The sequence below is a fragment of the Stegodyphus dumicola genome, chromosome 5 (genome assembly GCF_044657685.1).
Source record: "Stegodyphus dumicola isolate Sdum_Otavi_A_Nest chromosome 5, ASM4465768v1".
NCBI classification, from domain to species: domain Eukaryota; kingdom Metazoa; phylum Arthropoda; class Arachnida; order Araneae; family Eresidae; genus Stegodyphus; species Stegodyphus dumicola.
The window spans coordinates 107,195,993-107,340,171 of NC_140772.1; the positions used below are offsets into that span (position 1 = coordinate 107,195,993).

General features: G+C 32.6%; 1 protein-coding gene across 1 annotated transcript; it reads left to right on the forward strand.

Moving 5' to 3' along the window:
- Positions 1 to 44,517: 44,517 nt before the first annotated feature.
- Positions 44,518 to 118,039, forward strand: LOC118205094 (serine-arginine protein 55-like). Its single transcript, XM_085816962.1, has 8 exons — positions 44,518 to 44,671; positions 44,821 to 44,950; positions 69,594 to 69,664; positions 83,212 to 83,328; positions 83,416 to 83,485; positions 95,049 to 95,122; positions 114,964 to 115,074; positions 117,219 to 118,039. Exons 2-8 carry the CDS (start codon positions 44,828 to 44,830, stop codon positions 117,454 to 117,456), a joined length of 804 nt encoding a protein of 267 aa, XP_085673088.1. The 5' UTR covers positions 44,518 to 44,671; positions 44,821 to 44,827; the 3' UTR covers positions 117,457 to 118,039.
- The last annotated feature ends 26,140 nt before the right edge of the window (positions 118,040 to 144,179 follow it).

Consider the following 144,179-nt stretch of genomic DNA (forward strand, 5'->3'; position numbering starts at 1 on the left):
ACTTTTTAAGATAAACTTGCTCTATTTTTTCACATGAGTTGCATTTTTCGTTTTATATTAAGCAAACATTCAAGATAATTCCTGTATAACTAGGGAGTTTATTCACGCTTGTTAGTAATGTAATTTTATTAGAACAGTGGCAGACATATAGGAGAAGTATGCCATATCCATGGAAAAACAAAATTCTCAAGCCAGACTGTAACAGTGAAGTACAAAAATGGAATAAGAAAATGCCATATTTCCAACAAAATTAGTATGAGTATGCAAAACATGTACAAGAAATGAATATTTTTTCTGAAAATGTTTCGAATGTGATAAGTCAGGAATTTCTTAATAGATATATATATATACTAAATCTTATAATATATACTAAAATCTTCCATTTGGTTGACTGTACTCAATATTTAGGCACAAGTTGATAAATCAGAGTGATTTTGTGTTTTAAATCTTCATATTCAGAGATATTTCAGTTTCAGAAATAATACAACTCAAAAGCGAAAAGATTAAAACGGCAAGAAAATATACTGTAAGCAAGCGAACGTGATAAATTAGTCTTTTCGTTGATTTTCATGAATTCATAGATTGGTAGCAAAATTTTAATGCACTGTACATGAAATATGATTTTTTTCAAATGTATTACTATCATTTTTTCCATTTACATAAACCTTTAAGAAAACATTTCATGATTCAGAAGTCAAACAACAAAAATCAGCGTTAATTCACAAAATTTTTTCACCCAACATTATTAATCAAGCAGTTAAAAAATTCTCATCTCAACACACTAAAAGCCCCACTCTTATTTTAGGAGATTATAAAAATTCTGTTGTCATTCCCTTCTTTCCATCAATTAGCTATAAAGTTGCACATATTTTGCAGAAATTTAACTTTCGGGTTGTTTACTCTCCCATCAATAAAATTCCAACTTCTATACTCAAGGACCCCATTCCGGATATGAATTCCTGGGGTATTTATAGGATTCCTTGCCAGTGCGGTTTAATTTACATTGGCCAAACTAAGAGAGCCTTAAAATTTCGCGTCAAAGAACATGAGGCATATGTTAGAAAAAAGGAAACACAGAAGTCTTCTGTTGCTCAACATTGTTGGTCCGAAAATCACACTTTCAATTTTTCTGCTGCCAAAATTATTCAAAAAACATCTTCCATTGGAGAACTGGATTTTCTAGAGGCATTTCACATTCATAAAAATCTTTCTGTTCTAGTTAACGATCCTAATTCCAATCCAAATTTGCCTTCGGCTTTTAGAGAAATTATGTTTTAGTTCTGGTTTCGCCAACAGATGGCACCACTTGCTTATTCTTGTCCAGGCTTTCTTATCTTATCTAAACATTATTTCCTATCTTGTTCATTTGCGGTTTTGCAGCTGAAGATGATGGTTCGGTAAAACCATCGAAACTAGTCCTGTGAAAATTTTGTGAATTAACGCTGATTTTTGTTGTTTGACTTCTGAATCAGTATTTATTCGGCGTGTTATTGTGTCTTAAAACATTTCATGTTAATTTACAGTTTTTCCTGAGATTTATCTACGTATTTACTTAATTTTTTACATTTTGTTTACATTTATAATACCGAAAGAACATAAGAGAACATTTTTTCTTGAAAATGTCCACACTTTTTTCCAAACGTTATTTCTTTCTTATATTTCTTACTAGCAGCTTCGCTGCCAGCTGCTGAAGCAGCTGCTGAAGGGAACACCAAACGTTAAATTAAAAAACTGCATAGAATTTTATTCTGCAGAACAATTTCATAAAAAAAAAAGTTATTACGTATAACAAAATTACAATGAAATAAGCAATATCCCTTAATACAAATATTAATTATTCTAATAAATAAATCAACCAACTTCCCTTTGCAAAATCTTAAGAACTCAAATGGTATAAAGGAGGTTAAGAACTTTGTTTCCTAAAAAAATAACTCAAAACTTTTCAGTATCTTAAAAACAGTGAAATGAGCAATAAATAACATAAAAGAATACAAAAAACAAAAAATTCTGAAATGCAAAGTATAATTAGTGATATTTTATCTTATATTTTCAAGAGAAAAAAATTAGGTGCTACTTTGGTAGACGGTTGCACGGATTTTTGGCGATTTACATTGGCGCAATTGTTGGCGCGGTTTTTACAGTCATCAGCCATCTTGAAAAATGCTATTTTTACGTATTTTACGCATATAGTAGAGTATTAGAAACTTTAAAAAAATAAATATCTTAAAAAATAATGGATTAATTTTTTGTTGAAAACGTTATTTTTTAAGATGGCTGGCAAATGTAAATAAATACATTTACTAAGAGTATAAAATGCTAAAGTAAGGTTAAATTATTACTTTCATATAATAGAATAAAAACACCGCTATAAAAACATTGCGCCAACATTTAATTGGATTAAAATATTACTTAAATTGAGTATCTAATTAAAAACATCATACCAACGTTTAAAAGAATTAAAATATTACTTAAATACTTTATAAAGTTTCATAGCAATTAATTATATAACATTAAAACATATGTGGCAATAAATATCTCAGTAAATATATCAAAAATATAATATTTATTTTTGAAAACATTGTATTAATTTTTTAATAAAAGTTGAAGTATATAATTATTAAAGTAAAAGAAAATTATGTACTTACATTTTTTTAAAGTATTTTACCTGTCGTATATTGCTAAGTATCACAAAAAAATAAAAGAAGGTCTTCTAACGATCTTCATCTGTGATCCACATCTCTCGCACTTCATTGAAGAAGCAATTAGCGAGGTTTTCTCAAAAAATTTAAAATAAATTTCCTCTGACGCTATTAACAATTTATAAACAAATCTTTGATTAGGAAAGCCAGATTGACCAAAATAAGGTCTCAAAGGGCAATTTTTTTATTCCGATACCAATAATTCTTGGTAATTACCAATAACAACATTCATCTTCGAAACGGACTTATTCCATTTGAAATCTGAGGAATTCGAAGAGATGAATAATAAAATTTTAAAATGGCGCGGTAATGCACAAATATTCAGTAACCAATTAAGGAGCTGATTACATCATGTATAGAATTAAAATTATTTAAATAATCATTCACAATAAAATCATTTTTAAAACAAATGCAAAGTTAAATTGTATTTTAATATTTAACAGCCATAAATAATGTTTAAAACATTAGATTAAATTTATAGATATTAATAAAACCAATTACTTTTCAAGTAAGGTGACGTCATTGATTACATCATCCAAAACATAAAATGATATAAAATATTATAAACAACAAAGTTTTTATTTCAAATAAAAATGCAAAATTAAATTGATGGTAAAGGTTTACAATTGGGAGCCCCTTGTTTTTTGGCGATTCTTTTCTGACGCCAAGATCGGCGCCAGGAATACATAATTTCAAGATGGCCGCTACACAAAACCAAAATAAGAAGTCAAAGAATTGCATAAACTCTGTGTCCATGTACACATCGATCTGTTTTCACTTAAAAAAACATCCCAGAATTGCACAAACTAGGCATTGCGCACTGCTTCAAATTTGACCATGTACACATCAATCTATTTTTATTTTAAAAAAATCAGGAGGCTAAAGTAAAGTTAAACTATCATGGTAACCAGAAATGAGATTTCATCGCCAAAATTTTACAAAAAATTGTCACTAATCGAAGGGGCACCCAATTCTACACTAGAGCCAAATTGATTTTTAATATTGAGAAGCCATAAATAATATTTAAAACACGGAATTTATGCATAATAAAACGCATTGTTTTTTAAATAAAATGACAACAAAGTATCGATTACCATACATAACTTATCCAGCAATGGGTTTACCATAAGTCGTATTACTCGCCAAAAAAAATCGCCAAAATCCGTGCAACCGTCTACCAAAGTAGCACCGAAAATTACAATGAAATAAGCTATATCCCTTAATACACATATTAATTATCCTAATAAAAAAATTAACCAACTTTCCGTTGAAGAAAATAATCAAGCAAAACTTTTCAATATCTTACAAACAGTGAAATAATCAAAAAATAACATGAAAGCAACTCAAAAAACAAAACATTCCGCGCACTATTTTACTCTGCCGAACAACTTTATAAAAAACATCAATAAAAATGTATTATATATATAAAAAAAATGACAATAAAATATGCCAATCTCTTAAAAACAGTGACATAAAAAATACGATGAAAAATTGTTGCCAAACCCATATTTCTAAAAGAACGAAACTATTCAAAATGGTGCGATTTCATCAAAAATCTATCAACAATAATAAGAAAGGAAAATTGTTGCCAAACTCATGTTTTTAAAGATGTGAGATGTGAGAAGTGTACTCGGAAGCTTCATTTAAAAAAAAAAAAAAAAAAAAAATTTAGATACAAAATATTATCATTTTTCCAAAATTCTTTTTTAAAAGCAGTTGCAAGAATGAAAGTTTAACGTGTCCAAAAATCAAAGAAAAATAAACTGTACATTTTTAAACATAAACTTTTTTAGAAAAAATCCCGTTGAAAGGGTGTTGAGCTCACTTAAGTTAAATAAATTCGTATTTAATCGATTTATTAAAACACGAAATTTATTTTAAGTTCGTAAAATAGCCAAGTGCCTACGTTTCATGACGATGTGAAAATGGAGTGTGTAGAGTAAAATCTCGCTTTCCTATAGCCCATTATGTTTCAAAATGACAGGATTTCGTCACAAAACATGAAATAAAAAATAAAAAAAATTCGAATTCGAATTTCGAAAAAATCGCTTCGAAGTGCACTGGTTCTTGTGTAGATGTACCTATGTACCAAATTTCGTAGCCATGGTTCTATTAGCTTACGCGCCGCGCGAACGAAAGGCACACACACAGACAGACTCTTTCTTTTATTATATGTAGAGAAAATATGTAGAGATAAGATTGTTTAAGGGAAGGAAGTTTCGCAGCTGTACCCCCTGCGGCATTAAGACGGTCATCACGGAGAGTCTAGCCTTTTGCAATTCTCTTGAGAGCTCACATCTACCGAACAATATTTAGTAATCAATCTCACTTAGCGGAATCATTGAAGTAAAATTCTGGGAGGGATAGGAAATAACAAAAGAACTGCTTGACAATTTTCAGAGGTTTAGGGTTATTTTCGCGACATTTTACGGGAAGTTCGGTCCAAAACTAGCGACAGTTTTAAAGGGATTCGCAGAAAATCACTCGACAGGCTAAGGGTTAACATCATGAACAAACTTAACATCTTAGGTGGAAAAATACCCGCACATTCAAATTCCTAGGAATGCTTTGAACTATAAGCTGTTCGACGACTGAGGAAAAGAAGTGCCTACATTTCATGACGATGTGAAAATGGAGTGCGTAGAGTAAAATCTCGCTTTCCTATAGCCCATTATATCTCAAAATGACGCGATTTCGTCACAAAACATAAAATAAAAAATTTCGAATTCGAATTTCGAAAAAATCGCTTCGATATGCACTGGCTGTTGTCTAGATGCACCTATGTACCAAATTTCGTAGTCGTGGGTCTATCAGCTTACGCTCAGCGCCAACGAAAGACACACACACGTCTCGTCTCGTCTGTACCGATATGGTCGAAATATCGCGCATTTGCGCAACTTGTCCGGCTCATTAGAGTAAGCCCAACGGCCACATGACTTTGAAGATTCTTGACAAGTTGTTAAGGTCAAAGGTGGTGTACAGGGGCGACCATGAGTCGCAAAGCCATTGAGAGGCGAACGCAATGAGAAGTGCACGAAACAGGAGCCGTGAGGATACTGTGTGACATGTTTGCGTTGTTGCATCAATTAAGACACAGAAACGAATCCGACAATTCATTTCAAGACATGTGAAATACAAGATATGATACATATAAATGCAATAGTGATAAAATTTTATACAATTATGATACATAGGATGCTGAAATATGAAATTAATAAGATACAAAATATTTATATAAATACAGTTGAGAACTCAAAATATATACATTATGTACAAGATCTCTGCACATTTTGCATGGCAAATTATGTAGGGAAATTTAAGTCCCGGGCGAGGTGGGCCGCGAGTGGTCGTAACGAAGCATCTTCTTCCAGAAAAACATAGTTTAAGACATTAAGGTCATTCATGTGATTGCAGTCCTGTGCCTTTTTAAAGAAATTAACATTACCTTTATGTAAATACATTTCTATTGAATCCATTTTAAGGTCTCGATGAAGAGCCTGATTCGAGACGTAATAGTGGGCATTGGTAATCATTCTTAGAACTTTGTTCTGAGTAATCTGAAGTTTGCTCAACTCCTTCTTCTGAACTGAGGCCCATGCGGGAGACGCATACGCAAAAATAGGCCGTATTATGGAATTATAGATATGTCTTTTGTGCTTCATATCCAATCTAGAAGTCGCAGACAGAAGTGGCGTAAGACTTTGTATGACACCAATAGTCTTGCCCCTGACATAATTAATATGATCCTTCCATAGGAAATTTGAATTGTATTTAAGTCCTAAATACGTAGCGCTTTTGACCACAGGTACAACGGTATCAAAAAGTTTCAGCTGGACAGTCAAAGAATGGTTCATCTTATTTTTCTTGAAAATTAGAAGTTTGGACTTGTCTGCATTAATTGTGATTTTCCACATAGCGTACCATTGCTCAAGCTTGGGCATAAATCTTTGTAGTTTATTTACGGCAAAATATTTCGATCCAGACTTGACAGCAAAGGCTGTGTCGTCTGCATAGCATCCCATGAAGAAGTTTTGGGCCAGGTGTTCTGCAGGTAGGTCTGCCACATAGAATAAATAGAACACAGGTCCGAGTATAGAACCCTGCCGGACTCCGGCCTTCACATGCATCTTATTTGAAATACTTTTATCAATTTGAATAAAGAACGTCCTGTTGGACAGAAAAGAGTGGAAGATCTTTATTAACTCGCTGCTGAACTTTAAGTTAATTAACTTGTAAATAAGCCCCCTCATGCCAGACGCGATCGAAATCCCTCACACACAGACAGACTCTTTCTTTTATTATATATACAGATGTTATCTTGTATTGCCCTGACAGCCGTTGGTCTTGCCAGTGTTTGAGAGAAGTCACGGAAGCTAAGGAATTTAAGTAATATTTTACCAGTACGGTGAATTTCTTACGGCATTTTTGATGAAAATTGGCCGAGTTTAGTATTTCATTACCAATGTAGGAATCTTTAACTATGTCTGTTAGAAACAAACACACTCAGAAGTTATCATCAAGATATTCCCGTACAGATATATTGTACTACTTTCCATGTCATTACGTTTACACTGAAATTTGATTCCTTTCCAGATAGTTAAATGTTTTTTTTATTTTTTCCTCATAAATCGTGTCTCACATACGCTCATTACATATGATTTAACAAAATTACAAACAAGTTAGAAGTTAAGCGAATATTTCCTGAAATACTGTACATTTCATTTCGGAACTTTTACATGAGTATCTTCATTTTGAATCCTTTAAAGTTTCTTTTCCTGCATCCCAAGTAAATTTTTAGCATAAAATTTTCAGATGTGACGGAAGTTATTTGTGGGTGGCTGTGATGTGTTCGTGTTTTCATAAACCGTTTTTGTGAAGTACCTTATTGATAACCTTTAGAACACTTTGAATATTACCATTTTTTACATTACTGCCACTCCAAATCATTGAATTTTCAAATATTTTCCTATTTATCGTTTATAATGCCTCGTAAAGTCTTGGGAACAAATTTTTAATAAATAATTGTATTATTTGATTTAATAATTTTGTTACACGTTTGGAAGATTTACTTCAACAACACTACCACGCTAAACCAGAAGTTAAGTAAAGAAATGGAATTTTTGTCTTAGCATTCTATGGGGATAGATTAATTTTCTCTGACATTGACGTATTCGTATATAGGTAATAGAGACTTTTAACCCAGCTCATATAGACTTGGTATATTTTCTCTAAGTCACCACCATCACTGGCTTGCCTTGTCATAGATTTTCTCGGGAAGTCTATTTCTTTCTTAAAGGTTTATATACTAATTTCATTAGAAACATGCCTAAGAAAAATACCTCATCTTTCTGAGAAACATCAGCGCTTTGATTTAAATTTGTAATAAAATAAGAATCATTGTTTTGTAAATATGTTTCTCTTTGACTCAAAATTTTCTTCTTTATCAGATTCGAAATGAACAATTAACTGTACATAACTAATATATTGTATTGATGAACCAGAGTTATATTTTAATTTATTGCGTTACATTTCAAGTGAATGTGTTTATTGCATCTTTTAATAAAATCTTAAAGGCTGAAATGAGTGATTCATTACCACATTTGTACTTTCTAACTCCATTCTACTGAAACGAAAACTTTCATAAGCTATTGCGAAGAAAATTTTTTACATGTTGTACTTTTTGATTATTTTTCATACCACTGTATTATCTTTGAAAATTTGTTTCCTAGTTCAGTGCTAGTATATTACTAATTTTAGCTGTTTCAGTTCATTTCGTACGTGACAAAAAGTCAGTTTAGAAACTTTTTTTACTTAAAACCTTGTATTGTCTTGCTGAACAGGGGCCATGCTATCATTTTTATTACATATCATGTGAATATTTTAAAAAAGGCATTTTCCCCTTCTGTCAGCACAATTTTAATCAGAATTTTACTGTTACAGAGACTTCTAAAGGTTAAACTGAACGTTTCATTACTCATTTTGAAGATTCTGGATATATCCTACTTAAACGTTCATAACTGAAATAGCAAAATAATTTATACATGTACTTCGTTGTACTCTTGGTTAATTTTTAAATCGTTGTTCATCTGTAACACTTGATTTCTAGAGAAGTATCGAAATGATTATTAACTTTCCGCTTTTTGCAAAGAATTTCATAGACACATATGGTCAGTACAGAAAATATTTCTAATTTACCAGTATTATTACCAGGATAGAAAACATGCAAAACTACTATTTATATATTTGTTTCTTTACAAACATGTAATGAATACCCATATTTAATAACTTAATGAGTATTTTCCCATATCAGGACTAGAATTTCGAACGGAAATTTTTAAATAACGTGATGTTCCATAAAATTAATGTATTTGTGATGTCGTTGCCTTTTCGCAAACGTTTAGGGAGTGTTCTCTCAGTAGTCTTCTAGAATCTTCGAAACTGTTTTCTCTTTGCTATTGGAAACTATTTTATCTTTGGTGTTGGTATATGCGAATGAATTCTCGATACTTTTTCTTTTATTTTATCTTCAGCTTATGAATTATTTAAATATTAAAAATATATTTGTAGATCGTGTATGTTGACACTTGTGATAGATTTCTTTGTCCTTTTTGGAAAATGTATTTATTTTATCCACGTTAGTGTAACTGATGTTTTCTTAAAATTTTATTTTTCAGAGTATAAGTCAATTATGACAGAATGCCGGGCTTGTTTCCATTATTCAACATTCATATGAATTTCAGTATTCCAGATCTCTCATGCAACGGTAAGTTTTCCTATCGGTAATAAGAACATGAATGGAATAAATGCAGGTTATGCTCCTTTAAGGTAAAAATCTGGAAGTGATAGAAATTCTTCAGATGTAGGAAATTGAGTACGATGTGCAAATATGTTTACTTTTTGAATTTTATTTTTAGAAAGACATAGCATATAAAATGTAAATTTACTAAAAAAAGATATAATGAAGATCAAGTACTCTGCTAAGTCTGGACGGTAATAATACAAAACTTAGAAACTGTAAAATAATATATGGAAGATTTCCATGAAAAGTGGTTCCAGAGAAGGAAACATGCCAGAAATCTCCTGTAACTCTAAGGGCCGTATCCTCCTACCGTGCGACGAGATCTCGATACGAGAGTGACATAGCAAGCGACTCCTTCTCGTTCGACTGCTACTAACGATTGAGAGTAAACGTATCCTCAAGCGCTTCTACCGTGCGAAACGTTAAGGCTTTCGCCGTTCGAAAGAGGTATTAGCTCCTCCTTCGCACCGCCCACATTTTGACGTCAAACGAGACTTGAGAAGACTTGTTGAAAAATAATCGTAACTTTAATTTTTTTTTTCTTTTTTTCTTTTTTGTAAGCAGATTTGTAAACAGCATATCTTTTTCCATCTATGTTTAGAATAAGCCGTCATCCCGAATAACTTCTCGTCAGTTACAGACATTTGTGTCTTTCATGGAAAAACACCATGAAAGATACTATTTTATACACATCACACACATGCATATTTATGTATTATTATTATTTAGATTGCTGTTATTCATTTTCACCATGACTTTTCTTTCAATAAATTTAGGATCATTAAATAACTAAATTTTGTGTAATCTTGTTCATTTGAAGTTCTTGAGGCAGTTTTAAGTTTTTTAATCTAAGATGTACAAAATTTGTTTATTATTATTTTTTTTATTATTTTAAATCAGTTTATCATTTAAGGGAGAAATGTGCCTGATTCATACACAAATTTTTAGTTTAGGTCAGTGAATTTAGATCAGGTTTATACACTTTTTGGTTATTTAAAAATATCTACATATTTTTAAACAGATCTCAGAATAGAAATTCGATTATTTATAGTTATCATTAACAGCAATATCTTGCAGCACAATCTGAAGATATATTCCAATAATTTATGTATAATTTGAATGACTAAAAAATTGAGGCTAAAAATATATTATTTAATTATGAATTCCTAAATTGAAATGCAAGTTTTACATGTAAGGCAACTTTAATAACTCTGTTGTGAATTGTTTGCTTGATTGCTAGAGACTCTGAATCTATTTGTGCCCAACAAAATGATTCATGTGTTTGGATAAATTAAGAAGCAGATGTTCAAGTAATATGTTATTGGAATTTGAAAATGTGAAAAAGACGATGTTAAATGAAAATGTACTGAGGAAACAAGAAAACATTAAACACTGAAGAAATAAAAAATTAGAGTAAGTGTTAGAAGATAAAGTTTTTTAAATACTTAAAAATATAACTCAAAAAGTTTTCAAGGTATATCAGTTTAGTTTAGTTCTTTTTCTAGTGAAGTTATCAGGTTCTGTGTTCCTCCTTACTTGCTTTGGGAACATTAAATGTCCTGACTCGGAACAGGGAGCTTACTAAAGCTATGTTCAATAAATTTGGGAAGTAGACAATACACACAGGAAGGATATACGAAACCCTTTATTTTTCTCTCTTTACAATGATTTCCGGACTTCGGAATACAGAGACCAACCACTTGTGGTCTGAACATAAGAATATAAAAATATTAACTAAACTCTAACTAAACTTAACTTTGGATTAATCAAACAAGTGCCTACTCCAAGATTGGCCGTTTATTAGCAAAAAGCCGTATGTAGTACAGAGAACTGCTAACACTACGATACGTTTAAAATTATCAAGAGGATTAAACCTCTGGCCTTGAAGGCAACCAGCAACCGAGTAAAACTACTGTGGCAAGCGGCCTGCTTCTAATAGCTCCTTCCTCTCTCTTGCTTGGCAAAAAGCCACAACTTAAGTATTTGGCGTTCGCAAGACAAATTTGCATAAATAAGTTAAAGCTTTTAATTCTGGCCGGAAGTAGAAAATAAGAAGTGATAGTAAAGATTTAAAATAAAATAAACGATAGTAAAACTTAAGATCCTTAGAAAGTAGCTAATATAAGAGACTTATTTCATTTACATATATCTCATTAATATGTTAAAAATATAGCTTAAGTAAGTTTTATGTGCATATGGAAAGGAGGGGAAAAAAGGCCTCAAATTAAAGCTTGTTTTAAAGCAATAAGTAAATAAATAAAGTACACTGATTCTGTTAACACCTCAAAAAAGTACTGTTATGTACTCTAAAAACAAATCCCAAATATTGCATCATGATACATAAAACTCTTACAAAAAAAAGAAAAAGAGAAGAAATATGTAAAGTAATTGTTCTTTAAAAGAATATAATTCTTTAAAAGAAGAAATATGTGACTAGGAATATGCTGTTTTTATTTATTTGATAACAAAGAAGAGTAAAACATATGCAACATCACATTATGAAAAATCTTGCAAGTCATTACAATACTATAAGACATTGATTAGCAAGGTAAACATCAGGTGAACAATCTTTTACAGTAGCAATAATTTTTTTATTCAAAATTCTTAATACGCCAAAACAAATTTACGATCGGTGCCTCAGATGTAAGGTCACACAAAAGTAAATTATATTTAGCAGACCATGAGAAATTTATGAACTATGTCATTTATGAACAAATTGACTCTCTTCAAAATGTACCAGCAAATTTAACAAAACCATGCATGAAATTTAACATTAACATTTAAAGCACTAGTATTTAATTACAGTTATAGGTATTAAATTAATTTAATCACACTTTTAAGAACGCAGTTTTCTGGTAAATTTTAATTTTTATATGAGAATAGAACAAAATTAATAAAAAGTAAGTTTGTAAAGCTACTTAAAACATACTTCCACACAATGAAAACACATTGAAAATAAATTTAAAGTAACTATAGTTAAAAATACAACATGAAGATTTACAACTAGATCAAGCATGATAATGGGATTAAAATGATTTGTCAAATATTTAAGTTAATATTTAACTACTTCAAAATACCTTAAAAATACAGAATATATTTATCTTACTATAAAGAAAAAGCAAAATCATTTATAATTTAGATCATACTATCCAGTTTTTAACATTGGCACCAATTAACAGATTTGGCGACAATACATCATAATCAAAACATAGAATGTTGCTTTAAATCACCAATCGTACAGTAGAATTAAATAATAATAATAAAAAAAAGAACATCACTTTCCTACGTGCTGTTTACAAAAATAAGAATTTTACAAACAGTATAAACTATTCGTGATAATAAAAGGAACAATAACATCACAAACAATATTAGCAATATTTTACTGCACAAACACACACATTCCATAATTGATTTTGTATTTATAAAAATCAGATTATCAGCAATAAGTGGCAGTTAAATGAAAACATACATTTTGAAGAATTACGAAGAGTAATTTTTCTAACATTCTATGGAAAAATACCAAGCTGAACTCACCTCACAAATACACACTCTTGGGCCGGGAATCGATTGAGCTCGACAAGAATTAATTATCCATTTTCTTCGTCTTTCTTTATTTCTCGGAAAACGAAATATCCTTATGCTATTTTTAGAATGACTGGAACAATTTGGTGCAGCACATTTACCCATGTTTCTCAAAATTAGGTCGGAATCAATCAATAAACATGTCAACATAACAATGCTGATCCAATGGCAGATAGCAACAAGAGTGCTTTGTTGGCTACAAAATGGACTATGAGTCAGCTCCCTTTTATAGAAGCCCTTTATAGTGTTGGGCTGTACATCAACACTCTGTGATGATGTAGGCAACGAAACCTTGATTTATGTACACCACTGTATCTTTGGTTATCGTGTGCTTAATGCATGATATAATTAAAGAAAATAAAAGTAGACAATCTCCTATAACAAAGAATATGTTAAGTACTAAATTACAATTTAAATTACATTGCAGAGATCAACACAGAGCTCGGAACACAGTTCATGCTACCGTCGCGTACAGTTGTCTCACGAGAAGTCTGAGTGAGTAATGACGTCGCTTTGCTGCTCCGATTAAGAACTGGATTTTACACGTGGCGCCATCTCGTGAATAGAAGGTGAAGTATCTGTCGGAACGCCACAGTACTCCCCCCCAAGTACCATCGGTACGTTATAAGTACTTTGGGTTAAATTTAACCTTTCTTCCAGATCAGATAGTTTTAGGTTGCTCTTTAACGGGATGTAAGCTTTCTTCCGGGAGTGATGTTCATGAGGAAGTTGTTCGATCTTGCATTAGAAATGCTGGTTTGAGACGATCGATTCCAATCACTGATTGTTTGCCATTGCAGATGATGGTGAAATGTTTCGGTGTTCGTTTGACAACTTTGAATGGACCATCGTATGAAGGTGTTAAAGTTGGCTTAATTGCATCGTTGCGCACGAATACGTGCGACGATGTCTCAAGCGCAGGATGTACAAAATAGCTTGGCTGGTTATGCGAAGATGCTGGGGTTGGCGAGATATTGCTCATGGTCTCACGTAAACGTTGAAGGAATGTTGGAGGGTCGATAACTGGAGTAGATTCTGGGTGAAAGAATTCACCTGGCAGACGGAGGGTTGCACCATATAACATTTCAGCACAAGTGCTACCAATGTCTTCTTTGAATGCTGTGCGAAGACCAAGCAAGACTAGGGGTAAGGCTTCTGTCCAGTGTGTGCTACTGTGGCACTTCAGACCTTGTTTGAGAGATCGGTGAAAGCGTTCCACCATCCCATTTCCAGATGGATGGTATGGTGTTGTGCGAATATGGCGAATGCCAAGAAGAGAGGTGAGCGATGCGAACAAGTGACATTGAAATTGTCGGCCTTGGTCAGTAGGCATGCCAAATCTTGAAAGCCACTGGGAGATGAATGCTCGAGCTACAGTTTCAGCGGATATATTTTCAATAGGAATGGCTTCAGGCCATCTTGTGTACCGATCAATACAAGTCAGGAGGTAAGTGTAACCATTTGAAGGAGGCAATGGGCCAACCAAGTCTAAGTGTACATGATCAAAGTGTCTTGCTGGAAGGTTAAATTGTTGAATGGGACTGTGAGTGTGACGGGATACTTTACACCGTTGACATCTAATACATGAACGAGTCCATTCTGTGATGTCTTGATTCATCGCTGGCCAGACAAATCTGTCTGCGATCAGCTTTTTGGTGGCACGGATTCCAGGATGTGCCAAATTGTGCAAGGCATTAAACACTTCACGTCTAAAATTGACAGGAATATAGGGACGTATTCTATTGTTCTCTATGTTACAGTAAATTTTAAGCGTTGGATCAATGTGCAGCGGTTGTAACTGAAGGGAGGTTTGTGGATTTGAGATTAGGTTCTTGAGTTCCTCATCATGCAATTGAGCTTTTGCAATTTCAGAGAAATCTGGGGTAGTGAGGTTGATATTGTTTACCCGAGACAAGGCATCAGCGACACAATTATCAGTACCAGAGACATATCTGATATCTGTACTAAACTGGGCGATGAAATCCAGATGTCGAAGCTGACGAGGAGAACATGAGTCAGAGTTTTTTCTAAAAGCGAAGGTTAATGGTCGATGATCGGTGAAAATGATTAAGTCGTGTCCTTCCAAGTTGTGCCGGAAGTATTTAACAGCACAGTACACAGCAAGTAGCTCTCTGTCATATGTGCTGTATTTCTTTTCTGCAGTAGTAAGTTTTCTAGAAAAGAATGCCATTGGGGAAAGTCCTTTAGTGGTATGGGCTTGAAGCACTACTCCTATGGCCGTGTCAGATGCATCTACCATTATAGAGAGCTGATCACTAGGTGAGTGATAAGAAAGTGTGGCTGCATTTGCCAGATCATGTTTGCATTGCACGAATGCTGCAGATGCAGATTCAGTCCAAGGGACAGCTCGTTGATCGTTTTTTTTGCTATTCTTCAGAAACTCATGTAGGCAGGCTTGTGTTTTTGCGGCATTTGGCAGAAAGCGTCGGTAGAAATTTAACATTGCTAGAAAACGCTTCAGTTCAGAGATGGTTTTGGGCTGAGGTAGGTCGTTAATTGCTTTGACTCTTTCCGGTAAAGGTTTAACTCCGTTCTGGGTGATAAGACATCCAAAAAAGGAAACTGAGGGTTGACCAAGTACACATTTGGATGGATTTAGTTTTAATCCATGATCTTTAAGGCGAGTGAAAATCTGACGCAGATGTTTAAAATGTTCTTCCGCATCTGTAGATGCAACCAGGATATCATCAAAATATGGGATGCAGAAATCGAGACCAGACAGTACTTGGTGTATGAAACGCTGAAATGTTTGGCCAGCATTGCGAAGGCCAAATGGCATATATAAGTTCTCAAAGAGACCAAATGGTGTAGTCACTGCGGTCTTAGGCACATCTCCAGCATGCACTGGGATCTGATGATATGCTCTGGCAAGATCGAGGGTAGAAAATATGTTTGTTCCATGGAAAAGATGGGTACAGTCTTGGATATGTGGGACTGGATATCTGTCAGGGACTGTGACGGCATTAAGTCGACGATAATCTCCACAAGGCCGCCAGTCACCATTAGACTTTTTAACCATGTGAAGTGGACTGGCCCATGGACTTTTAGATGGGCGAATGGTTCCCTGTGCTAGCATGAATTCAAATTCTTTGCGAGCAGCTTTTAGCATCTCTGGAGAAAGACGACGAGGCTTGGAAAATACAGGTGGGCCATGTGTTTCAATGTGATGATACACTTCTGGCTGATGAGTATGCTGCCCTGATTTGGATGGGTTTAAAATGTCAGGGAATTCTGCTAATAACCGATGAAACCGTGTGCTGCCCGATACAACACTTATGTTGGTAGGTACGTTCGATATGTGAGAAGCTTGGCCCTGTGATGTCAGCTGAGTTGTAGCATCAATTAAGCAATTATTCTTGACATCCACTAAAAGGTGGAAATGTGTAAAGAAGTCGACACCAATAATTGCTTGAGTTACATCCGCAATAATAAAAGGCCAGTTGAAAGTCCGGCGCAAGTTTAAATCAAGTGTCAATAGTTTGGTGCCGTAGGTTGCAATTCGGGTACCATTGGCTGCATACAGTACAAGTTTATTAAGTTGGTGAGCATTTGTTTTAGCTCTCGGGAGCACTGATATGTCAGCTCCAGTATCTACTAGAAAACATAACTGAGTTGAACGATCAGCCAGTACTATTCTGTCGATGTGGCGGACATTCTGTTGGCCAGCAGAAGACCGCCCAGTTAGTTTCCCGCTTGTTCAAAAGTGCATGGAGGGGCACACTTGCGAGCTTGAGCGCCAAAATTCATATGATAAAAATATATGCCACTTGTGGGTTCTTTGTGCTGCGTTCGAGTATTGTGAAGAGATCGACTCCTGCTTCGACCAAGAAATTTATTACGTGGGCCCTGATTTGATCGATTGTATCTCCGTGAAGCATGAAGACTTGTAGAGAGTTCGGATACTTTTTTGGTCAATTCAGCCACTTGTTGTTCGAGGGATGAACTGGAAGGTGCAGCATTAGCAGCACTGACATAAGGTGGAGTAACAAGTTCATTAATTTTGTCAGCCATTGCTGCTAAACGGGTTAGATCTTCATTGGAAGCAGCAAGAATTACTTGTATGTTATTAGGGAGACGCGAAAGCCATAGTGACTTCAACAAGTCGTCACTAAAATGGCTTCCTGCCAGATCACGCATTCGTGACAGCAAGTATGAAGGTCGCTGATCTCCAAGTTCAAGTCCTTGTAGTAAAGTACGTATTTTTGAAGATTCACTTTCTGAATACATTTCAATGAGCCGCTGTTTCAGTTTGGAGTATTTATCACAATCAGGTGTTTTGAGAATTAAGTCATGCACTGAATTCAGAATATCAGACTCAATTGCTGCAACTACATGGTTGAATTTTGTAGAATCCTCACTAATGCGAGCGATAGAAAATTGTGCTTCGATCTGAGCGAACCACAATGAAGGATTTTTCCAGAAGGGCGGTGGCTTCACCGCAACGCGTGTGATTTGTGGCTCTGGTGGAATATCGTCGGGCATACTGATAGATCATTTTCACTTTAATTAATATTGTAGTTATAATTATTATTGCAATATTATTGTAGTTATAATAGTTTAATTAATATTGTATTTAATATTGCACTTTAATTAATATTGTAATTTAATTAATAAACTTAACAGCACAAATATTGTAGCAAGAGGATACACTATTGATATTTTACCATGATAACAATAAATATTTTAACCATGCAGAAAAAATTTACGTAACGATACACACACAAATAATACAGGGTCAGCAATTACACACACAAATAATATTTTACCGAAATGCATTTGAAAAGAAACCCTTATTTGAGAAAAAAAAATGATGCGTTCATTTTGTATTGCCCACACACAAAATCACCACTTCACACTGCTAAGGCACTTTCGAAGGAAAAAGGAAATCACTCCTGTAGCACATGGGAAAAAAATTCACACCTTTCGAACACTGAGGGAAGAATTTTGCCGTAGCACGTTGCAGAAAAATTACGGATGTAGCACATTTAGCGAAAATCACTGTTGTAGCACATTTGGCACGAAAGTTGAATGATCAAAGAATTATTGCACGACGGCGAAGTCAGCGGAACGGAACAGATCACATTGATGATTTGCTGAAGCTCCTTGCGATGATATGCACGACTTTGAAAATAAACACAAGCAATATATATCAACACTTCTAGAAATAATTGAAGGGGTAGGTTGTAGCATACGTTTAATGTCCATATTCGTTGTTATCTTTAGTCAGTTCTTCAGAATGCCTTGGATGCACGTGGCTTAGGGTCGTTGAAAATCCATTGTCAGTAGCGTGCTCAGTCAAAAGGTCACCACTTTTGGTGGTCGTGTGCTTAATGCATGATATAATTAAAGAAAATAAAAGTAGACAATCTCCTATAACAAAGAATATGTTAAGTACTAAATTACAATTTAAATTACATTGCAGAGATCAACACAGAGCTCGGAACACAGTTCATGCTACCGTCGCGTACAGTTGTCTCACGAGAAGTCTGAGTGAGTAATGACGTCGCTTTGCTGCTCCGATTAAGAACTGGATTTTACACGTGGCGCCATCTCGTGAATAGAAGGTGAAGTATCTGTCGGAACGCCACATATCTTTCCACGCAGTTCCTTGCTACTGCATGCTTTTGGTTATAATTTTCTTCTATATATGAAGAGGGATTTATATGTATGCTGTCAAAAGCCAAAGTTCCAACGGATAACCTTTATCACTTGAAATACTAAAAAATAAATATATGGAAATAAAAATTCCTTGTACAGTTGGAGAAATCTAATATCAGATTTCAAAAAGAAAAAAAAAAAAAAATTGTCACTCATTACATTGCAAAATCATTTTAAACTCATTAATCCGAAAGAAAAAATGCATAATTTTTAAGTACAACAATTTGATACATGGAAGATAGAAGTCTATAAAAGAATTGTCTTTTATCTGCATTTATTGAGAAAATACAATTTTTTTAACTTTCATGTGTATCTAAATGCATATAAATTAGGTACATTTCATGTTTAATAAAATTTAGTAATCTATTTCTTTCACATTCCACCAATATTTTAATTACTACTTACTGAAAAAAAAAAGGGTATGTGTAAATACTACTAAAGAACTAAAAATGAAATCATACTTAGTATAATATATTGTATAAAAATACTAGCACATAAAAATTATATTTATTTATTATTTCTATAACCAGATATAAATAATCCATCTATAATTTGAAAGAATAATATTATAACAAGAATATCAAATACATTCTAAATGCAGACAAAATTAATCAAAACGTGTCACAGACTGAAAAATTGGTACTCTGTTATCGGGACTGGATTAAGGAATGTATATATGCATGCATGTATGTATGTGTCTATATGCGTACACATATACATACGTATGTACATAGAATATACATATACACTCATTTCTGAATCCAATTCCGATTACAGAAGAGTACCGAAAAATCTTATTTCAGGATTACAAGAATTGAGGAAGTATTAATAACTGACATTCAATTTCTTCCCCTGCCCTTGAAAAATACTTATTTGTGCTTCATTTAATTTCTCAAAATACAATATGTTTGACAAAATGTGCTTATTTCCTTCTTTAAATAATTTTATTATAAAATTTGGGGCACATATCTATAAGTCAATAGTTTGTCCCTTCCTGCAGTGCCAAGAAGTTATGAACTGCACTGTCTCCATAAGAACGTGTCATGAACACAAGAACATTTTGCATTTATTGCAAGATCTTCATATTATAATCAGAAACCTGCAAAATATTACTGTCGTACATAAAGATCTTATCTAAAGGCTTAACCAAGAATAAAGGAACTATATGCTATCAATAACAGGAAATATAATGTTTATCAGGATTATAGAAATACATATGTTTGATAACTTTTAAATACTTTGAAACTTATTAGCTAAATGATAATAATCTACTTAATATGAAATAATATTCTATGGGTTTACTAAGAAAATAAATTACATAAGCATTATACAAATCTCATTTCAAATTTATGGAAAGATACATGTTTATAACATTATGAAAGATGAGTTATTATTCCAAACTAATCCTACTTCAGAAAATATACACAGTTTTATAGTTTTACATATATGTAACAATTATGAAATTCAATCTCATAAAATTAACATAACCTTCTCATTTGTGGTGTCCAAAATCAAGATCCGAAAGAGAATAAAATGACCTAAATAGTATAAAAATGCGGGTTCTACTGCACGCGGTGTGCGGTGTGGGCGTGGTCAATGACGTCACACAGAGGGTGGGGCCAAAGGCAACGTCATCACACTAGGAGGCGTGGTCACGAGTAGAGTTGAGGTGTTGGTAGATTGCTGATTGAGTTGTAGACCTCCTGCTTTTCATTTTAAGTTAGTTTTTTTAAATTAGCAACGGGAAATATTTTCTGCATCTTAATTTTGATGAAATGGCGATGCTGCCCTCTCTTGACGAAAAAGTGAATTATATGTTTTAGAAATATATTTTTAAGTCTGGTGTTAAATTATTCAATGCGCGACTCTGAAAACAATGTAAAAGAAAGAAATATAAAAAAGACTTTCCTTTAATGATAGTTCATCATGTTATGAAAATGTAACTACAAGATAATTTGTTTTTATTACTCAATTTTATTCTGATACTTTTATCCTTTCTAGTTTTCCATGAAACTTTAACTTATTTCTCAGGTTTTCTGTTTTCATAATAACATATTCATTTACTGTCATATTTTTTAATACTTAACGTTTCTAATTTGTAATATTTTATTTAATTACCACATACTATTTTTTATCATACCTTTCATAAATTTCAGCATACCCTGATTTTTAACTTATATGTTATATTTCACAAACGTTCCCGCACATGTTGTTTATTTGTTACATTACTTAATTTTAGATGCAATTTCACACTTTTTTTAACGTTATAATGTTCAATATATTCTGAATTTAAATTTCATTTACTTTTTTAAAACATTCTAGTATTCTATACACACTTTAACTTGGTGGTTTGAAATTCTATTTAAAAAGAAACGTTTATTTTTCGTGATCTTAGTTCTTTTACTAAATATTCTACAGAATTTCTAATTTCTTTCACATGTTCAACAATATCTTCTTTACATTACCGAATATTTTTTTAAAAAACTTAAGTCTATAACTGTTAATTGCTTTTCTTACGTTCATGATTTCCCTTCTGTGTTTATATTTCTTAATTCTAGTTTAACTTATTTATTATAATGTTTTTATTTCTGTCTCATCACTCGTAATTCCAACATTTTAACCCTTTTTATTCATTTTAACGATATGGATTGTTTTCATTTACTCCATATTCAAACATTTCCTTACAATTTTTAAAATACTTGTTTTATTCTCCGATCATAATAGATCATCTACAGGTTTTACTCAGAAATTTCCATTCACAACTTTACAGTTTAAAACCATTTATATCTAACTGTATTTCTTTCTCATATAGTTTTACGATATTAAAAGTGTCTAACATCATGTTTAGTTTTAAACCCCTATTACCTTTAAGTGTGTTGATAATTTTCATTTCTAATTTTACAACCACATTCAGTGTTTCATCCACGCATACCAAAATATTTCTTACATCTTCTGATATTTAGTCTATGTCATATTTCAGTACTTCAAATGAATTTACACTGCTCACATTATTATTTTTTCATGTTTTAGAGACACTGACTATACTAATTTTACTATTTTTCATACACTAATTGCATCTATGTCAGCACTCATGATAAACTAGCAATTGTTTTGCATCACATGCATAAAGAAATTCTTAAATCCAACTTTTTCAATATCGTACTCAAATTACTGTTTTCCAGATGGGAAATACCAGTATTCTTTAATTTTACTCTGTTACATCTTTTTAAATTTTAACATCTTACTTTTAATTCTAACATACATCTTTTGAACAGTTTTTTCTTTTAATGATAGCCTTACCTTATTTGTTCAAATTAATTCTTTCATTCACCTTCTTTACTACCTTTCAGTACCTTCATAATTCACTATGCAAACGCAATGTCTTTCACTGACATTCTGTTTAATAATACTACAAGTTTCGTTAATTGACAAAAAGCGAATTATTTCTCATTTCAAAATAGAACTACTATATTTTTGCACAAACATTATCTTCATCCATTCAAGACGCCCCTTAACCTGTAACTGACGTAGCGATAGGAAAGGAGACTCTTATCATATGCTCTTTCGACATTTGAGGTTTTTAGAACTTCTTTGGCAAGTATATCAGTACCATCAGAAAATATACTTGACATTTTTATCCAGTTTAAAGGCAACATACTGTTATAAGAATGATTTTAGTTAAATTTATAAGACAAATAAACACATTTTGTGCTAAATAGGCATAAACATTTAGATTCAGAATATTTCTTTTAAATCCGATGTAAGACTTGAATTTCATTCATGATACGGATTGTCTCTTGATTTTTTTGTTTACCTTACACTAATAGAAAATTTTTATTTTACAAGTTCAGCTTTTAACGAAATAAAAACTTTGATACACCTGCTGTTTTTAAGAAAAAGAACGTCGATATATTTCTGGAAATGTAAATGCTTTTAGGGTTTTTTTCTTTCAATAACGTTGATTTTCATTACTTTACTAATTTCGATAATTCTCTTATTAGCTAATATGAATGAAAGATTGTCAAAAAATGTGACACAGTATAACTCTTACGAACATACGTACCTTTACCAGCATACAGATATTACCGATTGAAATGAAGAAAGGTACATATATTTTACTCCAATCTACATTAAATTTTAAAAAAAAATATTTAAAATTTTATTCATTCCAAGGAACAAATGAAAACTCAATAGATATTGTCATGTTTGTATATATGAGATAAAAGTTTTATGAATGACATTTAAAGTAATGCTTAGAACTTCATAAAAGTGAACATTCACTATGTTAATACACATATCATCAGTTATTTACATTAATCAATGTAATATTAATCATTACACGTACTGTATGCATATATATTTAAAGTTTAATTGTCTTAAAATTGAATAATTAACTATTGAGAGAAAGAGGTTCATATCTTACACTATTTAATTTACATGGAACAAATTTTTCCATCAACCACATTGAACCACGTCTATTAAATTCGCCAAAGCTCTTTTATTTCTGCATTTTCACACTCACGACACATTTTAAATGTAACTATTGATTACCATTTCAAACACCGATATCATAACTCAGTGTAACACTACACCATAACTCATTTTTTCCCTACTAACTACAATTTTATATGTTCAAGAAGTACATCTAAGACATGATCATTTTCTATGTTCTAGAAAATCAATTCAATTGCGAACATACTATTAAGACTTGCGATTTTAGAAGACTTGCATGTATTAACGATGTCAACGTTTTTTCGTTTTTGTAAGATTCGCATCAAACCATGTCGCATTCGAATGTGGTGTAAGAGATCACTTTTTCTTTTAAACACTTGTAAACAATGGATGCAATTTATAAGAAGAGAAGTATCATGCTGCTTCAAAACATCATCATCAGCATATTTCTGTTTCTTTTAACACCAGCAAAATTAAAAAAAAGTTTCGTGAGACTTTCTTCAAATTCTGTTTTACTTGAAAAAATGTCCGAACATTCAATACGATGTATTCAGATTCAGATTACTCGTATTCAAGAAACCTTACAAATATATCACATAAGTTCAGCGAATAATCGCTTCATAAACTCTTAAATTTTCAACACGAGTGAATCACTTGAAGCATATACTGCACTGTAAACATACAATACTTAAAAAATTGTTATAAAAAATAAAAATACATTCATTTCACCAAGAAGCTTTTCTATTTAAATACATTTATTTATTTCCAAAGAACAAGTTTCTGTATTATACATAAAATATACTTAGAATTTTATTTCATTAGTTAATATTAAATTAACAGCAATTTCCATTTACTGACATTTGATATACATATTTGCTTTAAAATTAAAACTAAAATTTCAATATATTTCTATTAAAAAAAACATAAGGAAAAAAATAGTCATAACATCAAACAAACACAGAAATTTAAATAGAATAGCTGTACTTATATCAATGCATTTTTATAATCTTCATAACATTTCGATTCAAAAAACCTATCACGAAATAAATGAACAATTTTTTTCTGCCTTAAAGAATCTCTTATATTTTTAAAATTAATACATAAAAATATATCTTCACCAATATATTTAATTCTATTATCAACACTTATTATAATGCAATCATGTCTTGTTTGTGAAGGATGATTTACAATGCAACCTTCGCATTTAAATAGTTTTTTAATCACTGAATTTAATTCAATTTTGATAGAGTTTATGATTTCTTTAAAAAGTTCATCATCATCACTTGCCATATCCGAACAATTGTTTTTACATTTGATTTGCAACGGTAAAATAATTTCAAAAATACTTTTATATAAAGTATTAGATACATCAGGAATAATTTCTTTCAATTTTTTTAAAAATATCACAGTTTACGTTTAGGTATGTAGGTTTTAGTTTAAAAGAATTTTCATCTTGTTTAAAAACTTGTTGAAAAATACACTCACCTTCTTTGTTGAAAACTACCAACTCATTACTGCAAATGATGCTGGCACTCGTATAGATAAGATTAAATTCATATATTTTTGAGGAAAATTCTTGCCATGTTGCAGGAGTTATAACAACACCGCGTGTAGTAGGGTATAATATTTTATTTTGTTCCACACATTCACGGAGATGAATGTTCATTCTGTTTTCAAACTGATTTATGGACACAAAATATCCTCAACCAATAGTCCACTGTGCAATCAACTTCGAACTTTCTTTTTTCTGTTCTCGATTATTCGGCATGAAGATATTTTCAGGAACAGATTTCATATAGTGGGCAAACCAGTCATCCTCTGGAAGTTCATCCTCATTATCTTCCAAGCGTCGTTTTTTAATTTTCAAAATTTTTATGTTTCAGAATGTGATACTAATTCTAGGATCTTTAACGTCAGGTTGAGAGGGTATTCCGTGCATCCAAAATTGATTCGTTGGGGGTTTCATTACAAGGAGAGTTTCATGAGTTATGTCCACGTTTCGAGATTTGAAATTTCGCCTGGTAAATACCATTTGACATTTTGCACCTAAACTGATGATAGGTATATCACTTTCAGGTTCGAGACAAGTTTCATTGTCTTTATGCGTTTCGCCACTCCGTCAGGATAATAGTTCAATAAAGCAAAATTATATTTTTTGCCAGTTATCGTTTCAACATAATCTTTTACATTTAGAAGAGTTTGAGTCCATGGCTCTGCACAAATGCTCGTTCCAGAGAATTCGTAACTAAGTCCTTCATCACCAAAACCGAGTACCTTTCTTCGTGGAACATACTGAGTCCCATTAATTTCAAAACTAATATTTTTAAAATCATAATTTGTTAGTTCATCTAGCAAAATATCAGCTTCATTTCGTGAATAAAATTCTTCGTATAATTCCACATTTAACTCTGTATCACATATATTCCTCATATTCGCTTTTGAATCTAACGACAATTCTGAATGATATAGAGATACGTAGCTTTCTTAAATAGCAAAAATTATCTATTAAATACATTAACGAAATGATTTCATCAACACTTATCGTAATACATTCTTGTCATGTCTTGTTTGTGAAGCCAGTCTTTCCGGCGTCATATGTGTAAAAATAATCATGATAGGATAGTGAGAAAGAGTTATAGTGTCCTAATGTTGTTATTCTGAACCTCGATATTACACATATGCATAAGGAGAATCTTAAAAGCATCATCCACTTATCATGATAGAGTAATGAAAAATTTCTAAAACTCTGATAATCATACGCGAAAGAATGTATTATCTTAAGGTTGTTGTTGCTATTCCAAGTTTGACAGTACATACAGAAGTGGAGGAAGATCCTTGATAAGCGCTGTAGACTTCACGTTATCATGATAACGTGCAGCTCTTATCAAGGGTCTTCCTTCACTTCTGTATGTACTGTCAAACTTGGAATAGCAACAACAACCTTAAGATAATACATTCTTTCGCGTATGATTATCAGAGTTTTAGAAATTTTTCATTACTCTATCATGATAAGTGGATGATGCTTTTAAGATTCTCTTTATGCATATATGTAATATCGAGGTTCAGAATAACAACATTAGGACACTATAACTCTTTCCCACTATCCTATCATGATTATTTTTACACATATGACGCCGGAAAGACTGGCTTCACAAACAAGACATGACAAGAATGTATTACGATAAGTGTTGATGAAATCATTTCGTTAATGTATTTAATAGATAATTTTTGCTATTTAAGAGAGCTACGTATCTCTATATCATTCAGAATTGTCTTTAGATTCAAAAGCGAATATGAGGAATATATGTGATACAGAGTTAAATGTGGAATTATACGAAGAATTTTATTCACGAAATGAAGCTGATATTTTGCTAGATGAACTAACAAATTATGATTTTAAAAATATTAGTTTTGAAATTAATGGGACTCAGTATGTTCCACGAAGAAAGGTACTCGGTTTTGGTGATGAAGGACTTAGTTACGAATTCTCTGGAACGAGCATTTGTGCAGAGCCATGGACTTAAACTCTTCTAAATGTAAAAGATTATGTTGAAACGATAACTGGCAAAAAATATAATTTTGCTTTATTGAACTATTATCCTGACGGAGTGGCGAAACGCATAAAGACAATGAAACTTGTCTCGAACCTGAAAGTGATATACCTATCATCAGTTTAGGTGCAAAACGTCAAATGGTATTTACCAGGCGAAATTTCACATCTCGAAACGTGGACTTAACTCATGAAACTCTCCTTGTAATGAAACCCCCAACGAATCAATTTTGGATGCATGGAATACCCTCTCAACCTGACGTTAAAGATCCTAGAATTAGTATCACATTCCGAAACATAAAAATTTTGAAAATTAAAAAACGACGCTTGGAAGATAATGAGGATGAACTTTCAGAGGATGACTGGTTTGCCCACTATATGAAATCTGTTCCTGAAAATATCTTCATGCCGAATAATCGAGAACAGAAAAAAGAAAGTTCGAAGTTGATTGCACAGTGGACTCTTGGTTGAGGATATTTTGTGATAAATCAGTTTGAAAACAGAATGAACATTCATCTCCGTGAATGTGTGGAACAAAATAAAATATTATACCCTACTACACGCGGTGTTGTTATAACTCCTGCAACATGGCAAGAATTTTCCTCAAAAATATATGAATTTAATCTTATCTATACGAGTGCCAGCATCATTTGCAGTAATGAGTTGGTAGTTTTCAACAAAGAAGGTGAGTGTATTTTTCAACAAGTTTTTAAACAAGATGAAAATTCTTTTAAACTAAAACCTACATACCTAAACGTAAACTGTGATATTTTTAAAAAAATTGAAAGAAATTATTCCTGATGTATCTAATACTTTATATAAAAGTATTTTTGAAATTATTTTACCGTTGCAAATCAAATGTAAAAACAATTGTTCGGATATGGCAAGTGATGATGATGAACTTTTTAAAGAAATCATAAACTCTATCAAAACTGAATTAAATTCAGTGATTAAAAAACTATTTAAATGCGAAGGTTGCATTGTAAATCATCCTTCACAAACAAGACATGATTGCATTATAATAAGTGTTGATAATAGAATTAAATATATTGGTGAAGATATATTTTTATGTATTAATTTTAAAAATATAAGAGATTCTTTAAGGCAGAAAAAAAATGTTCATTTATTTCGTGATAGGTTTTTTGAATCGAAATGTTATGAAGATTATAAAAATGCATTGATATAAGTACAGCTATTCTATTTAAATTTCTGTGTTTGTTTGATGTTATGACTATTTTTTTCCTTATGTTTTTTTTTAATAGAAATATATTGAAATTTTAGTTTTAATTTTAAAGCAAACATGTATATCAAATGTCAGTAAATGGAAATTGCTGTTAATTTAATATTAACTAATGAAATAAAATTCTAAGTATATTTTATGTATAATACAGAAACTTGTTCTTTGGAAATAAATAAATGTATTTAAATAGAAAAGCTTCTTGGTGAAATGAATGTATTTTTATTTTTTATAACAATTTTTTAAGTATTGTATGTTTACAGTGCAGTATATGCTTCAAGTGATTCACTCGTGTTGAAAATATAAGAGTTTATGAAGCGATTATTCGTTGAACTTATGTGATATATTTGTAAGGTTTCTTGAATACGAGTAATTTGAATCTGAATACATAGTATTGAATGTTCGGACATTTTTTCAAGTAAAACAGAATTTGAAGAAAATCTCACGAAACTTTTTTTTAATTTTGCTGGTGTCAAAAGAAACAGAAATATGCTGATGATGATGTTTTGAAGCAGCATGATACTTCTCTTCTTATAAATTGCATCCATTGTTTACAAGTGTTTAAAAGAAAAAGTGATCTCTTACACCACATTCGAATGCGACATGGTTTGATGCGAATCTTACAAAAACGAAAAAACGTTGACATCGTTAATACATGCAAGTCTTCTAAAATCGCAAGTCTTAATAGTATGTTCGCAATTGAATTGGTTTTCTAGAACATAGAAAATGATCATGTCTTAGATGTACTTCTTGAACATATAAAATTGTAGTTAGTAGGGAAAAAATGAGTTATGGTGTAGTGTTACACTGAGTTATGATATCGGTGTTTGAAATGGTAATCAATAGTTACATTTAAAATGTGTCGTGAGTGTGAAAATGCAGAAATAAAAGAGCTTTGGCGAATTTAATAGACGTGGTTCAATGTGGTTGATGGAAAAATTTGTTCCATGTAAATTAAATAGTGTAAGATATGAACCTCTTTCTCTCAATAGTTAATTATTCAATTTTAAGACAATTAAACTTTAAATATATATGCATACAGTACGTGTAATGATTAATATTACATTAATTAATGTAAATAACTGATGATATGTGTATTAACATAGTGAATGTTCACTTTTATGAAGTTCTAAGCATTACTTTAAATGTCATTCATAAAACTTTTATCTCATATATACAAACATGACAATATCTATTGAGTTTTCATTTGTTCCTTGGAATGTATAAAATTTTAAATATTTTTTTTAAAATTTAATGTAGATTGGAGTAAAATATATGTACCTTTCTTCATTTCAATCGGTAATATCTGTATGCTGGTAAAGGTACGTATGTTCGTAAGAGTTATACTGTGTCACATTTTCTGACAATCTTTCATTCATATTAGCTAATAAGAGAATTATTGAAATTAGTAAAGTAATGAAAATCAACGTTATTGAAAGAAAAAAACCCTAAAAGCATTTACATTTCCAGAAATATATCGATGTTCTTTTTCTTAAAAACAGCAGGTGTATCGTAGTTTTTATTTCGTTAAAAGCTGAACTTGTAAAATAAAAATTTTCTATTAGTGTAAGGTAAACAAAAAAATCCAGAGACAATCCGTATCATGAATGAAATTCAAGTCTTACATCGGATTTAAAAGAAATATTCTGAATCTAAATGTTTATGCCTATTTAGCACAAAATGTGTTTATTTGTCTTATAAATTTAACTAAAATCATTCTTATAACAGTATGTTGCCTTTAAACTGGATAAAAATGTCAAGTATATTTTCTGATGGTACTGATATACTTGCCAAAGAAGTTCTAAAAACCTCAAATGTCGAAAGAGCATATGATAAGAGTCTCCTTTCCTATCGCTACGTCAGTTACAGGTTAAGGGGCGTCTTGAATGGATGAAGATAATGTTTGTGCAAAAATATAGTAGTTCTATTTTGAAATGAGAAATAATTCGCTTTTTGTCAATTAACGAAACTTGTAGTAGTATTAAACAGAATGTCAGTGAAAGACTTTGCGTTTGCATAGTGAATTATGAAGGTACTGAAAGGTAGTAAAGAAGGTGAATGAAAGAATTAATTTGAACAAATAAGGTAAGGCTATCATTAAAAGAAAAAACTGTTCAAAAGATGTATGTTAGAATTAAAAGTAAGATGTTAAAATTTAAAAAGATGTAACAGAGTAAAATTAAAGAGTACTGGTATTTCCCATCTGGAAAACAGTAATTTGAGTACGATATTGAAAAAGTTGGTTTTAAGAATTTCTTTATGCATGTGATGCAAAACAATTGCTAGTTTATCATGAGTGCTGACATAGATGCAATTAGTGTAGGAAAAATAGTAAAATTAGTATAGTCAGTGTCTCTAAAACATGAAAAAATAATAATGTGAGCAGTGTAAATTCATTTGAAGTACTGAAATATGACATAGACTAAATATCAGAAGATGTAAGAAATATTTTGGTATGCGTGGATGAAACACTGAATGTGGTTGTAAAATTAGAAATGAAAATTATCAACACACTTAAAGGTAATAGGGGTTTAAAACTAAACATGATGTTAGACACTTTTAAGATCGTAAAACTATATGAGAAAGAAATACAGTTAGATATAAATGGTTTTAAACTGTAAAGTTGTGAATGGAAATTTCTGAGTAAAACCTGTAGATGATCTATTATGATCGGAGAATAAAACAAGTATTTTAAAAATTGTAAGGAAATGTTTGAATATGGAGTAAATGAAAACAATCCATATCGTTAAAATGAATAAAAAGGGATAAAATGTTGGAATTACGAGTGATGAGACAGAAATAAAAACATTATAATAAATAAGTTAAACTAGAATTAAGAAATATAAACACAGAAGGGAAATCATGAACGTAAGAAAAGCAATTAACAGTTATAGACTTAAGTTTTTTAAAAAAATATTCGGTAATGTAAAGAAGATATTGTTAAACACGTGAAAGAAATTAGAAATTCTGTAGAAAATTTAGTAAAAGAACTAAGATCACGAAAAATAAACGTTTCTTTTTAAATACAATTTCATACCACTAAGTTAAAGTGTGTATAGAATACTAGAGTGGTTTAAAAAAAGTAAATGAAGTTAAAATTCAGAATATATTGAACATTATAACGTTAAAAAAAGTGTGAAATTGCATCTAAAATTAAGTAATGTAACAAATAAACAACATGTGCGGGAACGTTTGTGAAATATAACATATAAGTTAAAAATCAGGGTATGCTGAAATTTATGAAAGGTATGATAAAAAATAGTATGTGGTAATTAAATAAAATATTACAAATTAGAAACGTTAAGTATTAAAAAATATGACAGTAAATGAATATGTTATTATGAAAACAGAAAACCTGAGAAATAAGTTAAAGTTTCATGGAAAACTAGAAAGGATAAAAGTATCAGAATAAAATTGAGTAATAAAAACAAATTATCTTGTAGTTACATTTTCATAACATGATGAACTATCATTAAAGGAAAGTCTTTTTTATATTTGTTTCTTTTACATTGTTTTCAGAGTCGCGCATTGAATAATTTAACACCAGACTTAAAAATATATTTCTAAAACATATAATTCACTTTTTCGTCAAGAGAGGGCAGCATCGCCATTTCATCAAAATTAAGATGCAGAAAATATTTCCCGTTGCCAGTTTAAAAAAACTAACTTAAAATGAAAAGCAGGAGGTCTACAACTCAATCAGCAATCTACCAACACCTCAACTCTACTCGTGACCACGCCTCCTAGTGTGATGACGTTGCCTTTGGCCCCACCCTCTGTGTGACGTCATTGACCACGCCCACACCGCACACCGCGTGCAGCAGAACCCGCATTTTTATACTACTGACCTACTGACACCTACTAATTGTTTTTATAAACTGTATTAATCTATCACATGAGAAACTTGCAATATTTTCACATGATGCTTCTAAAATAGCATAATAATATACTGGTAAAGTAAAATGGAGAAAAGAATACTCTTTTTTCAAACTATTTCATAACAACATATGCTTCATAAGAAGAAACAGGGTATTTTACATCAATAGGTAAAAAATTACGGTACTATTCCGTTTTGAGGACCGTAAAAAATTGCAGCGAAAATGTATGCGCAAAATCGCCAAATCTAGAAAACGCGTCCATTTAACAGCGCGCCAAATCTAGCGTACGCGCTGATTTCAGATTGCGTAAGTTTATATACTAGTTTTATATTTCTTGAGACGCCACTGAAATACTAGCTTAATTTTTAAATCCTTTTTTTTATTTTAAATCCTTTTATAATATCCTATGGATTTAACAATTTGGGAATTGCCCATGACGAAAAGTCGGCAATAGAATTTTGGGTAAAGTGCAGAATCATCCACTGTGACGCGTTTTTAAGAATTGCACATACTCGGTATCCATGTGCACATCGACCTATTTTAACTTAAATAAAAAATTTCCAGAATTGCACAAAAACGGCACTGCGCACACCCTTGACTTTATCTATGTACACATCGACCTATTTTCACTTAAAAAGTAAAAGAAAAGTGACAAAAATCCAATTGTTTTTACCCTTGTAAAAAGCGGCAAACAAATAAGTGAGCGATTCTGCACTTTACCGAGAATATTTTCAAATATTTTCATTCATTATAGAAAAATTACGTTTGAACAACCAACGAGATGAAATGATGCTTTAGCGATAAGTCGGTAGCGAAATAGCGATGCAGGCGTCCATTCAGTTATGTTTAGCAATTTTTATAAAAATGATAATAATGATCTGAAATAGTTATTTACTATTACGCTTCCATTCAGTCATGTTAGCCTTTTTCATATAAATTATAATAATAAAAATGTATTATATGAAATTAACCTTTCATCTAGATTAAAATATCAATCTTGATAGTTATTTACTATTACACTTCCTTTCTTGCGTTAGGGTTGCCGCAATTATTTTTGGCAGCATTGGCATCAACAATAGTTTGGCGATTTTTTACGGCCCTCGAAACCGAATAGTACCAAAATTACAATCCCTTTTCACATGAATTTTTAAGCACTATAATTAGATAAAATATTAACAGATGACTTCAAGAATAATATCAAAATCTAAAATCCCAACAAACACTGTAATTCGTTTTTAAATAATACTGCAAATGAATCCAACTAGTTATCTTTTTTCAGATCCTGATTTTTGACAACAAAGCACAAATGAGAATGTTATGCATCAAAGATGTAATTTATTATGAAAACCGGAGAGAAATTTAACTAACATAGTCTTCTCTGTTTACTATTATATAATTCGGAACTTAATTCCAATTAAATTTTTCGAATGTTTCAGGTGATACATAAAAAATATTAAGCAGAAAATTATTCGTTAAGTATAGACGAATTCATAAAAAATGTTTCTACAACTGAAATTGATCAGAAAACCAGAAATCACGTCACAAGTAGAATATATAAACATAAATTATAGAATAATTGATTAAGTTATTTACAATTTTAGACTGAAATTTCAACAATTCAAATAAGTAACTTACTCTTAGCTCAGGCGGCAATCCAGTAAAATGTAAGAGTCTTCGAACAAAAGCTGTTAGTTCAGAACAGAATACAACCGTTTATCTCCCCTAACTAACTTTATAAACTGCTTAACAGATAATACAAACGTATCCAGTCTGCTTCGGAACATTCTTCTTTGAATCGAATTACGATGATGTTTTCAATTTAAAAGATACATTGCTAAATATTCCTCCGACGCCATTACTTTTCGATAGCAAGATTTTTAAACGGTTGCACATAAGCAGCCGAAAACCAGACGATCGCTACGCCGCACGAAATGGTTTCGATCGGTGCTGGAGGATTGTAAATTGTCGCTCCGCACGAAAAACCCGTCATATGTGACGTCACTCTCGTATCGAGATCTCGTCGCACGCAAGGAGGATATGGCCAACACCTTCTTAAACAGAAGCCCAACTACGAGATCGTGACGTCACAAACTGGCGGCTGGCAATCGCCGTTGGTCACCTACTATCTGCCTTTAAAGTATATAAGTTTTTAAAGCTTTACTAACAGGAGGGTATTTTCTAATGATGCAGATACATATTATTTTTCGTTTTTTACTTTATATAAATATTGAAAATATATATTTTCAATTCATTCGCGGATATAATATTGGAAGCATTTTCCTTTGCACAAAATATATTATATATTATTAATTTTTCTATGATCTTATATTGTATGTTTACAGTTAAAATAATGCTTTAAAGTACTGGTTGACTTTTGATAAGTAACAGTAAGGTAATGTTGGAATCTCCCTCCATACTAATAATATTCAAGTAACTTAACTGCATAAAAATATATAAGAAGGATGTGTGGAAATATTTTTAAGGATATTAGAAGTTTTTAATTTTAGCAGGGTAGATTTATAAGCACACATATTACACAAAAAACCTAATTTTTCTAAACCTTTTAATATTTTCACAATATATCCATGCAAAAATTGCGGTGATAATGATTTTACTGGGACAATACTTATAACATCCTTATATGAAGATCTAATACTCTGCAGCATAAAAACACAAGCAGAATTAGCAGCGTTTTCACAATTATATTTTGCTACATTCCTATTATATTTTCACCTTTGAAATCTAAGAATGGCTTAATGTGAATTTCGTCAACCATTAAAGTGGCATATTATCGTTTTCGTCTAAAAAGCGGATTTTTTCCTTAGCATAATTCAGAAAATTTTCAGGAGTTTGCTCCAATTTAGGATCATCATTATATTCAGAATACATACTTTCAATGTAGAAGGATGTTGCAAAAAAACATATGCACTATTTCTTAAAAATTTATAGCAATGTGGAGAAATTGAAAACATCAAACTTGATAATATTAACAGATCAGAACTAAATCTATTATTATTTTTATGCAAAACGAGTAATGTCAGCTGCTCAAATATAAACTGAGCTACTTCCTTTTTATGTTCAGGGGCATTTTTTTCTAATTCCCGAAGGCCTTGAGTTACGAATAATAAATTTTTAAAGCTGTTTTCATTATTATCACCTTTAATTTTTGCAACTTCTTTAAGCAATGAACAGAGATTATGCACATCATTAATTTTTAAAGGGAATTCATGGTTACTAGTTTTTGTTAATGGAATATCTCTAAAATATGCTTCCACTTGCAGATCATCATGGATAACGACTGATGCAGATATAAAAGGAGCAAATTCTATGCTTATCTGGAGGAAAAATATACAATTTTCTTTAATCACAACTGTTAAATCATCAGGTATCTTAACATTTCTTAGACATGATGAAAGCTCACTCAGATTACCATAATTACCTAATTACTAATTTTAAAGTAATAAAAGTAGGATTTCTAGTAATGCAATTTATATTTTAACAAAACAGGTAATAGCAAGCATATGTATGTTTGTCTCACACTAGAGAAGGGGGGGAAGGATTCTTAGTGACATAAGTTTTAATAATATTTGAATTTTCATGCATTAGGAATTTAAATTATTTCTTGTTTTACGTAAAACTGTGCACGTTATATTACAATTTAAAAAACCACAAGTATATTTATTGCCTTCACAGTTTCTTTAGAAAAACTTTTAAAACCAAAATATATTAAATATTAAGCTAAATAATTTCATTTGCTGCCACATACGTATGAAGTTAAAAGTTCCAAGTTATAAAACTAATCAAAAAGTAAAAAATTGGACATTTTAAAAAGTAAGTGAATATTTAGCATGCAATTTGATACATAATTATTAACCATACAATTCGATACATAATTATATTAATCGATACGTAATTACACAATATTATACACAATGTATTCTATAAAAATGAAATTCCTTAATATTAACGTATCCATTCTTTTAAATGTAGAAGCGAATACCTAAATAAATTTAAATTTCAAGTTAGGCTTAACTTACCCGAGAATACTTCGAAATGGTAAAACTTTCTCGCGGTATCGATTTTAACCATCTATGTAATACATCTTGTTGCTTAGGAAATCTATATACTGATACTTTAGAACCGTCACAATAATTTTCTTGGCATAACGGCACATAACACTTTAAAGGCATGATTGAAATCGAAAAAAAAAATATCAGTATCAAATTAAGGCGACATGGTTCGCGCGCCTTCTCACGCCATCTAGATGGCCTTGGTTTAGGACGATTTTTCGCACTCCATCGAGAAGGCCAACAGTTTGTGACGTCACTAAACTACGAGCCTTCAGTAGGGAGGCTTGTGTTTAAGAAGGTGTTGATACGGCCCTAAGTGGGTCTTTGGTCTTCGCTCTTACGTATAATTTACAATTCTACTTGACTTTTGTAAGAGCAACTATCAGGCGCTCACTTAAAGTTTTAGGAGACTGCTAGCGTGAGTTAACCACGAATTCTCCTCTCCCGGCCCAATCTATGCTGGGGTGGCTCAAGGAAGTCTCCTCGCCCCCGCAATCTTTAACCTTTATGTAAATGATATTCCTAAGGCCCCAAATATCGATCTTGCATTATACGCAGACGATACAGCCATCATTTCACAACACTCCAACACCCTCCAGGTAATCTCACAATTGCAGAGTTACCTTTCGACCTTAGAACTCTGGCTCGGTCTGTATAAAATCAAAATTAATGTCGCAAAATGTGCTGCCACTATGTTCATCCGAAGAAACATCCCAAATTTACCTAACTTAATGCTCTTCGGTGAACCCATTCCCTGGGTCTCTTCTTACAAATATCTAGGTGTTTTACTAGACTCAAAATTAACTTGGCAGCCTCACATCCGCAAAATCATAGCGGGTGCGACAGCTGTCAAAACCGCCCTACGCCCCCTCTTAGCTAGTCATAGCGACCTGTCAACTGATAACAAAATCTTGCTCTACAAATCAATGATTAGGCCGGTTTTTACGTATGCGTGTCCCGTATGGGGCCCATGTGCACTGACTAACAGAAAACATGTCCAAATTTTTCAATCTAAAATGCTTGGGAAAATTTAAAAGCTCCGTGGTTTGTACGGATCGAAGAGATTCATAACGACCTCAAAATTATGCCCATTAATCGCTATATACAGCGACTTTCGGAAAAATTTTTCAAAAATATTCAACGTGTTGCAAATCCTGTGCTTCATATGCTACCCGTATACGATCCTGCTGTTGCTTCTTCCCGAAAAAGACCCAGAGCGGTTCTTAACAGGGAATATTCAGCTCTGCCATTTAAACGGGCTAGATATGAGCACACTGATAGCCACGTGAATAACTACCTCTCGTTCCTTAACCCCCCCGCCTCTAAAGTTCTTTAATGCACACGGCATTAACTCGACGAACCTCCTTAACGTTTCTTTAATAAGAAACATCACAGTCAAATAGGACTGATTTAACATACTTTAATCTATCAACTGCAATAAAAGTGAAAAATATTTCTTTAAACTGAAAAAGATTCTTTAAACTTTAACTTCTCTCTTCCTTTAAAAAGGAACTTTCTTAGGCGCTTAACAGCGTCCTTTTGGCTTTTAAAAACCGCATTGAATAGCGGTCAAAAATGAAACTTCTCCCTCCCAGCTGATCACTGACAGAACTACTTTTTCGACCTGTAAACAGGTTCTCCCTCCCTCCCACCTCGAAGAACGCGCATCGGAATTCCCCTGCGTATTCTTCATCTGACGTATGCAAAGAAATGATTATCAAGGTTCAAGGAAACTTCACCTTTTATTTTTCTAGTCAAAATTTTTCTGGCTGCCCCTATCTAAATTATTCTGGCCCTTTTTCGGCGCAAAATTAAGACCTTCTGAGTTTTTTGCCTTTTTTTTGACTCAGTGTGAAGGCACTTACTCCAAGTCATTCGGCTTATCAAAATTTTTACCCTATTTGACAATACCCTCTTTCGGATGATTTAATTTCCTTTAAAGATGTGGAGGTAAAGGCGTAATTGCCTATGAACTCCGTAAATTGCACTTCCTTAATCCTTGATCCTTGACTGCTGGCGTGTTAACTTCGCCAACCAACCAAACCAACACCGTCAGACCCAAACCAATCAACTCGTCAGACCCAAACAGGAGGTGTGGGTGTGAGCCCTTCAAAATCCGTTGGGGGAAAATGAAGGGGAAATTTGTCTCTCCCGTCTGCTGTCGAATGAAAAGAGAATCCCGACTGATTTTCCGTTATCGATCTCGACCGGTGTCCAGATTAGACCAAGGTGTGGTTCTGGAACTCCGACTCCACGCAAAAGACTCTGTCTATAGTAATCTTGGGATGGGCCGCACACAGAGTGAACGTTGTCGTGATTCGGATCCGTAAGTCATCCAACTACAAGCCTAAAGTCGTTATTTAAGACAGGTTAGCTCCTTACTATGGACATAGTACGTAATGTATATAATTATAAAAAGTATTGTAAATAGTATAAGACTATGGACCTTTTTGTTTCTAAATTTGTATTTGATTTGTATTTAGTATATGGTTCTATTTGATTTGTTTTAAGTTATTTATTGCAATTATTGTTCGCGTGGTTTGTTATTGTAATGTAATGTTTATTATTTCATTGATGTCTTAGTTGTAAGTGTGGCTTCCTGTCCAGGGACGCGTAATGGCAAACCGCACATTGAGTTGATCAATGTTAAAGACTTTCGCTTACTGCGCATGCTCAATGGTGTACCGTTGGTGTGAGATCAAATTCTGGCGACTAAGCATAAGCAACCCTACACAAGCCTGTTAGTAATGAGCTAACCTGTCGTAATGAACGACTTTAGGTTTAGAGTTCGAAGACTTACGAATCCGAACCACGACGTCATTCAGCCTGTTTAGGACTGTGTACGGGCCATCCCAAGGTGACTGTAATTTCGGACAAAGTCCTTTCCGTCGAGTCGGATTCCACAACCACACCTTGTCTCCTTCGTGGAATTGATGTTCAGTAGCTCTTGTGTCGTATCGGGTCTCCATCTTTTCCGTCGCCTAGTTGACTCGCTCTCGTGCAAAGTTGTGCATCACTTCAAACCGAGCCTGGAGATCTTGAATATATTCCTCAGATGATGAAGGAGCATCCGGAGGGCGGCCAAACAATAGATCACAAGGCAGACGAAGATCACGACCGAAGAGCATTTGTGATGGAGAATAGCCGGTAGTCTCGTGGACAGCACTGCGGTAAGCCAGTAAAAAGAGTGGTAATTTCTTGTCCCAGTCCTTTTAGTTTCTGGAAACCACTAATGAGAGGTTATTAAGGATGGTTCGATTGAACCTCTCTACCATGCCGTCCGACTGGGGATGCAATGGCGTCGTTTGAGTTTTGTCAATGCCGAGTAGTTTGCATAGTTCTTTGATTACTACGGAGGTAAAATTCCTTCCCTGATCGGAATGTAACTGAAGAGGCACTCCGAACCTGGAAATCCAGTGCTGTATCATTACCTCAGCTACTGTGACAGCCTCTTGATCAGGAACAGGGTACGCTTCAGGCCACTTGGTGAAGTAATCAATGACAACGAGTATGTATTTGTTGCCATCAGCAGTTCGTGGCAGAGGTCCTAAGATGTCAAAGGCGATACGTTCAAAAGGCGCCCCTACGTTGTAACGTTGCAGCTTGCCTCGGCTGCGTCTCTTCGGTCCTTTCCGACGTGCACAGGCATCGCAGGATCGGCACCACTTTTGCACGTCATCCTTTGCATTATTCCAGTAAAAGCGCTCACGAACTCTCTGTAAGGTCTTCATTATTCCAAAGTGACCTCCCGTAGGGCTGTTATGTAGTTCTTTAAGGACATCAGGAATGCGGGATCTTGGAAGTATCAGCTGCCATCGGAACGTCTTCCCATCATCCGATTCAAATTTCCGGTATAAGACGCCGTTTCGAATGTGAAGTGAATCCCAGAGTGCCCAATATTGTTTGGTTGTAGGACTACAGATAGAAATGTCCTTCCAGGTAGGTTTTCTGGTTGATGACTCCATTAAATCAATTATTGGTTTAATGTCGCGGTCTTCCAGCTGCTCTTTCCTGACTTCATCATCACTCCACGGTTCTCGATCAGCCGATGTTGATGTTGTAATTTGTCTTGCGACCGGAGTCAGCAGCTCGTATTTCGCTTCCACCCTGGAACAATATCGGCAGCTTTCTTTGCAAGGTCTTCTAGACAGGGCGTCGGCGTTTCCGTGTGATGATCCCTTACGATGACAGATAGTGATGTCATATTCTTGGAGTCTCTGTATCCACCTGGCTATTTGACCCTCAGGATTCTTGAAATTTAAAAGCCAGGTCAGTGATGCATGATCGGTGCGGAGCAGGAATTTTCTGCCATATAGATAGTGATGGAACTGTTCTACGGCTTTGACTATGGCGAGCAACTCTTTCCTGGTGACACAATAATTCCTCTCCGGTTTAGACAGGCACTTGCTCCAGTACGCCACTACACGTTCTTGGCCGTCTATTTCTTGAGGCAAAACAGCACCGACACTTTCATTGCTCGCGTCGGTGTCAAGAATAAATGGTCGGTCGAGCTGAGGATACGTCAGGATTGGAGCAGATGTTAAAGCCTCCTTTAAGTTGTTAAATGCATCCTCGCATTCTTTTGTCCACAAGAATCTTTGCTTGCTCTCTGTCAGCTTGTGAAGGGGTCTTGCGATGGAAGAAAAGTCCTTCACGAATCTCCTATAGTAGGTGCAAAGCGCTAGGAAGCTTCTCAGCTGATGGACATTTTCAGGACGTTTCCAGGATTTAACCGCTGATACCTTTTCAGGATCCGTGCGCACACCTTCTGCAGAGATGACATGTCCCAGGTAAGTCACTTCCTTTCGGAACAGTTTGCATTTAGCGGGACTCAGCTTCAGATTGGCTTCTTTCAGTTTCTGAAGCACCTTCCTAAGATTTTCTAAATGTTCTTCAAAACTCTTTCCGACGATGATGATGTCGTCCAGGTATATCAGGCAGGCTTCGTAGGAAAGACCTTTCAAAACAGTCTCCATAAGACGTTCGAATGTTGCCGGCGCATTACACAGTCCAAACGGCATCACCTTGAATTGCCAAAGCCCTTGTCCCGTAGTAAATGCCGTCTTTTCTCGGTCTTCAGGCTGTATTTCTACCTGCCAATACCTACTCTTTAAATCAAGTGTTGAGAACCACTTGCTTCCAGAAAGAGTGTCTAGAATGTCATCAATTCTAGGAAGAGGGTAACTGTCTTTCTTCGTAACCTCATTCAACCGGCGATAGTCAACGCAAAATCTTGTTGAGCCGTCTTTCTTTCTGACTAGGACGATGGGAGATGCCCATGGACTCGCTGAAGGCTCGATGACATCGCCTTCCATATCTTTTAACAGTGTTCGCACCTCTTCCTGTTTAGCAAACGGTAGACGTCTTGGATGTTGCTTGATCGGGGGATGATTGCCGGTATCTATTCTATGTTGTGTCAAACTAGTTCGACCCACGTCAGAAGACGAGCGGGAGAAAACAACTTGAAGATCTTTAATGACGCGATCGGCAGCATTCCTCTCTTTATCGTTTAATTGCGCATTCTGCAATAACTCCGATGTAATTCTCTCTGAGGACACGGATTCTTGGATGTTACTCTTTCTTTCAACGGTGGTAACTGGAGTACATGCTGCAACCACTTCACCTTTCTTAATAATTCTCCCCTTCTCAGTTACATTGGCGACTCTCACCGGGATAACCGTTCTGGATAGGTCGACGAGTGTTGAGGCTACTAGTACTCCTTTTGGGCTATTACAGTTATTGGGATATTCTATGATGCCGTAGCGGAAATTTCTGTTTTCGGCTATGGATCCAGGAAGTAAAATTCCTGTTCTTGCCGGTATTGTTATATTGTCTTGTGCTATGATTTTATGGACAGATTTAACTTCATCATTGACTCCAAATAACGCTATGTCCTCAGATGTAGAATGCAATTCGTTATTTTTAAAGTTTAAGGAAAAATTGTATTTCCTTAGAAAGTCCAATCCGAGTATGCAAGAATCAGTGATCTCTGCTACATATGCCGTGTGATGGTAAGCGGCACTTCCAAACGTGATGTTAGCATTTACTTTTCCATCGATGTTGATCTTCTCACCGGACACAGTCTGTAGGGTAACGCAGGGCGGCGTCCAGATAAGTTTGCTTCCCAGTTGTTGAGCCAAATCTTTTCGGATGATGGTAACGTTGGCTCCTGTATCTATCGTCATATTGCAGGGGACTCCGTCAATATGTCCTATTATGAAAAGTCCATTATTGCCGCCTCTCACTGCAGAAATCTGAAGCGCTTTAAACTGGGGCTTTTCATTATCTGGCAACCTCCGCCCCGCGAGATGGCCACTAATTAGTTTCCCTGATGCTTGTTAGAAGCGGTCTTAACATCCGTACCCTGGGGTATTCTGCAGTTTCGTCGTATGTGTCCTTCAGCACCGCAGTTCCAGCACTTAACGGTCGGTTTCTTCTCACCAATATTCCGTCTCAAGGCGTTCATTTGTCTAGTTAAATCGTCTAGACGAGCGGTGACTTGATCCCCTGGCTCCTGGACTTGAGCAGCTCTGACTGGGTGGCGGTCTCGACGAGTGGCTTGCTGGGCTGCCTCGAATTTCATGGCGTACACTAGAGCGCTTTTTAAATCTTTTACATCCGCCATTCGTAGAGCTTTTTGTATTTCAGTATCCCGGATGCCATCGATGAAATATTGCAGGGACAGGATTTCCCTTGTTTCTGTCGGGCACTCCGAAAAGGCGTGATGTGACAGCCTTTCAACATCCGTGGCGAGCTCCTAACCTTTTGTTTTCGGGAAGAGTCTGAAGGATATCCGCTGCGTCGGCTCTTAAAGAAGCGGCGAGATGACAGGCCTTAGCTTGGGAATCCCATCCATTCGCATCCGCAACGATAGAAAACTGGGTCTTGTACACTTGCCAGGATGTCTTCCCATCATATGTGGATAGCTTCAGAAATGGACGAGCAGGCATCGGTAAGAATTTAAAATCATCATTCTTGCTTCCTGCCGTCGCTACGAATTTCTTTAAAGTTTCCATTTCTTTGGCAACTGCAGAAACTCTCTCATCAATTTGTTGTTCGACTTGGTGTTGGACGGCACAAACTCTTCCTTCAATTCGTTCCTCCACAGCCGAAACTCTCCCTTCTATATGTTCTTTTACAGAAGAAACTTTTTTTTCTATTTCTTCTTTCACCGAAGAAACTCTTTCTTCAATTTGATCTTTTACGAAAGAAACTTTTTCTTCAATTTGTCCAACTTTATTTTCAACTGTGTCAATTCTGCCTTCCATAGCTTCAAATTTATTTTCTATTATGCAGGTAATTTCTCTTTTCATTTCTTCTTGACATGCTTCAATCTTTTCTTGACCTGCTTGAACGGCTTTCATTTCGTCCTTAACGGATTCCTGGCCCAATTTCATTTCTTCTTTAAATGAGGCAAAGGCTGATATTAACTGCCTTAATTGCTCTTCCATCGCTCTTGTTATTGGCATTCAAATCCCACTTCTGACACCAAAAATTATTGCGTGCGTACGGGTTCGTTATGAAATGAATGCACAAGTCCGATGAAAAATGAACAAAAATTTATTATTATCACAACAAAAATGCTTAAATTTTCTCAAATTATCATGCAGTATTACAATATCTCACAGTAGTTATCTTTTAACTACTCAAATGTCCAATAGAACGTAATTCAAAACAGCTAAAGAACGCTAATCCGCGAATTCGCTACAATCAACAAGAGCAGTTTTCTAAACAACAACAAACTAAGCAACTACTACAAACTGAGATGCTTTCCTCCTTTTATAAGATTTTAAAATCACGCGCTAGAATTTTCCAGCACTTTCTCGAAATCAAAAAGAGATATTTATTTATTTAACGCACGCGCTCTTGTATTTTCAATTTTCCGGCTTAGCTTTCTTTTAATATTCGTCACGCGCTGCACTGCGCGAGAAATAAAACCATTTAATTTATAATTAAACTAACATTATCTTTTTAAATACCAAATTCGTAACAATATCTTGTAATTGTATTCTTTTGTTATCCAGAAACCTTGAGAAAATACCAGAATGTTCTCGTGCATGATTAAAAGCTTATAAAAGCTGATGTAAAACATCTCAGTTTAGTTGCTTAATAAGTTCTTGTTGTTGATTTAAGGAATTCGTGGTGAGATCGGATTAGCTTTCTCTGGATTTTGAATTGTGTTCTATTTAACGTTTTTAGTAGTTTAAAATATAACCACTGTGAGATATTGTGATATTGTATGAATATCTCTGAGGGAATTTCAGCATTTTATTTTATTTCTGGGGATAAGAATAAATTTTATTAACTTTTTATCGACTTGTGCATTCAATCTATTACGAACCCCTACGCTATAACAATATATATATATATATATATATCCCTGATATTCTCTTTCTAAATATTTTTCATGAACCACCGCAAGCGTTTGCATGAACAGGATCAAAATTTTTACGAATGTTAAAGTTAAAAGTTGGTTCTCTGTTTTTCGATTATTATTACGTTGACCAGTTTTTCAGGCAGTTTTTTTTAAATTGATTATAAATGCGATTTTCATTTGGCAACATTAAGTGCAACGAATGCTTTCTTCTTTGTGGCAATCGGTTGGCTGTTGACATGGATCGTGTTGAGCAATAAATTGATCCGATCTGCTTGAAAAAATTTTAAATTTATTATAAATCGCATATTGTGAATTTTATAAAAATATAATATAGTACATATACTATAAGTAAGTGTTAATAATAAAAATGTAAATAAATTTGTTATTTTTAGCATTTGCGTTATTTTATGTTACTTGTGGGTCGTTTGGTATTTCCGGCCATTTTCATTTCTGTTATCAACTGTAATGACAGTGCATTTTCGTTCTGATTTTTTCAGGTTTACCATGAGCACTCGCATTTATATAGGACGTTTGAATTATGATGTTAGAGAAAGGGATTTGGAGAAGTTTTTCAAAAGTTATGGAAGAATTAATGGCATAATGATAAAGAAGGGATTTGCATTCGTAGTAAGTTGTTAGAGAAAGTTTCCGATAATTAAGCCCTTGCACCATTTTGAACCAACATATATTGTTATCAAATTATGATTTAGTAGATTTTCCTTTGCATGTAAGATACAAGTGGCATTTTTGTATAAAAATGTTCTGGCTATTTTGAATGATATTTTTAATTAGAAGTAAGTGTGAAGTGTAAAATGTGTGCGTCATCATGTACAATTCTGATTCGTTGTGTGATTTCTGGCCTGAACTTTTAGAAAAATACAATTTTGTTAAAATGAGGAACAAATGTTTATCGTCGGTAGAGTGAATACTTTTTATATAATTGTTAGAATATGAACAGAAAAATGAGCAAAAGTTAATATTTAGTTACAGATTTAGGAAGTAAAAGTATTATTTATCGGATGACTAATCTCTTGCCGTATTTTAATTCTTTTTGTTTCAAGACTAAAGTTTAATTATGTTTCATGTGTCATTTGATTTCATTTGCCTTTGCTCACGTGTAAGTCTCAATTGATTTTACTCAAAGCATTCAGATTTTTAGTATTTGAGGTTTGTAATTTTTTAAAAGGTATACAAATTTGAGAAGATGTGAACTATTTACTGTCACAGTGTTAAATACTCTTTTTAAATGTTTCTGAATACAAATGAGTATTAATGTTCTGTGATGTATTATGACTGGTTGCATGCTAACTCCTTTCAGTAATTTGTGGATTATTCATTACTTGGATTGATTTTGAAGGTGAACTTGCTAGTTTAATTTAATTTTTTTTAATTGTTGCTTAATAAACTGTAAAATTCGGAAGTGTTCAGATTGGTATTGCAAACTGAAAAGTTATAAAATGTGTAAAAGTGTATATAATATTAGCTCTGTGGAATATGTAATGGAGAAATTGCAGAATCACCCACTGCTTGGAGTGTTTTTAAAAATTGCACATACTCGGTATGCACATACACATCGACCTATTTTCACTTAAACATCCTAGAATTGCGCACTCCCTTGTTTTTATCCATGTACACGTTCATGTACACGTTGACCTACTATTCTCACTTAAAAAGTCAAAGAAAATTGACAAAAATCCAATTTTTCTTACTCTTGTAAAAAGCGCCAAACAGAAAAGTGGGCGATTCTGCACTTTACCCCATGTAATTGTTATATAACAAAAAATTTGGTATGAAAAAAATTTTTTTATAACTTATATAGATTAGTAGGACTTAACTGTGTTACAATGAAAAACTATTAGCTTTCTGTATCACTATTACTAATTGATAATAAATTTTTACTAGCAGTATTTAATATTTTGATTGCAGAATTTGAATTGTCATAAATTTCTCTATAATTAAAGATGGCAATGAATGAAAGCTTTTAAATATGCTTTATTTAGAAAATAAAAATCCTTGTATTAATTTCATTGAATATTAAATGTATTATTATTAAGCATTATTCAAAAAGATATGAATGTTATTTAAATTCTGTATCAGTTGTTGTATTTAAGTTTTCTGTAAAACTGATTTTTTTAATTGTGACATTAGCATGTGTGCCTTTCAATTTGAGTTTTTTCCAGTCTGTTCTTTAACAGATCCCGCTTACTTGTATATTGATATGTACTATAAAAATCCTAGTTACTTTTTTTAGTGATTTTTAGATCCATGCAAACTATATGTATTTCCCATGGAGGTAGGAAGTAAGATGGAGTCGCCCTAAACAAGTTTCTCCCGTACCCTGCTCTGAAGCACCGGCAATCCCTACGTGGTGACCAAAACATCGGGTCATTTACCATCGAGTTCAATGAGATTTGACGCGTTCGGATGGAAATATTTTGTAATTACGTCATAAATATACATATAAATGTATATATTTTCTTTTTCTACAACACTTCAGAGTCCTAAGTATATTAAAAAAACATATTTTTAAACAACATTTCATTCTGAACGGAATTAAATGCTATACTTTTCACAGGACAGTTTTCTCAGAATGGTTTAGTTTGAATGAAATATTTTCACAAGTTTTCGTTAATTACATTAGAAAAAAAAATTAAGGTAATTCGATTTTATTCGGTTAAGGTACAAAAATTAAGATCAAAGTTTATTGTATTATTAATATTAAAGTTATGCATTATTTCTTTTCTATTTATAGAGCTTCTTCCTAAAATACTTTCTTAAATATGACATGATTTTTTGGCTTCTGAGGCATCTTTTAAATCGAAAAATGTAAGTCAATTTTTAATTAATACTCTATTCGGTTCATTTTAAATTAGAGAATTATTAGGAATTAGCGAAATACTTTAAATAGTACTTGACTTTCTCTGAACATTTCTGAAAGGGAAGAAAATAAGTTTTTTTTTGAAGTATTATTTAAAACTTGTAACTGAGTTATTATAAAATGTAAGGGGAATAATTCTTTTAATTATACTTATCAGATTTTTTTTTTAACTCTTCATTTCAACAATACATAATCCAAAACTCTTTATTACATTCTTAAGTACGCATCTCATAGCATTTGCTTTACAATACCTTTTAACAGATTGCTTTCCAATACGAACAATTCTTGCTTAAATAGTTTTATAACGTATTTGTCAACAGGATTTCAATTTATGTTTACTATTCAAGGTTTATCTTTGGATTATGGTAACTTGGTGAGTTTCTTTTTATTTACTCAACACTTTTTCGAACAATCTACTAGTCGAATTACACTTATGCTAGAAATTTTATGTAACAAAACTGCTTAATCATGACAAATATTAACTGCACAATTGGGAAAAAGTGCACAATCGCAAACTCCTTGCGCGTTTTTCAGAATAGCACATACACATAAACCATTTACATGTCGACTTATTTTTACTTAAAAAAACATCCCAGAATTGCACAAAAATGGTATTGCACACACTCTTAACTTTATCCATCTACACTGCTATTTTCTCATAAATTACAAAAATTTGCACGAAAATGTAGGAAAATTTTGTGAATCTTTAAACTCGGTAAAAAGCACATATATGAAATTACCTGATAGCGAAAAAGTATATACCCTTTCCAAGGATGAACATTTTCACGTATAAAATAAATAAAATATCCAAAAACTTTTACCTCTAAATTATCTATTATATTATAAGCGTCACCAACGAATTTATACCGCAAACATTAAAAATAGTTACAAATGCTTAGTGTCAAATATTTAAATTATTTCCATGCATGTTTACTTCAATTAAAACGTATACCAAATTCGTACAAACATAAAATTCACAAAATAACTATCATTTAACTAAAATATCACTAAACCATGTACACGTCGACTTATTTTTACTTAAAAAAAATCCCAGAATTGCACAAAAATGGCATTGCGCACACTCTTCACTATATCCATCTACACTGCTTTTTTCTCATAAATTAGAAAAATTTCACGAAAATGCACGAAAATACTCAACGTATACTACTCAAACGTATTCCAAAATACTATAAACATATAACTCACAAAATCACGATCATTAAATTAAAATATAATTAAATTAAAAAACACTACTTAACATATACTAAATAAGCACATACATTAAATTAATAAAAATTAGATTACAATCCTAATTACTTTAAACGAAATCATTGCTAATAATAATTTTCCAATAATACCATATTTATTTACTGCTTATATTTAGAACAATGTATAAAAATAATATCCTCAAATGATTAAAAATACTAACTTACCTAATCTTCTTCAGAATCTTCATTACGTGGCACGCACACTTCCCTACAGAAAGAGTTCCAATCGGCTGCAGTACTACTGCTAATTTCTAAATCCGAAATCCAGTAGTCAACTGGCAGTCTATTCACCCAGTAATAAAAAATTAATAAAATTTCACCCATACTCTAACTACTTTCAGCAAATCACGTACCCTTCCTTACACTCCGTTTCACAAAATCTCCATTTTCACCAGATTTCTTGCACCGCCATTCAAACTTATCTGTAATATTCTTCCTTTCACACAATCTCATTTCATTCCCACATTTTGGACATACATACTTATCCACAATTAAACCTACTCATACACCATTCAACCGATTCTTTTGAATTATCAGATAAAAGCATTAAAAATTTAGAATTCACTTTAAATAGCGCCATGCAATCCGAAAATTAATCTACACTATTTCACACAACACACAATGAAGCTTAATACAAAATAATATAGTACTACAGATATTTTTCCAAATTTTACCCCCTTTTCCTATTAAAGAATTGTAATTCGTCCATTAATGTCACATGGCATATCTCATGATCTCTCATTTCCCTCACACAAAATAATGCGTATTCGGAACTGAGTACTTCTCACATTATTACCAAAGTCCTAGGTAGTAACCTTTATCGCCTCCGAAATGTCGCCAAACTTCCTGTTACCATATTCCAAAGATCAGCCAATTCAATATTAAAGTTATTATATATTTAGATAACATTTATAATTATTATAAATTAGATACATTTAATAATTAGATTTCTTCACAGTTGTTTATAAGTGAATAAATTCTTCACTTCAAATACATTTATAAATAATTTAATGAATATTTATGTATTTTATCAAAGGCAGATACGTGGTTTTTGCAATAATATGCAAATATAATATATGGATGTGAAAAAAATTTGTTTTATTTAAAACATTTCGGCGTTTGGAAAGTAAAATAAAAGTAGCAAATACTCTATCAAGGGTATCGAAAGACGTATACAATTTTAAATGTACTGTAAGGTATTTTTCATTCTTTAAGCCTAACATTTTTCTTAAAATTTATATCTTTGTAGTTCAACAGCTTAGAATTTTATAAAACAAATTCATAATCAAAATCGCTGTTGTTAGTTATCGAAAAATAAGCAAGATGTGATTTTTGCGTAAATTTCACTAAACTATACAAATTGCTAGGCTGATCTTTGGAATATGGTAACTGGTAGTTTGGAGGCGATAAAGGTTACTACCTAGGACTTTGGTAATTATGTGAGAAGCACTCAGTTCCGATTACGCATTATTTTGTGTGAGGGAAATGAGATATGTCATGTGACATTAATGGACGAATTACAGTTGTTTAATCAGAAAAGGGGGGGAAATCTGGAAATTTCGTATTTAGCTATATTCTGTGTTGTGTGAAACGTGACATTAATGGACGAATTACAGTTCTTTAATCGGAAAAGGGGGTTAATTTGGAAAAGCTTCATTGTGTGTTGTGTGAAATAGTGTTGATTAATTTTCGGATTGCATGGCGCTATGTAAAGGGAATTTTAAATTTTTAATGCGTTTATCTGATAATAATATTAAGTTGAGATTGTGTGAAAGGAAGGATATTACAAGTTTAAACGGCGGTGCAAGAAATATGGTGAAAATGGACATTTTGTGAAAAGGAGTGTAAGGAAGGGTACGTGGTTTGCTGAAAGTAGTTTGAGTATAGGTGAAATTTTATTAATTTCTTATTACTTGGTGAATAGACTTCCAGTTGACTACTGGATTTAGGATTTAGCAGTAGTACTGCAGCGACGTAATGAAGATTCTGAAGAAGATTAGGTAAGTTAGTATTTTTAACTATTTGAGGATATTATTTTTGTGCATTGTTCTAAATGTAAGGAGTAAATAAATTAAAATGGTATTATTTGAAAATTGTTATTAGCAATGATTTAGTTTAAAGTAATTAGGATTGTAATCTAATTTTTATTAATTTAATGTATGTGCTTATTTATATTTTAAGTAGTGTTTTTTAATTTAATGATCATGATTTTGTGAGTTATATGTTTATAGTATTTTGGAATATGTTTGAGTAGTATACGTTAAGTATTTTCATGCATTTTCGTGAAAGTTTTCTAATTTATGAGAAAACAGCAGTGTAGATGGATATAGTGAAGAGTGTGCGCAATGCCATTTTTGTGCAATTCTGGGATGTTTTTTTAAGTAAAAATAAGTCGAGGTGTACATGGTTTAGTGATATTTTAATTAAATGATAGTTATTATGTGAATTTTAAGTTTGTAGGAATTTGGTATACGTTTTAGTTGAAGTAAACGTGCATGGAAATAATTTAAATATTTGACACCAAGTATTTGTAATGTTTGCGGTATGAATTCGTTGGTGACATTTATAATATAATAGATAATTTAGAGGTAAAAGGTTTTAGATATTTTATACGTGGAAATGTTCATGTTTGGCAAGGGTATATACTTTTTCGCGATAAGGTAATTTCATATATGTTGTTTTTACCGGGTTTAAAGATTTAGAAAATTTTCATGCATTTTCGTGAAATTTTTCTAATTTATGAGAAAAAAGCAGTTTACATGGATATAGTGAAGATTGTGCGCAATGCCATTTTTGTGCAATTCTGGGATGTTCAATAAGTAAAAATAAGTCGGCGTGTACATGGTTTATGTGTATGTGTTATTGTGAAAAACGCGCAAGGAGTTTGCGATTGTGTACTTTTTCCCAATTTTGCAGTGAATATTTGTCATGATTAAGCAGTTTTGTTAGATAAAATTTCTAGTATAAGTGTAATTTGGCTAGTAGATTGTTGGGAAAAATGTTCAGTAAATAAAAAGAAACATGTCTTTACTTCATGAAGACAAAATGGCGGCGGAAAAAAAAAAAAAAAAAATAGAGGGTTGCTGTAGCAGATTTGGTCGCCAAATTTTAGCCAAGAAATCGCCAAGTTACCATAATACAAAGATCAACCAATTGCTATTATCCATCACACTATGAATGTTTCTTTCAAACGAAAGTGTCCCTTTTTCGATTTGTATGGAACTGTCGTGTGTCGAAATACTATCAGAATCCTGTCAAGCAAGCTTCTGAATGTAAACAAAGAACACCCCATCTAGTGACCCAAGCTTCAAAGCAGTGCTTCACTTCTAGTGTCGATTGGCCCCTCTTTCCTTTCCTACCTCCATGGTATTTCAGGCTCTAGTGTAGAATTGAATGCCCCATTGATTAGCAACAATTTTTTGAAAAATTTTGGCAATGAAATCTCATTTCTGGTTACCATGATAGTTTAACCCTCTAAGCCGCAAGGCCGTATATATACGGCTTAGAATATTTATTGTGATATCTGTAAAAACGTATATATATGTGCATATTAAAATATGTCAACGAAATTAAGGCAATATATCAAAAGAAAGAATCCAGGTATGAAATATCAGTAGAGTTTTTACATTAAAGTCAAAAAAATAACTTGTTCTCATAGTAGTTTTGGGAAATTTGTGCTTTCTTAGCGAATACCCTTGCCGCCCAGAGAGTTAACTTTAGCCTCCTGATTCTTTTTTAAATAAAAGTAGATTGATGTGTACATGGTCAAATTTAAAGTAGTGCACAATGCCTAGTTTGCAATTCTGGGATGTTTTTCTAAGTGAAAACAGATCGATGTGTACATGGATACAGAGTTTATGCTATTCTTTGACTTCTTATTTTGGTTTTGTGTAGCGGCCATCTTGAAATTGTGTCTTCCTGGCGCCGATCTTAGCATCAAAAAAGAATCGCCAAAAAACAAGGGGCACCCAATTGTAAACTTTTACCGTATTTCCTTTCCATCAGACATATAATTTAATTAAAGACCAGTAAGACATAAAATTTTTCAGTTTTTGATATTTAATTTTAATTGGTTCATTAAGTTTGATCAGAGAAATTATTCTGTATGGTCCTGAAAATTAAGAAAATTGTTAAATTTCAATGGGAATTGTGCTGCGATAGATTTCAAGGAATGTGCTTTTGTGGAAGTGGTTGCAAACCTGGGAAGCAGTATTGCAGAGAATTTTTCTTTATGGAACTCTTTCTTATATGTGCATGGAAATAAACCTTTTAACTTGAATAACTTTTATGAATTGTGTTCCAGTTATTATCAGCGATGTTCCCTGATAAGTTCTAAAATTTTGCAGTGTAAGATAAAAGTGTGTTTTAATACAGTGGCTCCCAAAAGTGTTCGTACACTTATGATTTTCATTGAAATAGGGCTCTATTCATTAATTAAAAGTACGCGGTACTATTCGGTTTCGAGGGCCGTAAAAAATCGCCAAATTATCGTTGATGCCAATGCTGCCAAAAAGAGTAGTGGCAACCCTAATAATTGCAACAAGAAAGGAAGTATAATACAGTCAAAAGTCGTTAATCCGGACTCGTCGGGACTTCGGCGATTCCGGATTATCGATTTTTCCGGATTATAGATCATCACTTTAAATCTCGTAAGATGGCATGCAGAAATTCTAAAATTAAAAATATGAAACCGTAATTTATGAAATAAAGAACAATTATGATCTAAAGGGTATCAAAATTTGCAAAAAGAAAAAGCTTAATATTTATTTGTTTACTTTATTAAACATTTCTCTCAATGTAAGTTGTTTAAGTTGCTTCATTTTATGTGATAATGTTTTCTCTTTAATTCTATAAAAAGACATAATTTCTTGTTCAGTTACAAAGTTTTGCTGTTCAAGTCTCGTTAATTGCTGTGCCGAGAATACCGACTAACTTGTCAATCGAAATTTTTTTCGTTTTCACTAACCTTTCTGTCACATTCTTCATGTCTTTATCCATTTTTTGCAGTAATTCCACTTTTTGTTTATTGGACATCGAAACATACTTTCGTTTTGTAGATCCTTTGGAAGTTCCAGCATCGGAAATTCTATTTGACATAATCGAAAGTTCAAGTTTACTTTTATAAAATTGCTCTTACAGTTTGCAAAAAATAATAAGTGGGATCCAATTTGAAGATTAAGGAACAATGCAATCATTAACATTAACTGAAATAGATAATTAGATAATTTTAGCTTAACCGTCCGTTATACATTAAACGCGCAGGCGAAAACGTATTCTGCGCTTGCGCACACGCATATGCGCAGTATTCAAGGTCTTACGCGCACGCGTAAAACGCCTGTGCGCATGTGCCAACGCGGCGCATGCGCAGGAAGTTTTTAGCTTTGAGGTCCGGATTATGGGTGTCCGAATTAACGACTTTTGACTGTAGTAAATAACTATCTAAGATTGATGTTTTAATTTAGATGAAAGGTTAATTCCATATAATACTTTTTTATTATTATAATTTATATGAAAAAGCCTAAACACGACTCAAGGGAAGCATAAGAGTAAATAACTGTTTCAGATCATTATTATAATTTATATAAAAATTGCTAAACATAACTGAATGGATGCCTGCATGGCTATTTCGCAACCGACGTATCGCTAAAGCATAATATCATCTCGTTGGTTGTTCAAACATAATTTTCTATAATGAATGATGCATTTTCTTTGAAAATATTCTCGGTAAAGTGCAGAATCGCTCACTTATTTGTTTGCCACTTTTTACAAGGGTAAAAACAATTGAATTTTTGTCAATATTCTTTTACTTTTTAAGTGAAAATAGGTCAATCTGTACATAGATAAAGTCAAGGGTGTGTGCAGTGCCATTTTTGTGCAATTCTAGGATTTTTTTTTAAGTGAAAATCATGGACCTTATAAGAAATAGACTAACCCAAACGGGTTTTCTCCCTCGTCTGAGGCGTTGCCAGCTGTCATCTTGATCACATTCAGAGGAGTAGGGACGACTTGCAGAAATTTAACGTTGATTGCCTATTGCAGCGTGTATAATTGTCAAGAAAAAGCTGGTTGTAGCGCATCATTTCACAAATTAGAATTTCTACATATTTTTATTTTTGAAATTGAAATTTATTTTTTAAAATTTAGCAGATTTATCAAGCATAATTAACGTTCCAAATAATTATAAAGCTATTGCATGCTTTCAGGGCTAGATATTGTTTTAGCTTTTCCTATGCTGTAAGGAAATTTGTAACTACTTCTTTTAGAAAATATTTTAAATCTGAACTAACAGAAAATTTCAAACAAACAATTTTCTCTTGCAATTTTTATGCTTTTTATTGGTGTAAATAAGTAAAAAATACTAAAGTATTTAAAAACGAATTTTTGAAAGTTTTGTTTAAAATTCTAAATTTTGCTGCTTTTTTAAAATTATGGATGAGTATTATGGATGAGCACAATTTCTATAAAGGAATTTTAGTTCAATTATATTTCATAATACATCATAGTAATAAGCACATGTATTTAACTGTAATAATTAATTTTGCTTGTATTTTATAGTAATTATTTTTTACATTAATTTATTAACTCAAAGCGGCGGTAGCCTAGAAAGGCTGTTAGTTTCGAAGCGGCATTTTGCGCTGTTTTACTATAAGTGTCCGTGTCTCCTTGCAAATTGTCATTACCAAATATTATCGCCCTATATTATATTTAAAGAAATTAAATAATGTAGAATCTGCATGAATACATGTATGTTTCTTGCACTGTGACAAAAACGACAGTATGTAGAACCATCAAATTTTGAATAATGTAATCCTCCACCCGAACATGGGCATCTGGACGGCCAAATTTCGAATTTGTTTTCATCTATTTCATATTTTCTAAAAAAAAATTTATAATTTTGTAAAAGAATTTTTGATTAACAAACTCAACGAGTTTAGAGCGAGCACTGAACGGAAAATAACAGTTTTATCTCCAGTGCGGAAATTCTGAGAATGATATTCAATAAATATAGGTAACACACAAAACTTTAAAAAAGATTCCTTTTGGGCGTAATATAAAATCAGTGCTTCTAGATTTTATTTTATCTTTTTTTGTTCCCGTCATTACACTCAGAAAATATTATGCTCTGAATTTTATGAATTATTGAAATAACTAATCCACTTTACTGTTAATAATTTAATGATCATATAATCAAATAAATATGATTGTTTAATAATGTTATTATAGTTCGGAAAATCACTGCCTGAATATGTTCATTAAATTTAAAAAAAAATTATCAGATCTTGTATAATTTTACCTTATTTATTTCAAAGCATCACGTACTATCAATCTTATTTAATTTACTTTTTTATTTTTACGCAAAATTAAGTTTAATAAATTTTGTGCTTAGAGTTTTTACCGTTTTACCAAAGTAAAGATGTTTGTACAAGAATTATGCGTGAAAAAAATGCGCGAAATGCAGTAAAAAGTGCTTTAATGAGATATATTAAATCCTATTTGGAAAAAACTGTGGCTTTCATAATCTCATCATTATACAACGTATCATATTTAATAATTAAAAAGAGTTATGTGATACAAATGCCATAGGTTTCAGTTTTAAAGTAAACCAGATCGTCCCTACTTTTTCTTGCCGACATGTCGGTGACGCGCGCTTTGCCCACTGGGTTAGTCTATCTCTTATAAGGTCCATGGTGAAAATAGGTCGATGTGCACATGGATACCGAGTATGTACAATTCTTAAAAATGTGTCAAGCAGTGGGTGATTCTGCACTTTACCCAAAATTCTATTGCCGACTTTTCGTCATGGGCAATTCCCAAATTGTTAAATCCGTAGGATATCAAAAAAGGATTTAAAAATTAAACTAGTATTTCAATGGTGTCTTAAGAAATATAGAACTATATAAACTTATGCAATCTGAAATGAGTGCGTACGCTAGATTTGGCGCGCTGTTAAATGGGCGCGTTTGCTGGATTTGGCGCTTTTGCGCATACATTTTTGCTGCAGTTTTCTTACGGCTCTCGAAACAGAATAGTACCAAGTAAACTTTCTTAATGAGATTTTAATGATAAGATCTATAATCTATTCGTAACAGAATTACATGAAATACTTTTTAAGTATAGCGAAACTTTATTTTTAAGAAATTAATAGTAAAAAATAATAAACATTTTATCTCGCACAAGTCTTCGTACACTGAAATATTTTTGGATTAAATCAAAATTAAAATTATGGTTTGCTGCTTTTTTTAATTTTTGCATTGTGGTGGCATTTAAAATATCATTTGCTTTAATTTTTTACAGTTTACTTCATAATATTCTATTTATTATTGAAAAAGTGGGTCGCAGTCACAAAGAAATTACAAACAGCATTCGAAAATTGATAATTTTTCACCATAGTAATGGTAAATCAGTTCGCAAAAATCAATGATAAATACACCCGAAAAGTACTGGAATAATGTCCTATTTGCTGATGAAAGCAAATTTAACATTTTTGGTTCCGATGGTTGAATAACTGTATGGAAAAGAAAAAATGAGGAACTTCATTCTAAGAACTTAGTTGGAACAGTTAAGCATGGCGGTGGAGGTATTCTTGTTTGGGGGTGCATGGAAGCATCAGGACTACGTAATTTGGTATTTAATGATGGTATAATGAATCATTCTCTTTATTTAAATATTTTAAGAGACAATTTAAAATTATCATCCCAAAATTCGGGTATTGGAAACAACTTTATTTTTAATCATGATAACGATTCTAAGGATACGGCTCTTAATGTTCGCCTGTGGTGTCTATAATTATCCACATGTTTTGAAAACACCGCCTCAGTCGCCAGATTTAAACCCCATAGAACACATTTGGAAAGAACTGGGGATTAGAGTATCAAAACGAAAAGCGAACTCGGAACAGTCATGATGGAAGAATATAGATGAACATTGATACAGAAATTATAAGAAAAAAACTAGTAAAATCTATTTCCAGACTTTAAAAGCTCTTGTGGATGCTAAAGGATATCCTGCTAAATATTAATTTAATGAAAAATGAAAATATTTACTAAGGTGTCAAGATTTTTTTGAAGTGTACGAAGACTTTTGTGAAATAAAATGCTTGTTATTTTTTTTATTATTAATTTCTTAAAAATAAAGTTTTGCTCTTTTTTAAAAATATTTCATACAATTTTGTTACAAATACATTATAGATCTTATTATTAAAATCTCATTCAGAAAGTTTACTTTTAATTAATGGATAGAGCCTTATTTCAATGAAATTCATAAGTGTATGAACACTTTTGGGAGCCACTGTATATGGATCTGTGATAATTCTCCAGCTTGTCTGACTCTGTTTTTAATCCAGATTTTTTCTAAGATGTATTAGGAAATGAATTCGTGTTTCATGTGTGTGATCAGTTTAGTAGAATTTTGAATGCACGTTTAAAACTGTCAGTTTTGTTATGGCCAGTTCAGTATCCATGATACTGTTGAGTTGAAGGCTGCAACTGATATTTTGTAGTTCATTTTTGAATTTAAGCCAACTGATAATCTTTTTTCTGGGTAAAATTGACATGCAAATGATTGGAACTCAGTTCCATTCAAGTGTAGTGTATGATTGATTCTTTTTGTTGGGAGTATATCTAGAGCATCTGCAGTCTCATTATTATGAATGGGCAAAGAAGGTCCAGTAATTTTAATACCATGTTGAAATGTGAAATTATTAAAGATTCTTTCATTCAGATTCGTAGGCCTTGTGACATGACAAAAATCATCATTTTGTCATAATCTGGTTCGTTGGGTGGTAAATCGAGATGAACAGGAATGCTTCTCTCGTAGTGCTATATATTAGTGTGACTATATCTTGTATTTCATTGACGAGGAGGACGTCGATGTTATATTTACAAGTATTTAGTTAATTTTAAGTTTGATTTTTTTGCCTCCTTATTCCATTAGCATTGAAAAAATAGATGTAATTGTAGCAGTTTTCTGCCCCCATACTGTGTAATAATGAGTGGTTAGACGTTGCTAAGCCATGCCTTGGAGTAGTTACTGTTTTAATTCCTATTTGAAGTTTAGTGGTGAGTTATTTTGCATTACTATATCTTGTCATAACTTTTTTGGTATTTGCTAGCCATTCCAATAGAGACTGATCAGTGATTGCAATTTCAGTTTCTTTACAGATTAAAATTTTTCCATCCTGCATCAGTTTCTGTCTACACAGTTTTAATTAATTTTGAAATATATTTTCAAAATTAATTAAAACTTTGTCTTTTTTATTTTGTTTTATTTCTGGAGTTTTTTTTTTTTTTTTTTTTTTGGTAAAAGTTTGGCCGCATTTTTGTTGCCTTTTGGATGCAATGTCCCTTATAGGATGAAATATGATCTGTACCACATAAAAGACGTTTGCCAGGACCATCTTTTATGGATCTTGATTCCCATGGCAGGTGATATGAAGCACGCTTTATACATCGTGATTTGTTGTAACACAGGTTTTGGCTGTGCACATATCTTTGACATTTATGGCATTTAACGGGACCTGGTTTAGAGCTATAAGCTTCAACAGTACTTACTTTGATGAATAGAATGTTTTGATTGTGTAGCTCTTCAGTACTGGTTCCTTGAATCTGCACTTACTATTGAAAATATCCTGGATATCGAGTAGTGGTTCACTTTGAGAAACAGTCGATTAATATGGGTGTCTGCAGTTATAGCAATACTGGTTAGAACATCGAACTGGAAAAGTCCTCGGTCCCAGCCTTCATTGTGATTCTTGGTTTAACAGTTCTTTGTTCTCGATCTGACCTAGTAAAAGTCCTCAATCCTGGTGCACACATGTTCCCCTAATTTAATTAATTATTTTGTCTTATTACAACTGCTTTTAGATTCGCAATTAGAAATACTATTAGCATATTGTGGGAGTTCTGTAGACATGCCAACAAAATTAGACAGAAGTCGCTTATAATTAAAACACACTATGTCCTTGGAAATTGTCTAACAGAAAGCAAAAACACCTGATGACTACTGGATAAGCCACAAGTTCTTTTTATGATAAACATGAATGAATATGCAATTTTTTTAAAGATAAATTCACACTTTTGGCTGTATCCAAATCATCCATCCCGGATTTCCCAGGACTGTCTCGAATTTTTACAGCTCATTTTTTGGTCCCAACTGGACTCGTCGGGACTTCGGCGATTCCGGATTATAGATCATCAATTTAAATCTGGTAAGATGGCGTGCAGAAATTATACAATTAAAAATATGAAACCGTAATTTATGTAATAAAGAGCAATTATGATCTAAAGAGTATCAAAATTTACAAAAAAAAGCTTAACATTTATTAAACATTTCTTTCAATGTAAGTTTTTTAAATTGCTTCGTTTTTTATGCTAATACCTTCTCTTTAATTCTATAAACAGACATAATTTGTTGTTCAGTTACAAAGTTTCACTGTTCAAGTCCTGCAGTTGCTGTGTCAAGAATACCGACTAACTTGTCAATCGAAATTTTTTCGTTTTCAATAACATCTCTGTCAATTTCTTCAGTATTGGAAGCACGCATGGGTAAACGCTTTGCGCGCATTAAACATGCATACGTAAACGCTTTACGCTCATGTAAATTTGCGGCTTTGAGGTCCGGATTATAGATAATGGACGTCTGGATTACGGACTTTGTACTGTATATAACATTTGTTCCCCAAAACAGTAGTATGAGAATGTAGAAGTTTTAAGTGCTGTGTGATAAGGTCGCATAGATGTTCTTTGTGTAGTTTTCCCAGGATGACAGATTTCCAAATGCAGTGTTACCGCTTTCACACCAGAAGAGAAATCCTGGTGCAACAATATACCTTTGTTAATTATTCCAGTTGCAGCCTCGAAGCTCACTTCAATGGTTTCAGAGATAAAAGAAGTGTTTCACAGGCATCAGAAGGTGAACACTTTTGCCATTATACGAGTGAAGGAATTCTTTCACCGCAGGAGTTCAGCAGAGGTAACGACACTGTGAGTTAGTAAAGTTTGGAGCAGCTATAAAGGAAGGTGGTTTTATGAGTAGAGACAGGATTTTTCTGCTGGAGCTATGGTCGTATTGGCTGGCTAGAACTATCACTCCTCATGTATACTGTTAATACCACACTTTCCTGTTTAACAATTTTCTGAAATTAAGAATTGAATGCAACCAAGTCCACATTGTTGTAAATCACAGTTGTTGATGTTTTTATTTGATTAGGTTATTGTTAGAATGGGAGTTAGAAGTTCATTTCAATCCTGTATTTATGACCAGGATTTGTGTAGTGGTTTCGGCCACTACACCACAGCTTATAATTATTTAAGTAGTGTAGCTTGCAAATTGAGAATACAAGCTTAGGTTAAGAGATGTGCTCCATACTGGCTGCATAAACAGGGGATTCCCAATCTAGCATTTACCTTTGTTGTTTTTGAAATTTGTGTTCTTTAAAAGACCTTGAGAGTAAACGCAGTATTATTTATGTGTAGAACCGAGGTTCTGTGTTTTAGAAGTATAAATTGCACTAACTTGAAAACATAAGATTTAATCGGTTACTTTCTTTCCATTTAACAAAATAGATGAACATACCTTGTCAGACTGTGGCACATTAGTAAAATTATGTGATAGAAACATACGAATGTACTTGACTGGTACAGCTTGATTTGAACCTGCTTCACAGTTCATAAGGACAGGCAAGTACTTGGTGATGTAAAAAGATTATCCGGAATGCTTGGCTATGTTCCTGTTTCTACTGTGCTGTTCCCTGTTAGCACCACGGATGCTGGCCACGTTGACAAGCACCTAGTATAGGCATGGCAAGCTTCTTTAAAATATCGTTTGGCGTTTCTGTTGTAGACACAACACAACATAATGTCATTTTTTTTAATTGTCTTATAACTCTTGTATAATGAAACCAAATACCGATGTGTTTAGTTCGAGAATGATGAACTGGATTTTTCTCTAAATGTTGTGCACTTTGATTGTCATTGTACAACACATTGGCTCTGTTACCCTTTTCGAAAAACCTAGCTCTCTTGATAGCAAATGCGTCGCTTCTTTTGAAGCTTCAGTCAATGCTATGTAGTCTGCCTCAGTGCTTGATAGCACTACAAATCTTTGCTTGCGTGATTCCCAAGAAATCAGGCTTCCTGCTAATATGAAACTATAGCCACTAAATTATTTCCTGTTGAAAGTACTTTCTGCCCAAACCCCATCTACATAACATTTAAGATTTTAGTTTGTTTTGCTATAAGTTATCTTCATGTTTGTGGTAGATTTAAGGTATTATAGTACGCGCTATGATTGAATACAGTGAAAATATTTCAGGTTACCGTTAAATTGATTACGCCTTAATTTAGAAGTCGAACAACAAAAATCAGTGTTATATTTTCAAATTTTACCAGGACTAGTTTCGATACTTTTACTGAACCATCATCTTCAGCTGCTTTTCCAGCTTAAATTAATATTAAATTGTATAATCTTTGACGACTAGTCCACATTTTTAGTTTCAATTTGACTGTTCTTGTTTAATTACATCATCGCGAGCTGTATTTGATTTTGTCAGCATCAGAACGTGCCTTTATATTCTAAGTTTTCTCTAAATAACAGTCTTATTTAAACCTTTGTTTCATATTGTGGTTACTTTCAGACATAGTGATAACTTGCTTCACGTCTGTCGGGAGGTTATGGACTATTTAACTTTTGCCAGGTCAAGTAAACCCTCATAGCGAGGTTGACAAGTTAAAAGATAAAGCATGCAGAAACTAGTGAGAACATTGGTTTGTGTATTAAAACAATTTTCTGATTGTTAGAAAAGATTCTTTAAAGAGAAGTAAATTGATATAAATTAGCCAAAATGTGTGGGAACGCTTCAAATTATAAAGACTCATAAATATTGTGTTGATTGTTGTTACAAAGCATTAGCTTTTAATGTGTAATTATCCAAATGTTGTTTAAGAATCAATGTTATAAATAACATGTATTTTATACTGTGAAATTTTATTAGATTGTGATTTTAATAGGGCTTTTATAAAAAATATTGTTAAAAAATATAATTTCATATCGGCCATACAAATCAATGATGAATATCTAGCTACCCAATTTAATTATTTATAACTAACTGCTTACCCTTAAAAATTATCTCTGCATATTAAAGCGAGTTATTGCCTTTCATTAATATTTAACGTGGTCACAAGATAAAACACAAAAATGTAAAAATTCATGCATCATTCAAATTAATCGTGATCTTACGTAATTAGTACAAATATTTCTTGCCCAATCAAAATAATTGTAAACCAAAACTAACTCGAACTGAAAAGTTTCGTCTCCCTTCTTCCTCTGTATTTTTATTGTGACACTCTCTCTTCTTGCTTATGCTTTTCTCTTGTTAGACGCTGCAGGAATCTTATATGGTTGCTTCTATGACAATAGTATCAGAATTGTTCTGGAAATAGGCAGGGCTGGCCAGTGAATTGTGGCCACGAAATATGAATTTAAATAAATATGGAATTTAATCCAGCATCAAACTGTCTTTGCTAAACAACATTGCTACCCATCTATATCTCAAGTGTTCTTACATTCAGTGCTTCCAAAATTTTTGTTATTATTACATATATGTGTAAGATATAACAAAATATATAGCTGTTTCAAAAAAATAATTGGCAACCTCAAGTTAACATTTTAAATTTGGCGATCTGCCCTTAAATTCATTTCTTCTTACAGGTTCCAGATTTTTCTATCTTGCATAACGTTTTAATGCAGATGCCTCTTGTCCAATCAAATTAATTGTAAACCAAAAGTCTGAACTGAAACTTTCCCACTCTCACCCCTTCCTCTGAAGTGCTATGATACTTTTCTGTGTTAGCTGTCTTGCTGGCAAGACGCTTTTAATCCATGCTGCTGCCACTTACATGCTTAAGATGACGTCGTACTTCAAAATGCTACTTCTGTATTCAAATATAATTAGAAAACATCTTGTCTTAAAAAAAAAAAAAAAAAAAAAGGATAATTTGATACAGTCAAAAGTCATTAATCCGGACTCGACGGGACTTCGGTGATTCCAGATTATAGATCATCACTAATTCAGAAGTCAAACAACAAAAATCAGCATTATATTTACAAAAGACTTCTGTGTTTCCTTTTTTCTAACATATGCCTCATGTTCCTTGACGTGAAATTTTAAGGCTCTTTTCGGGTTGTTTATTCTCCCATCAATAAAATTCCGAGTTTCATACTCAAGGACCCCATTCCGGATATGAATTCCTGGGTTATTTATAGGATTCCTTGCCAGTGTGGTTTAATTTACATTGGCCAAACTAAAAGAGCCTTAAAATTTCGCGTCAAGGAACATGAGGCATATGTTAGAAAAAAGGAAACACAGAAGTCTTCTGTTGCTCAACATTGTTGGTCCAAAAACCACACTTTCAATTTTTCTGCTGCCGAAATTATTCAAAAAACATCTTCCATTAGAGAACTGGATTTTCTAGAGGCATTTCACATTCATAAAAATCTTTCTGTTCTAGTTAACGATCCTAATTCCAATTCAAATATGCCTTCGGCCTTTAAAGAAATTATGTTTTATTTCTGGTTTCACCAACAGATGGCGCCACTTGCTTATTCTTGTCCAGGCTTTCTTATCTAATCATTATTTCCTATCTTGATCATTTGCGGTTTTGCAGCTGAGGATGGTAGTTCGGAAAAACCATCACATCTTTCCTAGGAAGCCAAAGCGGAGATGTTTGCTTGACTAGGAATTCTTTCTAATTTTTAAAATTAACTAGCACTTCACGGGCCTAACCCGGCGACCCTTAACTATTTCTCTATTATCAAATGCCCGCTGGACTTAATTCGGCCTAGTTCCTCGGTCCTATATCCGTGCTGCTATAGATAACATGCTCCTCCACTTGCCAAGACCTCAGCTTTTCACAACTCATGGTCCAGACAATTAGGATATTTAATCGCGACAGACTAACTGACTTTTTATAATTATTACCACTCAATGTAACTTAATTCATAATCCCTACGTAAATTTAGTAATTACTAAAATTAATCTCTCCTAGAAATATACTTCAAACACTCTTCTGCTAAAAATTTTTTGCATTCAATAATCTGCATTCAAATCTACAAGCTTGCATATCTTCAACTCACATCTTCATTCACGAAATTTAGCTTATTCCTGCCCCTAATTTTTAATTCTCCCCCCTTTTATTCCACTATTCACCTCCTACTTAAACCACTTTTCCTCGCTAGTCTTCCCTTTATTCCTCTTAAAAAACTTCTCCGTCTTTTTCACAGTTAACTTTCCTCGCAGTTCTCTTTCCCTTTCGAAAAGTTGCTTCTATTATTCAACTCGCCACGGGCGGTCGGAGAACTTTTCGCCTTCACTGAATAGTCTTTCTCCCCCCTCCTTTCGCTCCTCCATCCCTGGCTTCGAGCTTTAGTCGCAAGACTCTCCCCCCCCACCCATTCCCAAGGCATTAGCAATTACTGCGGTTTTCCGTAATACCTAATATACCTTTCCCAAGCCCTGGAAAAATTATGTTTCCCGGCTGATTGTCTTCCAACCTTTCCGATTCCGTTAACGCAGTGCGTTCAGGAATTCGCCTTAATCATCACCTCTCTCTCATTCAATCCTGGATAACAAGTTGAAAAAGCAGAAAGAATTTCTCGTCCCTTACGCGGACTTCTTATTCATTTCCTTCACAGTAAACCCTTAACGGTTTCGTTCATTTTCCTTCAGCCAATGCTCTTTCTTAATTACTTCAGTTTTCTTAACGAAGTTGTGGAGGTAATTGCATTAAGTTGCAAAGGTACTCCGGAAAATATCGCCTTGGGCCTTGGAAAAACCATCAAAACTAGTCCTGTGAAAGTTTTGTAAATATAACGCTGATTTTTGTTGTTTGACTTCTGAATTAGTATTTATTCTACGTGTTATTGTGTCTTAATTATAGATTATCAGTTTAAATCTGGTAAGATGGCATGCAAAAATTACAAAATTAAAAATATGAAACAATTTATGAAAATAAAGAATAATTATGATCTAAAGGGTATCAAAATTTACAAAAAGAATAAGCTTAATATTTATTTGTTTACTTTATTAAGCATTTCTTTCAATGTAAGTTGTTTAAGTTGCTTCGTTTCATGTCATAAAACTTTCTCTTTAATTCTATTAAACAGACATAATTTCTTGTTTAGTTACAAAGTTCCGCTGTTCAAGTCCTATAATTGCTTTAAATCATATCAAAGACAGAGTACATTGAGATGAAATACTACATTTAGTAAGGAATGACAAGCCAAATAAAATAAAAACATCTGCAATGAAGATAAGGAGAGTGCTGACAGATCAACTTCCAATTCATAGCGCACGGCGTTTCCCCTCCCTCCACCCCGCCACAGAGCAGCGTGAAATTGATAAACAGATTTCGAATTTCAAAACATACTTTCGCTTTGTAGATCCTTTACATATTAGTAAATATATATCGTAAATTCTATTTGACATAATCGAAAGTTCAAGCTTACTTTTATAAAATTGCTCTAACAGTCTGCAAAAAATAATAAGCCAGATCCAATTCGAAAATTAAGGAACAACACAATCATCAACATTAACTGAAATAGATAATTAGATAATTTTAGCTTATACGTCTATTATACATAAAATGCGCGCGCGAAAACGTATTCTGCACTTGCGCACACTCATATGCGCAGTCGTAAATGTCTTACGCGCACGCGTAAACGCCTATGCATATGCTTCAAAGCGGCGCATGTGCAGAAAGTTTGTAGCTTTGAGGTCCGGATTATGGGTGTCCGAATTAACAACTTTTGACTGTATATGTAAAAAAAAAAATAAAGATTGTGATTTTTCAAGATACGTTGTGCTACATTGCGTCATCAGGCTTTTCTACTCTGCCACACTACGGTCTTCTCGGTCATCTACGCTGTATCTAAGCTGTTAAAAGTTCCAGTACCTTCATCTATGCATTTTTAAATTATTACATATTTATAAAAAGTCAAGAAAGGTTAACCTGATGCAAGTTTTTCCCCAATGGTCTTTCGAACTCTGCTGCCTCAAACTTCCAGTGAATAATCAAATTCGTTTCCGGTGTGTGATTTAGTGCTATATTCCAAAAGTGCTCTGAAATCATAGAGTATCTGTAAGTTCAAAATCGAAACTGTTTCGAATCAAGGTCAGTTTTGCAATGTTGTGAAACTGGTTCTCGCTCGCTTCAAATATTCGTAATGCATTTCTAATGATCGCGTAAAAAGAAAAACATCGAAAGTGCTTCACTCAGCAACCCCATGAGTGAAATAGTGTTTTGTTCACATTTTCCGTTTTTCAGTGCTCTTATTCAAAGAATGGATATTATTAAAAGTTATTAATGTGATTCTGAAGTGGTATGAAGTTCCAAATGGAGTAAATTGCATTTTTAAAATGACTGCATTATAAGTAACTTTGCATTTTTAAGTTATTGTATTATGATTTATTAATGGCAATAATTTGCTTAAATCATTTTAAAATCAAAGTTAATAATTCAAAAATATTATGATTTATTTAAAATGTAGTTTTGTATTTCTGAATTGGGAAAAAGAAATTATTGAATTTGGTAAAAATTAGGTAAGGAATTAAAAGATTTTACTTAGAAAGGTTCTTAATGCGAATAATATTTTTGTACTATTGTTTGAATTTCTTTGAATTTATAGTTTAATTTTTACTATATTTTAAGAATGAAATTATTGTTTGAAAATTTTAAATTCTAGGAATTTCTTTAATGTTTTCAAGATAAACGTTGAAGGCTCTCACCTTATGAAAAAATACCTTTTTTTTTTTTATTAAATCTAAGTATTTTTTCATAAGATAGAGTGTGTTTCAATTTTTATAATGTAATGACAGTAGTTCGAAAAAGGCCAGTTGCCTCTATTGAAGGGAACGGAGGCCTTTTCTGCAGTAACTGCTAATTTGGCAAATCTTTTGGCCACTGCTGAAGAATAAACACCAGTTAGCTCAACTGATAAACCAATATGAAGGAAATGCTAGTATTTAGAGAAAATTGTGACATCTTCAAGTTTTTAAAGAATTAAGTAAATTTTAAATGTCTTAATAATGAAAAGTTTGAAATTTGTTGTGTTTATGAATGATGTGTTACAAAATTTTTATATTTTTAAAATACCTTCCTTAAAAAACATAATTATGGAAATTCTAACAAACAACATGAAAGTTGACATATCAATCTGTAATATAATAGAAATATTTTCATCAACAAAAATTTGAGACTTTTATTTGAATATTTAGTTTGTGAAAAAATTTGAACTTTTACCATGTGGAACTATCAAGAATTTTACAAAATTTCATTGGACATTCTTATTTCAGAACTCTTAAAATATGCAATTGTTTTAAAAGAATACAGTGCTAAAATTATTGAATTCAAATTTTTATGACTTCCAGTGAAATGTCAAAGTATCTGTCAAACTTTTATGACAATTTTTTGTTTAAAAATTAAATAGGTTTGTTATTATGTTTTGTATTTTCAAAATTGTATTTTTCACATTTTGCTGCTCTAATGCTTTTTCTTCCACCCTGCTCACCCAGCCTTCTTTTAATGGGGGAATATGTAAGCAAAATATGATAGCTGTTTTAAAAAAATAATTGGCGATCTCAAAATTAACGTTCTAAATTTGGTAATCTGCCTTAAATTCATCACTTCTCACTGGTTCCAGATAGAAAAATCTTACGTAACGTTTTAATGCAGATGCCTCTTGTTCAATCAAATTAATTGTAAACCAAACGTCTGAACTGAAAATTTCCCACTCTCACCCCTTCCTCTGAAGTGCTATGGTGCGTGGCCCTTTTCCATGTTAGCTCTCCTACTGGCAAGACGCTTTTAATCCTTGCTGCTGCCGCTTACATGCTTAAGATGATGTCGTACTTAAAAATGCAACTTACTGTTTTCAAATATAATTAGGAAACATCTTGTCTGATAAAGGATGATTTGATATGTGTAAAAAAATTTCTTTTGAAAATGTTTTGGTGTGCAGTGTAAAAAACCTGTCAGTTTTCATTTTTGTTTGATGGATATGATATTTAAATATTTTTTCACTTTTGTAACATTTGAGCCTTCAATTTATATAAAATTTTGGTTAGAGTAGGCTGAAGGGTACCCCTTGTATTATCGCAAAGCTGTTGTTTCATTTATCACCAAGTTGTTGTTTCATTTATGGTAACCTGAGTACTTGAATGTTCCGCAAATATACTTTTACCTAAAATTGGGTGCTCCTTCGACTTTTTAAGTGAAAATACAGTCAAAAGTCTTTAATCCGGATATCCATATTCCGGAATGATCTATATATAATCTGGATCTCAAAGCTACAAACTTTCTGCGCATGCATCAATGCATAATGCGACCGACGCAGCGCGCAATGAACTGGAAGTTGATCTATCAGCACTGTCCTTATCTTCAGGGCAGATGTTTTTATTTTATTCGGCTTATAATTCCTTACTAAATATAGTATTTCATCTCGATGTACTCCGTCTTTGATATGATTTACAAATTCCTCGTCATTATAAATATCACAAATACAAATCAAATAGTTTTCTGGTTGCAATTTTCTTAATTTCGACTATGCGTAATGTATGCTTTATGCATGCGCGCGTTGAAAGAAATGTTTAATAAAGTAAACTAATAAATATTAAGTTTTTTTTTTTTAAATTTTGATACCCTTTAGATAAAAATTGCTCTTTATTTCATAAATTATAGTTTCATATTTTTTATTTTATGATTTCTGCATGCCATCTTACCAGATTTAAACTGATGATCTATAATGCGGAAAAACTGATAATCTGGAATCGCTGAAGTCCCGACGAGTCCGGATTAAAGACTTTTGACTGTATATCGATGTGTACAAAGTCAAGGGAATGCACTATGCCAGATGTTTTTAATTCTCTGATTTTTTTTTAAGTGAAAATAGGTCGACGTATACATGGATAAAGTCAAAGGAGTGCACAATGCCTAGTCAAAGAATTTCACAAACTCGGTATCCATGTACCAGCAATTTTCGCCAAGGGGTACCCGTAAATATACCTTTACCAAAATTTTTACTTAATATAACTTATCAATAATAAAACAATGAATGTAAATTTTTATTTTAGGAATTTGATGACTATCGTGATGCTGATGATGCAGTTTTTGAGTTGAATGGGAAGAAACTTCTGGGAGAAAGGTAAAAACTGTTTGCATTATCTCTAGTATCAAAGAGCTAATCTAGTCACTTGTGTTTCCAGGAGATAAACAGGGTTAATATGGCTTGCTTTTTTCTCAAGATTGACACTTACAACCAATGCAGTTATTGACATATAATCATTAAAAAAAAAAATTCTAAAAAGTGAAGCATGTTTGTCCACAGAGTTCTCACAAGGATACAGTTGACAGTGTATAGGGTCGTCTCAGCATAGAATAGGTTTGCTGTGTCATATCTGCCAACTTTTATGAATATTTTGTAATTTTTAGGAAAGGTATCTTAATTTGATGATCCTGCAGTCAAAATTTTATTTTTTAATGATTTTTCACTTTCTTTATCAAGCTTATTCTTTTGGATTTCGGGACAGAAAAGATAAATCGTAATATTCAGACTAAAAGTGCAAAATAGTAAATAAGGCATATTATATACATTTAATTAAATTATTATATACATAATTGCAATAATTTATTATATATGTTAAATTATTATTACATATTAATTGATTATATTATTCATTGTATTATACGTACACAGCATCGAGGTTTGCTGATTTCGCTTCATGCAAAGATTTCCAGTTTCGGATTCCGGTGTTAGGAATCACTGTTGCTGTAAAATGTCAATAGCTTTTCTTTATTTTTCCGTATATCCAATTCCATATGATTCTGCTTTAAACCTAGGAGTGGAACCTGCCTCCATCTTTTGCAGAATTTGCACTTTTTATATTACCGTTAATGCAACATCTTTACGTTTTTCAATGTTGCAAGTAGTAAAATCTTGAGTACATTTCTTATCTGTCGTTGTATTAAAAAGGGCTGACATTTAATATACTCTTAATTTATCTGCAAAATATCCGGATAAAAAAAACGGCAGCACTAAATTATCTCGTGAAATAACAAAGCTCAGAAAATACAACATAAATCATGAACTTGAAAGAAGAGTGAATCGTCTGCTTTTTTACCTCGATGCGGATTAGAGTGGAAAAAACTTTTATCTTCCATTATGACTCATTATTATTCGATAATTATGATATCATTATTCTGTAAGAATTTTTTCTTCAATATTTCGTACTCAATGTCGTGGTTTCTGGAACCTATAAACTGAATGTTTTTATATTTTGAGAGGCAACGCGGATTTTCGGTATTTGACTGTACTCTTAGCACTGTAACTGTAGATGGAGGTACTGGTGCTATGACTTGTTGCATCGGTTGGGAGTTATAGCGCTGACGAAGTACACAGTTTCTTATAACATGTTTCACATTTTGTCTAAATCTAATTATCCAGTATTTTTCATGGAGGAACATGAGAGTACTAGCTGCACCTGTATGAAGAACTCGTTCATATGAATCACATACCAGAAGATCTGTAAAATGAGTTTTTGAAGGAATAATTATAGTGTGCTGTTCATGAAAATTTAAAGTTGATTTTTAGTCCTCCTTCCTTAGCAAAACTCCTTCCTCACTCTTAGAAAAGGATTCAGTTCATAAATTTTTGAGTTTTTTTAAATCATCTGTCCAGACTTTAAACTATTAATTTCACCAGAAAAATTTTCATATTTAACTTCTTTTATCAAATATAATTCTGTGACAAAGAGTTCTGCAATCAAGGGTCCTGTTTTCTTGTCAGTTTAGGTTTTCAGATTGTGAATAAATCTAAATATCCATGCAGTCACTCTAATAGCACTAATTAATTTACTATAATTTTCAAGATTCAACAGAGGATTAAATTTTTCTGCTATAGACGGTGGTATTGTGGTATCATTTATACACTTTTTCTGCTCTTAATTCAGCGTCAGGAAACTCCTTTGTCGCAATAAATTTACTAGGCCAAGTACTCGCTGATTCAACTAACCAGTCTGGTCCAGTGTGCCATAATTTTGAAGACAACAAATATTCGGCTGAACATCCTCGAGATAAAATGTCTACTGGATTGGACTTCCCATTACAATGTCTCCAGTTATTTGGGCAAGTTAATGTTTGTATTTCAGATACTTGATTTTTTACAAACATTTTCCATCGTTCGGAAGCACTATGAATCCAGTGAACCACTATCATTCTGTCAGTCCACAGATAGATATTTTCTTCATGAATTGAAAACAGCTCTTTTAAATTTTTAGCAAGTCTTGCTGACGTTAATGCTTCTAATAAGTCTAGCCTTGGAAGTGTGAGTTTTTGTTATAATGGTGTAATTCTAGATTTTGTCATAATGAATGCTATCTGCCCTTCTTCAACTGATCTAAAATATGCGAGTGCACCATACGCCTTTAATGGATGCATCACAGAATAAATGCAGTTTAGTATCTTTATTTTGCTTCAGTTTGCCGGGGAAATATATTTCGGAAATTTCAAATTTCTTTAATTTTTCAATTTCACCGTGCCACTCGCACCACAACTGCTTACATTCAGTTATAACTTCGTCAAATTTTAAACCCAACTGCCAAAGGTTTTGAATACAAATGGCACCAGAAAACCTACTGGATTGAAAATAGTAGCATCGGAAACTTTAATATATTTCTTTTTGTAGTGTTTTTACAACTATTTAATGTTTAGTGCAAGTTATCTATGTTCAAGGAAATTACATCTTTACTCGTACACCAGTCAAGCCCTAATACTTTTACGAAGCTATTTATTTCATTTTCCGATTTAATTATTCCACAATCGTCCCAAAGTTTTTTTAGTTCCTCAAAATTTGTGCTAAACTGACGCAAATTCATTTCGACATCTTTAACCTTTTCGCGACGGCACACCTTTGTTTAAGACGCTCGTGCGGGACGGAAGAGAATCGAAGGCAGTCACCATACAGGACAGAGGTTTTGCATCGCTAAGCCTAATTTTATAACAAAAATCAGAAAACAAAAGTTTCGCTTCTAGCATCGTAATTTTTGGTATCATTTTAGATTATTACTTGAGCTCTTATATATGTTAAAATTAGCCCATAAAACATTTTTTTCTTTATTTTACATGAAAATATACTTAAAAAATTGCTTATCTTCTAAAATAATTTTCGGAAGCGCTATTCAAATTATTCCAAATATTTAATTGATAAAATCCATCAATAAAGTTTAAAATTAATAAAAAGAACACAATAAAGAAGACTATTTACAGTAAGAAGTAACAAAATTTAAAATGAAAACTAGTGTGGTAAATCTCGAAGCACAGAGAAGTATCACTTTGTAACTCTTAGAAAAAGTATCACATTTTAACTCTTTAGAAAATGAATCAGTACTCTCATTTGCGTTAGTAAATGGTTCACTAATCATACTAGGGTATTCTTCCTCTGATAAATAGCGCCTTCCCGCCATAATATACTAGAGGTGAGGCTTTCCTAAATAAAAAAAAAAAAGAAGGAACGGAAATGTATCTGAAGGCAACGCAAAACATAAAAAACCGAACATAGTAGAGGAAAAAATAGAATAAAAAAAGGAATTGGATATAAATCAGATACGAGAATGTTTTCATTAGTACGCAGCGATTTAAAGAGCCCACCTCTGTTTACGCTTTCCCTCTGCCCCCCACCCTCGAACAGCTGATGAGTAAAATACCAAAGTCAAGTAGAATATATCAACGTAAAACTGTGTTCATTTCAAAAGTAATGGATACAGGATGCTATCTAGTGGCCTTCAGAAAAACGTTCCACCTTAAAATGCGTATACGCATCACCCATCCTCTGAATGCGATCTTTACTGATGCGTGGATGGGACGCCCGGCTGTCAGAGACGTTCTTAGGGAATGCGTATATGGGATGCCCGTCCTGAAAGGGTTAAGCACGCAGTAGGCTCCAGTACTGAACTGAAGCCTTGTAACGTCAGAACATCCGCGTTGGGTGAAAGAAAAGACAGGTTGTCTTTTAAAATATTTATTTTAAAAACTTAATAAGAAATTCTTGAATAGTAATTAAAATAATGAAATCATTTCGGCATTAATCATACAAAGGCCGCTGGGATGCTTTCACTTGTTTATAGCATCAAAAGCCTTTTACACAAAGCTGTCTCCTTGTTAAAAACCTGGAAAGAGAATAATTAGTCCCTTATGTCTAAAAACCACACTAGTGAGGTTTCTGCTCCACCTTTCTTTCAAAGGTCTTCTGTCCATTCTGTCGCTGACAAGTAGATAGTTCTCATTAAGCACCTGGAAGTCCGAGGGTGCATATATCTGAACGTCACAACTCCTCCCCATTCCTGGGGGTGAGGGTTTTCAGAACTCCAATTTTTTGCTGGGCTAAGTATCAAGGATAAACATAACAAGAACTATATTGAGGACAGTAAAAAAAACATATAATCAACATAATACATAGAACTAAAACTTAATTATACACATACAAATAAAGAACATATAATTTTCTGAAAAATGTAATATACAATATATATTCCTAAGTTTAATATTAATTATATATCTAGCCAGGCTGAAAAGGGAAATCTTGCATATTTTTAATTTTCCGTTTGTGATAATCTCTCAATGGTAACCGAACACCTGGATGAGAACTATTCCATTTGACCTCAAAATAAACATGTACATTTAATTTGGCTTTAACATCAGAAAAAAACTACTTCATTACAAGTTGGATTTACATCATTCATGAAGTAGCTATATTTAATCCCCTTTGACCCTTCAATATCAGGCACTAGTATAAATAAATGATGAACTGCAGATTCTTCTACTTTCCTTGGTAAATTTACACTACTCGGTGTCTTGGGCAATTCTCCTACGGAATTTTTAGGCATTTGCAAACCTTCTGAGTGGTTGGTACAAAACATCATTTGGTATATCTACAGTTTCTTGTTCGTGCCGAACCGAAAAAGAAATTCTTAACTTGTACACATTTCCCAAAGAGTTACTGTGATCTTCTAACACGACTAAGTCAAAAGATGGTTTTACAACATCACTTTTCTTTTGTAGGTCCGCTACAAAAGAATATTTTATTGTAGGCAGTGACAGTTCATTCATCTTCGTTTCAGGCAGAGAGAAATTGATTTTCTCCATCCTTTTTGTTTGCGAAAAGACTCCACCCCTTTCTATAATGAGGGGAGAAACTTCGCTTGAGGGTTCGAGTTTGCCGCGTTCAGACTCCAGTGGACAACTTTTTCCTATTTCATTTTTTGATTGATTCGGGAGCTCAAATACCTGTTTTCACCTGAAAGAAAAGTTTATCGTGTTGATCTACTGCTAATTTTTCAGTGGTTCTGTTTCCTAACAGATAATGACCGGGATCCAATTAATTTCGAATGACCGCTGCTTTTGTTGTTACTTGGCCAAAAGTTCCTTGTATTGTAATGTTTGCTAAGGGTAAACAAATTGGGACCTCATCGAACAGGTGTTTTATCCAAACAGTCTCGCCCGTCAGCATCGAAGGAGTGAGATATTTCTTGCATATTACATCAATGCATGACCCGGTATCTCTCAAAACTGGAAGATCAAAACCGTTCACTTTAGCCTACAATCTTCTTCAATCTCCTGGACTCTACAATAAACTTAGTTTTGAGATTTTTTTTAACTTCCGGACATTGAGGCCTTAAGTGTTTGGTTGAACCACAAGAATAACACTTAAGTGGTCTTCTCATATCAAATTGATGCTCATTCTGATTCCGGAGATGTGCCTTTCTCACAGAAGCATATCTATCTTCCCCTCCAGACTGGCGATACTTTTGGGATCTCTTGAATTTAAATGATTTTTATTTGTGACTATTTATTTTTATTTATTGATTTGTGACTCGGAACTATGAACAGGAGATATCTTCTTCTGGGTTTCACATATGTGTTTATACTCTTCTAGCATTTCTGCTAATTTATGTGGAGTCGTTATGTTCGACCATTCGTCAATAAAATGCTGCTGCACTTCGACATTTACACGGCGCTTCACTTTGTCCGTTATCATGAGATGCTTTAAAAGTTCAAATCGGTAACTTCCAAACCTGCAATCCATTCTTCAAAATAATTCCTTAATTCAAAGACCTGTCCAAGTGGTTCGAGTGTTGTTCTGGGATTCCGTAAATTTGATACGAAATTTTTCTGGGCTAAGCTTAAACCTTTTAAGCAATATCCTCTTTACATAATTGTAGTCATAAGCCTGTTGCTCTGATTTTCGCATAATCAGCTTAAATATGTCAGTTGGCAAGATTGTCAATAAGACAGAAACCCATTCTGATTGGTGAAGATTCGCATGCTTTGTTTGGCGCTCAAACATAACTAGATACAAACTAATATCATTCTCTTCGGGATCAAATTTTGGAATAATTTTTTTTAGATTGTAACAGCTTTTCTTAAGTCCATTTTCTTCATTCCCGCTATTTACAGAGTCTTTTGCGTTAGCGGCTTGTAATCTTAACTTCAATAATTCAAATTCCATTTCTTCTCTCCTAATTCTATCTTGCCTCTCTTCTTCTCTCCTAATTCTTTCCTGCTTCTCTTTTTTCTTCTCTCCTAATTCTTTCCTGCTCTTTTTTTTTTTTTTTTTTTCTTCTTTCACAAGCCTCGTTGAAGTTATATTTTCTAACAGGCCTTTCACTAGTTCCTCTTCATAGGATTCATTTCCATAATCAACTGTCTTAAATCCAATATCCTAAGTTCAGGGCTAACTTTTTCCCCTACCTCTTCAGCCAAGGATTTAAGATCCTCTTTCCTAACTTCATCTAAGCTTAATTTGCTAAGAATGCCATGATACGAACAAAATTATGCTAACTACTTAACAGTTTTATCTCTCTCACACTACATCTATATAAAATAAATTTAAACAAATATCATTTTCACAAAGAGAGAGTTAAATTGAATCCTTAATTTTTTTCACATTTTTTGACAGATCTTGAACAAAAACAAGACAGTTTACACTAGAATATGCACATTATGCGTTCAAATAAAAATTTGTCTACTTGAGGACTTATGATACTACAGATAATATTACCTCTTAAAAGCTTTAAATTCAGTTGCATTAAACTCAATTGCTGATGATAATACAATATACTTTCATCAAAATTTGAGGTATAGTAAAATATGCATTTAAAGGTTAATTATAAAAAACTTATATCTACATGCTCATAACTAAACATCAATATGACAACCGTTAAAATGAAAAATACTTAGGATTTATAGCATTCCCTTTTTACTAATTCAATAGAAAAAAAAAATTCTCAGTTTTTACACAAATAATGTTTGACACACCTTAACTGAAAATTCTAATATTTATAATATTCAAAATGTCTTGGAAATGAATGTCAGAATGCCACCTAACCTTAGAACCTTCAAGGTTACAGTAATTTGTCTCCTTTACACATTCAATTATATAAGCTTAATTTGAGCACAACACATCAACGTTTCAGATATTAAAAAAATTTATTAACACAGATTTAAATTCTAATTTATACTTTCTTATTGTAACGTAAAACCCAAACAGCGCATTTCTTTAAGCTTTACAACATTTTTTTCAACATTTTGTGTGTTACCTTTGCTTACTAAATATCATGTTCTTTATACTTCAACCATAAAATTCAGTTCAACTGCAATATCGCAGAATATTTAAAAGAGCATCTCTTTAGAATTTCAGTAAAAATGTTCCCCTGTACAGTGTTGCCATTGCTCGCTTTGAAATCTTTGAGTTTGTTAATCATCAATTCTGTAATGTTTTACAAAATATGAAATAAATAGTAAAACAAATTCCAAATTTGGGCGTCCAAATGCCCATATTCGAATGGAGAACTATGTTATTGAAAATTTGATGTCGCTCGTGTACTGTTGTTTTTTCACAGTGTGAGAAAGAGAAGCATATATACATTCATGCAGATTCTTCATTATTTAGTTTCTTTAAATATAATGCAGGGCTCTAATATTTGGTGAGAACAATTTGAAAAGTGAACCAATGCAAAATGCTAAAACGAAATTAAAAGCTAAAAAAAACTAAAAAAATTAACTGTCAGCTCCAAAAATTTAGTACAAAATGCTAACAATCCAGACATGAGGAATCTCTTAAGAATGGATATGCACAAATTATTTTAAAAACATAAACCTAATTTAAATGAGAATTAATTAAAAAAAGGAAATGCATATTTAAGTAATTTAAAATGAGCAATATAGTTTTAAAATTTTCGTTAATGCTAAGATTCATAATTAAAATGACTGAGAATCGAATATAGTCTGTAACCTATGGAACCAATTAATTGACAATAAATCTGTGATGACGTCTGAAGTCATGTGAGCATATGGAACTATGACGTCACAAAAATCAGGTGATCTTTGACATCATTTGCGATTGTTGCAATTTTTTTAGTCTTGCTACTTTAATTGAAAAATTTCTAGCAACACTGTGTGTATGCTGTGCCGCCAGAAAAGCTTGATTCTGTGTGATGTCGATCTTTGTGTAGCATGCTTAGTTACATTCCTTTAAACAAATAATAAAGTCATGTTTCATTAGATTTAAGAAAACTCTAAGATGCCACCCATTGACAATATTATTAAGTTTAAATTTGTGTTTTAATTTTTTTTTTCTATCCTGGTAATTAAATTTTGGAAAGTAATATTGGTATTGATTTTTGTATGTTTTGTAAGGCTTTGATTATCTTTCCTTCTTTTATTTCATCAGCAAATTACCTATGTTATGTTAATGCGAGTTTTTCTTCTAGTATGACAAAAGGAGTACTATACATATGCAAAATAGCAGGATAATTCATGCTCACATGTCACTTGTGATCATTTCTAGTGCTGCGGTCTATTATGGTATTTCAGTCTAAAATTTGATGTCATGCATTCTCCTTGAACCCTTAACTAATTTTTTAAACTGTAGCTATTCTTATATATAAGAAAAATGAGATTTGTGTAAAGAAACTAAATGTGAAATACCTCGGATCAAGAGAGGAGCAGAATGTATCAATATGTGTAATAATAAATTTAACAAAATAAACTTTTGCAAGTAAAATGCTATGAAAAATATATAAACTTTAAAATGTCAAAAAGAAATTAATAAAGTGAAATTTTATTGCAAATTATTAGAAGCCTTAAAGCATAAGAAAATTCTTTTCAAAAAGGAAATATTAAAATGAAATACACTTAGCTATATGCCAGGCATGACCAAATTGTGGCTCTCAAGTTCCATAATTGCAGTTTCCAAAAGGCAATGAAGGTCTCTGACCCCTTAAATATGACTTCCCTGCAGTAAAATTTTATTTTTTAAATAAATTTTCATTGTATAAGAAATCATCCAGTGACATGCATCTTTATCATTTAGTAATACAATTCCTCAAATTATAATTTAGTCAATTTCAAACTATCCATCATGCAGTGATCATAAAAGTAGCAAATAAAGAAGTATATAATTCGGTTTCTCCGAATTATTTTATAACTGTGTTGTTTTTAGTCCAGAGGTAGTGGTCATTGGGATAGCGTGAAAAAAGAAATAATGTACTCTAGTCTTTTTCTGTCATGTTTAATTTTATTTCAAGCACTTTCTCCTTGCAGTTCTAGTAACCTGCTTCCTGAAAAGAGCGGTTTAGAATTTTGGAAAATTAACTATTCTTTGCAAAAACTTTTTTTTTTTTTTTTTCAAATTTTTCGAATGGTATTGCAGTTGCTGAAGAAATTTCTTTCAGGTTAGAGACAAATTTGAGATCTGATTAACTCATATGTGTATTATGATAGAGGAGATAAAATTTCTCATTTGTATTTGGTTGCAACCTTTTCATGTCCATCCTTAAAGAAGCTTGGTGATTTTTGTACTTTTTTCTGCAAACCTTTCACAGTAATATGCTGCAGTCATGTTTTCCAGCAGGAATTCTATCTTGTTTAATGATTCATTGGGAATTTTAGATAGTCATCACTTATTTCAAACCTTACTGTGTTCACAAGTTACAGCAGAGAAATGTAAAAATTAATGTAAAACTTATTCTTTGCAGCCAATGAGACTTAAACTAATACAAAACAACTTATCACCTCTGATGCTTAGTAGCTTATTGGAACCTTAAAGTATATTAACTGGGTTACAACCCTAGGAACTGTACATGAAGCTACGATACTAACTGTAACTGTATCGGACAGAGAGGATATCTAACTTTAGAAACTTGCCAACCGTGCCTATATCAGACTTTTAGGTCTGTTATGATAAGTAAGTCTTTCTCTAGGCAAGCAGCAGTGGTGACAACAGCTAGTTTTCTGTTACTAATCCTGCTGATCATGATTTTACTTCTCATATTAATGTATGCTCTTTGTCATAAAATTCACCTTCTATTTACTAGACTGAGCAACTATGTGACAAAATGCGACATCAAAGAAAAAGTCAACGTAAAGTTAACTGTAAGCACAGTCAAAAGTCTTTAATCCAGACTCGTTGAGACTTCAGTGATTCCGGATTATATATTATCAGTTTAAACTATTTGATGTGTATTCGTGATATTTATTATGACGAGGAATTTGATTTAAATCATATCAAAGATGGAGTACATCAAGATGAAATACTACATTTATTAAGGAATTACAGTCAAAAGTCGTTAATCCGGACTCGTCGGGACTTCGGTGATTCCAGATTAAAGATCATCAGTTTACATCTGGTAAGATGGCAAGCAGAAATTATAAAATAAAAAATATGAAACTGTAATTTATGAAATAAAGAACAATTATGATCTAAAGGGTATCAAAATTTACACACACACACACAAAAAAAAGAAAACAATATTTATTTGTTTACTTTATGAAACATTTCTTTCAATGTAAGTTGTTTAAGTTGCTTCGTTTTTTATGTGATAATACATTCTCTTTAATTCTATAAACAGACATAATTTCTTGTTCAGTTACAAAGTTCCGCTGTTCAAGTCCTATAATTGCTGTGTCGAGAATACCGACTAATTTGTCAATCGAAATTTTTTCGTTTTCAATAACCTCTGTTACTTTCTTCGCTAACGGAAGCGAATTATAATGACGAGAAATTTGATTTAAATCATATCAAAGACGGAGTACATCGAGATGAAATACTACATTTAGTAAGGAATTAAAAGCCAAATAAAATAAAAACATCTGCCCTGAAGATAAGGATAGTGCTGACACATCAACTTCCAATTCATTGTGCGCCACCGCGTTAAAGATAAACAAAGTTTAGATAAATAAACGTTAAAGTTTAGATAAACAAAGGATATGCCTTTATCCATTTTTTTCAGCAATTCCACATTTTGTTTAATGGATTTCGAAATATATTTTCACTTTGTAGATCCTTTACTTATTAGTAAATATATATTAGAAATTCTATTTGACATAATCGAAAGTTCAAGCTTACTTTTATAAAATTGCTCTTAACAGTCTGCAAAAAATAATAAGCCCAATCCAATTAGAAGATTAAGGAAAAACGCAATCTGCAACATTAACTGAAATAGATAATTAGATAATTTTAGCTTAGCTGATACCGTCCGTTATACATTAAACGCGCATGCGTTAACAGATTATGCGTTGTCGCATGCGCAGAAAGTTTGTAGCTTTGAGGTCTGGATTATAGATCATTCCGGATTAAAGATTTTTGACTGTATAACATCATAAAATGTCACTAATCTTCTTTAAAATAATAGGGGAACTGGAAAGTAGTATCTCTTTCTTACATTAAATTCAAACAGATACATTTTTAACAAGTTTTTATTTTTAATCAATAATATAATCACCCTCGTTATCAACAACCTTTTGCCATTTAATGTGCAGATTATCTATCCCGGACCGATAAAAATCAGTTGGTTTTTGGTCTCGAGACTACATTTTGGACATCATCCAAATTTTCAAATTTTTGTCGCTAAGAAAATGTAAGGATCCAAATAAATGGAAATCCAATGCTGCGATATCGGCCGAGTATGGTATTACCTCCCACCCCAATTCATTAATTTTTTCCAGTGTTCGTCTTGCGTTGTCATGCTGCAAAATGACGTCTTTTCTGTTGACAATTGATATTTTTCGATTAAAGATTGGTTCACTCCATCCAATTGTTCACAATAAAGGTCTGTATTAACAGTTTGTCCAGGTTTCAGCAATTCGAAATGAATAATTCCGCGAATCATCAAACACCCAGAAGTGCGTTTTCGGGATTTAAACCCTTTGTAACCCCTATTAAAACTGCCTTTTGAGTTTTGGATTATCATATAGGACTTTTTTTTTTGTCTCCATTAATCAAAAGATCAATAAACGGTTCTGTATGGTGCCGTTGAAGCAATACGTTGCATGTGATGGATAGGTTAGCTGATTTCGGACAGATTATGGGGGACTCAAACGCCTGCTGTGCTTTTTTTCCATTCTGCTTTAAATGTTCTTGGATGGTCGACCAATGTTGGTTAAGAGTGTTTGACATGGATTTGCTTCCACTTCTGCCCTTAGCATGTTGTTGTCGACATGCGCAGAAACGACATTACTTTCCGGTCCCCTATTATTTAATGTAACTTGATAAATTTTATAAAGTTGAATTTATTCTTAAATTTGTTTTATAATTATGTTTATTAAATTATGTCTAATGATTATGCATCCTGCTTACAGATGTATTTTATTCTTATAATGGTATTACCAAAGTTCAGCCATAGATAATATCATAAATTTAATTTAGTTCTCTTTTGCTGACAGGTCCTTAATTTTTCCATCAATGATTTTTAAAAGGTCCTTCAAAGTACTGTAATTTCCATGTGCAGAAATGTGTACGAAGCCTGCTAGCCTCTGGTTTTTAAAGAGCTTGAAGGATATCTGCTGTGTGCGCTGTCAGAGAAGCAGTGAGATGGCAGATATGTTAGCTTAGGAATTCCATACATTTGCATCCACCTCTATAGAAAACTGAGAATAGTCAGGAGAATTGTAGAATTGTCAGGAGGTGTTTCCATCGTACATGGGTAGTTTTAGGAAAAGACAGGGCTAGAAATTGAAAAGTGTCTGAATTTATTTTCTGCTATTAATTATGGATTTCTTTTAAGTTGTCAACTTCCTTGGCGGTCGCAGCAAAAACTCTGTAATTGATTTGTTGCTTGTCAGTAGAAACGCTTTCTTTGATTTGTTGTTTAACAACAGAAACTCTTTCTCCAGTGGCAGTAATTTCTCTTTTCGTTTCCTCTTGACCTGCTTCAATCTCTTCTTTAAGAAATATTTGACCCACTTTTATGTTTTCTTTAAATGCAGCAGAAGCTGTCAACAGCTGTCTTAGTTGCTCCATCTTCATTTTTGTCTCCAGCATTCCATTCCATTTCTAGCACCAAAATTATTGCATGCCGATGAGTTTCTAATGAATTTGAATACACACAGAACTAGTGATAGCTTGATAAAATTAATTTTTACAGTACTTTGCACAAAAATACTCATAACGTTTCACTATCGCGGAGCACACTCAGTAGTTACACTTTAGACTACTAAAAATGTTAAGCACAGTGCCATACAAATTGCATTTAAAAGGCAAAACTTCTGCACATCTAATAAAAGATGAGCTAGGTTGTAATTTTACTGTTTAATTAGTTTCTAAGTATATCATTGTGCAAAAATGCATATTTATATATATCTAAAGGTTAAAATATATATTTAAAAATTGTAAATGCTGAGTTTCAATATGTATTTCAGAGTAACTATCGAACATGCCCGAGGGTCGCCACGAGGAAACGACATGTATAGAGATCGTAATAGAGGATATCAACGTCCAATGCAAAATAGGCGTCGCCAGGGAGGAGGTCGCGACAAGTAAATATTTCATTTTTGTAAAGGTGTTTCTACTGAACATGGGCTAATTGAGTTCTTTCTTTTGAATCTTTTATTTATTTATTGAAGGTACACTCCACCTACAAGAACTGAGTATCGACTTATTGTGGAAAATTTGAGCAGCAGGGTGAGCTGGCAGGTATGCACAATGTGATACTTATTTTCTATAATCTTCTGTTTTAATCCCCCCCCACACTTTTAATAAACTGTAATCTCACAAGGCCACACATCCTCTCTTTCCCCCCCTCCCAAGTTGCATAATTTTGCAAAAGATCTTTCTTAATAACGAATTTGAAATAGACTAAGTTTTGATTGTAATTAATCATAGGTTTCATTTTACACAGAAATTTAATTATTTAACTTTTTTACTTAAACACACAAACACATGAAACATTCTAATTTAGTTTCCATTTTCCTTATATGCTTAGCTTGGTACTTCTCCATTATAATGGTCTTAGTGAAAAATGGCAATTGTTACGTTTCTGCCTTGGCAAGATGCAACTGATTACCAGTATGCACATAGGTATACAGAGTAATTTAATGAATTGTGCAAATTCCAACCCCCTTCTTTTAATGATTATCAACATAATTTTTCTTATTAAATTTTACTTGATCTGTCATAATCTTTTGTTGTATGTTTGTAGGACTTTTTATGAAGATTGAACCAATGTTAAGTCCATTAATATTTGTATTTAATTTTGTATCACCTCAATAAATGGTATGTGATTAAGTTTACCCATACAGTGGCCTATAATATATATAAGGCATGTACATCAATTATTAGTGTTGTTTTCATCATATTCAAAAGTTATAAATAACAGCTTTTTTTTTTTTCTAAAAAAAGGTTTAAAATATATGTTAATCACGATGTGAAGTCAGTCAAAGAATATAAAACTTAGAATTTGGATATAATCAATTAGATCTTCTAAATTGGAATCGAATTTTGAGTAGTTGGATAAACAAATCACTCATTATAAAGTTTATTTATCCATGTAATTGTCTCGGAATATTCAGAACTTTCTGAACGTACGTCGGTTTAATCTCTGAAATTAATTTAATTTTTTTTTTCCCCTGTGAATTTTTCTTTCAAAATACTTCTGGTTTTTTGCTGTTGCAGAATTAGTAGGGGCAATTTTTCTTTTGGATTTTAGACCGTAAGAAAGTTTAGAAGGATTTGAAGACAAGATTTATAGATCTACAATTTGAGAAGATTCTAGACAAAATTAAAAATGTCTTCATGGTATTAACTCGTAATGGATGTATTTTGCAAAAAGTTTGTGATAAATATCTTACTTTTTGGACAATTTTTGGAAGGACAGTGAAAACATAATATTTCAATGTTTTACTTCTGATACTAGAAGTCTTTTCCTTAGCATAATTATTTTCCTTTATTTTTCCTTCCTTTCACTAGACCGAAGCAAGGAAAATATGAAAAATGCATTTGATCTTGTTACATGGACAGGTATCTATAGAAAGGAATTTTAATAAAGAAATACAATTTAAATGATTCATTTTATTATGTCTCGATACATGATACACAGGGTTGGTGTTAGGCATTTTCCCACTTGATGCAATCTCTGTGGGTCCTAAATTCTGTTCTCAGTGCCTAAATTCTAAAAGCTTTGCCATTTCTGGATTTTGTTGGTCTGTGTATAACTAAATTCTAAAAATTCTCCCATACCAGCTCTGTAACTGGCCCTGACCATATATCATTTCATATTTATTCTTAACCCCTTCGAGCCGGGTAACAAAAACACGTGCTTATCACTGAGGCCGGCAGTGTCTTACGTGAGCGTCTCTCCAGGGCCGGGGGCTTTTTTGCTACTAAGCCTAAATCCATGAAATTTCCGAAGTATCAACCCATTGTTTAATAATGCTCTATAGAGTATTTAAACGGCTTATGCTTTATAAATATTTATATATATATACTTTAATTACCTTATTTCTTGTTTAAATGCATATTTTACACATTTTAATTACTCACCATTTTATGAATTTTAACATTATACATCTGAAAACTAAATATATTACTTAAAATTCTCTTTCCGTATGAAAAATTTGAAAACAGGGATCTACACACAGTCCTACGTTACATTCCTTGCACTCGTAATAACTCATTTGCCGTTTTGGAGGATTTTTCCGGGAATGTGAACAAACGAAGCATCGTCGTCGCATTTTCTTATCAGTCTCTTCTGAACAAAGTTTTGGAAAATGTCTTTCAGTTAATCTTTCAGAATCAGTATCTGAAATATTTTGCATCATTTCTGCTATTTCATGCTCTGTTAAACATTTTCGACGCTTCGACATTGCAACGATAAAAACAAAGAATTCATGTCTAACAAGATCTAATTATTTTCTAAAAAGTGAACTGCAAACCGAAATACCCAATGCTTTAGAGCAAATAAAACTTCTCTACTTACAGTAAACAACTACCACGTGTGAATAAAGTGCGATTTAAAGAGACGTCATAAATCACGCCATTCGGAAACATTTATTTCCCCGTTTGTTTATATAATCAAAAATACATGTATGTGAGTCATGCTTCTCTCATTTCGAGTAGAAGGTCTAATTTACATGTATCTGAAACCATATGGACATACAGTGCCATTTTGTGGCAGAAATTATAGTTTGAAAAACGTTCCAAAGTACTGGTGCAAATACGTGACAGTCGGTAGAGAATGGAACAATTCTCTGGCACGCCTGTGTGTCGGCCGGTAGGTAAGTGCGTTCGTTGCTGGCACGTATACGTGACAGTTGGCGTGAAGGGGTTAAGTGTTCATATTATTTAAGAAATAAAATTAGCAGCTTCTTCTATACATTCTAAATGTATGTAGTTTTTAGAATAACAGAAATCTTTAAATAAATCCAAAAATTCTAAAATGAAGAGAAAACTTATTGAGAAAAGAAAGGGAAGATATATACAGTTATTATTATGTAAATTGACTAAATGTTCCTAATTTCAACCTTTACTACAACTTCTCCTTTTCGTTTTTTCACCAGAATGCAAATCAGTTAGATAATATTTAAACTGATGTTTTGACATTGTAAGACTGAGAGTGTTTCTGTCCTCTGTTTGCATGCTGCATTAGTTCTTGCCAGCTGTGATAATTTGTAGTTATTCGGCTTTTTGCGTTATTGCTGCCGGCATTTGAATCTGTTAAGACAATGAGTTACTGAACCAGCTTAGAGTAAAATTAAATTTTGTTGTCTTTGACTACTAGTCCATGTTTTTAATTTGAATTTGACTGTACCTGTTTAGTTACATCACCATGAGCTGTAGTTGATTTTGTTAGCATAAGAACATACTTTTTTGTTCTAAGTTCTATTTAAATAAAGAGGTTTATTTAAACATTTATCTGACTTCTTCTGATCTAGTTAGTTATTTTCAGACTTGGCGATAATTTGCTCCACATCCGTCAGGGGTATGAGACTATTTAACATTTACTAGATTGAGTAAAACCTCATAGGTCTAGTGTCAAGACATTAATAAGTTAAGAGATGAAGCAGAAACTGGTAGGAATATTGGTTTGCTTATTCAAACAAATTTCTCGTTAGAAAAGATCCTTAAAGAGAATTGATATAAATTAGCCAAAATATCTAGGAAGGTTTTAAATTAAAAAGACTCGTAAATATTTTGTTGTGTGTTTGTGTAGCTTTTAATGTATAATTATCCTAATGTCATTTAAGAATAAATGTCATAATTTATATGCATTTTGCTATGTTAAAAATGTTATCAAATATAATTTTTAATCGTGCTTTTTTATCAAATATATAAAAAAAATAACTAGAATTTAATGGTGGCCTTGTAAATCTATAATGACTAAGGGTACTTAATTTAATTATTGGTAACTAATTGTTCACCCTTAAAAGTTATCTCTGCATGTTAACTCTTTGAAATCCAGACCCTTCGCTAGCCTATATCCTCAAAATACCGGAACGCCCGAAATAGTTTTCAGGTTTCACAGCAATTTTCTCCCCTTCCTGTCCATTAACACAGAAAATAGGTGTGAAGATTTCCAGTGACATCATTTCTACTTTCTAACAAAGATTCCATTAGCCTTTGACCCCGTTCTTTATAAAACTATTCCGAAGGTTAGACCAACAAGCCTTTCCGGCTTTGTTATGATCACGACTGAGATTTTGTTTATTTCCGTTATTTTTATAAGAAGGAATAAATTGTTTTTAAATAAATATAATACTTAAATTTTTAAACTGCTCTTTTATTTCTGTTTAAAGCTTAAAAGCACACTGTAACACAAAAGAATCAACAATGAAATGTCACGATCAACCAAAAGATAAGAAACCTCTTAGGACAAGCTGTCTGCAGTAAACTGATACAATGCATTTGGGGAAACTGCACCTGCTACTGCATTCTTTAGGAGGAGGGAAGGAAACAAAATGACAATCTCGGCCATTTTTGAGCGTTTCTGGTTGTTTTAATGTAGGGCGTGTGGGGCGGATTGGATGTGAAGGAGTTAAAGCGAGTAATGTCTTTCATTAATCCATAGTGTGTTTATGAGATACAACACAAAAATTAATTAAAAACTTATTCCTTACAACTAGTGAAATGTAAAATAATACAAAACAGCTTACCATCTCTGGTGCTTTAGTGGCTTATTGGAACTTTAAAGTACATTAACAGGGTTACAACTCCAGGAACTTTACATGAAGCTACAACACTAACTGCGTCAGACTGACAGAGAGAGCATAACTAACTTTCAAAACTTGCTACCTTTGCCAATAACAGGTCTGTTTTTATCAGCAAGTAAGCTTTAAGTAAGCAGCAGCAGTAGCAACAGCCAGTCTATAATTTTGCTTCTCATTTTTTAACCTATGCCATTTAACATAAAATCTACCTGCTATTTACTAAACCTCTAGACTCAGAAAATATACAATGAAATGAGACAAAAGAAAAAAATCAACATGAATGCAACTGTTAGTAAAATGTGAATAAAATGCCACTTATCTTTAAAATATGTCCGACTATTATAAATGTAAAATATTTACTGCTAATTAATACATTTTACAAAGTTGATTTTGTTCAAAAATTTATTTTATGATTATGCTTAGTAATAGTGCATGGTACTTAGGATCTCTTTTATTCTTAGGATGGTAATACAAAAGTACAGTTCAGTCATAGATAATATCTTTAATTGAATTTATTCAGTTCTGATTTACTGATAGGTCCTTAATTTTTTTTTTTCTTTAATGGTTCTTAAAAGTACTTAATTTTCATGTTCAAAAATTTGTGCGAACCCTGGATATGTAGAATATTGATCCATATCTTATATGAGGAGAACAAAAGGAATGTTTATACAGAGGTAATAATAAGTTTCTGTTTCAGAACCAGTACTACTTCAACATATTCTGTACTTACATACAATCGCCTATAAATTATCAACATTCATTTACAATAATTTTGTACTACATATCTGTATTAATTTCTTCTGTTTTTATATTCACTTCATTCTCAGAGTAACTGTAAAATTCTTAATATTAATTAAAGCATTTGAAAAATAATCCAAACAAAATGATTAATCACATTACAATTTAATTATCTTCCCTGAAAAAATATTAAAGTTCTTAATTCAAAAATAGTTTTTTTTAATGTAATTTATAGTACCATATAAATTTTTAATCTTTCATTTTCTCTAAAACAAAGAAGAAACAGTATTCCATATTTAAAGTTCAAAATAACTAATTAATAATTTCATAGTTATGAAAAATGACTAAAAATAAACTAAAATGCACCAACAACAATAATAAATGTGAACCATGAGTGAAAACATCAGAATACTTGTGGTACGAGAGAAAACTGCACGAGAGAAAATTTGGTATAGTACCAGGGTGTCTGGGTTTAAGACCCTACCCCTAATCTCAAAGTAGTGCAATTTAAGAAACATACAGGAAAGTAACTAGAGATATCAAAAATAAGTAATTAGATTAATGTATATACATATTTACATAACTTGGTATTTTTTTATAATTTTTATAAAAGGTTTTTTTAAAGTTTGAATAAATAAGTTAATACAATAGGTCATGCAAAGATCTAAAAAAATTATAAAAATGCCATCTGGAAAGCTAAAAGGGCCATCAAGCTAGTGATAACCTGTCAGACAAAAATGACATACATACATACAAATAAATAATCTAAGTGTGAATCCGAGGGTGCACTATGGTAATTAATAGTGACAATACAGAATGCATATACCTATATACTTAAATACATAATTACAAATTGTACAAATTAAATAACAAAATTTATGTACAAACATTAATCTGGTAAATTTCCTAGTATGGTCATTGACCTTTTACTGAAGGATGGATCATTTACATTATAGTCATCGACCTTGATGACAGGGTTATTAATGCAGTTTTGGTCGTTGTAGAATTTGCGAGCAGTGTGACAGTAGAAAGACCTAAGCTGTTCATCATGTAATTTTAAGTGTCTCATTTACCACAGAGTGTTAGTAATCTGCTGCAGTACACAATTCTGGACAGTTTGAACTTTTTTCTGGCAGATTTGCATAAGTACGCCCAGATTGGACAGGCATAACGCAGTATGAGATGCAGCATGGACGTATAAATAAGTAACTTGTTGTCTATATCTTTTTCGAGCTATTAAGGGGAAGAGTGAACGTTTACCTGCTCGAAACTTCTTGATGATAGATATAACGTATGGGTACCGTGAAAGGATTTTACTGAGGATCACCCTAAGATAAAGTAATACTTGTGGTATTCTTTGGCCATATTTATTATTTCAAAACAATAAAATGAGATTGTAAAAAATTTTAACTAAAACACTCCGTACAAAATTTAAAACCCAATGCACCAGCATCAGCATTGGTTCACTAAAAAAAAAGTAATTGAGTACACTTTGACCAAAAGAAAATAATTATGGATAAGCATCTATAAGGCTGGATATTAAAACACAAAATCAGAAATGGCTGAAAAGCAGTTTTCGCCATTCTTCATATGCCGAGTTAATAGCTCTAACATTAATTACCTATGTTAATTTTCGATGCATAAATGAAAGTATAATAAACCATCTCGCGCATGGTTAGTTGAAAACACTTTTATAATAACAGATATATTTTAAATCATTTTGTAGTTGATTGGTAAATACAACGATTGAGCTTGAAGCACTAGTTAATTGCAAAGTACTTAAATCATAGATGATCATACAGTATTTATATTCTTTTCTTTTCATAGACACTGGGCGAACCACGAGCGAGCAGTTATGAGCACACAGATTAAAAACAGGCATGGCACAGACACAGTCCTCATTGACTCGATGTATGTGTGTGTATATATGTATGTATATATATAATAAATTATATACTGTAGACATCGAATGAGATACTTATATCAGGCATTGTGTTTCTTGCCAAGGCCGAAACATGCCAATTCCGGCTTTTTGCAGAGGTAATTATATCGGAGAAGTACCTTTAGCTTTTTAAGTTTAATTAATCCTCTGTAAAACATTTTTTTTAACAGTGTGCATAATAGTTGCAGCAATGTGATTGATTCCGAATTAATGTTGATCAGCACAGCTGTCTAAAAATTATCCATTTCTTTCATAAGTTACCATCCATCCAGCCCGAGAATCTGGTAAAGGGTTGCGATGTGCACTAAGAGGTGAAGCGGGCAGGTTGCACATAGTCCTGTTTATCTTCTACAATCATCCTTCCTAACGATGGGACCACTTGTTGTGGCAGTACTGATCAATGGACATGTTGGACCTTGGCAGTGTGGTGGATCTCGGCTGCAATACTCTGTGGTTGGATCCAAAGACAAGCTTAATGCAACCATTAAACAACCATAATGCAACCATTGGGTGGCATAATGGAACCTAAGACTCAAAGGGTCAGGTCCTCTCTCTCCCAGCACAACCTGGCGTGCAGCAGGTTCTGGGTTTCAACAACCCATCAATGGTTGGGCAAGTGCAGTGTGTGGTGGTCCCTACGAGCAATATACCTGTATCTATTGACGTCACTGTTTTTTCATTCAGGTAAAGTCATTGATTTTAGGTTTGTTTTAAAAAGTAATTAATGTTTTCACAATCATTAAATTTCAAACTGATTATTACAGAAAAAAAAAATTATTTTGAGAATATTTCTTTGAATAAATATTGAACTCCTGGAATTTGGATCATGTCTCTTTCTGGATTGAAACTCCAAAGGACTTCTTAAAGATCTCGTTTTACAATATCAATGAGCAATGGAGTTATGTTCATGATAATGGACATTCTACTGTTCTGCTTTTGGAGACAGTGTTCCAGCAAAGCATATCAGTGTATAGGAAAAACAGTAATCTTTAAATTTATTTATGAACAAAATTCTAGAAAAAAATGTAAGTATCTAGTTGTCTTCATTAAATTGAAAGTACTTTTAGAGGATTTTCAGGTGAGTTATGTTCAAGATACCACGTTACTCTTACATAGGATGGTCCGCTAAAAATAACCGGAATTACTTTTCAGTTAATGTACTCTACACTTTTATATTCCAAGTTTGCTTCAGAATGTTCTCTGCCTGCACTGAACTTTTTACAAAATTTGATCTAATGTTGGAAGCATGAAAACAGCTCTAGAACTCTCAATATGGAATTTTATTTAAGGCAAGCGGTAGAACCTCATCTGTGTACTGATTTGAATTTTGGAAGCTTTTTTATTATCTGTGGAAATAGAAAAAGAATTGCAGTGCAGAAGAACGTTTGGTGAGTAAAATGGAGTGTACACAAGTATCATGTTGTTCTTCCCTGAGCGTTGGACAGCAGTGGGAGACTATGTTAGTTAGTACCCCATCACTGGAGTAAATCCTTTTGAAACCTGGTGATTTTCAATCTTCATTTATAACCTACTACATTAACAGTGTTTTTTCTGCTTAAAACGATGTCTGTATAGTAGCAGTCTTCATTTGACATGTCACAGTTTTTGAATCTGAAAAACTACTTGTATATTTGTGATTTACTTGAGAATGTCATCTGTAACGATTTGCCAAAGTATAACAGTTTTCTTAGCTGCAGTTTTTTTCTTCAAATAATAATAATAATAGTAATAGTAGCACACTTTTTATTCTCTGTGATTGTGCATCAAAAATTGTAGGCTACTGTAAGCTGAAACACATCAAAATTAACATTGGGAACAAAGAACTTGGACTGATGCCATTTGGTAAATCTTTAGCAATATAATCTGTAATTTTGAAATACTTGTCATTCCGGTTATTTTAGAGTACCCCTATGTAACCCTGTTTTAAATTGTTATAGATTCATTGATTTGATCTAAATTATAATTCAAGTTTGTCTCTTAATTTCAGTCACATTTTGTAATCAGAAGAAAAATATTTTGAGGTTTTTCTGGGATGCAGGTTTTACCATTAGTATGCTTAAAAAGATGTGTATTTTGGCATTGCATATTTTTGTTAGGTGGCATTAATGTGAATTCTTTGCCAGATATTTGATGTGTGAAAAATATGGTAATAAGAATAGTTAGAATTTTTCATAAATAGAAAAAAACCCATGTTATGTGTGTATAACTCAAATTTCAGGATTTTTTGTAGAATAGAGATTTTGGTTATATTTAAATTTAAAAAATTGAGAATAATAAAAGGATGATTATTATATTGTGCAGTTTGAGCATGAGTTGATATGTTCTCTTAGAGTATGTAATAAAACAGGAAAGTCTGAAAAATCCTGGAAATCATGCAAAGGAAAAATCGAAACTTTTTCAAAAGAAGTGAAAATACATGGAGCTAAAAAAATGGAGAACATCTCAAAGAAAAAAAGAAAATCGTATGTTTAAATAGTAAACTACATATTGCCAACTCCCTTTTTTTCTGATGTCTTTCAGTCTCTCAGTAAATTGCCATATCTTCAGTTTTATCCTTCACTAATGAAAGTGTTTCCCTGCAGTTAATGAAATTTAGCGAATTAAGAAAATCGTATGTTTAAATAGTAAACTACATATTGCCAACTCCCTTTTTTTCTGCTGTCTTCCAGTCTCTCAGTAAATTGCCATATCTTCCAGTTTTATCCTTCACTAATGAAAGTGTTTCCCTGCAGTTAATGAAATTTAGCGAATTAAGAAAATCGTATGTTTAAATAGTAAACTACATATTGCCAACTCCCTTTTTTTCTGCTGTCTTCCAGTCTCTCAGTAAATTGCCATATCTTCCAGTTTTATCCTTCACTAATGAAAGTGTTTCCCTGCAGTTAATGAAATTTAGTGAATTAAGGAAACTTAAATTACACAGATTCCATTCTTTCACTGTAAGTGACTTTCAGTATAATTTTTCATATTAAATTTTACTTGACCTAAATTTCTTTTATTTTTTATCATATTTAAAAGTACTTAGATATATATATGAAAACTTGTCTTCCCTACACATATGTTTATTACTTTTATTTGTATAATATTTAAGAGTACATTGATAGTTAAAGGTTTTTCTTCCTTATTCAGGATAAAAGTAGAAGAAAATTAGAATATGAAATTAGATGAAGAATCTAAGACACCAAGAAAACCTTCCTCAACCTCTTGGTTTTTCAATTTTCAAAGTTGGCAGCTATGAGTGAATAAACAAATTTGCCTCTTAAAAAAATGTGAAGAATTACTCTTAATCTTTGTTTCATTGCAGAAAACTGTTTACCCACCTTCACATTAGATATGATTTTATCAACTTCTTCCTTATATCTAGCTGTTCTTCCTTGTTTTCATTAGAAATGTAAATGTTTGTCTCCCTCTGTCAAAGTATAATCGTTTTAAATGTAAATGATGTGGTTTTGTTACATAATAATAAAAATTATAAATCAAGCTTCCCCTCGTCCCAATCTAGAGTTCTTTTTATCTTCGTGGTTTTATTTTGGAACTCAAAAAGAATAATAACGTATGTTGTAATAAAAAAATTTTCTTGTTTGTTTTTATCAATCCAGAATAATTTTAAGCTCTTGAGTTTTTTCTTTTTTTGAGGGGTGAGGAAGTATCTAAAAACTGCATGTAATTATAAAAATATTAATAAATGAGCCCAGAGATTCAAACAAAAGGATATTGTATGTAATAATAAAAATTGCATTAATAAAACACTTTTTTTTTTCAATCCAGAATAATTCTAATTTGCAAAGTTTTACTTTGAAACTCTGATACACTACTATCAGAATGAATAAACAGTTTTTTCAAAACTTTGTATTTCTTTCAGAAGTGTTATCCATTTTTAAAATGGTTTGGATGGATTTTCTGTATATAATTTCTCTCATTTGCTTTGCAATAATTGTGTCATACTTTAATAGTATATATGAGAGATGTAGAGGCGATATTTTGTAGTAAGTGCGTAAAATTACTAGGGGTATTACTGATATTTTGATGCATACTCATAGAAGATCAGGCAAGGTTGGGAAAACAAAAGTTAAAATTTTCTAGCTCTTGTTAGTTTAATAAGAGAGTATTTTCTTGTAAAATATCTAGTAACTGCGAAAAGTTGTTTTGAGGTAAACTATCTAATTTGTTTTAATAAAACAAACTTAATAAATAAATAAATTATAGTGAATGCTAATGGTGAAATCTCCAGCCTAGTAGGTCATATGAAAATTTATTTTTCTGTATGGATATTTATAAAAATAAAATTGTTATAGTAGCATATTAGCAGTTGATGTAAATATTATGCACTTTTTTATAAGAGCGTAATATACTTTTTTTTGCATTGATAATTTAGGATCTGAAAGATTACATGCGACAAGCTGGTGAGGTGACTTATGCTGACGCCCATAAACTGAGACGCAATGAAGGGTAAGTCTGCCTCCCCCCAAAAAATACTGTGTTTTATTTTAAAAACATGAATAATTTATTTCATGTGTGTATAAGTTATAAAACATATTAACAAAAAAAAAAAAAAAAATCTATAGTCAAAATGTTTGATTTCATTATTTTACCAGGATTATAGTAAATGACTGGTGAACTGAAGCAGATTAATTGTACCATTCACTAAAAAAAAATTAATTCATCTGTGTAAAACAAAGCCATGTTTGGAAAACATAGAAGATAAGAAAATCTGTAGAATAACAGTAATAATAGTAGTAAATGATATCTGCCTTCTGAAACTGCCAGAAATCACTAGAGTTTGAATTCAATGAATTTGTTAAAGTTCTCTTGAAAATGTTGTACTTTTAATGTTTTTTACAATTTAATTTCTTCTTTTCTAATACTGTTTATTTGTTTGTTACTTAAAGTTTGTTCTTTTTGTTTTAAATGGTGATTTAGGGAAGGAACATATTATGCAGAATGCCTTGTTTGAAAATACAGGCAAACTGCTTAATAGCATTTTTTCTGTTAATTATCATATGGATTATTACTCTTTCTTTTTTTATTGACTTCAGATTAACTGTGATATTAACTGTGAACACTTTTAATTAAAATTTGCTTACCCTATTAAATTGGGAGATTATTTTAGTTAAAATTTGAATTTAAGCTAACAAAAATACTGTGTTTGTTCCTCTGTGTTTTGCATATGAAAGTTTTTTTTTATTAATTTTTAATAATTTATGTATTCAGAAGTGAAAATTTTTGTTTTGCCATGCTACTGAACCTGATTTTTTTTTTTTTTTTTTTTTTTGGATAAACTGCTTAAAAGCAGTTATTATTATAAAAAATTTAAAGAGGAAGAAGGGCCGGTTTTGTGTATATATTTCAGAGCTGCCAAACCTCAAGGTAAAATCGGGAGAGATGCTCAATCTTTCTGTGCATCTGCCATTTTAAAATTTAAAATTTTGATCATCTGTTTTAAATGCAAATCGAGAAGAAATGTTATGAGGTATATTCTCCCTCCTTTCTACATACTGTGTGTAATTGGAAGCAGACTAGATGCATATTTCAAAGGTTCAGAATAAGAGTCGTCACGTTTTTCAAGTATTCTGCTTAAAATTAACCTAATGACTGTACAGTGTTAACTAATTACTAAGTGCCCAAGAAAAATGCTATGAACAGGGTTCGTACGATCCTTAAATTTTTTTGGAATTGATTTTTGGTCCTTGAAAGTTCTTAATTTTAGCCAAAATCGGCAGAAGGTCCTTAATTTTAATCATGTGGAATTTCTGTCTGTTTTTATGACTGCAATTTTGAGTGTGAATTAGCAGTTTGAAGGTGTATATTTTTGGCGATTCACTGATAAATATGGTTTTTTGAATGGGCTATGATTTGTTCCTATTTTTAATATAAATGGTGGTATACGTGAGTTTCTTAGCAAGAAGTGAAACAAGTATTTCGAAATTATTTCACTTTTTCTAATGAAGAGCTCTTAAACAACTTTTTGCTTTTGGGGATGTGAATTCTTTTGTTGAGCAGCTTTAAATTTGGTTACTTATCAACATTTTGGCGATTTTTAAGATCAGTTTCTATTGAAAATTTTAAATTCTAAGATCTGGGAATTTTTCGACGACTTTTTTTAAAACATTCTAACATGGATAAATATCATTAAAATAATGGTAATATATTGAAATTATGAGGGCTGTTCAGAAAGTATCGAGACTGAACTTACTCTATTCCAGAAAACCCCTAGTAGTGGAACTGTGCACATCATGCACGCACGTTTCACCTCGTTTCACAAAAACTGGCAGGTCTGTACAGTGCGCCGTTCAGTCACGCTGACTTCTTTCATGTGGAGTGTTTGCGTACGTTCTTCGAAAACAGAAAATGTCTGAAAACATGAAGCAGTGAATCTGTATCAATTTTTGCTTTAAGCTTGGTAAAATGGGCACTGAAACCTACGAGATGATGAAAACAGCATTTGGAGATGAGGCGCTGAGTCATGCTCGGGTTTTCGAGTGGTTCTGGAGATTCAAGGAAGGTCGGAAATCAGTGGACAGTGATCCCCGTTCTGGATGCCCGTCCACCTTTCGCAGTGAGGACAAGATTGCACAAGTGCAGGTTGTGGTAAGCTCTGATCGTCGTTTAACAGTCCGAGAAATTGCACAGGAGTGTGGCGTTTCCATAGGACCATGTGGTGAAATTTTGAGAAAGGACTTAAACGTGCCGAGTGTCTGCAAAGCTTGTGCCGTGTCTCCTCACTGAGGATCAGCAATTCCAACGACTGGCAATCTCATCTGATTTGTTTCAAAGTGCAAGCGACGATCCGGAGTTCATGAAGCTCATCATCACCGGGGATGAGTCGTGGATTTACGGATACGATCCCGAAACAAAGCAGCAGTCATCACGATGAAAAAGCCCCGGCTCTCTTCGGCCAAAGAAAGCACAGCAGGTGCGAAGCCAGATCAAAGTCATGTTGCTTGTGTTTTTCACTGCAGATGGAATTGTTCATCATGAGTATGCTCCGCAGGGCCAGACAATGAACAAGGAATTATACTTGGACGTCCCAAGGAGATTAAGAGAGGCTGTAGAAAACGACCTGCGTTATGGGCGTCGTCTCGCTGGATGCTTCATCATGACAGATCCCCAGCACACACCAGCAATCTTGTGCAGCAGTTTTTGGCAAAACACGGAACAATCCAAGTAGCACATCCTCCCTACTCGCTGGACAAGCCACCTCCAGATTTCTTCCTCTTTCACAAAATCAAGAACACCTTAAAAGGACAGCCATTTCAGGAATTGAGACTATAAAACAGAATTCGACGCAGCAGCTTCAGGCCATACCAAAGTCGGAGTTCCAGAAATGTTTCGAGGACTGGAAACATTGTTGGGCCAAGTGTGTTACTGCCAGTGGAGCATATTTCGAAGGAGATTGACTCAAAACCTGTTTTGCATAATAAATTCAGTCTCGATACTTTCTGAACAGCCCTTGTAATTTAAAAAAAATTAATTAATTAACAGCTTTTTTAAAATTTTTTTATGATAAAAGTTTTCTCATGTAATTGTCTCAGAATCTCAGAATTCTCAGAATATGCATCACCACTCTCTATAAAATTAATTTCACACTTTTTCCATCTGATATTCAAAATATTTCTGGCTGTTTGCTGTTACAAAATTGGTAGGGGTAATTTTTCTTCGGGACATTAGACATTTCAACTTGAAGAAGGATGCAACTTGGAAAGTTAAGAAGGATTTGAAGGAAAGATTTATAGACCCACGATTCCAGAAGATTTTAGAAAAATGTGACAAAATGAAAAATGTCTCTATGGTATTAACATGTAATGGATGTATTTTGCAGAAAGTTTGCAATGAATTTCTTACTTTTTGGAGAACATGTGAAAGAACATCGAAAACATAATATTTGAATGTTTTACTTCTGATACTAGAATCTTTTTTTTTTTTTTAACATGCTTATCTTCCCTTTATTTCTTCTACTTTTCACTAGACACAAGTATGGAAAATATTAAAAATGCTTCTAATCTTATCACATGGACAGGCATTAATTGAAAGGAATTTTTTGATTAATAAATTGAAAAATGGCAATTTTAAAAGATTCATCTAATATGTCTTAATGCATCATACACAGGTCTGACACTAGGCATTTCCCCACCTGGTGCAATCACGTAGAATATTAAACTTATCTCTGTAGATCCTAAATTTTGCCGACTAGTGCCTTTCTAAATTCTGTGTCCCAGTGACTGCTCTAAATTCTAAAAGTTTTACCATTTCTGCATTTTCTTGCTCGGTGTGTCACTAAATTCTAAAAATTCTGCCACACCACTTATGAACTTAATTTTGCATAAAAATAAAGTAAAATTAAATAAGATTTATAGTATGTGATGCTTTGAAATAAAAAAGGTAAAATTAAACAAGATCTGATATTTTTTATTATTATTATTTTTTTGATTTAATGAACATTTAATAAAAAAAGCAGTGATTTTCAAAACTATAATAACATTTCTAAACGATCATATCATTAAATTATTAACATTAAAGTGGATTATTTAGTTTAGTAATTTTTAAAATCCGGAGCATATAAAATTTTCTGAGTATAATGAAGGGGAAAAAAAAAAAAGATAAAATAAAATCTAGAAGCACTCAGATTTTATACTATGCCCAAATTGGGTGGTAACCAGCCATTATCATATATATTTCATATTTCTTCTGAATGCTCATATTACTAAAGAAATAAAATTAGCAGCTTTTTTTTTTATACATTCTAAATGCATTTAGTTTTTTTTTTTTTTTAGAATAGCAAAAATCTAATTAAATTAAAAAATTCTAAAATGAAAAGGAAGCGTGTTGAAGAAAGAAACCGAATACATACAGATAGAGAAAATTAGTCTTCAAATATATATATATATATATAATATAAATAATGAATTAATATTGTTTAGGAAATAAATTATTATAGATATATATATACAGGTATTATTATGTAAATTACCCAGTTGTTTGTAATTTCAGCCTTTACTATAATTTCTCAATTCTATTTCTTTCCCAGAATGCAAATCACTTAGACAGTTTTTAAACTGAGGAGGTTTTTGGTGTGTAAGACAGAATATGTTTTTAATCTCAGCTTGCTCGCTGCATTAGTTCCTACCAGCTCTGATAATTTGTAAATTTTTGTCTTTGCATTATCGCTGCTGACTTTTGAATCTGTTATGATGATAGAGTTACTGAGCCAGCTTAAATTAAAATTAAATTCTATAGTCTTTGACCACTAGTCCACATTTTTTTTTTTTTTTTTTGTTTTGTTTGAATTTGATTGTTCTTGTGTAATTACATCACCACAAACTGCAGTTGAATTGGTTAGTATAAGAACATGCATTTAAGTCCTTTTTAAATAAGAGCCTTATTTAAACCTGTTACATCTGTCGGGAGTTTTTGGACTATTTAACTTTTACCAGATCAAGTAAACCCTCATAGGTACATTGTGTAGAGGTTGACAAGTTAGGAGATAAAGCACGTGGGAACTAGTGAGAACATTGGTTTGCATTTTAAGAGAAATTTCTATTTCTTAGTAAAATGCTTAAAGAGAAGGAAATTGATATAAATTAGACAAAATGTCTGGCCAAGCTTCAAATTATAAAGATGCATAAATATTTTGTGTGTTTTTAATGTGTAAATATCCTAGTATCGTTTAAGAATCAATGACATAAATTGCATGTATTTTAAAGTGTGAAATTTTATTAGATTGTGATTTTAATAGGGACTCTTAACAATATTGTTAAAAAATAAGTAAAATTTAATAGAGGTCATGTAAATCCATAATGACTAAGTTTATCTAACTACCTAATTTAATTTATAACTAATTGCTTACCCTTAAAAATTATCTCTACATATTAAAGTGAGTTAATGCCTTTCATTATTCCTTAGCGTGGTACAAGGTAAAACACAAAAATGTAAAATTCATGTAAAACTTATTCTTCGTATCTAGTGAGATCGGGAGACGTAAAATAATACAAAGCAACTTGGTATCATCTCTGGTGCTCTGGTGGCTTATTAAAACTTTAAGGTATACAGTAAAATTCCAGAATTCTGCAAAGCTTGGGACCAGCAGTTGTGCGGATTTTAGGATTTTGCAGATTTCAGGAAAGATAAAGCATAATATTCAGACTAAAAGTGCAAAATGAATAAGGCATATTAGATACATGTAATTAAATTATTATATACATTATTGCAATAATTTATTATATTCATTAAATTATTATTACATATATAAATTGATTATATTATTCATTGTATTATATGTACACAGCATCAAGGTTTACTGATTTCGCCTCATGCAAAGATTTCTGGTTTCGAATGCCGGTGTTAGAATCACTGTTGCTGTAAAATTTCATCTGCTTTCTTTATTTTCCGTATATCATACACAATCGTATCACAATTCCATACCATTCTGCTATAAATCAAGGAGTAGCACCTGCTTCCATCTTTTGCACTTTTTGCGTTATTGTCAATGCAATGTGTTTATTTTTTTTTCAACGTTGCAAGCAGTAAAATCATGAGTGTGTTTCTTATCTGTCAATGTATTAGAAAGGACTGAAATTAAAAATATTCTTAATTTATCCACAAAATATCCGGATAAAAAAAAGGCAGCACTAAACAGTCTCATGAAAGGAAATAACAAAGCTCAGAAAATACAACGTGAATCGTGAGCTTGAACAAAGAGTTGAGTGAATCATCTGCTTTTTTACCTCGATGCAGATTAGAGGGGAAAAAACTTATTTATTTTATCTTTTTTAAACTTTTTTGTATCAATAATTTGGTATTTCCGTTTTGACTCTTTATTATTCGGTAATTATGACATTATTTATTCGGTAAGTATTTTTTGCCTTCGATATTTCGTACTCAATGTTGCGGTTTCCGGAACCTATAAACTGAATGTTTATATTCTGAGAGGCAATGCGGATTTCGGGAGTTGGCGGATTTTCGGTATTTGACTGTATTAACTGGGTTACAATCCCTGGAACTCTACACAGAGCTACGACAGTCACTGCAACAGACAGAGCCCAACTAACTTTCAAAACTAGCTAACCGTGCCCACATCAGGCCTTTCAGTTTTGTTCTGATCAGCAAGTCTCTCTCTCTAGGCAAGGAGTAGCGGTGACAACAGCCAGTATTTTGTTATAAATCATTCTGATTATGATTTTACTTCTCCTTTTAACCTGACGCTTGACATAAAATCTACCTGCTATTTACTAAACCTCTAGATTGAGCAAGTAATCAGACATGGGGGGGGGGAATCAACATGAAACTAACTATTAGTAAAATGGAAATAAAATGTCATTTATCTTCTTTCAAATATGCCGAATTATTGTAAGTGTCAAATATTTAATGCTGTTTGATAAATTTCATAAAGTATATTTATGCTCAAATTTATTAACAATTATGTTAATTAAGTTATGTTTAATAATAATGCATCCTACTTACGGATCTATTTTATTTTTTGGATGGTATTACAAAAGTAAAGTTAAGGCATAGATAATATTTTAATTGAATTTATTAATTTGCTATTTGCTCACAGGTCCATAATTTTGTTTTCATTAATGGTCCTTAAAAGTGCTTAATTTCCATGTGCAGAAATGTGTACGAACCCTGTATGAAGAAAAACATTTATGGTGAATCATTAAATGAAACTTTTATACTATGTACACTGCTAAAAAAAAAAAAAAAAAAAAAAAAATGAAAAATGAAAAATGGGACAGTGCTATATATCCTGTTCTACTGGGCCGATTGACAAAATTCAAACTGCGTTTTTCATGTCTCGAAAGCACGACTTAGGATATATATTAGATTTATATATAGCACTATTGTAACATAGATATTTTGACACAAAATCGGACTTTTTCTGAAATAACATACCAATTTTTTTCCATATTTCGATACTACGCCTCAAATTATGCCATAATACCAGGTTTTGTAAAAATCGTACGAGTAGTTTTTAAAATATTAGCTCTCAAAATTTTAGCTCCTCAATGTTAATTAAATTTGGCAAATATTTATTAATATCTCTCTTTTTATTAAACTTTTATTATTTTTCCTTTTACATTTCAAAATTTAGGTTCATTCCAAATAAAATTTACCCATTTTTTGTGTTTTATTTTTTAAATTTCTATTTTTAAATAATTTTTATAAATTTTTCGAAAAAACTCTTAAATTATAACCTATAAAATTTTTACCATCATCTTAAAGTAGGTGTATTTTTAAGCATATCTGCAAAAAATTACACTGTTTTATTCAAAATTTCCTAAGATATACACGAATTTACATATTTTCACGTTTTGAAATTTGGCATCTTTTTTTTGAGTGATAATAACGCCAAATGTGGTCTATGGATTTTTGTTACACTGAATTGCCACAGCTATTTTTAACCTAAAATTTTACAGAAAATTTATTATATGACATTTTTTCCCTCGATGATGCGTAATAAATATTTATTAATACTATATGAAAAGGTATTTTTTAAAATTATAGATGATATTATTCAAATTTTTAACTTTTTCTTTTTTTTTTTTTTTTTAACTCTTTCGCATCAAAGTCGCCCCAATCGCCCAAACATTCAGACACCGGCTGGACGCCCGAAACGCCTGATTATTTCCTACCCAGTGCTTTTCCCCATCACGTTACTGCATTACTCATTGCTTTCAGGTGTTGTTAAATCACATGTCAATCATTCTTTTGAAGCTACTAAAAGTAGCTTCCTTGTTTCCTTTGTTCCTTCCTTTCCTTTGTTTACTGTCAGTGTTTAGCTTTTGATGCCCGAAGTTGCACTCCCGTCCCAAGGGGGAACTTCACACAGTGTCAAAGCGTCGAAGAAAGAAGTTCTCGCTTTACTTAAGTAAGGCTATTGTTAGCGCTGTAGTATTCAACTTGTCATGGGGGAAGGAAAAGCATTCCAGAAGAAATTCTTAGATACGGGCGTTTTTGATATTTGAGGAATTGAGATTTTGCCCTCTCTCGATGAGAAAGAGTTAAATAAGAGTAAATTTTTACCTTCGGCGTTTTATCGTCTGCTACTTTACTTTTTAAATCGAATTGTCTAAAACTGAGAATTTTTGTTTGATGTTTATTTGAATTTTATGACATTAACTGCATAATTTATTTCTAAAGAAACTGTTGCTTATGAAATGGCTGAAAGAGCAGCTGATACATATTTTTAAAGAACAGTATATTTTTATAGAAACATAAGATTTAGAATAATCATTTTTATAAAAGTCAAATTATGATATAAACATACAACCCTCTAGAGACTGAATTAATGGAAGTTCAATGGTTATGTAGAAATGATCTGCAGCTACTTAATGGCTGGATAAGTCAGCAGATTCTGTGGACAAGTAAGAATAATTATATAAACGACACCCAACATTCTGGATTCAATTAACAACGAGGATACAATGTTTATTACAGTGTCTCAGAAAAGTGATGGGACACTTGTGCTTTACAAAAGGAAACTGTAGTAAAATAAATTTAAAAAAAATTACAAATTTTTTGTGGGTGTGTTTCATACTTAAACTTAGTAGCAATTATTACATAACATACATTTTCTCAAAATATTAAAATATTAATTTAATAAAAATACAATTGTTTAGAACGGAGCAAAAAATGGCTTACATAAGTGATGGGACACTTACTTTTCCATCAAATATTTATCCAAAAATTTTACTTTTTAAAAGATTTTAATATTTTGTTGGATTTTCTTTTACTTTTAAAAAATGATTTAAACTTCTTGGGATGGATTCGACTAATTTTTTTGTGATTTCTGGAGCGATTTTACCCCATTCTTCTTGAAGCACCGATTTTAATTGTTCTTTTGAAGAAATGGTGTGTTTGCGAATTCTTGACAAATATTCTCTATGGGATTTAAGTCTGGAGATTGTGGTAGTGTTTTTATTATTTCAGGACAGTTATACAGCAGCCAGAGTCTAACGTTCAAAGCTGTGTGTTTGGAGTCATTGTCCTGGTAGAATTTAAAATCGTTATGAAGGTTCAATTTTCGTGCTGAAGATTTTAAATCTTGATTTAAAATGTCAATATACTTGTACTGATCCATTATACTGTCAATAAAAACAAGATTGCCAACTCCAGCGGACGACATACACCTCCATACCATAACTCTTCCTCCACCATGTTTTACTGTTGGCACCAAGTTCTGTTTGTGAAATTCTTCCCTGGGTTTTCTCCACACCAAGATTCTACCATCAGAACCAAACATATTCAATTTACTCTCATTAGTAAATATAATTTCATTCCAGTAATCAGAATTCTTATTTATGTTGGATTTTGCGAAAGCCAGTGTGAGTTTTCTATTCTTTTCACTTATGAAGAATTTTTTCCTGGTTGCTCTATCGTGATATCCAGCAGATCGAATTACTCTTCTAATAATCTCAGGATTAATAATTACTCCATATAATGCTTGTAAATCAGCAGCAACCTTAGGAGCACTCATTCTTGGATTTTTTTTTTAATATTTCGAACGATAATTCGCTTTATTCCATTGGATAGCTTTGATGGTCGGCCAGGTCTTCTTTTATCCTGTATCATATGATTCTTTTTATATCATTTGATGATATTCAAAATTATTGAATGACTCAAGTTAACTGTTTCAGCAGTTTCTGTAATAGATATTCCCCGTTCAATATGCAAATTAATAACTAATTTTCGAATTTCAGGCAAAGTTTCTTTATGTTTAACATTCATGGCTGCACAGAGCTAAAAAACACAAAAATTCCAAAACAAACGGGAGAGAAATACTGCAGACGATTTTATAAATTATTGCCAATTGCTTTTGAGTAAAAATAAAAACCCATAAAAATATTTTTATTGTAGTACGTAGTAGTATCTAATGGTGTCCCGTCACTTATGTGAGCCATTTTTTGCTCCGTTCTAAACAATTGTATTTTTATTAAATTATTATTTTAATATTTTGAGAAAATGTATGTTATGTAATAATTGTTACTAAATTTAAGTATGAAACACACCCACAAAAAATGTTTACATGTTTTTTTAATTTATTTTATTACAGTTTCCCTTTGTAAAACACAAGTGTCCCATAACTTTTATGAGACAGTGTAAATGAATTCAAGAAGTTTTAAAAAATAAAAAATGAACTAATTTTTTATCCTAAAATGTATTTTTGTGCATAGAGTATTTTTATTATATCCTTAAAATTCTAATTTAGAATATAATTGTCAAGAACTGAATCCTAATCATCAGTAGATTAATTATTAATTAAGATTTAGATTTAAGTAATTATTACGGTTATTAATAAATCCTTCTTATAAAGTAATTGCAAATATTTCAAAAAACTTTGTCTGAATGCAAATATTTTTAATTTTATATTAATCAAGATTGCACATGATATTATTTATTTACACTTCAATTCTTACCGTCCGTTCTAGTAGAAGTTACAAATCAATTATATTTAATTAAAGATTGGATTGGATTATTTAATTATGCCAAAGCACACGAGGGCTATCTGCTTAAAGGGAGGGATGCCTTCGTGGAGGACTTTCTAAGGGAAACTGGCTCGTATACCCGTTACACATGTGCAAAACCACGAAAACACCCGTGCGGCCAACCTGTTCGCGGGATTCGAACCTCGGACCGAACTACCAATGTTCAGCATCTTTACAGCTCGGCTGCTGGTGGGCTATTTAATTAAGGAATGACCATCTAAGTTTAGAAGCAGCGGACCGTAACAGCAATTCAATTATTGGCGGCGTATCTTTTGTGTTACTCCCGATTGGCAAGCTACATAATTTTTAATGAGTGTTCGGGTTTTGCTAGTAACCTCACTTGGAAATCGCGCTTAAACTAGGTTAGTTGGTTATTTGAACGTAGAAAGAACATGGGAGCTATTTGATTAAGATGCTTTCATAGAGAACCTTTGTAAAGAGGACCTAGAAAACTACAAAAACCAACCATGCAGCCTGGGTTAAGCAACAAACAATTAGTATTTAACAGTCTTCAAATGCTAGGCAACTGGTGAGACTCCAATTTAATATTTTTGTAAATATTTAAAATATTTTTGTATTCTTAGACACAAAAACAGAATTTAAATTCTGTTAACTCATTAGTAAACTACCAAGCTGTAGTGCAAATGAATATTCAATTTCTTTTGCAATAATTGCATGCACTTAATATTCTTGGAATATGAGCTAAAGAAGGAACGTTCTCAGAAGATTAAAGAAGTGTTTAAATCCAGTGATATTAGGTTTGTCTTACAAGCTCAGGATCAAAACGATTATGCAATTGCCCGAGTAGTTGACTTGTAAATGGCTGTGAATTAAGCAGATGACTTTTAATCTTACGTTTTCAGTCAGAAAACTTATTCCAAATGTATTGTATGCCAATGCATGTTTTCATTATTCAATAACCAGTCGGAGAACCACTAGTGTTCGCAAAATAAGTATAAGTATTCAATCGTCCTGCATGTTCTTCAAATTTGTCTATTTGTGATTTTTTTTTCTTTCCCAAAAAATAAAGTTGCCTCTCAAAGGAACGTTATTTGACATTGAAGAGACAAAAGGAGTATGACATCTACTTTTAGAGGCATGTCAAAAACAGATCTCTACAAGCCTTCTCTTTTATTACATGTTGTGCAGTCAGACAAAAAGTTGCATCAGCGTAAATTCTATAATCTATTTTTATTACACTCTGATTACTTTATTAACATACAGTGAATATATACTAAATCTTTTACTTCAGCTCAAGTAATTCAGAATTGTTGTCGGAACTAGGACTTAGGAGATAAGTCAAAGTAAATATTTCGATAACTCAATAAATTCAAGGTTGAAGTTTCAATATTTGATTTTCGGAGGGAGGGGACATTTTTTGAGTTGTGGTCCATTATCCTAAGTATATTTGCTTCGATTCTTTAATTTTCCATAAAAGCGAAAAATTTACCCTTGGTATACATATAATGCATAGGCTTCAAATTAAAATTTAATAATATACAGAGTGGTTATAATTAAAGTTCCACATTTAAAAGATCATAAAAGGAAAACTACTGGATCATATGTTATCAAACTTGGTAATCGTGTAAAAGAGGTCATGGGAATTTATTTTCCGCGAAAAAAAGGAAGTTCGAAACCTCACCACCATGGGGAAAATGGCGCTGTATGCAATATTGTTAAACGAAATATGGGTTTGAATCTAACTTAACCTTTTGTTACACGGGTTTAGTATGTTGCATATCCTTAAGAAACTTTGAAGTAAGCAAATTACCATTTAAAAGCGTTAAATTCGTTAAAAGTTGAGTGCACCATCCGTGTAAGTGAGAAATTCATCCGTGAAAACCCACGAATTAGCGATTAGAAAATGTGAGATCGCAAATCACTCACACAAGTACGTACAATCTGGAAATTGTTTTCTTACAGATCGCTAATTTGTAATTTTTAAGCCTGAATTCGGCACTAAAACATGAAGATACTGATTCAAAACGCTTTTAATTGATTTTTGCCAAAGAAATCCCTCATGTTATCTACCTAGTTCCATTGCATTCTCCTACAGCATTCGATTGCGTAGCAGTCATTCCACACCGTCTGGTTTCATAACTGAACCATTTTTTTCTCTGAAGAGAAGTTGACAGATGGATCACTGTGATTGCACCTCGCTTAGAGTCAATGTTAAAATGTATTGTGATACATGGACTGCAGTAACGTGGCATTTTAGATACAAGGATTTTTATGGAGGGCTGGCTGGGCCCCACCTCACATGTATCGCACAGTTATCCTACACATGTAGCGCACAGTTACTAAGGCAACATTTCACAAGTGAACGTCTTATAGGCCAACACTTTCCCTCTTCCCACCAGACCTCAACCTCTGTGACTTTTGGCTATGGGGTTATTTCAAAAGTACTGTGTATGGTGATAATCTAAACAATTTGGCAGAAATGAAAAATGTGATATACTGACATGTCTGTAACATTCCTCCTGATATGCTAAGAGCTGCTGTTGAGAATGCAGTAACAGGATTTAACTTGCTTTTGGAAAATGCTGGACGCGCTACCTTGAACATGTTTTGTAACACATTTCGGAAACTATTAAACACATTTTTAACTGATGTTTTCAAGTCTTATTTCATTTAATGATGTTGTATACAGAGCCATTCGTGGAAAATAAATTCCCATAACCTCCTTTACACGATTTCCAAGTTTGATAATATTTGGTCCGGTAGTTTTCCTTTTATGACCATTTCAAATTGAAACTTTAATTACAACCACCATATAAATTAAACTTTAAAAATTTGACAGTTTGGATCAAGTCCCAGCTTTAAAAAAATATATATAAATATAATCTTTTATATTAATCCTCTTAGAAAGAATGTTTTAAGAAGCTAATTTTTCTCTCGCGTTATAGATTGTATAAAAAAACATGATCTTTAATATGATTTAGATTGTTTCAGCCGATATAAGAATCGGGTTACTCGGTGGTACAGAATAAACTATGCTGGACAGTTTTTATTTCTTTGTCATTTAGCAAAAATCTTTAAATTAAAATGTTTATCCTTTGGACTTTGCTTTAAACTTTATTTATAGTTAAAATGACTAGAAAATGAAAAACTGTCTTCAGCTGGAACGCAATTCATGTATTTGATATTTTAAAAAAATTGACAAGAATGCAAAATTTATGGAAGTCTAGCCATCGAAAAATCTTAATTTTTTTTGTGTGAGTACTGAAAATAACTGTAGAAAGAAAGAAGAAAATTAGGGAGAAAAGTAAGCAAAAATTTGCAGGGAAATTTGGCTGTCAGACATACCAAGATTTTTCAAAAAGTTGGACGCTTTTGAATAAACTTTCAGGATACTTCAAAGAATTTAGGTGTTCAAAGAGAAAACACTTGGACGTGTACACCAGCAAATACCATCAATTGAGCTTGTGTTAGCAGAAAAGACAAAAACGATATCATTGCAGATTAAAGTGAAGAGCGACTGCTTTTAGACTATATGGTTGTATAAATTTAAATTACGTTATAGAATATCATATCGTATCATAAATGGAGATTCCCATGATTTTCTCAGTCGAATTATTTGAAGATTCAGGAGTTTATCCAGTATTGTATGTGGATGTCACCAAAAGGCGTTTTGTTTCCCTCCTGATGAAACAACGGCCGAGCACCACTGAACACTAGTAGTTCTGTCCGAGGTTCGAATCCCGCGAACGGGCTGGCTGCATGGGCGTTTTCGTGGTTTTCCCAATGTGTAACGTGTATGCGAGCCAGTTTTCCTTAGAAAGTCCTCCTCTAAGGCATCCCTCCCCTTAGGCAGATAGCCCTATTGTGCTTTGTCATAATTAAATAAACCAAAACCTGTTGATGAAGCCAGTCTTTCCTTTCATCTCATACCTGGAAAATGTTTAGTCTCTAAAGACGGACAAAGGCTCTGACGAAATACTTCGTGAAGAACGCTCTAAGGGAAACCAGCTGTCATAATGTCATGAGAAAATCCACGAAAACGCCCATGCAACCAGCCCGTTTACCGGGGTTCGAACCCCGGAACTAGCAGTGTTCAGCGACTTTACCGCTCGGCCGTTTGTGGGCCTTTATGAAATGGAAGGCGATAACATTATTTAAAATGATCGTCAGAAATACCAAGATATTCCGAAAAGTTGGATGCTTTTTAATATACTTGCAGAATGCCTAAAGAAAAAAAGCAGGAATAAAGTAGAATGCCTGAAGAAAAAATAAATTTTTGCGTAAAATTTAGTATTTGTATTTTTTTTAAATTTAAAACCTTTTAATCTTATGATATTTGATTCTTGAGATTTCAAAAATAAAATATTTGACTAAAATATGAATAACATTTTAAGAAACCAAATGTAGGATAAAATTGTGTAAAGCATTGGGCACAATGATAAAACTGTTTAAAGCAGTGTATGCAAGTCATCTTAAGTTAAAATGTCGGTTATACATCTCTCTTATTTATATATATCTTTTCTGAACGGAACATTGAAAGGCGTGCTTTACTGTATTTTCTCTTTTAATATATGCAGTTTTCAAACGCTTCGTAGTCTGGGTTGCAAAATATTCTTCCGAAAGAAACACGATTCAAATAAATAAAATCAAATTCTGGAAAATTTATATTAATAAATATATTTAAAATGCTCAGTTCAAAGGAATAAATAGAAAATTTTGAAATAATTATCTGAAGAGACAATGCAACACTAATTAAAATAAAAGTATAAAAATTTAAAAATTACCTAAAATAATAAAACTGACAAAAAATATATATAAAGAAAACTATTTGAGAAAAAAAAAAAAAAAAAAAAAAAAAACGCTGCACCTTTATTTACGCAGTTCGAATAGGTAAATAGAAATTTTTATAACAGTTATTCGGAAAAACCATGCAACTTAAACAATTAAAATGAAATTCGAAAAAGAAAAAAATACTTAAAATAATAACAGTTATAATTAAAAATATAATATAAAGAATATTAGAACAGGGTTGCCACGCTACCTGGAAAACCGGAAAAAGTCAGGGAATTCGGAAATTGACCAAAAAATTCAGGGAATTTCATACAATGATCCCGCCAAAAAAGGCGAGTTTTGCACCGACGTCGGAAGAGATCACTTTTCTGGCGAATTCTGTATCAAGTGAGTGTCATTCGGGCAGCTGGCATAGAGCCAATTTTCGCAGCTCCAATTTGATTGTCTTTTTAGAAAGGCAAAGCAACTTTCCCGCAACTTTTGGTTTCCAGTAACCTCGAGAATCGCATGTGCAGTCTATGAACTAAAGAAAGTACCTGTTCTCATATAAAACAAAATGGGTTTAATCCTAGTATACGGTACCATGAAGGTTAGAATTAAAAAATATGTATTGTAAAGAAGGAAAACCTCTCTGCAACAGACGTGGCTCGGTTCCATCATAGTGGGAAACGGCTGTGCATGCGCGATATATCTGTCGCCAAAGCTCGAAACCGGTGTCGAAGTTCGAAGGTCACGTTATCAAGAGTACATAAAATGAATGTCGTTGAAAATGTCTTTAAACTCTAAAGGAAAAGAAAATAGTTTTTGGCGCAAGTAAATTAATTCATGGATTAGTTATTTTGAGGGGGGGGGAAATCTACGAAAATCCGTTTTTAAAATTATTGCGAAAAATCCAAGAAAAACATTCTTTGATAAAACGTTTCTTCTTGGATTTTTCGCAATAATTTAAAAATGGATTTTCGTAGTTTTCTTTTTTGTCAAAGAATGTTTCTTCTCAACACGTATTTCTCAATTTCCTGTACACATCACGGAGAGGGAAATTCTGGCCGTTCCGTCGTCAAATCCCTTGGCAAGTTTTCCCTCCGCTTTTTACATAGACGTTCTTCGGTCAGAATAATCTCCATGTATGGTACAGCGGGATTTGGCAACATGATGATGAGCAGTAAACGGGTCATTTTGTTCTTGGTGACAATTTTCAAAATCATGCAAAGGCCGTATCGTATACTAGGATTTTACCGCAAAATCTTTTTTTTTTTTTTTTTTAATAAATACCTTGTCATTTTGCAGTAAAATAAAAAAATAGTAATCAATCATCGAGGATAGCCATGTAATATAACTATATTCGCTAAAATATCATTGATTATTCTAATTAAATTTTTAAGTAATTATCTTTATTTTTATGTTATTCATATCATTTAATGTTGCTTCTTCCCTCTAAATTTATTTATCATTAGTAAATAATGTTTCCAAATTTCAGGAAATTTTCTCTGGCATAATCCTGAAATTAATTCTAGCAGCATGATGACATCACGAAATTTAATGCACATATTTTTTCCTTATGTATGCTGCGAAATAAATATAAAATACCTCAATTTAGTAAAAAAATATATTAAATAGATTTCTTTCTTTCGTCTTATTCCAGATTGGGCAGATTCTAATCTCAATGGAGAAAACAACTCCTATTATAATTATATTTGTGTTTTCAAGTGTTAAGATGCCTTTTAAGAATACACCTCACACAAATTAAATTTACCTAAAATCTAGCCTAACTTTTAGCATTGCGTTGTGATTTATAAGAACCGGATTAGCCTCGTGTTGAACTGGGGATGATCATGAGTAATAATTAAATAAAACGTACAGTTGTTATGCAATGTATATATCTTAAATTTTATTAAGTTTTTTAAGCGGAAAAGTAAACAAAATTATCAAAAAAAGTGTAGCAAGAATAATTAAGAATAAATGTCCTCTGGGATTTATTGAATAATTAAGTGAATTTGCTACACAGTACAAGTAATACCATAATTAATTTACCTCTTAGCACAGCCAATGTACATTACACGGATAGACTGGAATTTTCTCGAAACATACCTGGAAAAGTCAGGGAATTTCATTCTCCTGTTTAAGTGGCAACCCTGTATCAAGATATTTCGAAAAGTTGGATGCTTTTTAATATACTTGCAGAATGCCTAAAGAAAAAGAGCAAGAATAAAGTAAAATGCCTGAAGAAAAAGAGAAGAAAAAATAAATTTTTGCGTAAAATTTAGTATTAGTATTTTTTTAAAATTTAAAACCTTTTAATCTTATGATATTTGATTTTAGCGATTTCAAAAATAAAATATTTGACTAAAATATGAATAACATTTTAAGAAACCAAATGTAGGATAAAATTGTATAAAGCAATGGGCACAATGATAAAACTGTTTAAAGCAGTGTATGCAAGTCATCCTAAGTTAAAATGTCGGTTATACATCTCTCTTATTTATATAAATCTTTTCTGAACGGAACATTGAAAGGCGTGTTAAACTGTGCTTTACTGTATTTTCTCTTTTAATATATTTAGTTTTCAAACGCATCATAGTCTGGGTTAGAAGGTATTCTTCCGAAAGAAGCGCAATTTAAATAAATAAAATAAAATTCTGGAAAATTTATATTAATAAATATATTTAAAATGCTCAGTTCGAAGGAATAAATAGAAAATTTTAAAACAATTATCTGAAGAGACAATGCAACACAAACAATTAAAATAAAAGTATAAAAATTTAAAAATTACCTAAAATAATAACTATGACAAAAAATATATATAAAGAAAACTATTTGAAAAAAAATAAAAACTCTGCACCTTTATTTACGCAGCTTGAATAGGTAAATAGAAATTTTTAAAACAGTTATTCGAAGAAAAATCATGCAACTTAAAAAGTTAAAATGAAATTCAAAAAAGAAAAAATTACTTAATAACAGTTATAATTAAAAATACAATATAAAGAATATTATTTGGAAAAAAAGAAACGATAGTGACTTTTTTCCTTCTCACGGGAAAGGAAACTAGGTTGCCATATATTAAGAAGTTCGTCAAGTGAACTATTCTTGGCGCAAACTGAAAAAAAAAGTGCCAACATAAATTTGTGAATTTCTCCGTAAATTTCGCTCCAAACGTTACAAAATTTCGTATTTAAGCGTAATTTGAGTTGTAGAATCGAAATATGTAAAATTTGGTATTTTATTTCAGAAAAAGTCTGATTTTGTGTTAAAATACCTATGTTAGAATAGTGCTATATATAAATCTAATATATATCTTAAGTCGCGCTTTCGAGACATGAAGAATGCAATTTAAATTTTGTCAATCGGCCCAATAGAACGAGAGATATAGAACTGTCCCCCCCCCCTTTTTTTTTTTTTTGAACAATGTACATGTATATGATGAAGATGTAGAAGCATTGATAGCATGAAACGTAGAAATGTAATGACAGCAAACTTGCCCGAGGCAGATTAAATGTTCATCTTTATTTCAATTGACATTTGTGGCTACAGTTCACTTAACTGTGTATTTGTGGCAAATGCATTGTTGCTAAGATTTTAGTTATTTGAAATTAAAAGCAAACATGAGTAACACACCAAAAAATCTATCAGAAGCTAATTAATTTACAGTGCAATATAAACCATATCAACAATTTTTATAGTTTTTTTTTTAATATACACTCTAAAAACTCTGTATACTCTAAAATATGTACTCTAAAAACTTGAAAAGCATTCAAAAATGTATGTAACAAAAAATAACAAACTTTCTTCACTTTAAAATGCAGTTAAGTTGTGGAAAGTATTTTTCCATTAATTATTATATGGGTTATTCTCCTTTCTCGTATTTTTTAACTCTCTTTGAATTTACAGGTAATCACAGTTTTGCCATGGTAAGTTGGGAATGGACTCTTTCCATCAATCCCATGTTTTTAACAGCTGTAAATGTGTTTTTCTTGTTGATAAACATGAGTACTTTTATTTCTTATTGAAATGTATGTATGTGTGAAAGATATTTTCTGATGCAAATCTTTTGTATTGTAGAGTGGTAGATTTTGCAACATTTTCCGACATGAAAAATGCGATCGATAAACTAGATGACACTGACTTGAGTGGTCGTCGCATTAGACTTATTGAGGATAAATCGAGGAGACGGTGAGTTACAGTGGTTTTTAATTAATTTTAAAATTAAGTCTTTCATTTAAAGTCTCCCCCAGCTTAAAACCATTCCTGAGATAAGGCAGTTGCTTTTTTCATTTGTCTGCAAAGCAGGCCTACTGTTTGCCTTTTTGATTTTGAATTTTCTATAGCTTTTCATTCCCTCCTTTTGTGGACACACTTATGAAATGTTTTAGTGTTGGAGAACAAAGGATTGCACAACAAACATGTGCTTTGAATTTTTGTGTCTAGTCTAGTATTTTAGTCTTCTCTTTTTTGATTTATCTCTAGCCAACTGGGCCTTGTATAGTAGGCATAAACTTGAGTGTGCTATAGCTGCCAAGTTTTTCTGGTAGATACAGAATCTGCGAGTTCTTATATTCCCCCTAAGGAAAATAATTCCAGCAGTAAGTGAAATGTTTTTAATTGATGAAACTTGTACGAGTAACATTTTCTGCATAATTTTGCTTATTAAATTTTATTAATTCTGAATTGTAACAATCTTCTCTAGACATCTGTAGAAATTAAATAGCCAGTGTTTAATTTTGTTTTGCAAGACTATATGGTACAATACTACGTATATCAATTATTAATTTTTTAAGTAATTTAAAAGTGCTGTGATAAACAAAATCTTTCTGCTCAAGAGTTTCACAGTGTAAAATTAAAATAATAATAATAATAATTACAGAATGAAATCAGCAAAATAATATTCTACCCCTACCAATTATATATTAACTCATCAGGAATGCAGTATAGTTTAATAATCTGAATTGTGAAGTGAGATAAAATGAATTTGGAGTCCTTTTGAAATGGTATTTCTGCACAGCATGAATCTCTTCCAGTTTCCAATTTTCCTGTAAGAACCTGCCAGGTTTTCATATTTCAGTGTTAGCAGCTATGTAATGCCCTTTGTATTGCTTTATCTGGAATTACTCTTTGTTTCCTGTACTTATTATTTCCTCCTTTATTTGACAGACATTTGAATTTTATAATTTTGAATTGTTCTTGTTTTTGAGCTCTTCTGATTTAGAATTATTTAGCTTATTATGCCCCTTCTGTGAAAATGCATCTAAGGATTCTCTCCATAGTGTTTCTTTTTCTGCTTTATGCAACATTATGCCTGGTCTAGAAAGGAATAAAGTTACTTGAGGAGCTTTTGAATTTTCGTATTTGTTCCTATTTTCAGCCCTTCTCTTTTAATTTTCAATTGCCTCTATCCTGTCCTCTGTATGAGTATTTGCCTATGAATGCCCCCGGTGTTATCTATCACCTGTATTAAATTGTTGCTGCCCAGCCATTATAGTGGTTCGTGATGCTAACTATTGGTAGATGGGCTGGGGGTTCAAATCGCAGAGAAGGCATGGATGTTTGTAAGTGCCATAGTGTCTATGTGGCAAAGGGGCACTCAAAATACATGGCAAGGTGAAAACCCTCAAGAGGTTTGAGAGATCCTTGGACTGCCTCCCAGGGTGTTCTACCTCAAAATTAGGATGGACGCTTAGCAGTTAGCTAGATTCAGCAATACCTCAATCGCTTGGGTACTACAGAGGCACTGACCTAGCTTCTACCTATACTTCCTTGCTTTCGTGCAAACAGGCTAGTAGTTAGTGACACTGAGTTCCGTACTGAAGGACACAAATTCAAATCCCACAGAAGGCGTAGGATAGTGTGTATAGTGTTTGTGCAGCACTTAAATTACATGATGAGCTGAAATCCTATTGAGAGGTTGGTGGTGAGGAAGGAGGAGGCAGATCCTTGGAACTCCAGCTGAGGGAAGCTTAGCAGCTAGCAAGGCTTGATTTTACTTAATATGCATAGATGTTGGCATTTCTACAGCCTGTACCTGTACTACCTTGTCTAGCTTTGCTCTTTACCTTTGATATCGGAAGACTCGGCACCCTCGAAACATGAATTGTTGTATTGTTCCTGGTTTTGGTACCTAATACTTACATTTTGTACTGTACCTCTGTTTTCCTTTTATGTCTTGCTCTTTTTATTTCCCTGGAGTTTTTACTCGCTGTTTCCGTCTATTTGAAACTAAAAAATTGGGAGATATTTTAAATCTTGTAGTTTATTTCTTAAGAAATTGCTGATATCAAAAAAGAAATGGTTTGTATTTGAAAACTAGTTAACTTTTGCAGATCACGATCCAGATCCAGATCGAAGAGCCACTCTCGCTCTCCCAGCAGAAGCCGGAGCAAGAGCAAAAGCCGAAGCAAGTCGCGCTCCATGTCCAAATCGAGATCTCGCTCTAAGTCTCGCTCCAAATCACGATCACATTCCAAGTCTCCCATCAAGGCCAGGTCCAGCCGTTCTCGTAGCAGGAAGCAATCTCGCAGCCGCAGTGCTAGCCAAGAAAGCCAAGGAAAGGAATCTTAATTTGTTTATTCACAGACGTGATCACTTAATCACATCTTTTGATGAAGATTTATGCTTGAGTTTAGAAAATATGTGTCACTTGTCTCTTTGAGAATTTCTCCAATATTGAAAATACTTTGGCCCCCCCCTTTTTTTTTTTGAATGATTTAGCTTTAATATTAATTATCAATGACAAAGCCTATATTGTTCAGTTAATGACTATTTCTGTTAATTTAGCTGGTAGCTTTTTGATAAAGATTTTTTTTCCTTCATTTATTTTTCAGCTGCATAAGTTAATTCTCATTTGTACACTCTTATAGCATTCATTTGAAATAGCTTCTTGTTTGTGTGTTGTGTGCATAGTAAAAGCATGCATCATGGAAATTAAAAAGTATGTCTTAAAAAGCTTTAAAAAGATATTTGGCATTTTTTAGTGGGAGGAGGTTAAACTTTTTCTTTGCATGTGTTTATAATTGATACTTAAATTTCACCTTGTAATAGCAATCAAATTTTTACTTTTCTTTTTTTGTATTTTCAGTGTCTGTATTCTAAATTTTTTTCATGCAGTTATGTATATAACATCAATAAAATAAGTTCCATAGAATTTGTTTGCTTATTCGTGCCTTTTTGTAAGATTAATCAGCATTTACAGGTAGATTCCAAAGTTTCTGGCTTCGCATGTTAAAAATTATTTTGCAGTTAATTCCTCTTGCAGACTTACTGCCAACAGTAAATGAATAAATTTGAAAGTTTCATTAGAGGAAACATTTGATTTCACTTGATTGTTTACGGTATGTTCTAATTATTTATGTTAAAGTTAGGTTCTAATTTGTTCAGAAACATTTGACATTGAATAGTGTTCTGTAGTGTATTGGGGGAGGATGGTCCTAAAGAAATTAAAAGATACTTCTGTCATCATGTGTATGTTGATTTGGCTCTTTTTTGTTCTGTATTGAAAGAATGAGTAAAGCAATTTTACACAAGCTGAGAACTCTTAGGAGATAATTCTTATAAAGGTCGACCGTTGAAAGCATTGCCATAAAAAATTTTTGTCCATGTCCAGGAGATAATAATTAGTAGGAAATTTGCCAACAAGATGGCAGAAGATTGTGCTTTCTACACGACTTTTTCACATAAACAAAAAGTCTCTGCAGGATAGGTAGGTGCTCTGACTTTCAACAGTTCAAAAGCAGCAGTGTGGCCTTAACCCTCTGATTAATATGCCTTTTTGGATCTATTCATGAGGATCTATATTTAAACAACATTTATTGGCTAAATTTGCATAATTTCATGTAGTCTCTATTTTCATAAACTTCCATTCATCAAGATAATGTATACATTGAAAGCAAAGTACTTTAAATTTTTAAATTGTAAGTTAATAATAAACTAAGTAACCAAAAAAAATCATAAAGCTTTCAGATTTTACATTATGCCCAAAGGGGGCCTTTTTTAACATTTTGTGTTACCTTTATTTATTAAATATCATGTTCTTTGCACTCAAACCATAAAATTCCGTTTAATAGCAATATCGCAAAATAATTTTAAAGTTAGCATATCTTGAGAATTTCCGATACAGTCTCGTGAGCTGGAGAAAAAAATGCCTTTCCCCGTACAGTGTTGCCATTCGCCGATTTTGAAATCATTGAGTTTCTTAATCAAAAATTCTTTAATGTCTGACAAAATATGAAATAGATAATACAGTCAAAAATCGTTAATCCGGACTCGTCGGGACTTCGCCGATTCCTGATTATCGATTTTTCCGGATTATAGATCATCAGTTTAAATCTCATAAGATGGCATGCAGAAATTCTAAAATTAAAATTCGCTATCGGAAGCGAATTATAATGACGAGGAACTTGTTTTAAATCATATCAAAGACGGAGCATATCGATGAAATACTACATTTGGTAAGGAATAAAAGCCAAATAAAATAAAAACATCTGATCTTCAATTATAAGCCAAATAAAATAAAAACATCTGCCCTGAAGATAAGGATAGTGCTGACAGATAACTTCCAATTCATTACGTGCCCGCCTCGCGGCGTTCCCCCCGCCGAGCGAAATTGGTAAACAGATTTCGGATTTCAAAACATACTTTCGCTTTAGATCCTTTACATATTAACAAATATATATCGGATATTCTATTTGATATAATCGAAAGTTTAAGCTTACTTTTATAAAATTGCTCTTACAGTCTGCAAAAAATAATAAGCCGGCTCCAATTCGAAAATTAAGGAACAACGCAATTCATTAACTGAAATAGATAATTTTAGCTTATACGTCCATTATACATAAAACGCGCACGCGAAAATGTATTCTGCATTTGCGCACACTCATATGCGCAGTCGTAAAAGGTCTTACACGCACGCGTAAATGCCTATGCGCATGTGTCAACGTGGCGCATGCGCAGAAAGTTTTGAGGTTTTGAGTCCGGATTATAGATCATTCCGAATTATGGGTGTCCGAATTAACGACTTTTGACTGTAAAACAAATTCCAAGTTAGGGCCTCCGAGATGCTCATACTTGGTGGAGGCTCGCATTGTTCAAAATATGATGGCTCTAGGTACGGTTGTTTTATCACAATGTGAGAAACATATATGCATTTATGTAAATTCTTCATTATTTAATTTCCTTAAATGTAATGCAGGACTGTAATATTTGGTGGTAACAGTTTGAAAAGTGAATTAATAATATCAAATTAATAGCTCTTCTGGGCTAAAAACTCATAAAAGCTAATCGTGCCACTTGAATCTTTCTTTGGGAAACAGAAACTTGAATCGCTCTTTCCCAAATTTAAGTTTTAAGTGCTTATTGTTTGTTTTCTCATAAAATCTGATTTTTGAGGAACAATTTAATGATGACAGCATGGATAAAGTTATTGGAGAGCACTTTGAGGGCAACTTTCACGTTACTTATTCTAGGGTGTAGAATTTTTCATTAAATAATGTGATAATTGTAATGAGGTGCAAGAGAATGATACTGAAAAGTAAATTATCTAATGCTTCTAGGTGTATTGAAACAAAAATTTTAATCTCCAACATTATATTATTTATGTTTAAAATTTAAGTGTAATGTTTGCATGTCGTATTTCTGAAGCAAACAACTGAAGTATTTGCACTTAAATCACAAATTCTTGTTTTTCTACAAAATATGTTTAAAAAGAGTATTTTTTGCTGAGTTTCATTTCCTATAAAAATATATTAACAAGAACAAATATGTATATAACATGTAATACTGTCAGTTTTTATGTGATTATCCTTCAGACCAAAATTTCAAGAATTTTGTCACTGTCATGTCCTTAGTTTTTCTTTCCGAAATATTTCAACTGTTAATTTCGGTGTATTATCTATACCAGAGTTGGCAAAACTTCATGTCAGTAAGAGCCACACGTTTGAATTCAGGAATGTTTGAGAGCCGCATCTAAATTTTCTAAAAGAAACAAGTTCATATTTACATCATTATGGAAGTAGTGGAGGAGGTTTTAAATAGAAAGAAATCACTGATAACTTTGTAACTAGTTAATTACTTCCTTTTGGAAACTGAATAGTTTAAGCTTACCATATTTCATAAATATATTTTATATGCATGAGCCGCGCAAATTGCCTGCGAGAGCAGTATTATGTTCACAAGCCGCACTTTGGCCACCCCTGATCTATACTATTAAAATCTGTGCACGTCTGTCTGTGGCATTATCTTCTCTCAAAAGACTGAGTTGAGCTTCGAGAGAAAGTACCCATAAATACTAAAAATTCGTGGGAAGCCATTTAATTAGCCAAGATATTAATTAAAAACTCTTAAAGATACCAATTTTCGCCCTCATTTTTTTAAGTGGCAACAGTCTTGCACTCTGAAGATAAAAATCTGCTTTGTTTCGTTGCCCTGCTCACTTTCAAATCGTATATTTTGTTAATAAACAATTTCTAAGTTTTACAAACTATGAAATAAAAGTAGCAATTGACAAACATTAAATATATTATTCCCGATTCCAAAAATTTGTGGGGAACCATTTTGTCTGTTTGAACTGTTGTGGGGAATCATTTTGACTGTTTTGTACGAGTTTAATCAGCCAAGATATTAATTAAAAACTCTGAAAACTCTAATTTTCGCACTCATTTTTCTGATTGCCAACAGTCTTGCATATTAGAAATAAAAATGCTTCATTTCAAAAAGTTACTAAGGCTTGCATTCAAATTGTAGTATTTGTTAATAAAAAAAATTGTAAGTTTTACAAGATATGAAATAAAAATAGCATTGCCAGACTTTAAACATATCATTATATAAGGTCATATTCTGATGTTGAAGGAAAGCATGTGACATTGTTGTATATTGAGAATTTTTCATTTATGTCAGCATTTTAAATAAATAGCTGCTGTTTGCAACTTTCTTGTTTCAAGCTAGTATAATTGACGCGATATATTAATACCATATTAATTCTTTTATTAATATTGAGAAAAATGTCATTACAATAAATTTAAATTATGACATCATACAAATTAACCTGAAGTGTCAAAAGTTTTTGTTTCCTATTTTAGCAGTAAAAAAATTATTTACAAATTGGTTGTTGCTTAGAAAGAATGAACTGATTTCATTCATGCTGAAATGTATGTATGTATACATTTGCTTTTCAGAGAAGTACATAAAACTTCTAAATTTTACTTTGGTTGCAGCCCGCTTATCTGGTGGGCTTTTTCCCCTAGTATAAAGTTACTATTTGTGTATCATCTATTCACTTTGGCAGTTGTTGCCATTACATGAAACATTTTTAACTTCCATATGGCCTTGCACACATAGTTCTGTGGACAAAGCATAATTCCAGGGACTTCACCTTCTACTGTTATTTAATTTCTTTAAATATAATACAGGCGATTATATTTGGTGGCAACAATTTGAAAAGTGAACCGGACATTTATCGTGAACCAACACAAAATGTCGAAACGAAAATAATTGTCCCTTTGGGCTAATAATGAAGAATTGATTTATTTCTTTTAAGTCACCCAGTTTATTAATTCGTACGACAGATTAGAACCAAAAGATTTGTTAAATAATCATGGTGTGCTGAATGGCAGCAGAATGCCACATGGAGGATTAAAGTCTTTTAGACAAGGTATTGGCGTTTCCAGCTGAGGATCCCTTCTGATGATGAATAGTTATGCCCTCTGATTCTGAAAGTAGTCTGTTGAAGTGCAAGGAAAAATTGTATTTCCATAAAAAGTCCAATTTGAGCATGCAGGGACCTGTATTCTTTGCCACATATGCTGTGTGATGGTAGGTGGCACTTCCAAATGTGATGTTCACGTTTAACTTCACATCTATGTTGATTTTATCACCAGATACTGTTTGAAGAGCAACACAGGATGTTGTCCAAATGAGTTTATCTTTAAACTATTGAGCTAAATCTTTATGAATGCTGGTAAGATTAGCTCTTCTCTCAATGATCATATTGCAAGGAACTCCATTGATATGCCCATTGATGAATACTCCATTACTGTTGCCACTCACTGCAGATATCTTGAAGGCTTTAAAATGGGATTTTTCACTAGTCTTCAAATTCTGCTCCGCAATATGGTTTCCTGCATCGTTGCTGGGAAATGGTCTTATTTTCCATGTGCTGTGGTGTTCTGCAGTTCTTTCGTTCGTGGCCTTTAGCTCCGCAGTTCCAGCACTTTGGCTTCTTGTCACTCCTTTTCCGTCTCATGGCATTTAATTGTGTGTCTAATATTCCGTGCTTTTGGGTGTTCTGCAGTTCCTTCGTACGTGGCCATTAACACCGCAGTTCCAGCACTTTAGGATCGGTTTCTTTTCACTCCTATTCTGTCTCAAGACTGACTGCTCTTGTCAAATCATCTGCTTTATTTTCCGTGCCTTGGGGTGTTTTGCAGTGCTGTCGTATGGCCTTCAGTACCACATTTCCATAGTGTTGATTTCTTGTCACTCCTGTTCTGTATTAAAGCATTGATTTGTCTGCATAAATCATCTAAATGAGCCTTTAATTGATCCAGTGGGTCGTGGATTCGCACTGCTCTGATTGGGTGTCGATCTCTACGAGTTGCTTGCGGGGCTGCCTCGAAATTCACGCCATACAACAGAGTGCTTTTCAAGTCTTTAACATCTGCCATTTGCAAAGCTTTCTGTATTTGAGGATCCCGGATGTCGTCGATAAAGTATTGCAGGGACAGGATTTCCATTGTTTCTGTGGGGCACTCCAAAAAGGCGAGATGGGACAGCCTTTCAATATCTGTGTTGAACTCCCGGAGTGTTTCTGTTAGCAGGACTTTAATATAAGCCTCCTGTACTCTTTTAAACATTTCTCGCAAAATCGCAGCTCGCTGATAGAGCTTCAGAGTCTAGTCTTTGGTTTTCTGGAAGAGTCTGAAGAATATCTGTAGCGTCTGCTGTCAAAGGAGTGGCAAGATGACAGACAGCCCATAGTTTAAGAATCCCATCCGTTTGCTTCCGCTACTATTGAAAATTGTGTCTCGTACACTTGCCAAGAGGTCCTTTCCATCATATGTGGATACTTCAGGAAGAGTTGAGCAGGCATGGGGAAAAATTTAAAACCATCTGAATTACTCCCTTATGTAGCTTAGAATTCCTTTAAATTATCAACTTCTTTGAGAACTGCAGAAACCAATCAATCTGGTGTTGGACGGCAGAAGCTCTTCCTTCAATTCATTCCTCCACAGCAGAAACTGTCCTTTGTATTTGTTCTTTGACAGAAGAAAGTTTTTCTTCAATTTCTCCCACCTTACTTTCGACCGAGTCTATTCTACCTTCCATAGCCTCCGATTTGTTATCTATTATGCTGGTGATTTCTCTTTTCATTTCCTTTTGGCCTTGTTTCATTTCATTTTTAACACCCTCCATCTTACTTGAACGGCTTTCATTTCCTTTCTTAACATAAACTTGGCCAGCTTTTATTTCCTTTTTAACGGATTCTTGGCCAGCATCCATCTTTACTTTGACTGCTTTCATCACTTTTTTAACAAAATCTTTCATTTCTTCATTAAATGTAGCAAAGGCTGCCATCAGCTTTCTCAACTGCTCCTTCATCGCTCTTGTTATTAGCATTCAATATCCTTCTTCTGACACCAAAAAGTGTTGCATACGTATGGATTCGTAATGGATTGAATGCACAAGTCAATAAAATTTATTCTCATTCCAAGAAATAAAACTGCTGTAATTTCCTCAGAGATATTCGTACAGTATCTCACAATAGTTACATTTTAAACTTCTAAAACGTTTTACAGAACACAATTTAAAGCAAAGAAAGCTAATCCTATCACATTGCAAATTCGCTACAAGAGATAAGTAAACAGCTGAATTGAGATGTTTTGATCCGGCTTTTATAAGCTTTTTAATCAGTCACGAGAACATTCTGGTAAATTTTATTTCTCGAGTTTTCTGGAAAGCCAAAGCAATTACTGAGATATCTATTTATTAAATTTGCATGCTCCTGTAGATTTACTTTTTTCGGCATAGCTTTCGTTTCAAATAAGTCTTGTGCTGCACTGCAAGGGAATATAAAACAATTTTAATTAATTCTACTAAAAATAGCTAAATAAATACAAAATTCGTAATAATATCTGACGCTTTGGCAAGTGCTATTAAAAAGCTGAGTTTATTAATAAAAATTTCATTAACTTTCGTCCAAGATATGAAATAAATTCTAAATTCAGGCTCTGAGGTATTCATATTCAGGATGAGAGTTATGTATAAAGCTTGATTGCTCTATCTACTTCCATAATGCCAGGAAAAAAACACTTTTTTTTTTTTTCCCAAGGACTTCCACCATGCGATCTCTAAACATATTGCTTTTGTTAGCTATTAATTTCGGCTCTGATTGGCATTTTGTGTCGAAAACCTTAAATGACTGTTTCACTATACAAATTGTTTGCCAATTTTTTACCCCCTAAAAAATGCTAATTGGTTTTCACCAAAAGCTGTAATCAAAAGTTTCTAGTGTTTCCTTTTGATTCTAAATCGCATCACTACACTACGAATGCTCAATATTTTGCAGTTATTAAATTAGTACAGTCAAAAGTCGTTAATCCGGACTCGTCGGGACTTCGGCGATTCCGGATTATAGATCATCAGTTTAAATATGGTAAGATGGCATGCAGAAATTCTAAAATTAAAAATATGAAACTGTAATTTATGAAATAAAGAACAATTATGATCTAAAGGGTATCAAAATTTACAAAAAGAAAAAGCTTAATATTTATTTGTTTACTTTATTAAACATTTCTTTCAATGTAAGTTGTTTAAGTTGCTTCGTTTCATATGATAATACTTTCTCTTTAATTCTATTAAATAGACATAATTTCTTGTTCAATTACAAAGTTCCGCTGTTCAAGTCCTATAATTGCTGTGTCGAGAATACCGACTAATTTGTCAATCAAAATTTTTTCATTTTCAATTACCTCTTTCACTTTCTTCACTATCGGAAGCGAATTATAATGACGAGGAACTTGATTTAAATGATATCAAAGACGGAGTACATTGAGATGAAATACTACATTTAGTAAGGAATTATAAGCCAAATAAAATAAAAACATCTGCCCTGAAGATAAGGATAGTGCTGACAGATCAACTTCCAATTCATTGCGCGCCACGGCGTTTTCTCCCACCCCCTCGCCGCAGAGCAGCGTGAAATTGATAAACAGATTTCGGATTTCGAAACATCCTTTCGTTTTATAGAAACATATTAGTAAATATATATCGGAAATTCTGTTTGACATATTAGTAAATATATATCGGAAATTCTATTTGACATAATCGAAAGCTCAAGCTTACTTTTATAAAATTGCTCTAACAGTCTGCAAAAAATAATAAGGCGGATCCAATTCGAAGATTAAGGAACAACGCAATCTGCAACATTAACTGAATTAGATAATTTTAGCTTAGCTTATACTTTCCATTATACCTTAAACGCGCATGCGTAAACGTATTATGCGCAGAAAGTTTGTAGCTTTGAGGTCCGAATTAACGACTTTTGACTGTATATATAATTGAGCAAACTTTCCTTTCCCATCAGAAGAATGCAAAGTTCCAGTTTGATGGTAAACTTGACCATGAAGTCGAAAGCAATAAAGTCCTGGTCCAGGCAAGTCAATTGGTTTGTTTTCCAAAGCAAATGAACTATTAATGCTTCGAATGCTATCTGTGTACTGTTTGCTGTTTGGATGCTGATTAGTCAATAATTTATTTAAGAGTGGTGGATAATTCTCAATTGGTGGAACTACAGTGTTTCCGTACTTACAACGTTGAGAAAATTCTTTCTTGCCACGGTCAAATCGGTTAGTTTCTAACTTGAAGTTTAACCCTACAATGGAGGAGCCGGTGTATAGAGTACACCAATGCCATCTTTTCGTCTGTAATTTTTAGACAACCCCTTCCTGAGCTTCCTCTCTTTCTCTAAGCTCCTAGAAACATTCCATGAGTGCAATGCATCTGGTATTTCTGGTCAGTCTGGTTTTGGCCTTCCTTCCGAAAGCAGTTATTGTGAACATGTCACATAGCGAACGCAGTACGCCGCTCCTCCAAGTATGTACAGAAAGAATATTATACCTCCTGAAGATTATTTGCGCGTTTTAAAAGAAGTCTCGGTTGATGAAGACAATTTGGATAACGCATCTGATGTCAATGAATCGGAAGTCATCGAACATTCTGATCACGAAAGTGACTCAAAATTGAGGGAAATGTTTCTAAACATCCTCATTTTCCTTCCTCAAATGATGTTTCCCCAACAAATCACGATTTTAGTGATGTTGAAAATGACATGAGTGATTTAAAATAAGAGGACTTTTTTGTAAAAACAATTTACAAAAAGAAGAAAGTTTCTGAAAGAAGAAAAGGAAACTTATAATGGAATAAAGTTCCCCTCAAGAGCAAATTCGCCAGAATGCCTCAAAAATATTTGATGAAAAAAATATGCCCAAGTGCCAAAACTTGTGGCGATATAAATGATGAGCTTTCTGCTTTCCAGAAAATCATAAATACAAATATGATTGATGGTATCGTACAGTATACAAATATTTATCTCAAATGTAACAGGACTGCAGATGATCTCCAAAACATCTCAAAGAGAAGCATGTATGATATTAATAGAGCAGAAATGTTGGCCTTTTTAGGAATTTTATTCTTATTAGGATGCAAAAATATGTCAAAACTCAATTTGGAGGAAGCATGGGCAAAAGACGGTACAGGAATTGAAATTTTGCAAGGAGTCATGGGTCTCAAGCAATTTCGACGATAAAAGCACAAGGTATGTGCAAAGAAAAACTGATAAGCTTGCTGCACTGAGAGAATTTTTTGAATCTTTCAATCAGAACTGTCAAAACTTTTATACACCAGTTGACAAACTCACAATCGACGAGAAGTTGGAAACCTTTTGCGGGAGATTCTCTTTTATTCAATTCATTCCCAACAAGTCCGCAAAGTACGGTCTGATAATTTTTGCAGTTGTCTCGCGAATGTTTTATACATTGAAGCTTGAAATTTACTGTGGCAATCAACCTCCAGGACCTTACGAGGCTTCTAATTCAAGTATTGACATTGTCAAAAGGCTAATTGGTATACAAGCTACCCGCTAGCTCAGGTATAACACTTGTGGGCGCCCTGAAAAAAAAGGAAATTCCAAAATAATTCCAGCCATCAAAAACAATTGAATTCGGCAGTTCACTTTTTGCTTTTCAAAAGGGTATGACAATTGTTTTATGTGCAACGAAAAAAAATAAGTGTGTAATACTGCTGAGTACTTTACATGATGATGACAAAATTGACCAGGAAACGAATAAACCTCAAATAATCCTGGATTATAACGAATGTAAAGGTGAAGTTGACGCCGTAGACCAACTTTGTAGTAATTTCACTGTCGCCCGAAAAACGAAGAGGTGGACAATGGCAATATTTTTTGCCCTGGTAAACGTAGAGGGCATAAATTCACAAGTGCCCTTGAACTTCGCCAAACCTGATGCAACCATCAAGTTTAGAAGATATTTTTTGAAAACTCTAGCTACATCTTTGATGAAACCACATCTTCGGAATTCTCTGAAAATGCCATTTCTCCTGTCGCATTCCAAAGCTATTATTAGAAGGCTGGTAACAACAAAGGCAGATAAGACGGCCAAAAGGGAGGAGGAACCACCTGCAAAAAAGATCAAAGGACGCTGTGCTGAGTGTGTAGAATGAAGAATAATTACACTACCATAAAATGTTCTGAGTGTTCTAAGTTTACTTGCAAAAATCATCTGGGCAAGACAGTACAACTTTGCAAACCCTGCTGCAGTGAACAGGGACAATCTGAAGAGGATTAAAGTAGCAAAATGTTTTCAATTTTTTCATTTGTGAAATTTATTACTTACTGATCTTTTCTTTTATGGAATATTTATAATTTGTAAATTTGATTTATGATCTTATAATTTTCATACAGAAAATAATGCAGAATACTATTTAACTTTAAATTACATTTCCAGTGCATTCCACTTTTTGAATTAATTAAAAATTCGTAGTTTCCATCTTTACTGCTTTTTTTCTGTTATTCTTTTTCTTATATCATTTTTACTAAGACGAATCACCTTATTAATGCCATGTATAAGATTAAATAGTTTCAAACACGAAGCAGAGGCTCGAAAAACGACCTAGCGTACTTCATGCGCCGCCCCTCTAAAATTGTACCATACACCAGCCCCTCCAGCTGATGGTTAATAACTGACAATGTTGACATTTAATATTCATGTCACCACAGGAAAGCTCAAAAATGAAAATTTCTCCGTTTGAAACAGTTTTAATCTACATTTCGGTCATCATTACTCTCTCTCTCTCTTTTTTTTTTTTTTTTTTTTTTTTTTATATATATATTTCTCTCCTGCCTTTGTTCAAGAGACTCATTTTGTCGAGACAGGCGCTTTTGCTTTGCGACTGAAGTCGCAAGCAAGGAGAGAAAATATTTCTAAGGCCAATTTTACATGCAAACCAAAATTTATCCCTTGAAAAGATGCGGCTAGGAAGTCAAAGTGGTTGAAAATCAAAATAAGAGCTTTGAGGTGTATCAAATAATAAAATCATTTAACAGCATTTTCTTCCTGAACAATAATATATTAATACAACCTATAATTACAAACTAAAAAAAGGGTCCTTTATGGTCCTCGATAATCTAAAGTTGTGTGGGGGGTGAGCATTTCTTGTTATCATAGCATGAAGCATGTTCTTTTTATATATTACCTAAAGCATAATAAAATATAATAACTTCAAAAATGCAACATACATTTTCAGTTGAGTCGTAGTGTTTCAATTTTTTATTTTTCGTCTGAGTTACATCTTCCTTGTAACATTATACTAGTTCAGTTACACCACGTTATGGTTTACACATGCAGTGTTATATTTGCTAAATTTTTTCATAAAATAATATTGAATTTAAATCAAGATCAAAACCTTTTAACCTATATTTTACATAAGTATGTTCAGCTGGGTTACATCATCAAAGTGCATAAAAACATAAATCTTATTTTTAAAATTTTAAATTTCTAGTGAAGTTTTAAAAGTTTTTGTCTTCAGACTTACATAACTATATTCAAGCACCCACCTCTATAGACACACATCAGAAGTATGCAAAATTAATTTAAAGAACAAAAATTAACAATTGGCAGCTACCTGGAAGAAAATGTCTTGGAGGGGCACCAGTATAAAATACTGGATTCAGGATTTTACTCTAGATTTTTTAAGTCTCAGTTTTTGTGTGCTTAGGGTCCATAAGTTACAGTTCATGCAAAATTTTACCACATTTTAAATTATTTTATATACTGCTCCTCAAAGGGTCAAGAACATGATATTTAATAAATAAAGGGAAAACACAAAACGTTAAAAAAATGCTCGTTTGGGCGTTAAAATCTCAAAGCTTTCAGATTTTTTTTTTTTTTTTTTTTTTTAATGGATAGTTTATTATTATTTATGAAGTTTCTATAATTGACGGTACTTAACATGTTATCCAACCACTTCACAAAGAACCACCAAAGTTTCGAAAGGTGCCGTTCTTTGGCAACAATGTGCGTAGCAGTTCTTGGGTGAAGATGCACTGACAGTTCATCAATTATAACAACTAACACCTCCCTTTTTGTGTAGCAAAATTAAAAGAATTATGGTATATTTCTTTTTCAGTCACATGTTTCTTAATGTGACGTATAACTTTTTCTGCTATTCATTATTTTTAAAATTGTATATTTGGAATAAAAAGAGAAAATGTTTGTGCTATAATGGTGCATGAGAATGGATTTAATTGCGAATGAGACCAAAAATTCTGTGTGCAATAATGAGGTAAATTTGCTTTATAAATCAGTGTTTCTCAACCGCCGGTCTGCGAAATATCCAGTTATCTGTCCAAAACCCAGAGTGTCGTCGGCTGACAACCGGTATTACAACAGCACCTACATTACAATAACTATAGTTTACTAGTTTAGAAAATAATATGATCGATGATGAAAAATATAACAAACTGGCAACTATGTACACTGCTCAAAAAAAAAAAAAAGGGGGGGGGTACAGTGCTATATTTCCCGTTCTACTGGGCCGATTGACAAAACTCAAACTGCGTTTTTCATGTCTCGAAAGCGCGACTTAGGATATATATTAGACTTATATATAGCACTATTCTAACATAGATATTTTGACACAAAATCGGACTTTTTCTGAAATAACATATCAATATTTTTCCTTATTTCAATTCTACGACTCAAATTATGCCAGAGTGCCAAGTTTTGTAAAAATCGTACGAGTAGTTTTTAAAATATTAGCTCTTAAAATTTTAGCTCCTCAATGTTAATTGAATTTGGTAAATATTTATTAATATCTCTCTTTTTATTAAACTTTTATTATTTTTCCTTTCACATTTCAAAATTTAGGTTCATTCCAAATAAAATTTACCCATTTTTTGTGTTTTATTTTTTAAATTTCTATTTTTATAAATTTTTCGAAAAAACTCTTAAATTATAACCTATAAAATTTTTACCATCATCTTAAAGTTGGTGTATTTTTAAGCATATCTGCAAAAAATTAGACTTTTTTATTCAAAATTTTCTAAGATATACACGAATTTACATATTTTCGCTTTTTGAAATTTGGCATCTTTTTTTGCGCGATAATAACGCCAAATGTGGTTTACGGATTTTTGTTACAGTGAATTGCCACAGCTCTTTTTAACCTTAAATTTAAAGTAAAATTTTACGGAGAATTAATTATATGAATTATTTTCCCTCAATGATGCGTAATAAATATTTATTAATACTAAATGAAAAGTTTTTTTTTAAAAAAATTGCAGATGATATTATTCAAAATTTTAACTATTTTTTTTTAAATTTCTTTCTTCCCCCCTCCCCCCCCTTTTTTTTTTAATTAAGAATTACATTTTTGTAAGAGTAAATTTTTACCTTCGGCGTTTTATCGTCTGCTACTTTACTTTAACTTTGTTTAAATCGAATTGTCTAAAACTGACAATTTTCGTTTGATGTTTATTTGAATTTTATGACATTAACTGCATAATTTATTTCTAAAGAAACTGTTGCTTATGAAATGTCTGAAAGAGCGGCTGATACTATCATCCATATTTTTAAAGCATAGTATATTTTTATAGAAACATAAGATTTAGAATAATTGTTTTTATAAAAGTCAAATTATGATATAAACATACTACCCTCTTGAGACTGAATTAATAGAAGTTTAATGGTTATGTAGAAATGATCTGCAGCTACTTAATGGCTGGATAAGTCAGCAGGTTCTGTAGACAAGTAAGAATAATTATATAAACGACACCCAACATTCTGGATTCAATTAACAAGGAGGATACGATGTTTATTAAATGAATTTAAGAAGTTTTTAAACATAAAAAATCAACTAATTTTTTATCCTAAAATGTATCATTATATCCTTAAAATTCTAATTTAGAATGTAATTGTTAAGAACTGAATAATAATCATCAGTAATATAATAAGTAATTATTACGGTTATTAATAAATCCTTCTTATAAAGTAATTGCAAATATTTCAAGAAACTTTGTCTGAATGAAAATATTTTTCTATGCAAACAGGGGCGTAGCTAGAGTTTCCAGCGCCCAGGAACCACTGAAGAATTTGCGCCCCTTTCTGTGTGCCAAGAATAGAAAACATTTCATTAAAAAATTTCGTAGCATCAATTTGGCGCCTCTTGGATGCTGCGCCCGGGGACAGATGTCCCCCCTTGCCCCACCCTAGCTACGCCACTTAATGCAAATATTTTTAATTTTATATTAATCAAGATTGCACATGATATTATTTATTTACACTTCAATTCTTACCGTCAGCTCTAGTAGAAGTTACAAATAATTATATTTAATTAAGGATTGAATTCTATTATTTAATTATGGCAAAGCACACGAGGGCTATCTGCCTAAAGGGAAGGATGCCTTCGTGGAGGACTTTCTAAGGGAAACTGGCTCGTATACACGTTACACATGGCGAAAACCACGAAAAAGCCCATGCAGCCAGCCCGTTCGCGGGATTCGAACCTCAGACCGAACTACCACTGTTCAGCGTCTTTACCGCTCTGCCGCTGGTGGGCTATTTAATTAAGGAATGACCATCTAAGTTTAGAAACAGCGTACCGTAACAGCAATTCAATTATTGGCGCCGTATCTTTCATGTTACTCCCGATTGGCAAGCTACATGATTTTTAATGAGTATTCGGGTTTTGCTAGTAACTTCACTTGGAAATCGCGCTTAAACTAGGTTAGTTGGTTATTTGAACGTAAAAAGAACATGGGAGCTATTTGATTAACATGCTTTCATAGAGAACCTAGAAAACTACGAAAACCAACCATGCAGCCTGGGTTAAGCAGCAAACAATTAGCATTTAACAGTCTTTCAAATGCTAGGCAACTGGTCAGGCTCCAATTTAGTATTTTATTTGTAAATATTTAAAATATTGTTGTATTCTTAGACACAAAAAGGAGAATTTAAGTTTTGTTAACTATTTAGTAAACTACCAAGCCGTAGTGCAAATGAATATTCAATTTCTTTTGCAATAATTGTATTCACTTAATATTCTTGGAATATGAGCTAAAGCAGAAACGTTCTCGGAAGATTAAAGAAGTGTTTAAATCCAGTGATATTAGGTTTGTCTTTACAAGCTCAGGATCAAAACGATTCTGCAATTGCCCGAGCAGTTGACTTGTAAATGGCTGTGAACTAAGCAGATGACTTTTAATCTTACGTTTTCAGTCAGAAAACGTATTCCAAATGTTTTGTATTGCATGACAATGCATGTTTTCATTATTCAATAACTAGTCGGAGAGAACCGCTTGTGTTCCGAAAATAAGTATGTGTATTCAATCGTCCTGCATGTTCTTCAAATTTGCCTTCTTGTGATTTTTTTTCTTTCCCAAAAACTAAAGTTGCCTCTCAAAGGAAAGTTCTTTGACATTGAAAAAACAAAAGGAGTATGACATCTACTTTTAAAGGCATGTCAAAAACAGATCTCTACAAGCCTTCTCTTCCATTGCATGTTGTGCAGTCAGACAAAAAGTTGCATCAGCGTAAATTCTATAATCTATTTTTATTATACTCTGATTACTTTATTAACATACAGTGAATATATACTAAATCTTTTACTTCAGCTCAAGTAATTCAGAATTGTTGTCGGAACTAGGACTTAGAAGATAAGTCAAATTAAATATTTCGATAACCCAATAAATTCAAGGTCGAAGTTTCAATATTTGATTTTCGGAGGGAGGGGAAATTTTTACAGTTTTGGTCCGATATCCTAAATATATTTGCTTCAATTCTTTATTTTTCCATAACAGCGAAAAATTTACGCATTGTATACATATAATGCATAGGTTCAAATTAAAATTTAATAATATACAGAGTGGTTATACTTAAAGTTCCACATTGAAATGCTCATAAAAGGAAAACTGGATCAAATGTTATCAAGCTTGGTAATCGTGTAAAGGAGGTCATAGGAATTTATTTTCCGGGAAAAAAAAGTTCGAAACCTCACCACCAGGGGGGAAATGGCGCTGTATGCAATATTGTTAAACGAAATATGGGTCGGAATCCAACTTAACCTTTTGTTACACGGGTTTAATATGTTGTATACCCTTAAGAAACTTTGAAGAAAGCAAATTACCATTTAAAGGCGTTAAATTCGATAAAAGCCGAGTGCGCCATCCGTTTAAGTGAGAAATTCGTCCGTGAAAACCACGAATTAGCGATTAGAAAATGTGAGATCGCAAAACACTCTCACAAGTGCGTACAATCTGGAAATCGTTTTCTTACAGATCGCTAATTTGTAATTTTTGCAGGGAAATTCGGCTGTCAGACATACCAAGATTTTTCAAAAAGTTGAACGCTTTTGAATATACTTTCAGGATACTTCAAAGAATTTAGGCGTTCAAAGAGAAAACACTTGGACGTGTACACCAGCAAATACCATCAATTGAGCTTGTGTTAGCAGAAAAGACAAAAACGATATCATTGCAGATTAAAGTGAAGAGCGACTGGTTTTAAACTATATGGTTGTATAAATTTAAATTACGTTATAGAACATCATATCGTATCATAAATGGAGAATCCCATGATTATCTCAGTCGAATTATTTGAAGATTCAGTATTTTATCCAGTGATGTATGTGGATGTCACCTAAAGATGTTTTTTTTTTTTTTTTTTTTTTTTTTTTTTTTTCCCTCCTGAAGAAACAGCGGCCGAGCGCTAAAGTCGCTGAGCACTGGTAGTTCTGTCAGAGGTTCGAATCCCGCGAACGGGCTGGCTGCATGGGCGTTTTCGTGGTTTTCCCCATGTGTAACGTGTATGCGAGCCAGTTTCCCTTAGAAAGTCCTCCTCTAAGGCATCCCTCCCCTTAGGCAGATAGCCCTATTGTGCTTTGTCATAATTAAATAAACCACAACCTGTTGATGAAGCCAGTCTTTCCTTTCATCTCATACCTTCAAAATGTTTAGTCTCTAAAGACCGATAAAGGCTCTGACGAAATACTTCGTGAAGAACGCTCTAAGGGAAACCAGCTGTCATAATGTCATGAGAAAATCCACGAAAACGCCCATGCAACCAGCCCGTTTACCGGGGTTCGAACCTCGGAACTACCAGTGTTCAGCGACTTTACCGCTCGGCCGTTCGTGGGCCTTTATGAAATGGAAGGCGATAACTTTATTTAAAATGATTGTCAGAAATACCAAGATATTCCGAAAAGTTGGATGCTTTTTAATATACTTGCAGAATGCCTAAAGAAAAAAAGCAGGAATAAAGTAGAATGCCTGAAGAAAAAATAAATTTTTGCGTAAAATTTAGTATTTGTATTTTTTTTAAATTTAAAACCTTTTAATCTTATGATATTTGATTCTTGAGATTTCAAAAATAAAATATTTGACTAAAATATGAATAACATTTTAAGAAACCAAATGTAGGATAAAATTGTGTAAAGCAATGGGCACAATGATAAAACTGTTTAAAGCAGTGTATGCAAGTCATCTTAAGTTAAAATGTCGGTTATACATCTCTCTTATTTATATATATCTTTTCTGAACGGAACATTGAAAGGCGTGCTTTACTGTATTTTCTCTTTTAATATATGCAGTTTTCAAACGCTTCGTAGTCTGGGTTGCAAAGTATTCTTCCGAAAGAAACGCAATTCAAATAAATAAAATCAAATTCTGGAAAATTTATATTAATAAATATATTTAAAATGCTCAGTTCAAAGGAATAAATAGAAAATTTTGAAATAATTATCTGAAGAGACAATGCAACACTAATTAAAATAAAAGTATAAAAATTTAAAAATTACCTAAAATAATAACACTGACAAAAATATATATATAAAGAAAACTATTTGAAAAAAAAAAAGAACGCTGCACCTTCATTTACGCAGTTCGAATAGGTAAATAGAAATTTTTATAACAGTTATTCGGAAAAACCATGCAACTTAAACAATTAAAATGAAATTCTAAAAAGAAAAAAATAGTTAAAATAATAACAGTTATAATTAAAAATATAATATAAAGAATATTATTTGGAAAAAAGGAACGATGGTGACTTTTTTTCCTCTCACGGGAAAGGAAACTAGGTTGCCATATATTAAGAAGTTCGCCAAGTGAACTATTCTTGGCGCAAACTGAAAAAAAAGTGCCAACATAAATTTGTGAATTTCTCCGTAAATTCCGCTCCAAATTTTACAAAATTTCGTATTTAGACGTAATTTGAGTTGTAGAATCGAAATATGTAAAAAAATTTATATATTATTTCAGAAAAAGTCATTTTGTGTCAAAATACCTATGTTAGAACAGTGCTATATATAAATCGAATATATATCCTAAGTCGCGCTTTCGAGACATGAAGAACGCAATTTGAATTTTGTCAGTCGGCCCAGTAGAACGGGAGATATAGAACTGTCCCTTTCTTTTCTTTCTTTCTTTTTTTTTTTTTTTTTAGCAGTGTACCTAATCGCCTTTCATAAAATGCCGTGTCGTACATTTAGTACACCAGTTAGTGTACCCTTGTCTGTGTATCGCTGATTACTTGAACGCTGAATATCTGTTGTGGTGTTTAAGGCATTTTAGGTAGTTTTCTCTTTTTATCTTGCTTACATTCTTCTGCATGCTTGGGCAACTGAAAACTGTACATCAGCGTAAGTTTTTAATAACCACTGAATTTAATACTGTGCTATAACTACTATTTCTTTAACTTTAGGTAGATTAAAAATCAGTAACCAGAATGAGTAAGAAGAAAACGAAAGGTACATTGCTAAATTTCGTGCAAAGAAAAGGATTTTCCAAAACCAAGTACGTCGTCCGCCCCTTCGAATACAGATGAAGGTGAATATAGTCCACAATCTTCCAAAAAAAGAAAAAGCTTTGTAAGGAACTATATCGCAGACTATTTGAAATATGGTTTTGTCCTTTAGCCACAATCAGAAGAAAATTCGCTTGTCCAGGGACCGTCACTCATCTGTTTTTATATGCAAGGGTTTTTGTGATTATTTTTTTGTAATGTGTGATTTTTCTCAAAAATTTATTTACTTACCTTTATATTTAAATATGATAGTAGGCAAATGGTAGTAAGAATATTACAAACTTATATAGTAATTCTTGAATACCTTGTAAAGTTTTAAGAAGAGATGGAGGTGTGGAAAAAAAAACCACCGGTCTGCGAAATTTTTTCGCAAGTTTTACCGGTGCGCGGACCAAAAAAGGTTGAGAAGCACTGTTGTAATGGAGGATGTGCAGTAGAGTTCTCATATTTTTTTAAGCAAAAATCAAATCGCTATGTATACGGCGCGAGGGGAAGAAAAAAAAAAAAAAAAAAAGGTTAAAATGCGGTTTAGCCCACTGCTTGGCGATTGTTTTTCAATGGGCAATAAACGCGCCAACATGGCTAACCCGATGTTTTGAAGCCGTGTTGTTATTCTGTTGCCACTAAATGTTATCGCCCTGTGTTATATTTAAAGAAATTAAATATTGAAAAATCTGCATAAATGTTTCTCGCATTGTGATAAAACAACGGTACCTAGAGCTATCAAATTTTGAATAACATACGTTTCCAACCTAATATGGGCATCTGGAAGCCCAACCTTAAAATTTTTTTTATTATCTGATTGATATTTTGTAAAACTTGAACGAATTTTTGATTAGCAAACTCAAAGATTTCAAAGCGAGCAACGGCAACACAGTACGGGAAAGAAAAAAAAAAAAAAAACTTTTTTACGTGCAGAGCGCAAAACTGTGTATCGGAAATTCTAAAGATATGCTCATTTTAAAATTGTTTTGCGATATTACTGTTGAACTAAATTTTATGGTATAAGTGTAAAGAACATTATATTTGATAAAGAAAGGTAACACACAAAACGTTAAAAAAAACGCCCCTTTGGGCGTAATGTAAAATCTAAAAGCTTTCTTTTCTTTTTTTCTTTTTTTAATTTTTATTTATTTATTTTTAATTTTTACTTGTTAATTCTGTTGCGGTTTGAATGTTCTTATGTGGTGGTTCTTTTTTTAATCGAGTGTTTCCCCCCCTGTGGGTTTTAGCCTCTTTTCTGCATATAGTACGGAAACGGCGTATAAAACGTTAGTAAATTTATTTAAAGATGAGGGGGGGATCCAAAAGGGTTTCCCCCTGAGATAAATTCATATATAAAACCCCTCAAAAAGACTTTACATTTTTCTTGAAAAGGGTAAGTGAAAAAATTTTTCTTGTATGGTTCGTTTTAAAGTTGCTTATTTTTAATATTTTGTATTTCTTTTTGGCTTAATCCTAAAAGATTGGAAAAGCTGACGTTGTGCAATTCTCTGATGTTTTTTAATGAAAATAGATCGATATGTACATGGGCAAAGCCAATGCAGTGCGCAATGCCGACGTTGTGCGCGATGCCGAATTTGTGCAATTCTGGGATTTTTTTTTAAGTGAAAATAGATCGATGTGCACTTAGGCAAAGCCAATATGGTGCGCAATGCCGATGTTGTGCGCGATGCCGAGTTTGTGCAATTCTGGGATATTTTTAATTGAAAATAGATCGATGTGCACATGGGCAAAGCCAATGTGGTGCGCAATGCCGAAATTGTGCAATTCTGGGATTTTTTTAAGTGAAAATAGATCGATGTGCACATGGGCAAAGCCAATGTGGTGCGCAATGCCGAGGTTGTGCGCGATGCCTAGTTTGTGCAATTCTGGGAATTTTTTTAAATGAAAATAGATCGATATGTACATGGGAAAAGCCAAGGCAGTGCGCAATGCCAAGTTTGCGTAATTCTCTGATTTTTTTAATCTTATTTAATTGACTTCAAATTGTATAGCAGGCTTTTCTATACACTGTTTCTGGTATGCATAGTGACTGATATCTCTTTAAGAAAATATGTATGCACGCAGATAAATTTTAACAAATGAATCCTTCGCATGAATCATGCATTTTGCGGGAAATAAACTTCCATGTTTGAATGAAAATGTAAATTTCTACGAGGTTTAAACCTCTCGCATTTGTTGTGAATTACACGTAGCTTTTAAGCGAAACTAATGGTATTTTGTGTTTTAAACTTACCTAAATTGAGTTTTAAATTTTTAGTCCAAAGGGGAAATTTTCCCAGAAGGACTATTAATTTCGTTTCGGCATTTTGCGATGATTCACTATAAGCGTTGTTTCACTTTTCAAATTGTGGCCAACAAATATTATCGACCTGTATTATATTTAAAGGAATTAAACGATTAAAAATCTTCATAAATGTATGTATGTTTCCCGCATTTTGATAAAACAACGGTACCTAGAAACATCAAATTTTGAATAACGTAATCCTCCTGCGAATATGGGCATCTGGAAGCCCAAATTTGAAATTTAGAATTTGTTTTATTATCGTTTTCATATTTTGTAAAACTGTAACGAATTTTTGATTAACATACTGAGGAATTTCAAAGCAAGCAATGACAATGCTCTACAGAAAAAAACATTTTTATCTCCAGCGCGCGAGACTGTGTATCGGAAAATCTAAAGATATGCTTATTTTAAAATTATTTTGTGATATTGCTGTTGAACTGAATTTTACGGTTTAAGTGCGAAGAACATGATATTTAATTAATAAAGGTGACACACAAAGTGTTCAAAAAAAACGCACCTTTGGGGCGTAATGTAAAATATTAAATTTCAGATTTTATTTTGTTTTTTAATTTCATTATATTTGTTGTCTTTTTTTTAATTTCCTATCGTTGACAATATTACCTATAGCTTTTCGATAGCTTTTTATATATCGAAAAGCCATGGCTTTCAGAGCGTTTTTTAATAACTAGATACGAATAAATTTCTTCGGAGAGAGCACAAATGTCCGAAGACAAATTATCAAGTAGCAGACGATAATTTATGCTTTCAAAAATATGCTTAGAGTTAAAAAGAATTTCCGAGCAGACAATTTCTTTTGGAATTTTTACTTCGTAATTTGAGCAGTTAATTCAGTTGCCATTTGAATGTTCTTATGTGGTAGTTATCAATCAAGTGGTTTTATCTGTGTGTTTTTGCCATTTTTCTGCATATATTTCGTTAAATAAACAGTCGCTATGGACTTATCTGTGATGCTGAGAGAGGTGAGTGAATGTACATGTAAATTTATTACTTTATTGGAAGTGCAAGGGAAACGTGCAGTCATTGAATGGTGTGTGAAAGTTGGTTTGATTTCTACTTTTTTTTTTTTTTTTTTTTTTTTTGTTTGTTCGAAATGTGGTGAAAACATGCGTTTTTGTGAGAGAAAGGGAAGTATAGATGGATTTGAATGACGATGTAGAAAGCAAGGAAAAGTGAATGCGCATGATGTTTGTAGGAGTATAAGGAAAGGTTCATGGTTTAGTCATAGTCATTTGAGTATATGTGATATTTTGAGAATTACAAGGTGTTGGTTTTTGAAAATGGGAAATGAATCTGTGATTCAAGAAGTGAAAGTGCATGAACATGCTGTTGTTGATTGGTTTATGTTTTGCAGAGAAGTGTGTATGATGACTGTGATAAATGATAGTGTTCCAATTGGTGGTGAAGGAGTGATAGTTGAAGTGGATGAGAGCAAATTCGGGAAAATGAAGTATGGAAGAGGAAAACCTGTGGACGGTCATTAGGTAATTGGTGGTATAGAAAGAGGAACGAACAGATGTTTCTTTAGAGAGGTTGAGAATAGATCAAAGGAAAGTTTGGAGAGAGTGATAGTTGAATGGGTGTTGCCGGGATCAACTGTGGTTTTAGACTGCTGGAAGGCATATGGTGGACTAAAAAATTTAGGTTATGGTCAACCACAGTCTACTTCCGTGATCCCGAGTCGGGTGCGCACACTAATTCCATAGAGGATACTTGGTCTGGAATCAGACGTCATTTACGTTGAAATACAAACCACGTAGATGGCGAATTTGATTCATATTTAGCGGAACATATGTGGCGAAAATGGCACAATCACTCACTAAGTGATGAACATTATCGTGCTTTTTAGCGGCAATCATAAAGATTTATCCGCCGAAAACGGCCGATAAAACGGAGTAAATTTTCTTAAAGGCAGGGTTTAGGGAGGTAAGACTTTTTATCTTCCTGAAAGGGGTAAGTGAAAATATTTTTTCTTTTTAAAATTTCTTATTTTTAATATTTTCTTATTTTCTTTCATTGTGAGAAATTAGATTTTTAAAATTTATTAATGTGTAGAATTCTAATACGAGAGTATAGAACGTGGTTTAGGAATTTAAGAAACAGGGAAATGAAAGCTGTGTATGATGTTGATATTCAATAATAAATATTTTTCCTTTTTTTATTAATGTAAAGCTTAAAAATTTTTAGAAAATAATGAAGATTCTTTACTTACTAGTATGTAAGAGATGGTGTCGTTACGTAGCAATAAGGTAATTTTGTAAAGATGATAAAGTTAAAATGTTCCGCAATATGAAATTAAAATTTTTAAAAATCTGTTTTTATTTGTATAAATACTAAAGCTTACAAATATTCACCCTGTAGGAGAGACTGCGACGTTGTTTACAGTTTTAACAACTGTTACAATTCACTTACCGTATTATAGTAGTTTGAAATACAAAAAATTTAGTATACTTATTTCTATGTCTGTAGAGAATACATTGTGACGTCACAATCTTAGTCCAACCCATTTATGAACGTCACATAGCTCCGCCTTCGCAACTTTATTTATGCAACGTATTCTGAGATTTTACTGGCGATTTTCAAAAAATCGCCGCTACTGAAAATCGCCAAGCAGTGGGCTAAAGCACATTTTCACCAAAAAAAAAAAAAAAAAAAAAAAATCTATATCTCCCGTTCTACTGTGCCTATTGACGAAATTTAAACTGCGGTTTTTATTTCTCGAAAGCGCGATTTAGGATATATATTAGATTTATATATTAGATTTATATATAACATTATTCTAACATAGGTATTTTGACACAAAATCGGACTTTTCTGATATAACATATCAATTGTTTCCATAAATGGGAAATTACAGAATGATGAACGCCGAAGAAAAGAGCAACATCTGTGATCGACTGTCTTGCTTCAATGCGCCCCACAGCATGCCAGCGCTCAGAATCTTCCATTCGTCTTCTGGAAGTCATAGAAACACGTATGTCTTGAAAACAAATTGTACGAAAGTTTTAAACACCTTCTATCAGCACTTAGAATCAACTTCTGTAACCCTTCATAAAGCTGGCTTCTTCTGTAACTCTTCATAAAGTAAACTTCTTTTTTGCATATTTCTTGACATGAAAGCACGATTGGCTGTTACCTAACATATTTGCATACTTCCATCTACCTCTGCAGAGAATTGCATCCTCTTCAATTCTGATTGGCTTCCGGAAATTAGGATTTTCTTCTCGGGGCTTAACTTTTGGAAGTGAGTGTAGTTTATAATTCAAAATATTTTTTCAAAAATTCGTAAAAGATATTTAAAAATACAAATTCTTAAAATAAATAATAAAAAATAGGAGAATTATATTTGGATTAAGCCTAAGTTTCGAATTCTGGAAGAAAGAATGAAGTAAGTTTAATAAATATCTATCTAATTCAATTAACATTGAGGAGCTAAAATTCTGAGAAATAAATTTTTAAAAACTACTCGTGCGATTTTTAGAAAATTTGTCAGTTTGACATAATTTAAGTCGCAGAATCGAAGTCATTTGAGAAAAAGTCCTATTTTTTTGTCAAAATACCTATATTAGAACAATGCTAATATTTTCCATCTCCATATTTAAGTCACTATCCGAGATGATATCACACACTGCGGATTTATTAGCTATTCGCAACGCTGAACGATAGGTAATCCAAAGCAACTGCTGAACGCACACAGAATAGAAGATATGCTAAGCATGTGCTCGCATATGGAGCTCCTACTCACACATTCTCTTCATACAGTAAAGAAGTCTCAGGTAATAGACCAATAGTCTTATTCTAATGCTTAATGGTCAAATAAATCAGCCGTAGAAAACTTTTGCCACATAACTTATCATATGAGAACCAACCATAAAGCGAAAATGCCAAAGGGGCATCAGTATCTTAGATAAGTTAATGTTTGAATTAAGACACAATAACACGCCGAACAAATACTAATTCAGAAGTCAAACAACAAAAATCAGCGTTATATTTTCACAGGACTAGTTTCGATGGTTTTACCGAACCACCATCCTCAGCTGCAAAAACGCAAATGAACGAGATAGGATATAACGATTAGATAAGAAAGCCTGGACAGAAAATAAGCTATGGGCGCCATCTGTTGATGAAATCAGAACTAAAACATAATTTAAATTAAACATAAACATAATAAGGCGAAGGCAAAGATGGATTGGAATTAGAATTGTTAACTAGAACAGAAAGATTTTTATGAATGTGAAATGCCTCTAGAAAATCCAGTTCTCCAATGGAAGATGATTTTGGAATAATTTGGGCAGCAGAAAAATTGAAAGTGTGATTTTCGGACCAACAATGTTGGGCAACAGAAGACTTCTGTGTTTCCTTTTTTCTAACATATGCCTCATGTTCTTTGACCCGAAATTTTAAGGCTCTCTTAGTTTGGCCAATGTAAATTAAACCACACTGGCAAGGAATCCTATAAATACCCCAGGAATTTATATCCGGAATGGGGTCCTTGAGTATGGAACTCGGAATTTTATTGATGGGAGAATAAACGACCCTAAACTTAAATTTTTGCAAAATATGTGCAACTTTATAGCTAATTGATGGAAAGAAGGGAATGACAACAGAATTTT

Excerpts from the sequence above, each read along its gene's own strand:
- LOC118205094 (XM_085816962.1), top strand. The coding sequence starts at position 44,828 with ATGAGCACTCGCATTTATATAGGACGTTTGAATTATGATGTTAGAGAA. Across the intron at positions 83,329-83,415 it reads CAGGGAGGAGGTCGCGACAA|GTACACTCCACCTACAAGAA; the intron begins GTAAATATTTCA and ends TATTTATTGAAG. Across the intron at positions 115,075-117,218 it reads GAGGATAAATCGAGGAGACG|ATCACGATCCAGATCCAGAT; the intron begins GTGAGTTACAGT and ends TAACTTTTGCAG.